At 40.3% G+C, this 109435-nt stretch overlaps 6 protein-coding genes across 15 annotated transcripts; 5 read left to right on the plus strand and 1 right to left on the minus strand.

Moving 5' to 3' along the window:
- The first annotated feature begins 38777 nt into the window (after positions 1 to 38777).
- On the plus strand, positions 38778 to 41976 carry LOC124111890 (scavenger receptor class F member 2-like). 3 transcript variants are annotated; one of them, XM_046471777.2, is made up of 4 exons: positions 38778 to 39230; positions 39603 to 39626; positions 40202 to 41020; positions 41522 to 41976. In XM_046471777.2, coding segments are annotated over exons 1-4 (912 nt in total). In that variant the 5' UTR covers positions 38778 to 39229; the 3' UTR covers positions 41590 to 41976. The 3 variants fall into 3 exon arrangements, with proteins under 3 accessions (XP_046327733.1, XP_046327732.1, XP_046327734.1); XM_046471776.2 differs by having other exon boundaries at positions 38779 to 39221; XM_046471778.2 differs by having other exon boundaries at positions 38781 to 39221; positions 40778 to 41020.
- A 4562-nt stretch (positions 41977 to 46538) lies between these two features.
- LOC124111891 lies at positions 46539 to 57968 on the plus strand. The gene is made up of 5 exons (XM_046471779.2): positions 46539 to 47109; positions 49282 to 49375; positions 52121 to 52280; positions 55695 to 55847; positions 57756 to 57968. Exons 1-5 carry the CDS (start codon positions 46955 to 46957, stop codon positions 57920 to 57922), a joined length of 729 nt encoding a protein of 242 aa, XP_046327735.2. The 5' UTR covers positions 46539 to 46954; the 3' UTR covers positions 57923 to 57968.
- Positions 57969 to 61564: 3596 nt separating this feature from the next.
- Positions 61565 to 67470, plus strand: LOC124111897 (platelet endothelial aggregation receptor 1-like). 4 transcript variants are annotated; one of them, XM_046471790.2, is made up of 6 exons: positions 61565 to 61751; positions 62530 to 62778; positions 63255 to 63324; positions 63611 to 63634; positions 63861 to 64694; positions 66480 to 67470. In XM_046471790.2, the coding sequence occupies exons 2-6, from the start codon at positions 62758 to 62760 to the stop codon at positions 66557 to 66559; spliced, it is 1029 nt and encodes a 342-aa protein (XP_046327746.2). In that variant the 5' UTR covers positions 61565 to 61751; positions 62530 to 62757; the 3' UTR covers positions 66560 to 67470. The 4 variants fall into 4 exon arrangements, with proteins under 4 accessions (XP_046327746.2, XP_046327745.2, XP_046327747.2 ...); XM_046471789.2 differs by having other exon boundaries at positions 62634 to 62778; XM_046471791.2 differs by lacking the exon at positions 61565 to 61751 and adding an exon at positions 61758 to 62182.
- A 3220-nt stretch (positions 67471 to 70690) lies between these two features.
- LOC124111895 (scavenger receptor class F member 1-like) lies at positions 70691 to 81213 on the plus strand. 4 transcript variants are annotated; one of them, XM_046471783.2, is made up of 6 exons: positions 70692 to 70856; positions 70950 to 71084; positions 73574 to 73643; positions 73993 to 74016; positions 76979 to 77995; positions 79566 to 81213. In XM_046471783.2, exons 3-6 carry the CDS (start codon positions 73601 to 73603, stop codon positions 79643 to 79645), a joined length of 1164 nt encoding a protein of 387 aa, XP_046327739.1. In that variant the 5' UTR covers positions 70692 to 70856; positions 70950 to 71084; positions 73574 to 73600; the 3' UTR covers positions 79646 to 81213. The 4 variants fall into 4 exon arrangements, with proteins under 4 accessions (XP_046327738.1, XP_046327739.1, XP_046327741.1 ...); XM_046471782.2 differs by lacking the exon at positions 70950 to 71084 and having other exon boundaries at positions 70691 to 70856; XM_046471785.2 differs by lacking the exon at positions 70950 to 71084 and having other exon boundaries at positions 70692 to 70880.
- Positions 81214 to 95040: 13827 nt separating this feature from the next.
- LOC124111894 (multiple epidermal growth factor-like domains protein 11) lies at positions 95041 to 98930 on the minus strand. Its single transcript, XM_046471781.2, has 5 exons — positions 98793 to 98930; positions 98214 to 98281; positions 96875 to 97675; positions 96409 to 96526; positions 95041 to 95858 (listed from the first exon to the last, which is right to left on the minus strand). The coding sequence occupies exons 2-5, from the start codon at positions 98278 to 98280 to the stop codon at positions 95372 to 95374; spliced, it is 1473 nt and encodes a 490-aa protein (XP_046327737.2). The 5' UTR covers position 98281; positions 98793 to 98930; the 3' UTR covers positions 95041 to 95371.
- Positions 98931 to 104736: 5806 nt separating this feature from the next.
- LOC124111896 (multiple epidermal growth factor-like domains protein 10) lies at positions 104737 to 107836 on the plus strand. Of its 2 annotated transcripts, none has more exons than XM_046471788.2 (5): positions 104737 to 104796; positions 104896 to 104977; positions 105750 to 105786; positions 105889 to 106761; positions 106873 to 107836. In XM_046471788.2, the coding sequence occupies exons 1-5, from the start codon at positions 104771 to 104773 to the stop codon at positions 106944 to 106946; spliced, it is 1092 nt and encodes a 363-aa protein (XP_046327744.2). In that variant the 5' UTR covers positions 104737 to 104770; the 3' UTR covers positions 106947 to 107836. The 2 variants fall into 2 exon arrangements, with proteins under 2 accessions (XP_046327744.2, XP_046327743.2); XM_046471787.2 differs by having other exon boundaries at positions 104739 to 104796; positions 105747 to 105786.
- The last annotated feature ends 1599 nt before the right edge of the window (positions 107837 to 109435 follow it).

Genomic DNA, 109435 nt, shown 5'->3' on the forward strand with positions numbered 1-109435 from the left:
GACCATTCAAATTCGTTGTAAAGGTTTGAATCAGTGTTCGAAAGATCAAGTGCTGAATACGTTCCTGTGGCAGGATGTAAACAAGTGCTGGAATCATCATTAAATATACATAAATTATTGTCAGAAATAAAATCTTCAAAGATTTTCCCCTTATTGTTTGTACTTGCACTTCCCGATAGAGGGTTATGCCCGTTCAAATCGCCCATGATGATGCAGGGCTTAGGGAGTTGATCATATAAGGATTGAAGATCCGATCTCTGAAGCAAAGAGGAAGGAGAAATATACAGAGAACACAGGGTGAATGTAATGTGCAAAGTCAGTCGCACTGCAACAGCCTGAAGATTGGTATGAAGTGAAACAGGGCTGTGGATCACTCCCTGCTTCACCAAAACAGTAGCTTTAGCACCTGGAGGAGAAAATGAATGGTAGGAACTATACCGACGCAAATCAAAGTTGTCAGTCTCTTTGAGATATGTCTCCTGGAGACAGATTGCTGATGGCGTAAAATCTCGGATTACTAAATGTAATTCATTAAAATTGGTCCTGAGACCTCTGTAATTCCACTGAATAAGTGGATTCATGACGTTCAAGTTATAGGTGGATGCACAGGAGATCACCCCCATCTCTCCAAGATTTCAAAGCGATTATAAATCTGTATTGGGTCGCGGTGACCCTTTGGCACACGATCTGAATTTTTTGAGTAATCAATTTTCTTGCTGGCTTTTTCGACAACAGGGGAAGGTGTTGGAGTTGTTGCAGTCGCCATTTATGGTTTTTGACACAGGCGCTGATTGTGAAGCATCATTTGTTTGGAAAGAAGTACTTGACCGTAATACGGAATACTTTTCTCCTGAAATCCAGGTAATATCTGTCTGGCAATGGACAGACGTGACAGATCTAGAAGATGTGCGAGTCACAGCTGCCGAGAATGATACAGCTGTGGTCGCCGAGGCAGATTGTAGAACCAAACGTTTCGCTTCAGGAAAGGTAATGTTTCTCTCATGTTTCAGCTTAACGATCTGAAGCTGAAGTTTGCACTTGGGACATGACTTTGAAGAGGCGACATGATCGCCAGAACAATTTGTATAGTGAGGGCTTTTGGTACATTTGTCATCTGTGTTGTGATCATTTTCTCCACATTTATGGCATAGTTTCCTATTTTTGCATGATTGTGCAACATGCCTAAACTACTGACATTTGTAACAAATAAATGTACATTAAACATAAATATTCAAATGTCTGTGTGAAACTTCCTGGGGAAACACCGCTGTGCTTTAAGATATCATTCCCACAAATGTCCCATATATGGTTGATCATGTTGGTTAGGTAACCAAGTGTGAACTAAAGTTATTACGCAATGTGGCAACAAATCACGCTTGTGTCTGGTTCCACTCCATACATAATGTTGGCGGTTAGTTTGCCTCTCCAATGCCAGTCTTTTTCTGTCTAGGTAACGGGCATCCTTCCACACACCTCTATGCATCAACATTGTCCAAAATCGTCTATAATGCCCCTTCCTTAGAAATGAATTTTGGACATGTACCGGCATTGTGCCATCCTCACACCACATTTGCTTGTTCAGTGGGTTGGTTATGCAAGGTTTACATAAACAATGTGGACACTATTCCTCATCCGCTCTGTGCTGCACAATGAATTCTTGCTCATCATCATGATCATCATCTGGTGTTGTTGATATATCAGTAGCTGATGGTACAGCCACGACACTGGGCACCTCTATGATGTCCCAGTCATGGTGGTGAAACAGATGGTAAATAGTCTCTCTCTGTAAAGGGGTTACCATCAATGTCTGGGACTGGTGTTCCGATGCTTCTCCCGTCGTCAATAGTTGTAGATCTATGAATGCATCTTAAAACAATCCTGCACAGAGTACAACTGACAATAAATTACAATAGACAGGTGCCATAAGGATGGCAATAATTAAAAGTCTGACAATTAGAACAGATTTCCCACATAACGGCTCCAAATATTTCCTCGGTAGTGATAGGTGACAGATTTATAATTCTTCTTCTGCCTGGTTCGAGATCTTGGTGCCCCAGAGTTTCTGGCATGTCATTGTGAGTCCCAGTCAACATTCTCATTCCAATGACACACGGCTAACTGAGAACGCATATTATAAATAGTGTCAGAAAATGATAATCTTTTGTCTTGGAAGACATTCATCACATTATTAAAACTCCCAACATAAAAGGTATTTTTTTGCCAAATTGAAATCATCCGGATATTTGTAGACAACCGAATTTTCAATAACTCTCGTCAATAAATCCACAGCTTTTTCACTGGTCAAGACAATCCGTGATGCTTCATAATTTTGATCCAATTTACATCTTGAAGACGCATCACAATCGGCATAATTGTTCTTGTAATGTTCCACAATATTTGATAGTGAAGACCTCAGTTTGGAACTGTCACCATTACAATTCCGCATTGCAAAATGAAAATGAGTGGTAATTGGTTTAACTTTGTCTGACAGCTGCTCATGCCATGTGCTCCCATGTTTGTAGCGAGGCCCAGTGGATACAGCAGTCAACAATTTGGTAACTGATTTCACACCATGCCATAAGTCATTCTGGTTTGTCGTTGATCCAGTGTCTCGAACAAATTTATTAACTGACAAGTTCTGGTCATGGGTGAGCACATTTATTGGGACATCCGTTTCTTTCAAAAAGTAAATTCTTTCAGTCCCAATGCGTTCATGTCTTTGAGATACTGGATCATACTGGTTGTTTGGTGACATGCTCACACACTAATACTTTGTGACTAGCATCTCCAATAGCAACAACGCTGCTGTCCTTGGCAGTCTTCCGCCAACCATGTTGGGCATCGGACATAATGTTGATACCATCTAAATGTTCACATCCAGCTACTTCTTCCTATAAGGCTGTGTCACAGGAATCTTCAAACAATATTCTTGTAAGAATTAAGTTGATCCTTCCTATATCTTCGTGAGAGACTTCCAATACCAGCAGCTGAACAAAATCTTTTATACTCGACAGGTATGAGACCTGTAAAATGCATGCCCAAGCTTCTCATTAACTAGGAATTTGTTGTTGGGAAGATAAGGTGATGATGCTAAACGGTACTGGTGTGACCTTGAACACCGCACTTTCATCGTTACAGCATGTCCTTTGTAGTTGGTCTGCTTCAGAGACAGTTTACTTGAACATTTCCGCCCATGCTGCTCTGCTACATCTAGGCACATTTTCATGGATGACTCGGATATGATGAAAAACCTGTCATCAGTGTCCCCCAGGGGGGGGAAGTTTCACTCCCAGCTGATGGGAGAATGTAATGTGAAACCATGAATGAGATTCTCCCTTCCATTCAGACAAGTTGCTATGGATACTCACCGCCCTCTGGCTGTCGGACTGACAGGAGGGAAATTCAAATTTAAATCACAAAGTTTATATTTCTTTTCTAAACTTATTTGACTATCTGTACCGTTGGTTTTCACAGTATGTATTCCTATCACCCTTGTGCGTGGTCCTAACAATTATCATCTTGAAATATAAGATAGTATTCAAGATATTTCATAAAATGTATTTGAATGTTGCCCTGCTCTTAGCATTAAGACAGTTGGTGCCATACTGGGAGGACTGACGGTGATAGTTTTTTTCAGCTTTCGGACACAGTAATGTTTCCACTATCCTTGGACATTCATGTCCACAATTTCTTTTGTTAAATTATATTGAGCATGTTGATGGTTTTAATATAATAGTACACAGGAAACTGTCACAACGGGAGAGGACTCTACTCTATTCCACATAGGACTTTGTGTTTGTAAATTACAAAGCATTTGCAAGCTCGTCATAATTTTGCTAAATGCTACTTGGAGAATGAAGAGCATGAAAGAAGCATGACAAAAGGACTACTAACGAGCGCATGCGCCTTGACCTATGATATGACGCATGCGCACGGACAGCGTCTAAAACGCGAGATCGCGAGAAAATGAAATGTGGCGAAATTTGACATGTCGAGATTGTGAGATTGCGAGATTTTGCATTATGTCCAAATATTGCATTCGCGCGTTGTCGACTTTTGACAAAAAGTGCTATGTATAAAAAACCCCACGAGAATGCGAGATCGCGAAAACGCGAGATTTGGCCCAAATCGCGATCTCGCATTCTCGTGTTTTGGGCATATTTAGCTCGTTTCCAAAGGTCGGCATCGCGAGAATGTCCCTTACAGTATTCCATAAAGACCCGTTTTATTATCAAATTACACTATAAGGAAGGACTCTAACATGAAGGTGAGCTCCAACCAGGAAAATATGCGCTTTTGTCTGCCCTCGTTCACTGCAGGTTACAGGCGTATATGCTGCTCTTCGCATACGTTCCGTGCTTTCTCAAGGTAGGTTTTAGCACATCACTGATGAACTGAAAAGTATTTATACATTGTAAATAACCCTTATCGTGCAGTTTATATTTAAGTACATTAACTATAATGTGACATATCCGCGTAATTTCTGTTGAAGAGCACAAGGAACCTTTTTTATTACTCACCGTGAACAGATGACACCATTAGGGACCGACCATTTGCTATTTTGGGGGACCCGGGATTTTATATGGAAACTAGCTTAAATATATTTTACCAAAAAAAGACTTGCAACAATTTACTTTATGTGGCTGACAATCTCCCTTTTTTCAACAGTTAGAAGCATAATTATTTTTTTTCTTCGATAAAATGCTAACCCCCACCCCGCCCACCCCGAATATCAAATGGTTAATCCCTTGAGAACAATATGGGTTTATTTATACAGTGTTAAATAAAACCACATTGGCAAGCTAGTCGAACGGGGGCGATGGTTGCATTGTGCAACAGCATTGTGCAACGTCCCCTCTGCTCCAAAACGGTTTATCTACTCGCAATAGGCACTGCTATTTTTGATATAACACCAGAGATACATAGACACACTACGCATTATCTCAAGCCTATTGTTGACAAATTTTACATGAACGTGTTAAGTGCGTGAGTTATTACGGTTGCTTATTGCAGATCTTGCGAAGAAATAGAAACTGAAATAGATAGAGTTTTACTGTCACTTTGCACTGTAGCAGTGCAAGTATTATTAAGGTTCAGAGCATCATTAATGAGAGCAGCGCCCCTTGTTTATTTGTTTGTTGTTGCACTCAACAATATTCCAGCTATATGACGGCGGTCTGTAAATAATCGAGTCTGGACCAGACAATCAAGTGATTGACATCATGAGCTTTGATCAACGCAATTGGGATACGATGACATGCATCAACCAAATCAGCGAGCCTGACCACCCGATCCCGTTAGTCGGCTCTTACGACAAGCATGGGTTGCTGAATGCCTGTTCTACCCCGGATCTTCACGGGTCGCTCCTTGGACCAAGTGGACTGTCGTTAGGAATGTCGTCCTCATGTCAACCGACTTTTGCGTCGTGAATGGTAAACTTCGTGCTCCGAATTTTAACAATAATTACAACCAATTTAATAACAGAAAAACATCTGCTGCCTCGTATGCTGCGAGTCGATCGACTTGGGGGCTCCCATTGCACTGAACCGAGTTGGTAAATAGATTTTCTGTTGCATGCCAATGTTTCAAAGTAAAATTGTCGCATAATTGGAGTATCAAATTTCACATACATGAATGCTCTATTGAAAAATATCGCAACCCCGACACAAGTGTGCTCAGTTAAACAACGAACTTACGACCGGCAGAAAGAAATCCAGTTGAGTATGCCGATGCTGTATCTCAACCGTGTTGGCCTGTAAACTTATTTGAAGATGTATGTAGACTGTAATCATTAAAAATGTTTATTAAATCCACAATAATATTAATATAATTATTTTAATATAAACCGTATTTTAATTTGTTCTTGCAATGTATCTTATCGTGTATTCCATCTGTATATGTTTTAATGACTACACTTATACCGCATATTCTGCAACAGACTATTCTTAATCACCTTATTGTTGTCTCTCCATTTACCATGACTAGCTGCACTTTTTCCCTTTTAACAGTGGTCACCGATTACAGTAAACGTGTAGGCTTTTTGTTCAAAAAGGAATATGCAGGAAATTATGTGACAATTCACTGTGTACTTCTTACATGTTTGAATGTTATCAGTTCAGCGTTCTGAGACGTAAGTAACTTCTACAATTAACAACATGCACATAATAAAATACCAAAAAAACCTCTCTGCCGGAATGTTTCGTGAAAATCATTCTGTCAAGTAAACATGACTGCGTGACGAGACGAATCAACTATTTATACCCGATAAAAGAAACTGACTTATTTTACCAAAAGTGCTATTACAGGACATTTGAAATTTCTAATTGGCAGATGCATTAGAGAAAGTGAATACATGTACGTAATCCGTATCAATAAGAGCTGTCAAAAAACTGAATATCATAAATATCGGCGACCCACAATATTACCATGTTTTATAAATTACTATATTTATTACAATGCAAATACTTTAGTGATACATTTTTCAAAGGAGGGGTCATACACAAAAGAATTATATTGCTTCCGTGTGTGAATGCACGTGATAATTGGCATCTTAGTTCTCAGCTTCATATCAATATTCCTGCTGAAGTGTTAAAAAATGTAAGTTCAGTTGATTTGTTGTACAGAATTATTAAAAATGCTTTGAAAATGGAACTGTACCAGCTATGTGGAACAACAGTATAATCCTATTCTTAACAGTGGTGTGAAGGATTTTAGAAACCCTTTGGAATATAGAGGTATCACGGTAATATCTATTCCTTGTAAAGTATATGCTGGTGTACTCAATTCAAGACTGACTGAGTGGCTTGAAAAGAACAATGTCCAAGCAGATGAGCAAAATGATTTTAGATAAAAAACAGACACTGTGTCTATTTGGCGGCGCCTTTGATATCGTCTCCAAACATACTTTTATTGAATGACCCATTAAACGATGATACACATACACAATACAAGATTCGTTCATGTTGAATATATCAAGGCACCAATTCATTTTTCATAAACTTTTTTGTGTCTTTGTGCTTAATACATCCACATATTAACGAAAATATGTAATACGTGTATCCACAAATATATATACAGGCTAGGTATTTGCCCACAACAACACCTGCATAACTGGTTATTCACGCGTGGCAGATTGTAATTGAACGAGAGCAGGTATTGTAGACACACCTGTTTATAAGGCCGACACTGTAATTAGATACAACGTACTAATGAGAATATGAGAATCTGTTTTTTCTGAACTGTTCACATTTTTCATACCAAAAGTAGCAATGCATCTAAAAGTTGCTTTCGAGTCACAATACTCACTCAGGTCTTCCTCAATCGCCTTTATACATAATTCCCATTGGTCAGTTCGACACCGCATATAATTAAATAATGATTTCGAGATTTCGTTAGAATATGAGGTATTCAACAAGACGTTATGCAATGAAAGACAAATCATTTTTTTCCATTAGATTTACGCGCACCTGTACCTGTATAATGCACACCTAGTGTCACTTATTTGCCTAGTGTGGTTAATGGAACGTATATGGAACGCAAAATCCACTTATTAGCGTAAGCCGTTAACATTTTACTACAATAAACCAGACCAAAGATGCGGCAGGCCGGGTTCTTCCGCTCTGTGGCCTCGTCTTTGTAAGTCATCATAAACGATGTAACAAAGAGATAATGTAACAACGAGACATAAAATGAGAAATGAGAAAAAAACTAACTAACCTTTAATGTTGTGGATATTAACGCCAATGAATTGGAGTACACTCGCATGAAGCCGTATGATAAACTGTACATATTTTTGAGAGGTGACGCTTGATTCATTAAAGATCGTTACAAAGTATAAAAATGGTGAAACTTGTAAAATTTCTATAAAGGACACACCCAACCAAAGGCCCTTTATAAATAGTAATATAATGATATAATATATAGTATTTTTCACATGATACAATATACCGTTCACACAATTAGTCAATGCTTTAAAGGGACTGACGAAAACATGGGCGAATATATGGAAGTGGGTTGGGAATGTTGGGAAATATTTCAATAACCCCACAAATTAGTTGAATTAAGTTAGAATGAATTAATCATGTGTCATGATGCTTGTGGACAAACCTTTATGTATTTGCAAAACAAACAAACGTGCGTTTTGAGCAAAGGAAAATATTCTCGCCCATGGGCCTGCCAATGGGCCAAGCCTTTCTCGACCATGGGCGAAATATTTCAATAACGCTATAAAATAGTTGAATTAAGATAAAATGAGTTAAATCATGTGACATGAAACTTCTAAGAACACCTTTATGTATTTGCGAAACAAAAACATATGAGTTTTGAGTGAAGGAAAATATTCTCGCTCTAAAATAGTTGAATTAAGTTAAAATGAGTTAAATCTTGTGCCATGATACTTGGAGGAATACATATGTGTATTTGCGAATCAAAAACATGAGTTTTGAGTTAAGGAAAATATAGCATGTTTAATTTTATAAATACCTTTGATCGAGACTGGACAAAGACCAAGGGTTTCTGGAAAAATGGGTTTCCAGAATTAAAATGGGACGTGTTATATATATATAGCGTTTCTGGATATTATAACCCGTGTTCGTTTCTATCTAGCACATGTGACTATTATGTTCATGATGACCATGGTTCTTTAAACATATCCATGGAGTTAGAAAGCTATGAACAATCAATCAATCATCGGCTTCTCCTTTGAACCAAGTATGTTGTTTTTACATTGGCACTTCACGCCATGATATAAGTGTATTCCGTCTGCTTCAGTAAACCTACACATGTAAACACTTACTTTTGACAAATCCACTGTGCAAGATAACAGTGATTCATGAATGAACGAATCACTGATCACTCCTTTTGCTGGGCTGCCACGTGCATATGACATAACATACATTTCACCTCACTTCAAACCTGGATTCAGATGAAATAAATACCCCAGACAGAAGACATGCCAAATGGGAACCTTTGTCAGGTAATCTGAGTGATGCTACCACTAACTGTACCTGTAATAAGTTCATTAACTGAGTTTCAAGTGAATGACAACAAAGACACAGGTGTAGGGTTATACCAGATAACATAAGAGATAGCGATCGTATTATCCGCGCAAACCAAAGTCCGAAAACGCTTTCACTGCTGGGATACTATTTTTTTAATTATTTAACTATAACCTTCAGGGATATTTCCAAATAACGACATCCGATGAGCTTCCATCGTTCTTTTTGTCTGTTTGTTTAGGGTGAAGCAATTAATTAACATGCGCCCTTTGTCTGAGATTCATAGATCACAGGTAACTAATCAGTGTTCTTGAAGACGGTAGCCCAGTCTCTCTACGTCCGTTGCGTCAGCGAACAAACCGACTCACGGCAGATAGTGAGCCCTAGCTGGCAGTGTTAGACAGCCGAGAATAAGATTAGTGACCCTTTAAACCGACAGGTCGGGACATAACTGAAATATAAATACTGTTCAAAGCGGTATTAAGCCAAACTCACTCACTTATTCAGAGCCATGCCGCTCCCTCAGGCTTGATATTGGGGGTACTTTTCCAGTATAAGCATGCCTGTCATTTGGATGTTAAAGCCGCAATAAATTAAAAGTTACAGTTTGATTGATTTTTTTTTAAAACATGGGAGACGGTTTCTATGCATCTGTTTTTGTCTTGGCACAACGCTATAATCATTGAATTTACAAGGATGTTCTTTGCCTAGAGTCGTATGCCCAGAAGGCGGAAGCTCATAGGCCAATCTGATGGAATGATTACTTGTTTAATTTTGCTGCTGGAGTATTTCATCCCAGTATCCTTGGTGCTGCAAGTCGGAGATCCACTTGTTTATAGCACTGTCTATATGACACTCCATGGAGGGTGGGGAGCTGGGATGATGAAACATTATACATACCAACATGGATCTTGAAACCACCTTGAAAAAAACCTCGTCAGCTTGAAAAGGATCCAAGTACCAGTGATAGTCATCGACCTCCAAAACAAGTTGAATACTGGCCAAGGTTTTTAGTCATTGAGTCTCCTGATAGAGAACCAATTAAACTCAACCCGTTTGCTATTTCAAAAGGAGTGTATGGAATAGCAGGTGATGTGAAGAATATCAAACGCATGAGATCTGGCTCACTTCTCATAGAATGTGCTAGAAGACAGCAATCAGCTAACCTGCTATCTACTCATACCTTGGCTGGAATTCCTGTCATATCTGCCCATAGGTCCCTCAAATCCAGTAAAGGGGTTGAAAGAGATCGGGATCATCTTTTAAATGACATGACAGAGCTTGACATACTCTGTGAGATCAAGGTATCACACAGGTGAAACGGTTCTCCAGGCGTAAAAAACAATCAAGTGATTCAAACCAATACATTCCTGTTTTCGGTTGTCTCTCCAACTGCACCAAACTCCATAAAAGCAGGTTATTGCAATCTTCAAGTTGAAATGTATATCCCAAATCCGTTATATATCCAAATATGTTATAAATGTCAAAAATTTGGTCATGGGGTAAATTCATGCACAAATCCTATAACTTGTGCTCATTGCGGAGAACAATCACATGTGATTGAAGATTGCGACAGCAACTTAAAAAAATGTGTCAACTGTCCGGGTCAGCATTTATCTTCATCAAAAGAGTGTCCAGTATGGAAAAGGGAAATGGAAATCAATCAAATCAAATGTACTCAGAACATTAGTTACACTCACGCCAAGAAACTTGTTCCATCCTTTAACCACCATGAGTCACATGCCTCTGTTACCATAAGACCATCTGTGACAACGGCTTCAACTGAATGTCAGACAGACCTTACATGGACAAAATCTACCAACCCTGAACTTGTCCGAAGTGAAGATATTGTACCACATGGAGAGTTTGCTACACAAACAACTGAATTGCTACCAGCTAGTTTAATGCCATCTCAATCTCCCACTACTTCAGAAGGAATCTTCATCTAAAATACAATCTGGTCTCGGGAAACATCAAAATAGAAATGTTTAAATGCAACTGAAAACAGATTTTTTGCCAAGGCAACAGTCACAAAGTGTACGTGAAACTCATGTCAAGCAACCTGTAAAGGTAAACCAAAAGATTAGGGTTCAAAGGATCAAAGTTTGGATCCCTCGAAGATATGGATGTGTCTGAACACATCTATCATCGGACAGGAAGTTTATCGCCTTCAAAGTCAAGGCGTGGTAGATCACCAATAAATGCACCCAAATCATGACTCATTCACAAAACATAATATAGTGGAACTGTAGAGGTTTTAGGGCTAATTTTAATGAACTCGGACTTCTTCAGCAGGACTTCAATCCCGTAGCATTTTGTCTTCAGGAAACATTCCTGAAGGAAACGGATAGAGTAGATTTTCCTAGGTATGATATTCATCAAAATTATTCCCCAAATACAGAGAAAGCGTCGGGTGGTGTGTCCGTGATGGTTCGTCAAAACATACCTCAAAATCCAGTGCCACTCAAAACTGATCTTCAAGCTGTTGCGTTACGAATAACTTCACATGTTGCAATTACACTATGCTCCTTATATGTACCACCTTCATCTTCTCCTCAACTTCTGACATTTCAGAATTTAACTGATCAGCTTCCCAGGCCCTTCTTTATAATGGGCGATTTGAATGGACGAAGTCCTTTGTGGGGTAGCACTACGTTGAACAACAAAGGTAAAATACTAGAACAATTACTTATCGATAATAATCTGTGTATTTTTAATGATGACTCCAATACACACCTGCATCCGGCTACTGGGACATATTCACTCCTCGATCTTACAATTGCAGAACTCACTTTTGAATGATTTTGTATGGACAGTACATGATGACCTTTGTGGGAGTGATCACTTTCCAACGCTCCTTAAAAACATTACACCAAACAAAGAGATTCCAGTTTCTAGATGGAATTTCAATAAAGCTGACTGGACTCTATTCCAGCAGTTATGTACTGACAACCTTTTATCTGCATCGTATCAAAACGTAGATGATCCTATTGATTTCACAGGATCTCACTAATATTGCCACGAACACTATTCCTAAATCCCCCACAGATCCACGTATTAGAAAGCCATGGTTCAATGATGAATGCAGACAAGCTAGAAGACAAAGGAAAACGGCAGAAAAAGGTTTTAATGCTAATCCATCACCAACTCGCCCCGTGAAGATTCCGGGGTAGAATAGGTCTTCAGTAACCCGTGCTTGCCGTAAAAGGCGACTATGCTTGTCGTAAAAGGCGACTAACGGGATCGGGTGGTCAGGCTCGCTGATTTGGTTGATACATGTCATCGATCCCAATTGCGTGGATCGATGTTCATGATATTAATCACTGGATTGTCTGGTCCAGACTCGATTATTTACAGACCGCCTTCATATAGCTGGAATATTGCTGAATGCGGCGTTAAACAACAAACCAACCAACCAACCATCACAAACTCATCTAAACAATCTTAAAATATTACGAGAAAAAGCTCGTCGGACTATGAAAGGAACGCAACGTTCTTCATGGCGAACATTTGTTTCTAAAATAAATACTCGAACGCCTCTTAATAAGGTGTGGAACATGATCCAGAAAATTAAGGGTAAGGGATCTCGACACATTCTGCACCATCTAAGTAAACAGGATATCGCAAACAAATTAGGGGAAACATTAGCAAAAATAGTTCTTCTTCTTCTAACTACACTCCTGAATTTCAAAAATATAAAACTAAGCAGGAGCAGAAGCATATCAATTTTTCCTCCGATAATTCGGAAGATTATAATGAATCATTTTCTCGTGATGAGCTCTCTTCAGCTCTTGATATATCCCATGACACTGCAACTGGTCCTGATGAGATACCAATTGTTGAAACACCTCCCTCATAAACCGTTGTTATTGCTTCTTAGTATATTTAATAACATATGGGAAGAAGGTACATTCCCAGATTCCTGGCACAAAGCAATCATCATTCCTATTCCTAAGCCAGGCAAAGATAATACCAAACCAACAAATTACCGCCCAATTGCCTTGACTAGCTGTGTTTGTAAAACATTGGAAAGAATGATTAACAATGGACTTGTTTGGCATCTTGAATCTAATAACTTAATAACAGATATCCAATATCTTGTTCGACTTGAGTCATTTGTTCGTAATGCCTTCGTAAATAAACAACATGCAGTTTCATATTATTTGATTTAGAGAAGGCCTATTATACCACTTGGAAATATGGTATATTGAATGACCTCTGTAATATGGGATTCCGTGGGCGCATGCCTGCTTTTATTTCTCAATTCCTTGACAATAGACAATTCCAAGGTTCATGTGGGGTCGACTCTGTCAGATATTTTTTATCAAGAAATGGACGTGCCACAGGGGAGTATTCTATCAGTTACCTTGTTTAGCATTAAGATCAACAGTCTCGCCAAAGTGCTAAATGAACACACTGATGGTTCCTTGTTTGTTGACGACTTTAATGTGTCTTGTCGCGGAACTAACATGCATACTATTGAGAGACAGCTGCAAATGTGTCTCAACAAAATTCATATGTGGTCTCAGGAGAATGGTTTTAAGTTTCCACTGAACAAGATTGTCTCCATTTCTGCAATAAGAGGAAAATACATAAGGATCCTGAATTGTTCTTGAATACTACACCGATCAAAGTAGTTAAAGAGACAAAGTATTTAGGTATTACATTTGATAGCAAACTATCGTTTATTCCCCATATTAAAAATCTTAAGACCAAATGTCTAAAGGCACTTGATATTCTTAAAGTTGTGTCAAATGCTCATTGGGGTGGGGATAAAGAAACACTTCTGCGTCTCTACAGGGCGTTAGTTCGATCTAAGCTGGACTATGGATGTTTTATTTATGGTTCAGCCCGTCAATCAGATTTGTTAGCTTTTGCAGTATATAGAGCACTCGCCGAACAGACAATTTATTATTTTTTTGGATAGTTTTTCCTGCTTGCAGGCGATAAATGGTCGGAAATCTAATCATCCTTATTGGGTTGAAATTTTAGAACGAAACCTGAATTTATCAGTGGCCGATACTGATATGGTCCTTTGTTGGCTTCTAAGCCATGTTGGTATGAAAGGTAACAACAAAGCTGATGCAGCAGCAAAAGCTGCTATTAATCAAAGAGTAACACAGACTAAATTCCCTTATACTGATTGTAAACCAGTTATTAGACAATATGTTAATAAATGTATGCAGACAAATTGGGATACTCAAACCACTAACAAGCTGCACAATATTCAACCACTAATATGTCATAACAATATCAGTGTTGGTTGTCGTAGAGATGACGTTGTTTTAAGCCGATGCCTTATAGGACATTCACATTTTACTCCTGCTTTCCTTTTAAAGGGAGAAGATGCTCCCATATGTATTCCTTGTCAATGTCAAGTTACCATGAAACACCTACTTTTAGACTGTGTGGATACTGATTTTATACATGCGCCATATTTTAATGTTTCTACTTTGAAACAACTTTTTACTCAAGTTCATAGCCATACAATTATTGCATTTTTGAAAGAAATCCATCTTTGTGACAAGATATAGGTTTTAACCCAAATAGTCAGTTTTTGTTGTGATGTCATACTTTTATGGTTGTTCTTTATTAGAACATGAAATTTTAACTGGTTCTCGCCGTGAATAGCTGGAAAATTGCTGATGCTGCGTAAAACAATATTCATTCATTCATTCATTCACATACATGAATGCTCTATTCAAACAAAACACTGAACCAATGTCCGTGTTTTATGTCTCTCAGTAGCTAGTGTTTAGATATAAGTACGTTTGGTATTACTAAGTCTCAGTTTTAAACAAAAATAGCTACTTTCTGCCATTGCACTTAGCTTAAAATGTTTCGAAATTATAAGTACTTCCTGTTAAGAATATGCCACCTCCGGTTTCGGTAAAAGCATGCTTACTAGAAAGTCCCGTGGTTTTAACTCAGTTTATAACAACGTTATTTGTGCTTTCGGCTTTCGATGTACCTTCCGGTGTCAGAAAAAAACCACATTTTTCTCCGCATTACACCTTAAATCAAAAAGTCCCATGGTTCTAGCTCGGCTTGTAACAACGCTATTGGTTCTGCCATTTTTTATGAAACTACTTGTGATTCTGGCACACAGATGATGACTATATTACAACTTCAAACGAGAAAGTATTATCGCTGTATTTGTAAGTAAGCTATTCATATTTCCGGTTTGGATAATTATGTCACTTTTGTTTTCGAAAGAAATGGTTTACTGCATAAAAACAATTTTTAAATTGTGAGCCCTATCACTGTAGCTAAATGAATAGGAAAGTTATTAATACTTCCGATTTTTAATAGGACACTTCCATGTTCAATGTCGAAGAACCTGAAAACAAATGTTCCCATGGCTCAAGCACAATCATCAAGTCAGTGGCTCTAGCTGACAAGTTCAAAAGTTATTGGTAATTGCGGTTTATTTATGTGTCACTTCTATCTTAAGGAACCAGAATATAAGGTTTACAAAAATTTAAACTTTCAAAAGAACTACCAAGGTTGTTGCTTGATTTGTACACCGGGTCCTCTGGCGTGACTGGGGATAGTTCACATATTTTATTGACGGTTCTATAAGTAAAACGTTGATATTTACACCACAGTGAACGCTAATCCCAACTCAAGTAAAACGTTGATATTTACATCACAGTAAACGTTTATCACCACTCAGGTAAAACGTTGATATTTACATCACAGTAAACGTTAATCCCCACTCAAGTAACACGTTGATATTTACATCACAGTAAACGTTAATCCCCACTCAAGTAACACGTTGATATTTACATCACAGTAAACGTTAATCCCCACTCAAGTAAAACGTTGATATTTACATCACAGTAAACGTTAATCCCCACTCAAGTAAAACGTTGATATTTACATCTCAGGAAACGTTATTCACCACTAAGGGTAGAACATTAAAATATTCATCACAGTATACGTCAGTGCGTACTCAAGTAAAAAGTAGATATTTACCTCATAGTAAACGTCAATCCCCACTCAATTAAAATGTTGAAATATTCGTCACAGTAAACGCTTATCAAAACGCAAGTAAAAAGTTGATATTTACATCACAGTAAACGTTAATCCCCACTCAAGTAAAACATTTATATTTACATCACAGTAAACGTTAATCCCCACTCAAGTAAAACGTGGATATATTCATCACAGAGAACATTAATCACCACTCAAGTAAAACTTAATATATATCATAGGAAACGTTTATCACCACTCAAATAAAACGTTGATATATACATCACAGGAAACGTTAATCACCTCTGAAGTAAAACGTTGACATCTGACAATAGACGAAGGACAAGGGTCAAAATAATTTAATTGGATTAATCCATAAATGTATATACTACTGAAAGTTTGCAAAGGATTAGTACAGGCAACACGTCAAATTATGTGCATCTGTTGAAGCCTAAAACTGTATTGATATAACAACTTCCAGTCTGTTGCACTTAGCGACGTTTCGGTGTAGATGTTAATCTGCTGCTTATCACAACATATCATGTATATACCTCTCATCACTTGGTTGTAGTCACTCCATCTTGATAACGGTGTAAGGATATACATCGAAATGTACTCAAATGGAATAAGCCAGAACTGGTCTTTTATAAAGTTATATGTTTTCTTATTAACTCACCAACTTCAAGAATGCCAATCAAACAGTTAGGTTCACTGGAGTCATGAAACTAACACACTGCATGATTATTATTGGTGTATTTACAATTCTCCTATTTATTATTTTCTGTAGAAGTAAGAATGAACATATTAATGTGTGTATTTCTATTTTAATTTCCCACCATGTGTCTGATTATGCTTATTCTTTATTAGAGATATTCTTCATTGGAGTAATGTCAAGAGTTACAAACTACTTTCGAACCAGTCGACTAAGGACCGTATTCAGGGAACTACAAATCAGTGATCAGCTGAGCAGAAACATCCAATGCAGATTCACTTTTGTACCTTGTTTGGTGATTTTTCTAGTCTTGCAGGCTTACCAAATATGTTTGGAAATATTCTGATTTGTCAGATCGTCCCTCGGTACAGTTCGTGTGCATATTGGTGACAGGTAAATATGAACGATGAAGATGGTGTACAGATGATCCCCTAGTCCGTACATACGGACTGGAAACTCATGTTCCGAATATTCAGATTAATGCTATCACACATCAATGGCGCATGAATTGTTTACAGTGTTAACACGTGGTTAGCATTTTTACTGCAATGCGTGAATGAGTTTATCTTTGACGTCACATTCGCAATCTTCCAGGAATAGGTGAGGTGAAATGGGGTTTAACGACACGACCAAGATCATTGCACTTATATAGCGACGTGCATGCACACGTGTGTCTGCTTGAACTTGTACGGACTAATGGCGATTTTGTAGTGCTAGCCCACTGAGATACCTTGCCGCAGTTTAACACGAATACCCCACAACATATGTCACTGTTCCGACTTACACATCATCACCCTCTGACGGAATACATATCAATGCGCACATTCCAGGAAACTTGCAATGTTTAGGTAATGTTTGTGAGAGATGGAAAGGCTTGCTAAATGCAATGTTTATTTCCTAATACAGGATACTTACCATCCCCAAACACAAGTAACCTGATACGGATCACATAAGGGTTGTATATCAATACGCATTGACAATCAAGGTTTATGAGTTGGACATACCAAAACACGACATGTGTTCGTTTCCTATCATTGTGTTTGCCAGGTAGTAATTGCTCAATGTATGGGTGATTATATATTATTTTTTCATGTAAAGACAAGATATTTTATGGATGACAAATTATTTATTCTATCATTGTGCGACGTTTCGGTATTGATCCTTATACCGTTGTCAAGCAAGACATATGTACAGTTTGCTTGACAACGGTATACGGATCTATACCGAAACGTCGCATTAATAATAGAACAGAGAAGTTGTCATCAAATAAAATGTCTTTACTGCTACTCACCAACGTATAACACTATCAATCAAACAGTTCATATTTGTTCATGTTGATGGGTAATAGTTTTATTTTGGAAACAACATGATAGCTCAAGATGTATTATGTGATACAGATACAACTCTCTGAAAACCCTGATGGGTATGTTTTTTAAAATAGTATTTGAACGTCGAAAGTGGGTGGTGCAACCACACTGATATTTTATGTGTAAACAGACGTCCGACCTCGTTTCATGCGCAACCGGAATAGATTCAGATGGTTAGGCTCCAACTTGTCTTACTGAAGTGAAACCAGAACGGTTACTTGTTTTTTTAAACAGTGAAGTTAGTAAAAGAAATAATCTCTAAAGATGAAGCAATTGTAAGGCCATCCCGAGCTCCATCCTGCAACAGAAGGTATGGTGTCATTGACTCCCGACTACGTGCCCTCAAGAACGACGTCTTCAACCAGTCACTGGTATCCTGTATTTAGATCACATGGCTGATCTTCTACACTTGATCTATGGTGGTCTTGTTAAGTGCTCGGTGACGCAGTGAACGTTATAGGCAGTTATAGAGTGTCTTATTACTGACTATCGATATGGGGAGATTCCGTGGTATATGAAGCATAACCATTTACGCTTCGGGACCACTTGCGCCAAAAACTTTCTCAGTAGTTTGAGAAAGATTTTCACTGGATCAGTTCTATTTCCACATGGTTATTTCACTGTAAAACATTTTAAGTGGGGGTTTAGCGTAATAGGGTTTGGATATCTTTATTTCAGACAGAGAACATGAGTCCTACTCTTGTCCTCATCATTTGCTCCTGTGTTGTCCATGCTGCACATGCTGCAGACATATGTAGTGATGGCAAGTATGGACCATCATGTTTATCCAATTGTGGACAAAACTGCAACGAGTCGAGATGTTTGTCGGAACCCGCATGTGGAACATTCAGGTGTAGTGCAGGATGTATCGATGGCTGGACGGGGCAAATGTGTCACCGGAAGTGTCGTAAAGGATGTATGTCATGTGATCAGGTGACTGGAGAATGTCGGGAAGACTGTCGAAAATTGGTGTGGTGCAAACTGTGACTCCATTTGTCGACCTGAAGACATTGAAGGTAAGATGTGTTGTGTTAAACGCCGGTTTGAACGCTATTTCAGTTTTATCAAGCGTTATGCAGGAGGAAGCCTCAAGCGATGCAGGTCATGGACGTTTACCACATTGGATGAAGCCCTTCAGTTGGTAGAATGGTAAGCTGAAGTAAGTCGTAAATATAATCCATCTGTTATCGCAAATGTAGAGTAGAAAAACAAAAGAAAAAACAAATTTGGCTTGATTCGAATGAAAATACTTTATACATAAGGGAATTATAACATAGGCATTTTCACATTTTAAATCAGTGACGAGGATTTCCTGTTTAAGAGATTATTACAGGTATAGCTTTAGTCTAATAGTTGATACACGGTTGAGCTTGTAAATTGGTCTTTGGCATGTTTTGTCTGATGTTTCCAGGGCAGCTTTAGACAGAACGGTTCAGACATTTTACATTTTTACAACCTAGCTGTGTAGACCTCGGTTATCGGTGTCTCAATAGTAATTATAAAACTTTCAAACCGAGGGATAATAACTAGTCAGCAGATTCTAATATACATGTCTCCTACTCATGAACCACATGGCTTCAGTTGGTAAACTCTGTAAGATGTTCAACACTGCAAGTAACCTAAAACAACATGCCTTTGTGGTGATCTATCAGTGGTTCTGTCTGGCAGCACAATCTACACTGGCTATACAGTCCCGGAACGATGCAGTTCTTCCGTTAGTCGACCAGTCAGAACTCATTCACACTACTTCAGATACCAAGAATGTGAATAATCCATTCTCGATGTTGGCAACGTAAGTTTTTCTTGGTCCTCGGTTGTTTCAGTGGCTTAAGACTTTACAATTCGTTGTATAGAGTTGCGTCCGTCAATCGAATCCTAAATGGCTTGTCAGCACCATACCCAAGGTCTCGGGTTTTGCCAAGTCGGAGACGGTTTCCACATGCGGTGTCACGCTGCGTTTTGCTCCCCAATGAGCAGACATTATATATCTAAAATGTCAAACAGAATTAAACCCTTGTCACCTGCACACTATTCTAACATATCTTCCTAAGGGAGTGCAAAACCAGGCTGCCTGGCTGTCCTTTGCCAGCATTGTGTGGAGGGCTTGTACGGTGATGACTGCAGTCAAGCATGCCCCGCTAACTGTGACTCCGGGTGTAGCAAGACGTCTGGAGAGTGTGACCATCAGTGCATCCGTGGCTACCATGGACCTTCCTGCAGCGCCCCCTGCACGACCACCTGCAAGGAAGGCTGCAATCAGACAGACGCCTCCTGTCTTGGCTGCCAGTGTTGCTGGCACGGGCGATCAGGAAACAGGAGAATGTAAAGTAAATAGTACAATTTTCATTTACGGAACTCAGAGGTGCAACCGCCCATGGAATTATAGTGACGGTTGTGAATCTGGATGGAGAGGCGCGAGGTGTGACCAGAAATGCCCATCAGAATGCTACTCCTGTAGCCAGTTCCCAAACGCCGAGCTGTGCACCTTCACCATAGATGTCACGAAAACTCGCACGCATGGATGTAGGTCATTAAAACTTGAATACAACTGATGCTTCTTCCATTTGTTTCTTTGTTATAAAGTGTATCTAATTCCATATATAGCAGTGTGACGTTGCCACTGCTCAATACATGGCACAGTAATATTCACAAGTCGACTATGGCAAGTGACTTTATTTCCGGCCAACTAAAACATTCATTAACAATTGCCCTGGCTCCAGTAGACATTTCGATAGCTCGTTTACATCCGATGATACATGCATTACGTGATTAGTTAAAGACGTTAAAGCAAGATCCAAGCATATTTCTTCCATCTGTCATCGATTTCAGACGCACCTGAAACATCGGATACATTTAAGATTCGCGTTGTCGACGCCTTTCTTCTTGTAATTCCGCCGGTCCTCTTTGTCATGGTTGTGCAGGGTATACATGTATGCTTACAGTAAGTACTGCATCAGACTGCTGTACACAACTGTTAGTTTGTGTTGGTTAATATAGGTAGATAATTATTCAATGAACACATTTTCCAAATGAAATGTAAATGGTATACAATATTTACATCTACTAAATATAATGTTCACATTTAAGTGGGGGCTTCATCTCCACTAATAACGAAATTTTATGCCATGAACAGCTAGAGCCTCTGTTATAAATAATAAATATTTTTTATTTTGTTTCAGTTATTTGAAATGCAGGATCAGATTTTGCAAAAGAAAACAATATGAAGTGTGTACAGAAGAAATTCGACCAAATTCACAACTTTCACAGCCATGATATACATCGAATTACACCTTTGTCCATTAGTTACACTCTAGAATGCTCATTTGTTGTCTCATTTACAGGTGTAACTGAATCCAGATTATTATTTAGAATTTAGTGATACCTCATGTGGACTATGAAACATCAACACAATGATTTAACTGAAACCCGGCCTATCGTGTCAGGAACCGACCATTGTCTGGGAAGGGGGTAAGTGTTTCTGTAACTAAACAGTGTGCAGTTAAGCTCAATGGTTTTATCACTGAATCTTTTAATGTTACCTTGGGCGTTAAACAAGGGTGCAAGTTATCGCCAACGTTATTTTCCATTTATATTAATGATTTGGTGTTAGAAATTAATAAGTTAAACTGTGACATACCTAATGAAAGTTCTGTGTTATTAGTTTTGTTGTATGCTGATGATATAGCCTTGTTAGCCGAAGACAAAGACTCGTTACAGAAAATGTTAAATGTTTTAATTATATGGTGTCAAAAATGGCGTTTGGATATTAATTCAGACAAAACCAAAATCATGCATTTCAGAAACAAATCTGTGGCTAGATCTGAGCGAGTATTTGTATGCGGCAAATCTATTATTGATTATGAAAGCTCTTACAAATATCTTGGTTTAACTTTTAATGAGCATTTAGATATGCACAAAACAGTCCAGGTGTTGTGTAAATCGGCTAGCAGAGCTCTTCCTGCGTTGTATTCAAAGTTTAAACACGCGGGTGGCATGCCCTACGAAGTATTTAACAAGCTTTATAAAGCTCTTGTAGAACCTGTGCTATTTTATGGTGCTGGCATTTGGGGTTTGAATAAGTATAAGGAAGTAGAAATAATTCAAAATAAGGCTTGTCGTTTGTTTCTAGGCGTAAGAAGAAATGCCCCAGTTACTGCTATTAGGGGGGACATGGGCTCGTGTTCTGTGAAAGTGTCACAGCACGTTGAATGCTTTAGATTATATTTTAGAATTCAGAATATGCAGGCCCATCATCTTCCTCTTATCATTCATAATTGGTCCAAAATCCGATCACAATCCTGGGATAAAAAAATCGTAAATATTTTAGCTCACTATAATTTGTCATATTTACCTTATTGTGGATACAGCATTAAACAGTGTGTTGACCGTGTTAAGTGTATCTTAACTGCTGAAGATTGTGATATGTGGTATACTGCGCTTTGGAATGACAAGAATAATCCAAATGGCAATAAATTACGCACATACAGAATGTACAAATCATTACTTATTGCTGAGCCTTATTTATGTCATGTACGTTTTAGAGATCATTTTTAGCATCGTTTGGATGTGGTATTTTACCTTGACGTGGTCGGCCGTTACGCCAAGCCACCTACCCCACTGTTGGATAGGACTTGTAAATATTGTCACGCCAATCCTATTAATGATCATCTAAATTATGTTGAAGATGAATGTCACTTTTTAATAGAATGTCCATTTTATGATGATTAAAGATACAACTTAGCTAAAGAAGCAATTACAGTAGATAATGCATTTCATTATATGAGTAGTTTAGAAAAGTTTATTTTTATTATGAACGAATAATCGCTTCAATGTATTTTAGCCAAATCAATTTACAACATGGTTAAAAGAAGGCAATTTCATTTTTAAGCCAAGTATGTATGTATGACTTGTATGACTGTTATGTATGTATGTATGTGTGTGTGTGTGTGCGTGCGTGCGTGCGTGCGTGCGTGCGTATTAGCATTCAGGGTGAGTAATTGTACACTCGGGGAGCGGGGGCGGCGCGGTCTAGGGGGAGCGCACATTTTAACTTAGGACTTTCGAAGTCAGTTGCCATGTATTCTGGCATACTGGTGCGCTCCTCATTGAAGCCGCCCACGGTCGTGCTCCGCGCCTGCATCACGAGGTACGTATTTATGTATATGTATCTATGGATGTATGTATATGTGCGGTGTATGTTTAGTATGAGTACGCGCCTCCATGTGGCTGAAAAGTAGCTTCACGAAGGTATGTGTCCGTGTGCTACATTATTTATTCTGTTTCAACTGAATAGTTTATGATTGATACGTTTTATAGTGTCTCGTAGGCCATATTTGGCCGGATGTTATATTTTACTGTTTTGTATATATCCTATCACGAAGTGTATATAACAAGTGACACTTTAATAAACAATATTCAATATTCTCTCTCTCTCTCTCTCTCTCTCTCTCTCTCTCTCTCTCTCTCTCTCTCTCTCTCTCTCTCTCTCTCACTAAACACACAATACTCTTGAGGAGACACACACACTTACTTTAATTAGAACATTCCGCGGTCACGGCTGGTGAACAAACTGTCAACGCGTATGTTGACGGGGAAATTAGCTCAGATTGAAAACGAATAATACGTTGAGTCCTAACTTCTTTAGTCGGCAATAAAACAAAATACAATTACTAATAGAAATATGTCGAGCGCAGATTCCAACTCAACAAGTACAAGTGAAGTCCAGCAAGCAGGCGTATCCTACTCGCGGCTGTACAAACAGGTGCTGTCGGTATACCAAACTTACTAACAGTAACTTCTTCTTCTTCACTTTATTCTCTAGAGAACCACGCATGGTGGTATTAGAGTACATTTTACATGTCAATCATTATATACAAGCAGTCAAAATGGCGGCGGAATAAAACAATATATTGTAAACAGTGGTAGATATAATAAGCATGTCTATTATCTAAGTTTTGATATTACAGAGAAGATAACATTTATAAACTTTGCTAGGTTTCTTAAAACAGTGAAATCTGATGATGTAAACAACCGTCTATAAGATGCCATATTTGAAAATTTGGTTAGTTTTGTTGAAATAAATCTTTTTCTATTTTCATCAAAAGCAGGACAACGAAATATATAATGAAACTCGTCTGCAATTGTCGGAGAGTCACACAATTTACAAGTTCTAAATTCCCTTGGAGTATTATACCAACGCCCTGTCTCAATAGGTAAACAATGATTGGATGTTCTAAATTTTAATATTGGGTAGTAAATATATTTGGGCAATAAGATAAAGGAATCAAGTGATGGTAGGGTCTTAATGTGTTTATAATATTGTCCCTTGGGACTTACTTCTATTGCATTCCTCCACACTTGGTAAAAGTGATCTTTTAGTGTAGTTTCTACTTTATTAAGCAGCCATGTTCTGTTAAAATTACCTGGGAACATATAAACATTACTTAGCCCACATGAGTTAAGGGTATTTTCAACAAACTTAAGCCAAGAATAAGAATGATTATTTAACACACTATCTAAAGACATGAAGTTGTACAGTACCGAGGATAACTTGAAGTGAGACAGGGGCGTGTTGAGTTTATACCAATAACTAATAATTCTCTTAGAAACATGGATGCTGATAGGAAATCTTCCAAATTCACCATATAAGAAATAATTCGGTGTGGACATTCTGAGACCAGAGGCTCATTTTAAAAACTTGGTATGTATATTTTCAAGTATATCTATTTTAACATGTCCCCAAAATTCAGAGCCATATAACATAATGGGTAAAATCATTAAATCGAATGCTTTAAATACGCAGTCAAGTGGTAAATCATTGTTTCTTGCCATTTTCAGTAACAAAAACATACATTTCTTAGCTTGTGTGGCTAGAACACTTACACCAAATGTCAATTTTCTATTTTTGTGAAAGTTAAAACCTAGATATTTATAATTATCAACTATTTCAATTTCTTCTTTGCCAAAGTAAAATGATAGCTTGTTTACTCTACACTTACCACTTCCAAAAATAACAATTTTAGTTTTATCACTATTTACAGTTAGTTTCCATTTCTGACAATATACATGAAAATAATCCAGGGACCTCTGCAGCGCTGACGCTGAAGTAGCAAATAGCACTATATCGTCTGCATATAACAGAACTAGTAGTTGTAGACAAACTAAATTCAAATCATGTTTGCTGGATATATCAACACCATTACAATCAAATGTTTTTAGCCAGGATTCTAAATCATTTATAAAGATAGAAAACAATAACGGAGAAAGGTTTTCTCCCTGTCGGACCCCCGAAAAAAAAATGTAAACATATATATACACTATTGGACAACAATAGACAGACAAAGAGACAATGGCGTTGCCCTGGACATGGGGCTTATGGGTGTGATTACAGACACGGCCCCGGGGAAAATGGATTAAGGCTATAAATGTCATAATGTGAAATGATGTGTTAAGACAATGGTACAACTGACGGCTGTTACGCATGGATTACATCATGTTAAATAGTCCAGATTTCCTAAACGATATGTTCTCAACACTGTACAAAAGGGTTGTTGTTCAGAAGCTACAATTCTTTAACATTGCGTTGTCCAGAGTGTTGTTAAGTCACTCTGTGACAAAACGAAAATATTGTTTCTCAAGTTCACGAGTAATTACTTATATTAATGACTGTTTCAAAATAATGGTTACAAAAAGAAGTGATCAAATAATCATCAATAGATATATACTTAATGTCATAGCAACCTGTTGTATATATTGCACTGTTTGGGATCAAAGAAATCATTTCTTGGAAATCAACATGGCATCTCACATTGTCATGGTGACAGGTTGTAGAAATAGTAACGAAACATGCTGAACTGATATAATTATTTCTCAACAAACTTTAATAAATAAGAGGAATGTGGTTACTTTGAAAAAACCCAGTGATATTACAAAGTGCATGACCCCAAAGGACAGTCAACATGAGCGACTGCTTGGTTTCTGACACAGTAGTTAGAGTATGCTTAATTTACTGTATGTGTTCTCAAATAGATTTCATTATGTCTGATAAGCTGCTGTTACCATGTGCAATGTACCAGTAAGTGAAAATCAAAATCAAATAATGTTTAGGTATCGAACGTATACCGTGCTGTGCCATTTTGGAAGGCACAATGATGCAAATACATTTGTATGGTTCTGAAACATGGGGTGCTAAGTATAACGTTGTAATTGAAAAAGTTGACACTTCATATTTTAAATGTTTTCTTGCTGTTGGTAAGTTTGCCTCAAACACGGCAAGCCTTGATGAAACAGGCTGTAGTAATATTTTTTGTAGCCAGCCAATTAAGGGTAATTAATATTGGTCTAAGTTACTTAGAATGATGCCTGATAGATACACATATCAGTGTTACAAAATGTTAAAGGTAGTTGATGATAATGGTAAAAACAATTGGGTTTCAGGTGTGAGAAATCTATTATTTGTTTGTGGCATGGATTTGTGTATGGATTTCCCAAGATGTGGGAGAAGTAGAGGATGAATGCCATGTCTTACTTATATGTGAAACGTATTCCCATTTGAGGTATAAATTTCTCCCCATGTTGCAAGGCCTTTTTAAAGACCGCCAGTTAATGATAAATCTGCTAAATCCTGATATGATCCACGCTGTTCCTGTATTGATTGACTGAAATTAAGGGTTTATCTTCCACTTCAGTTCGTAGAGGGAGTAGGTGGGTTTTAGTAAATATGAATAATGGTTAATAAAGATAAAACACCACAACCAAAAACTGTAACTTTAGGGGGTAAAAAGTATTGATATATTATCTATAAATAGTAAATATAAAAATTAATAGAAATAATTATAGATGCTTGATAGGGTATGGATACTATAGAGTGGGAAATAACTTCGTAGCGTTGATTACTACACTAGGATGGAAGTATGGAGTAAATAAATAATACCTGTATTATGTTAAAATGAGGCCATTAAATATGGCTAAAACTTACCTGAGGTAGTAATTATTTATAGTAATAGGTTTGTAAAGCGGTTTCGTGGTGGCGGGGTAAGGCGGTTGTTGATGGCAGTGGACGAGTGTGGCTGGGTATGTGACCTTGACATTTAGAGCTGGCTGGATAACTGGTGTTCTCGTTAGTGTTATGGATACAAGACAGTTGTTGCGCGGACGTCGTAGGAGACAGTCCGCGCTAGAGATTTCGATCCACGAGTCAGTTATATATTGCGGGGAAAAGTGAGGAAATCTTGGCTTGGATACTCGCCCTGCGAACACGTCCACCCAAGCTCTCAAAACTACCAATCGACTATGAGAGATCTCTCTAGGTCACTACCGAGGGAGCTTGTCTCCATCCTGGAGCCCTTGCTGGCTTACCGGGTTGGGGACTACTCCCTCAGGACTTCCTACAAGTCCAAAACCTCCACCATCTCCATCATCTTTGACTTAGGTCAAAAGAAGAGGCCTCTGGTCAAAGCCCCGGCCAAGACCAAGCCCAAGGAGAAACCCGCCCCGGCCCCTGCTCCTGCTGCACCATGCCCGGTGAAGAGGAAAAGGCCGCCCAAGGTAAAGAAGACCCCTCCAGTCTCCAACATGGAGATCGAGGAAAGTCTTCCTACCACCCCTCCACCCCCAACAGCAGCACTGAAACTCGCTCCCCTCGAATCCAGGGGGGAGGAGCCCTTCCGCTCGCCCGAGGGGACAGGACACGGGAGGAAGAAGAGAAAAAGAGGAGAAGCATATTCTCCCCGGACGCTTCACCCATCCCAGCTGCTCCTACCACCCAGTCCATAGAGTGTCAGACCGCCAACCCTCCAGGCCCTACACTCAATGACAGCCACACCCAGACCGCCACACCACCAGCTCCCCCTCTCCGCGACAGCCACACCCAGACCAACCCGGTCAAGGTGCCAAAGGAGAAGCCAGAGGACGCGCGGATCGTACTTACCCGGGAAGCGGCTAAAATCATGGACGCACACAAGCACCTGCCTCCACCCTCCTCCGGGAAACCAAGCAACAGGATACACCCTAGCAGCCGCCCCCAACCAGCCATGGTTATGGTCCAATCCCTGTAGGGCCAACGCTTCGAGCATGAGATGCACAGTTTCCAGGACCTCAAGGACTTCCTGGAAAACAGCGATGGTGGATTCAACAACAACTTTGTCAAGGCCTTGGCGGCCCGACTAGTTGACGGTCTCTTCCCAGGCCTCAGCCGAGAAGAGTACAACATCGCCTCCACGCTCCTCTCCGGCCAGCTGAAGTAATCTCCTCTGGTCGCCACACACGCTCGCCCGCCGACGCCGTGCCTTCCCACGCTTGACCCCCTCCCCCCCAACCCACGCCCAAACTTTTCCATATTATTGAGTACTTTTTTACCACCCACACCCCCCCCCCCCCCCCCCAGCCAAACCCCCTCCCCCCGCAGCTTTATTAGATTAGAACTGTAAAAGTTACATTTTTGGGGGTCGCACTTCTTTATCTTATTCATTACGCTTTTTTTCTCCCAATAGTATAAAGTGCTTCCCCGTGTGCGAAATACGCTATTAGTCGGAAAGCGCACGTTAAATCTCCTAGTGACTGACTGACTGAGGAAATATTGCTCGGCTTGGACACTTGCCCCGTGCAAACGCGTCCTTCCTTGCTCGCAACCCAAGCTATCACCATGAGAGATATCGCTCTGTCTCTACCGAGGAAGTTAGTTGCCATCCTGGAGCCCTTGCTGGCTTTCAGGGTCGGGGACTACTCCCTCCGGACTTCGTACAAGTCCAACTCCTCCACCCTCTCCATCTCCTTTGACCTAGGTCAAAGGAAAAGGCCTCTGGTCAAAGCTCCGGCCAAGACAAAGCCAAAGGAGAAGAAGACCCCGGCCCCTACCCCTGCTGCACCACGCCCGGTACAGAAGGCCAGGCCGCCAAAAGTGAAGAAGGCTCCACCAGTCGCCCCCATGGAGATCCAGGAGAGCCTTCCCATCACCCCTCCACCCCCGACAGCTGCACTGGAACTCGCTCCCCTCGAACCAGATGGGAGGAGCCCTTTCGCACGCCGGAAGGGACTGGCCACGGGGGGAAGAGGAAGAGAAGTATCTTCTCCCCCGACTCCCCACCCCTTCCATCACCACCTAGCAAGACCACGGAAACCCAGACCGCCACACCACCAGGCCCGTCCCTCAACTCCAGCCAAGCCCAGACTGACCCAGTCCCGGATCAAGAGGTTGAGGTAGACGACCGTGTCCACCTTGCAGAACAGGCAGATCTCATACTGGAGCAGCACAAGGTCCACCCTAACCCCTGCCACCAGCATGGATATACCCCAGCAACCGCCCACGCCCACCCTTGGTGCTGGTGCAGTACTGGGGTGAAGAGCGATTCGAACACGAGATTCACAGCTTTCAGGATCTCTCGGACTTCCTGGTCGACTGTGAGCTCCCAGTCAGCCCGCTCTTCATTACTAACGCCGCCGCCCGCCTCACCACCGCACTGTTCCGAGCTCTTCCTCCAGGAGAGCTCGACCTAGCCAGGAGGCTCCTGGCTGGGCAGAAACAGTAACTTCCTCGCCACTCCAGCTCGCCAGCCGACGCCGTGCCTTCCCACGCTTGACCCATCCCCCACCCCCCAAGCCCAACTTTACCACCTTATTATTACTTTTTTACAACCCTCACCCCCACCCAACCACCCCACCCCCCTAGTTTAATTTGTTAGGTTTACTTCATTTACATTTTTTGGGGTCGCACTTCTTATTTATTCATTACGCTTTTTTTCCTATCTTAGTATAAGTGCTTCCCCGTGTGCGAGATACGCTATAGTGTAATTTATTATATGCGGAAAGCGCACGTAAAATCTCCCAAAATCCAATCCAATCCAATCCGAGGAAATATTGTGCTGACAGTGAGGAGGGACAGAGGGATAAAGTTGAGAGTGAAAGGTTTTGTATAGTGGACAGTGGTTAAAAACATGGTCCAGATCTTCGGGATGTGGCAGTTGCTGCAGTTTCCATTTGGATGTCTATTTTGTTTATGTAATGTGAAATTTAAGTTTGTATTACCACTGATAAACCGGGATATTATTTTATCATAAAAGGTTGAAATGTTAAAGTTGTTGCAGTTATATATGGGATTAGTTAAACGGTTTTGATCCAAATAGAATGAGAATTTTGAATAAGTGATTGGAAATTTTGAATTTTGATGCATTTTAGAATTTTGGATTTAGTCTCGGCCTTAGAAGTACTAAAATTAATGGTATGTTATGGTTTGTGTGGTTGTAGTTGGACGGGGAGGGCAGATTTACATTGGGTCTGGGCCTGTGTGTTTACTGGGGAAAGTTTTTGGTATAGGGGGTAAGGGGGCTTTGAGAGACTTTGTGTGTTTTGTTTGTGGGGGTGGGGGTGGTGGAGGACGTATGTCAGCTGAAATTACTGTGTGTATCTGCAGATGAGTATGTTTGGAGTCTATGCCTTGTTTTGTGTGATTATCTTTGAGGTGGTGGTGTGTGTGTGTTTGTGTGTGTGTTTGTGTGTGTGGGTGGGTTGGGGGTGGGGGAGGGGGGGGGGGCGGGGTGGGGGGCGAGTTTATTGATGTATCAAGTGACTGGTCATTTAGTGGGATGAAATCTTCGTCTTCGTCTGATTTAATGTTATGTAGTGGGGTTACTGCTGGTTTTGGTGTGTGTGTTTTTGTTGTTGTTGTTAAGTTCATGTATTTTTAAAGCATGTCTTTATATTGAGATATGTGTAACTTGATTTAAAAATCGAATCATGTACATCACGTGACAAATGTTAATATGCAATCTGCATTGTACTATGGACCTTATTGCCTAAATTACAGAATGAACTGACTGTCTGTATACAGTACTATGCCCAGTAATGGATTATCGGCAACTAAGGTTATATAACAACGACAAAGAAAACAACAAGAAGCCATTGACATCAGAAGACACCGGCCAACCATGAACAGTGACCAGAGAACCTATCTGCCCAGTGCTTGGGACTTTTTGCTTTGATTACTGCCTGTGCTAATTCTCCTTCTGGCCTCCCGTTTGCCCATTGCCCGCTGTCCATTGCCTATTACCAATCAGTGATGAATGTAAGTCCTGCTTCCAGTCCATTGCTATCACCTATCGGCGTTAATTAACTGTCAAGTGTTGGCTTCCATTTGTCCATTGCTAATCACCTAACAGCGCCAATTAACTGTTGGCTTTCATTGTTAAGTTTCCACCTTTGTTATCTTATTACGTTTGTTGTTCTTACAGGTACATATATATGTTCCCTGCTTCATAGCATTTATTCACCTGATGAAATTACTGATTATATCGTCTGGGTGGAAAATATGTGTCGAGCTTTAGGAGAGGAATAGCTAACCCATAATTCCGATTTAGGATCAGCCTATTCCTATGTTACTCATAGTATTAAATTGCAAACCAACTTTTAAAAACTGTTTATAGATCACCTTAACAAGCAGTATCTAAGCGATCCTATAATCATATCGAAGTCACATATCTTCAAGACCAATAACAATGCACTCCGCTCGTCACATAGCCATAACCTTAGATCAAAAACAACTTGAGATAATACCTTGTTGTACCGCGACTCCATTGCTGCCAGGAATATAATGCTGGAAGCGGAATGAGCCGAGGCACCTGGATGCTAATCAACATGGAACAAAATGTGATTTCTGTTTTACTTTCAGGACGTACAATGTAATGTTGTCTTGAATTTTCACGAAGCGTACTTTTGCAGTTGTTCCATGACCGTGTTTACAGCTGGGGCTTCTCTATATAATTCTTTGTCCCTACCTTTTTTCACAATGACAATACATGAATTAGAATAAAAACGTGAAAGACATTTGTGTTATTTTATACTTGTAACATATTCAATGCAGTCTTTCATTTATTTCACGCCACGGCAGCCGAAAGTCACGAGCTCGGTTTCATTTCTGACAAGCCGAGAAATATATAATCAGGGAGGTTCGGGGATTCGTACACAATGATCAAAGGTTTCTGACACACCTAATGGACATCAGAGTTTGGTTGAGATCACAAGTAGTCATCTGGTAACAGGACCTCTTATAATGTGTAGTCTAAGACTTGCAGCATCCTGGTATGTAATGTTGGCAGTAGTCACTGCTAGAAATTGGTTTGATCTTAAGGACGCCATTTCCTACGGGTATACGTTTTTATAACTTTATTTTTTACACAGACGCCCTAAAACAGATGTAAAGAGAGTAACTAATAGCTTCAGGATAAACATATACACATACTGGTATATAAATAAATATAACAAATTTATATCACATACCATTTCAATTACAAAAGAAGTAATTCTAATTAAAAATACATTAACGCTTAAAAATGGTACTATTAGAAGTAAACTATAAACAATCACAATTCTTACAACTTGAAATGACAACAACCTATATACTTGGTAAATCATAACTGCCACATCAGCATGCAATTATCTGTTTTATAATCGACTGTCATGCGACCTGGCTTACTCTGAACCGTGTAACATCCAGCGTTGCACAATGTAGTATACGGAATGCCGAGTGAATCAGAATGAAATAATGGGTTTCTTAATGGATATGATGAATGTGTGTTTAGTATTAGACACATAGCATGTCTCCTCAATGTAGTTCATTCATTGGCTCGGAATACCAATCCTGACATCCGTGGTTTGTAACACGATGCCTCACAACCAGCCAGGTCACACATTGTAACACGATGCCTTACAACCAACCAGGTCACCCATTGTAACACGATACCTTACAACCACCCAGGTCACCCATTGTAACACGATGCCTTACAACCAGCCAGGTCACACATCGTAACACGATGCCTTACAACCAGCCAGGTCACCCATTGTAACACGATGCCTTACAACCAGCCAGGTCACCCATTGTAACACGATGCCTGACAACCAGCCAGGTCACACATCGTAACACGAAGTCTTACAACCAGCCAAGTCAATCATTGTAACGCGATGCCTTACAACCAGCCAAGTCAATCATTGTAACACGAAGCATTACAATCAGCCAAGTCACCCATTGTAACACGATGCCTTACAACCAGCCAAGTCACCCATTGTAACACGAAGCCTTACAACAAGCCAAGTCAATCATTGTAACACGAAGCATTACAATCAGCCAAGTCACCCATTGTAACACGATGCCTTACAACCAGCCAAGTCACCCATTGTAACACGATGCCTTACAACCAGCCAGGTCAATCATTGTAACACGAAGTCTTACAACAAGTCAGGTCACACATTGTAACCACAATGCCTTACAACCAGACAGGTCACACATTGTAACCACGATGCCTTACAACCAGACAGGTCACACATTGTAACCACGATGGCTTACAACCAACCACGTCATTCATTGTAAAAAGAAGCCTTACAACCAGCCAGGTCACACATTGTAACAACGAAGCCTTACAGCCAGCCAGGTCACACATTGTAACCACGATGCCTTACAACCAGCCAGGTCAATCATTGTAACACGAAGCATTACAACCAGCCAAGTCACCCATTGTAACACGAAGTCTTACAACCAGCCAGGTCACACATTGTAACACGAAGCATTACAATCAGCCAAGTCACCCATTGTAACACGAAGTCTTACAACCAGCCAAGTCACACATTGTAACCAAGATGCCTTACAACCAGCCAAGTCACACATTGTAACCACGATGCCTTACAACCAGCCAAGTCACCCATTGTAACACGATGCCTTACAACCAGCCAAGTCACACATTGTATCACGATGCCTTACAACCAGCCATGTCACCCATTGTAACACGAAGCCTTACAACCAGCCAAGTCACACATTGTAACACGATGCCTTACAACCAACCAGGTCACCCATTGTAACACGATACCTTACAACCACCCAGGTCACCCATTGTAACACGATGCCTTACAACCAGCCAGGTCACACATCGTAACACGATGCCTTACAACCAGCCAGGTCACCCATTGTAACACGATGCCTGACAACCAGCCAGGTCACACATCGTAACACGAAGTCTTACAACCAGCCAAGTCAATCATTGTAACGCGATGCCTTACAACCAGCCAAGTCAATCATTGTAACACGAAGCATTACAATCAGCCAAGTCACCCATTGTAACACGATGCCTTACAACCAGCCAAGTCACCCATTGTAACACGAAGCCTTACAACAAGCCAAGTCAATCATTGTAACACGAAGCATTACAATCAGCCAAGTCACCCATTGTAACACGATGCCTTACAACCAGCCAAGTCACCCATTGTAACACGATGCCTTACAACCAGCCAGGTCAATCATTGTAACACGAAGTCTTACAACAAGTCAGGTCACACATTGTAACCACAAAGCCTTACAACCAGCCAGGTCACACATTGTAACCACGATGCCTTACAACCAGACAGGTCACACATTGTAACCACGATGGCTTACAACCAACCACGTCATTCATTGTAAAAAGAAGCCTTACAACCAGCCAGGTCACACATTGTAACAACGAAGCCTTACAGCCAGCCAGGTCACACATTGTAACCACGATGCCTTACAACCAGCCAGGTCAATCATTGTAACACGAAGCATTACAACCAGCCAAGTCACCTATTGTAACACGAAGTCTTACAACCAGCCAGGTCACACATTGTAACACGAAGCATTACAATCAGCCAAGTCACCCATTGTAACACGAAGTCTTACAACCAGCCAAGTCACACATTGTAACCAAGATGCCTTACAACCAGCCAAGTCACACATTGTAACCACGATGCCTTACAACCAGCCAAGTCACCCATTGTAACACGATGCCTTACAACCAGCCAAGTCACACATTGTATCACGATGCCTTACAACCAGCCATGTCACCCATTGTAACACGAAGCCTTACAACCAGCCAAGTCACACATTGTAACACGATGCCTTACAACCAGCCAGGTCACACATTGTAACCACGATGCCTTGCAACCAGCCAGGTCACATCACTGACGCCATCAAAGTAGTAAACTTATATATCGTAGGTTACAAATATAATTGATATGGGATATATTTACACCTCTTAAGAAGATTTTAAGGTTATGTGCCGAAAAAGCTAAATTCTAAAATGTAAAATTGAGTTAAGCTTTCGCGGCCACAGTTCAAGTTCAGTGATTAAACGAGCGACGCTTCCCCGGTACTCAGAGTTAACTGATGATCAACGGAATTCGCAGTGGCTAATTATATATTGACTTCATACCCGTAAAAACAATAAATAACAATTATTTGGTCTATGATAGCATAACAATGCTTGGACTGTTGGTTACATTTCGTCAACTTATTGCCGTAGGACGCCATTTTCAAACACGATTTACAAGTTAAAATCTATATATGTAAAAGGGCAGCAACGTGGTCGGTGAATTGGATTTCTGTGAAGTTGGCACTGACCCGTTCGACCTTCAAGGATTCGGGTCGTCCTTGCTGACACAAGTACCTTAGAGACAGTAGATCAGAGGCTTGAAGTTGTTCATTCTGTCATGACTGTAGCAGTGTAGTTGCGTCGCATACTCGTCTCTTCCATGGGCAGGGGATGTCAGGTCGCTATCGATTCCAACGGTAGAACGCTGGTTCTGTATTTCTTCTCGCCCCGACTTCTGCATCCAGAGAGCATGTGATGCCCGCCTCCCACTGTCTCGATGAGTATTTCTCGTAGGTTTGTTTACAGACAGAACTAGATTAACAATCAACTGTGTTGTTGTTTCAGTAAAATGGAAAGGTTCTTTGCATTAAATATTAAGTATTAACATTTTAATAGTTGTGAGTAAGAGGCCTAATCACAAACTCATTGTCGCAGATGAACACGATGTGTGAATATATTTCCTGTCAGTTAAACTATAGTTTTCTTGTTATTTCTATTTCCAAGTTTATCGGCGTATTTATGATCAGTTGCGTTGATTAAGCGTTTTCATTTCATGCCAAAAGTTATTTGACGCTTTGCGGGCACTAGTAAAATTTGAAATGTTGCCTTCCCAGGCCGATACCTATGTTTGACGAAGCATCAATTCAGACATGAAAGTGGCAATGTTACACGTAGTTATGGATTGCTGTGCCCATAACTTTTGATGCCCAGATGGTTTTACCATTATCACAGTCTCACATTCATACATTTCTTTACCAAACGCTATCCTGTCAAATTGTTTAATTTACATTAGTACTTCACACGTTCACATGCAAATATGTACATAGGATATCTTCAGCATTTTACTCTGATGTCATCGGTATGATGCATTGTATATATGCATTTTCTGCGAGTATAAATGTATGTTTTATATGTACTCTTAAAAAAAGAAACGCAAAGCCAGATTTGTGCGAGGTAGGAAAATACATTTATACGAGGAACCGTACAAGGTATTGAGCCAAAATGTTGTGGAGAGAACACTTGGTGATTGTAGTCATCTCAGTTATCGGTACATAGGAAAAGTTCAAGGTGAAGGTCAGCTACAATCAATAACGCGTATGTCCCCCGTTGGAATCGATAGCGACCTGACATCCCCTGCCCATGGAAGAGACGAGCATGCGACGCAAAAGCCAACTGCTGCAACGTCTGGGGTTGTGTTTGACATCGGCGTAGCCGTCTATCCAATTCATCCCACAGGTGCTCTATCTGGTTCAAATCCGGGCATCTGGAGGGCCAGGGGAGAACATCAACGTTATTGTTATTTAGAAAGGCTCTTTTGATCCGTGCCATATGCGGTCGAGCGTTGTCCTGCTGGAATACACCGTTGCCGTTGGCTGCAATTGGGAGGAGGGGTGGTAGGAGAATTTCGTTGATGTATCGTTGAGCCGGATGATTGCCCTGGATATGGACCAAACCTGTCCTGCCATGATGAGAGATATCAGCCCCCACCATAACGCTGCCGCCGCCAAACCTGTCCACTTTCTGTACACAGTTTCCGGCGTAACGTTCTCCCCGACGTCTGTAGACCCGTGCTCTTCCATTCCCTCGACGAAGGAGAAATCTTGATTCGTCGCTGAACCAGACATCTCTCAATCGCAGTTGAGGCCATACCCTGTGTTGACGACACCAATGCAGTCGTTGTTGACGATGTTGTCGACTCAATATGACGCGTCGAACAGGACGTCTTGCTCGTAGGCCTGCTCCTCTTCAACGGTTTCGTACGGCCTGGTCGGAGATTCTGCGCAGTTCGGGTATTTGGGATGCGGTTGAGGTGGCTGTGGACGTCCTTTCACGTAGGTGGCGCAGTCGGATGTCGCCCAAGCGGGTTTGGTTACTCTTGGTCGTCCCGACCTTGGCCAATCACGTGTTGACCCATGCTGTTGAAACCGATCCCATAGCCTTGTGATTGTGCTGAGCGCTACATTGAAAACCTTGGCTACAGCTGATCGGGATTCCCCTGCCTGCAAACGGCCTATGACGTTGTTTCTTTGCACTTCTGTTAATCTTGGCATGTTGTTGAACTGTCACTGTTCGATTGACGCAGATGCCAGGCAATACAAAACCCTGCCACTAATACCGTCCATAGTGCTGCTGCACGTGCACATTTTGATCCGGGAAATTTGTCACTGACACTATAACACATTCACTTTGCACCTCTTGGTCCGCTAATTTTTCTTTTATGGCCAAACATATCCGTATTGCGTTTCTTTTTGTATATATTTTGTGTATACATTTCCTCTCAGCCTCCATTCCCCCAGTTTTTGCATGAATTATTCCTGTTGATGTTTGTTATATAACAGAATGAAATATCAATAGCATGCGGCCAAAATATGAAAACATATAGACATATCAACAATGCATATAATGCAGAATCGCCTGTCTAATATTTATCACGGGGCGGTCGGGTAGCCTAGTGGTTAAAGCGTTCGTTCCTCACGCCGAAGACCCGGGTACAATGTGTGAAGCCCATTTCAGGTGTCTTTTGCCGTGATATTGCTGGACTATTGCTTAAAACGGCGTAAAACCATACTCACTCACTCCCTTAATATTTATCAATGGCTATATTTGTGTGACTTTGATCGCCGTTGTACCCAGCAAAGCTGTATATATAACGACTTGCACCAGGCCTAAGTCAGTACAGGCAGATATATTCACCGTAACTGATTAGTAAGGCGTGCCACAGTAACGTGTCAACATGACCCGGTATGTTTTATACCACATCACAAATGTCTGACCTTCTTTCAACCTGCTTTTGATGTGACGTTCCCCGAGAATCGTACGACACGGGGTTTTACCAGGGTGTCTATATAGACTTTGTATAGTCTTCCAGGTTTACCAAGAGCTACACTTACACACAGAATAACGACCAGTCACTAGAGAAAAGGGGCCATTTAGATACAAAATAATGGGTGCAGTGTTCGAGGCCTTCAATATCTCTCTCAAAAACAATAGGTGCATATGCATTTGATTTTCCGTTGCAGAACACTATCTGTATACATAAAATGACAAATATATGACGAAAACAAGATATTTATATACATATTATGTATTTCTTAAACATAGTTTTTTACAGCCGAAATCTTTCGTACAAATGTTTGGTATTCATATTCGGAAATAAACGATTAACATAATTTTTTTTATTTTAGCTGAGTAAAACAAAATAGATAACACACTTTGTTGCACTGATACAAAGAAGATGACTTGTGTCAAAGGGAGCCGTGGTGCAATAGGTCGTGATCACGCGATGCACTGTTGGGCCACTCGTTGCCCGTGACAACACATATCTCATGTGACTTAAAAGAAACAACTATTACAATCTTGAACGAAGGCCCAACAAGGCCTCGTCCGTCATCAGTTCACTGTCTTAATTGATCATGGGTCTGCTGTTTTGATATCAAGATATTGGGTATGCGGGTTGGAGTGGGAGTGGGGGATACACAATCAACCTGTTGAAATATCATACCTATATTGGGAGCAATGGAATGTGTGACGTAAGGCATGATATATCCGTTATAGAACACACCCATATAGCATTGTATAATGTACACGGACGTTATCTAGCCTTGACGTGTTACCTATGTCAAATGGTGTGTGTTCTGTGGCTATAGTACATCGGGATATCAGAGACTCTCGCTGATATTGATTCATAGATTCATGGCAATGTGTGTATCACAGAAGACTTTATCGGCATCCTCGTGGAGGATTCAGTGATTATGTGACGAACTTGAATCTACGTGACAAATAATGGCGAAGGCGATTAAAGCTGCATGTGAGTAAAGTAAGCAGGTCGATTTAAGATATATTAATTACAGGAATATATTTTTATTTTCTTGATTGTTGTTGTTGTTGGTGTTGTTGTAAGGAAAACACATGTACTTGTTTTTTTTATGAAATAATAATACAACCTATCTGGCATCAGACATGACTATTACAGTGGCATGCCATGTACCACTAGTACTTACCCGGGTAGGAAGGCACCGGTCATACTTGAATGATTCTCCGCTCCCTGGGGAGAATACACGTACATTACTCGGAATACATTGATTTATATTGGTATCTGAATGGGTCACATCAGGTTATATATAGAGTTATGTGCATATCGCCTTGTATTTATTAGTTATATATACCGTGAATATCTCTATATTTTCAGTGATCCTCCTTGGTCTATTTTGTGGTACGTATTGAAACTTTATTTTACTGAGTGTTTTAAACTTATTGATATGTGACATGATATCGTGTAAAGATGTAAAGATTATCTTAGTATACTCAAAAACAAAAGTAAGTGTGATCATATGATTTTATTGACAACTGAAAAAATGATAAAGTGTTGGATCTATAATGTTTGCTGCTATGTCGGATTTATAGTGTTTGCTATGTAAGATCTATAAACCGCTAAACCTTCAGACTGAGTACACCATACCACCATTGAAGACAGCAGCAACGTGATGACCTGCTTTCATAGGGATTGGAGTAACAGGGTAACACCTGACATTTCCTTCCCCTTTGGGAGGACTGTACAGATCCAGTAGTGTACGGACACAGCCAGTTATTTCGACATTACTTTGCATAAAGATTACAAAAAGTGCAAGAAATAATTTGAATTTTTTAATTTATCTAATCTCACTTTGAGCCTTCGGGGTCCATTTCTGAAAAAAATGGACAATGGAACATTTGCCTTTGGTTACATGAAAGCTAAGATCTATCAATACTAAACACAGTACAGTTACATATCCTGTTTTATCTCTGTAGTGGATTCAGTACACTCGCAAATATGTGGTGACAACTGCCTCGGCTGCCATCACGGTGGGTGTACTGAGTGTATCTACGGGTGGTACGGCACTGACTGTACAGAGGAGTGTCAAGGATGCTGGTACGACAAATGTGAACAGGAAGATGGAAGATGTGTACAGTGCCCACCTGGATATCACTCAAATGATTGTGATGTACGATGTTCACTAAACTGTCATGCTAGTTACGATGGGAACAGGTACTGTGACCGTGACACAGGGAGGTGCCTAGAGGGGTGTGTCCTTGGGCGGTGGGGACATCAGTGTGACAAAGTCTGCGCTAGAAACTGTGGGCAGTCCTCGTGTCACCAGGATGTAGGAACATGTCTTCTTGGTTGCATCGATGGATGGTTCGGCCAGTTGTGTGATACTCCATGTCCAGAAAACTGTTTGGAGAATAGGTGCAACCAATTACGTGGATATTGTGGCCACTGCAACCCTGCGTTTAGTGGGAGAACGTGTAACATTCCGTGTACAAACTGCATTGACAATGTATGTACATACAATGAATTTCTATCATCTGTTAACTGTACCAAAGGATGCATCAAAGGATGGAGAAACGAGGACTGCCTGACGCGATGCAGCAACACATGTGCAGACGAGAGATGCAACAAGGATGGCAGCTGCAAGACATGTAGGAATGGTTACAGTGGTGCCAAGTGTACTGAGAGATGCGAAGATGAATGTTTACTATGTGAACAGAAATCCGGATTATGCACAAAATGGAGGGAGACAATAGACATTGATGAAACCAACGATGGACAAAATAGCATATCACAAGGTATTATCATATCGTCATACATTAGGCAGAATTTGACTTTCGAAAGTGAATGTTTTTTGTGATTGAAAATAGATGTGTCTTCACTGTGAAACAGTTTTGGCAGTATTGTTGACATCTGTCTATTTCATCTGTTCTGTATTAAGGGTCGATGCCAGGGTCTGACTCAATAATGTGTTTATAACTTATATCATAGAAATATCCCGAATTGACTCTGATCAAGTGACAATGTAGAATGTTTAACATGCACATTATCACAGCTTTCTTACCATATTACTCAGCGATTTGATTCCGAAACAATTTATTACACATAGAAAATGTTCCTTACAGTGGTAGTAGTATGAAAATCTTCGGACCTAATTTCTTCAAACTATAGTTTGGAGGATATATTTACAAGCGAAATATCCCGGTGAAATTACAACTGTGTCTAAAACTTGATTTTTTAGGGAAAGCGTAGTTTCCTTCTGTCCGACACTACTAAACATTATATCTTCATCATTGCAGGTTGTGTGACGAGATCCCAAAGTCTCTGGGCGTTGCTGTTGGTGACTATATGCTGCGTGTTCCATTAGCATACGTGTTAACATGGGAGAAACGGTGAAAGATGATGAAATGGTGCTCTGAATACTTCAACTATTTAGTCGCCCTTCTCTTACTACACGACCATAGCGGGTTCATGGGTGGTTGAGAACAATACGTATATGATGCCATCCAGTGCCCTTTGCGTCAAAGATGAATAAGATCAGTTCTAAACAATAGACTGACTTCGGTGAATTTTCTCTGTAGGCTTGACAAACGTTTCTCTCCATATTTCTGTTTACTCCTTTATGCGGACGACATCGAACTACTACTACTAGGACGAGGACCTACAGTTTATGCTGGCCAAGGGAATGAAATTCATTTTAGTGAGAAGAAATGGCAAGTGATACATTAAAAACACCCAGTGTAGTTTTATCAGACTGCGTTTTTTTCTTGTGGTTGATGTCTGTCTAAACACCGTCAAGCAATATACTTATCTTTGCCTAGTCCTAACTGAGCACCTTGACTACAGCCTAATGGCTAAACAAATGGCAGCTTCGGCAGGACTGGCGTTGGTAATGGTGTTTGATCAACATGTAAATATCTTGCCAATTTTGCTTTTGCAACATTTACCAAATTATACAACTATAATCTACATTCTGTTGAACAGAGGACCGTTTATGGCACCCTCGCAGTCTGTATTCTGTGTCTGAGTAGGGTATTCATGCTGAACTGCGACAGTTGGCTAAAACTACCAAGTCGGCATTAGTCCGGACTAGTACAAGCAGCCGAACACACACAATTTAAGCATACAGTCTATTAAATCGTTTATTACACAATACACAATCTTGTAATTTGTTTTTATAATGTTGAATAAAGCTAGCTTGGCTTTTTTACACATTGGTCAGATTAAGTACAGATAGTACACAGCCGATCTACGAATCAAATCCGGTCTGCAGCCAAAAATTCCCCCTTCTCATTATTGCTGAAGTTCAAGTCTCTTATAAACATGTATTAAACATGTATTAAATTAATTTGGACTAAGGCCTGTAAAACTCTATGTGAGCAAGCAAGCAAAGCACTTTGGTCAGTTAAATCGTTAATAAGACGTTATGACATTTCGGTTACGGAAGCATTCTTTATATTTGATAAAAAAATTGTCCCGATATTAATGTATGGTGCTGAGATTTGGGGATACCAAAAATGGAATACGATTGAAATTGTTCACCGCAAATTTTGTAAATTTTTACTTCACACGGGCTACAGGACTGCAAATGCAGTAGCCTATGGTGAATGTGGTAGGTATCCACTCCATACTATTTATTATGTAAAATGCATTAAATATTGGTTTAAGATTTTGCAAATGAGTCCTAACAGATACCCATACCAGTGTTATAAAATGTTATTATCCATTGCTGATAGAAAACGTCCTAACTGGGCATCGCATATCAGACTTCTGCTAAGTCATTTTGGTTTTGGGGATGTATGGGCTGCACAAGGCGTTGGCAATGCAGAATTATTTGTACATATGTTCAGCGAAAGAGTTAAAGATTGTTCTTTTCAAGATTGGCATGCATCTCTAGGCAGCAAGACCCTCTCATTCTATAAACTGCATAAATCTAATATCGTTTGTGAAAAATATTTATCAAATATTAAGCATTGTGAATATAGAAGGCTAATAACCAAATTTAGATGTGGACAGAATACTCTTGGTATTCAACTTATACGTAGGGGTGTTGCTAATATTGAGGAGGATGCCGTCTTATGTAAGCACTGTCATGTAATTGAGGATGAACTTCATGTTATATACAACTGTCCTCTTTATGCAAGTCGGCGGGAAATGTATATCCCAAAGACAGTTAATCACAACTATTTTTGTTTAGAAAGACTCTGTCAAATATCCAACAACGATGCAATGATAAATTTTGCAAAATTTCTAATGTACGTGTTCTCAACACACACACACACACACACACACACACACACACACACACACACAAAAGTATCAATTAGGTAACTCTTAGATAAATAAAATGTAAATGTATTTTGTACAATGGGTCAAATGGCCTTATACAAATAAATCTGTCTGTCTGTCTGTCTGTCTGTATTATGACTTTATGTACAAACACACTTAACGTTCCGTGTAATATTGAACATGCATATGAAGTATCGAGTGCGGTAGAGTATACCAAGACCGCATTCCACTAAGATGAAGAAATATTTCGTCAAACTTCCTTGTTATATTATCAAAGATCTGAGTAAGTTTGGATTTCAAGCTGTTATTAATGATATTTCAGTCTACGTTGTATCGTTTGTTTGTTGGTTGTTTAACGCCGCACTCAGTAATATTCCAGCTATGTGACGGCGGTATGTAAATAATCGAGTCTGGACTAGACAATCCAGTGAATGACATTATGAGCATCGATCCACGCAATTGGGATACGAAGACATGCATCAACCAAGTCAGCGAGCCTGACCACGTTAGTCGCCTCTTACGACAAGCAAAGTCGCCTTTTACGGCAAGCATGGGTTGCTGAAGACCTATTCTACCCCGGATTTTCACTGGTCGTCTATGTTGTAACTGAGTGCCCTGAGTGAAACCCAATACAGCTCATAATTTAGTGTACATAAAAAACTCAGCCTCCATTTGGCAGAGACAATGCAGTCGTTGTTGACGATGTTGTCGACTCAATATGACGCGTCGAACAGGACGTCTTGCTCGTTGACCTGCTGCGCTTAAACGGTTTCGCACGGTCTGGTCGGAGATTCTGCGCAGTCCGGGTATTTGGGATGCGGTTGAGGTGGCTGTAGTCGTCCTTTCACGTAGGTGCCACCAGGTGGCGCAGTCGGATGTAGTGATCTTGCGCGGGGGTGGTTACTCTTGGTCGTCCCGACCTTGGCCGATCACATGTTGACCCATGCTGTTGAAACCGATCCCATAGCCTTGTGATTTTGCTGGGCGCTACATTGAAAACCCTGGCTACAGCTGATCGGGATTCCCCGGCCTATGACGTTGTTTCTTTGCACTACTGTTTATCTTGGCATGTTGTTGAACTGTCACTGTTCGATTGACGCAGATGCCAGGCATTCAAAAACACTGCACTTTAATACCGTTCATAGTCCTGCTGCACGTGCAGCTCCATGGCCCTTTTGTTTATGCACTGGGTGCGTCTTTTGCGAATCGTTGGTGTTTCCCGACTAATGGTTTGCATGTCCTTGTTGTGATCATTATGATCCGGGAAATTTGTCACTGACACTATAACACATTAAACCTCTTCATTTTGCACCTCTTGGTCCGCTAATTTTGCTTTTATGGCCAAAAATATCCGTTTTGCGTTTCTTTTTTTGAAGAGTATATTATGATGTCATCTACATATATTAATATGTTACACCAATACATTTCTTTAAGTGCCTGAAATGGTTTGCTGAAATGCCATAGGAGCATTTTGGAGGCCTTAAGTGAGGCGATTCGTTCAAAACCATCGTCGGATGTATTAACTGATGGCGGGCTTGCGTGTGGTACCTGGATGGAGTGGTATTTGCCAAAAGACACTAGCCCAATCAAGAACATTAAAAATGTTGACATAGCTGTCGCCTATATATGGCATCAACAACATCTTCAAAACGTGGTGGAGGGGGAAATATAGGCTTAGTAACTGCATTGAGGCGTCTTTAATCTACGGCAAAGTGGTAAGAGCTATCCCGTTGTTTAACCATGACAGTGGGAGAGTGCAATTCAGAAGAACTGGCCTGAATGATATTGGCTTCAAACACTCTTGCACCTGTCTGGAACATTCTTTCCTAATGTGTGCGTTTTGCTTATAAAAGGGAGTCTAATGGGTCTGGGGTCACCCGTTTCTATTTGATGATGTAGGTGAGTATGTCTTAATTCTGACCAATCTGAGGCAAAAAACAATGTCATTAAAATCAGATCTTAGTTCTCGCTACCGCTAAACAAAGATCTGAGGACATCTCATTAGGGGTCACTTCAGAACGACCTTTCATCCGACCAATCAGAGCGTCGCTTACCAGATCATGAAAGTGACAGTCGGAATGTAATTTCTAATCATCACATTGAAAACTTTAACACGGGGTATTCCGAACGACAGTTATGTGCTTAACGACTGAATCCATACAATCCGGACCATCTGTTAGCCATTCCAGAATGTTCTTTTGTTCAGGTTTCGATTTTTTTATCGAGAATTTATCGAAATATGTTTCGAAGCGTAGTCGCCAATTTGAAATTAGTGCCGTAAAGCACAAGAAAGCTGCCTCCCGATTGGCTAATGTTAGCCATTTCATTGGTCGGTCAAAGTCCGCGCAAGGTCGGTCTGACGTGACCCGTAATGGGATGTCCTCAGATCTTTGTTTAGCGGTAGCGAGAACTCAGATCTGATTTCAGGTGTTTTGTTTTAATGAAAACAACTTCAAAGGGTTTCTTTAAAACTTTTTGCAAAATCCCTAATGGTTTCAATATGTTTCCAAAGTGCACAGAAATCCTATCTCCTTTTTCTGTTTATTGTATGCAGCAAACATTCGGCGTATTCCCATATAATCATAAGCCACCTCCAGGAAGGACACTTAATCCCTAGCGCTATCTATAAATGTCAGTTAACGATTCCTTACGTCGCCCGATCTAATGTATGATCTTTTATTATATTATCTTTTATCAAATGCTATATTAAACTGCTTTTTTCATTGCTCTGTTTTAAGATTAACTCCATACGTGCAGTTTTTTATGTTTTAGTGAACAGTGAGAAAATTCTGACATTCTTTCCATAGGTTGAATTTGAAATGTGCCATAAACAAATCTCAGCCAACAAAAATGAATAAAAAAACCATGAGTCCCCACTGAATTTCAAATGGCCCGCCCCTAATACGTACGGGTGCAGGCTAAAACGGCACCTCAGCAAAACGTCACCGATTTCTCTGGCGAAAACGGCACCGCATTTGGCGAAAATGACTACTATGTGTCGGGCGAAAACGGCACCTCTATTTTTAATAATGATAAGAACGATTTTTGTAGTAATATATATTGTTTATTTACATGACATTTGATGATATACATACAAGCATATATTTCCGACTACATTTTTTGCAGAACCTCCCCAATTGCACACTACTACGAATTCACGATTTATTCAAGTTATTGTGTTAACGGAAATGTATTTTACAATAATAATAAATTTCTACAAATCCCGATAATATACTGTATATAATTTCATTGACTCATAGCAAGTCCAACAAGATCATGGCCGTTTTGAACGATGTTCTATTGACCGATTCGACAACGTGCTGTTGTGACCTGTTACCGAGGGAAGCACTAGATCTATTTGGCGCTCTATTTTGATGTTTCAAAACGAAAACAAAATGACACAACCTGTCAACCGAGAGATGCCTGCACAGTGACTACGATATATGTTGTTATATTTACAGAAGATGGACACGTTCGTTTCCAAACCCAATGCCGATCACTGGCAGAAAGTTTTATCCAATTATGGCGAGGTTTTCGCAGCCAAAACTGGCCGAATGAAGAAGGAGAAGGGCACAGAGTTGCAGGATCTAGATGAATGGTAGGTACAGATGAGGACACGCTAAGGATGACATGCAACAGCAGTAGCAGTCTAATTGTCTAACTGTTGGTTAATATCATCTTACCACTCTCTAACGTGGGAGGTAGTTTTAATTGATAATGTAAACATTGTTTGAAAACTTTCACAATGTTAAAACATCAGTTATCCTCCGTAAAAACATGCTACCAGTATTTGGTCATATTGCTGTTAACAGGGATATAAGGACATATACCAAGGCAGTGACAAAACATTTCCTTATCATTTTAAGTCATACAGACAAGGACAAAATTGGTAATATTCAAAGTCCAAATGGCAAGGTGTCAATAGTTGACAATAATTACATATTTTTACATATTTTATGGTTTGTTACATAATTTGACAAAATGTCAACAAGACCTTTTTTGTAAGGGAAATATTGTTTGTTTTGTTGTTTAACGCTGCACTCAGCAATATTCCAGCTCTATGTAACAAAGCTATTTTGCGTAACACATCAAACTAGCAAACCAATGACCAAGACCAGACTGACTTATGCATTTCTTTCCTGTTTTGTTTCAAGGCCATGTTTTTTTTGTACAGATACAAGATATTCAATAATAGGATAATAGAACTATAGTTGTCAAAGTGGAATGGTTTTCACACATCATTGTCTGTGTCAATAGTTCTACATATGGGTGACTGTACTGTTGTTTGATTGACAGATCCTATACAGAAATGAAGAAAATAATTACAATGTTTATTTTGGATCAAATCATTGTTAACAAAAGTAAAATTTTAAAATTTTTCCAAATGTATTTCCATATTCCATATTTTTACATCAATAGTTAAGTTTTGTATCTTTTGGAGCGTCGGTAAATGACCCTTTGGAATACTGTTGAACGACATATTGGTGGTGTGATAGACCATGGGAAACACAACTTGAATACCCTAAATTACCTCCCTTTGTGAATTGAAGTCAGATTCTCATTTTTCAAATTCTGACAAAAGTAGATCTTGATATGTATGTAATACACCTTTATAAACATGTTCTAAATGCAAACATATTTTTGTCTGTTTATTATTCATGAAATAAATTGGATATTTAATAAAATGAACAAAGTTGACAAATAAAATGTTTCTGTGGAAATGCGGATGTAGTGTAGGTGTTTTCCCCTGTAACTTTTGTCTTGAGTTTTAACATGAATAAAAACAAATAAGCAGTTTTATCAGATTTGAACATGTATCTTGAGTGCAGAAGGCATCACTATTGTTGTTTAGAATAATGTCCCTTACTTTTGTCCTTGACCTCGTACTCAATGTGACCCTGCACACAACAGCGTGGCCTTGTGAGGACCATTGTCACTGAAAATGGTGAGGTATTTTAGCTCACATTATTTTAATTGTAACTTTTAAAGTGTGGTACCAGTACACTTCATTGGGCATCATATTTCTTGCGTTTGAAAGACGTTACACATGGCACATGTACATATCCAGGGATGTATCTATACCTGCTCAGAGGCAGATATTCGTCCCCAAGTCTTTAGCAAATGTCAGTAAATGCTCCTAAATTGGAATTACAGATTTCCCAATTCATGTTAATGTAGATATAAACTTTTGTGATGGCTCAGTCAGTTATTTCACTGATCCCAGGATCAGTAAACACCAGGAACCTTCAATGTTCAGTTGTACTTTATTGCTGTGAATGCAAGTTCACAATACAATGTTAAAATGCCTCTGAAATTAACACAATAAGGACTACCAAACAAATCCAGTTTTGAACAAAATAACAATATTTTCTATGTGTCTATGGCACTTGCTTTGGTAGGGCAGATAAATCTCTGATATGTTAGGAAGAATGTATCACTGACAGGAATCTGTGAAATAATTGTCATCTGAAATCATGACATGAAAACTTAAAAAAGATATAATAAATGTGACGGGCATGCAAGCATTGATAAAGATGTCATAAATTTTGGCTAGCCTGCATTACCGTGTACAGTTTTTCAGAGGGATGACAAGTCTTTTTTGTGAAGCCCCTCCATGTGGTATTTTTAGTAGTCATGGTAATAAGGTCAACTGATGAGAACCTGGAGGCTACAGGGTGTGACATGGCTGATTGTGGGTCATAGTGGCCTGGGAATGTTGAACATTTCTCATTGCACCAGTATATCTGATAGGATGTTTGTCTATTTCCAGGTACCAAACTGTCCTCCCCACTTCTATAGATGACAGAGATGGAAAACATGTCACACATGATGAACTGGTGAAGCTCATGAAGTGGAAGTTGTTGGTGAGACCAGGGGTGGTATTCATATTCAGCTTGTCTGTTACCATCAGGGTTTCCCCTTGTCTATTTGAAGTGCATGGAAATAACATTTTGCTTTGCTTCGAGGTCAAAAATATATTTGTAGTGACTTAGCCTCAAATATAAGTAAAAAAAGAGAAAAAATTGTGACTGAACTTTGTGTGAATGACGTGTAGATCTAACTAAGTTACTTCTAAGATGATGTCGTTGCATTGAACATGATATTGAAAGAATTAAAACCTGGTAATTTTCATATATATTTTTTATTTGTTGAACGTTGGGATTGACAAAAATTAGTGGGGACTGGTACTTGTTAGAGTTGCCAGTCCATCAGGACCGGCAGTTTCAGCAGCCAGCGGGAACACTGCAAACTTTGTTGTCACGTTTCATCCCTGGACCCTGTCTGGGATACCACCCCGACTTTGGCTCCGGACCCATCCCATCCTCAGTTCCATCACTGTTTGTCTCAACCAGGCTCGGGTATTTTCATTCTTGACAGATCATGGACTTGTTCTTACTGTAAATGCCCTGTTCCCACCTAAATGGGGCTTATGCTGTACCTCCTGTCATCCCGGTGACTAAAGTGGGAGTCTACCAGGATGCCTGTCATCAGTCAAGTCTATTGGATGGAATACATTACATCTCACTTGAAATTCCAAAAGATTCGGCATTAGGTTGCTCACTCAATCTCATTAAAATCTGATCTTTGTTCTCGCTACTGCTGAACAAAAATCTGAGGTGATCCCATTACAGGTCACATTAGAATGACCCTTCGGGAACTTTGACTGACCAATGAAAATACTAACAGGAAGTTGATGTTTACCTATCAGAAAGCAGCTTTCTCAGGCTATATGGTGATAGTTTCAAACTGGCAACTTCATTTTCAGACTTTTTTCTAAATTCAAAATATTAAAACTGAACACAAAAGAATTGTGGAATGTCTGATAGATGGCCAAGAATGTATGGCTGTACTTCCCATGGGCTAGGCAAAGTCTCTTCTATACAAATGGACAAAGAAAAAAAATCATTGTACCAAATTCTTCACAAGAAATATAAAATGAAAGTAATTATTAAGTCTTACAGTACAGTATACTGCACCATTTCTTTACTTAACAGGACCTTATTATTTCCTGCTGAGACCCTTGAAATTAGTAATTTGTTATCCAGCATAACCTCCCTGTGTGACAAGGTCTGCAACCTTATACAGTCCCACAATCTGTTTGCTGACATTAGCCTCTGCTTAACAACAGTCCCAGTATCAATTGACGAACAGTTCCCCCCCTGGCCTGGGCAGACATGGTTAGATGTGGACGGCTATCCTAAACTCAGTCAGCTATATGTACCAATGACTTAAGAGGGGCAAAAGCAACCAAGTCAAATTCAGAACTTTTGGTTGCACTGATTGGTCCAGTCCTTGATTTGGGCCAATGTTGTGTGATCTGGTTTGAAGACCTCTTTTGTCTTCAATCTGACCTCTGCAGCCCAGATCTCTGGGATTCATGCTCTGGACTATTTGATCTTAACTCTGACTGATGGTCGGTCATCAGTACCCTTGTCAACGATGGGAGAAATAATACACCAAAACTCTGAAACATCTCAATATATGGCCTTCGATATGATACACGATACATACAGACCTGTATCACTACATATATGAGAGGATTTTCTTATTAAGATTGGGTGTCTGTCATGTAAGTGACTTTAATTTTTTAAAATTAATAAAACTGTTGGTGCATGGCCTTTCTATTGGTATTCTGATCTATTGAGGTACATATTGTATTGTGACCAGAGTATTGAGCTATGTATCATATTGTGTACTTCCGTGTCATTGCAACCCTATTGTCAACACTTCTGTACTTTATTGCAGAGATGTTACCAATCTCATTCAAATCAGACCTTAGTTCTCGCTACCGCTAAACAAAAATCTGAAGACATCCCATTAGGGCTCACGTGTTACTATCTGTCAGCAGTTCTCTGGGGATTTGATAATTATCGACTTTGATATCGATTTTCATCTGACCTAGTGACTAGTGTCATACAAGATGTGCCCTGTTTTTGTTCTACATCCTTTACATTATACTAGAACTGTTCACAATGGGACATTTGATGCATCGTTTAACCTCACAAGGAATCCAGTGGTTTCCTTGCTATTATAGTTTATACAGAAATCCTACCCAATCACACACTTGTATGATCTGTGGAAATATGTCGGCCTCCGTCACTGTTACACACCCCTTCTGTGGACAAGTGAGTGAGTGAGTGTGGTTTTACACTGCTTTTGGCCACCTTCCAGTAATATGACAGTGGGGGACACCAGATGTGGGCTTCACACATACCCATGTGGAGTTTTTGGTGTGACGAGCGAACGCTTCTACCACAAGGCTACCCAATTGATTATGTTACTGGTTACCTATATTTGAACCTCTATTCACCTAATCCTGAGAAATGTTGTCTTAAGTGGTCAAGGTCACTGCCAATTTCACAGCAAGGTCATTAACATATTCATAGAAATGAATTGCCATCTGTATAGCGGTATGTTATCATGTGGGGTGCTTGGAGGATACAGCAGTGAAGGGGCTGCTCCTGTCTGCAACAAGCATTTACTGTAAGCAGAAGAAACTTAGTACTAAAGCAGGACATAGAAAAGGTTTAGGTTTGAGTGTTTACAATGGTTTAGGTCATTAGATTTTCAGTGATCCATTCACAATTAACTATGGGTCTCTGTTTCAGAGGGGTAAGTTCCGACCTCGTCTGCAGCAGCTTGTGACCTCCAATGCACCGGATGATGTGATAAGCACCAGTAAGAAGGCATTCAAAGCGTTGCCCGATGTGTCGAGTGCTATCAAGACTCTGTCACTTCTGAAGGGTGTGGGCCCAGCTACAGCTTCAGGTGAGTACATCCGCCTCAAGCTGCATCAGCTGGAGTCTTGGCAAGTCTAGGATCCATTCATGGACTTAATCACCAGGTGTTGTCTCCAGCTCATCCCCGTGTCTCTGCTCTAAGTTTGTATAAGGCTTATGACAAGAGAAATGGTCAATATCAGTGTAGTAGCGTTACATTGGTTGGTTCACAGTGACATATGTCACATTTAACTTGACCAACTGGCAAGGTGTCATATGTTTTTTTGAGGGAGCATACTAGAGGTGTAATGATACAGGAGGGTCGCGATACGATACGTATCACGATACAGGGGTCGCGATACGATACATATCACGATACAGTGTTTACTGGTACAATCTAAGCCAAGTTGATGTCTTTCTGCTATCTTAAAGATATGACAAGTACAGTTGAAGAAGATATAAGGTGTTTATTTACTGTTATAGCAAATTGTCAGCAATACAGTATGTTTTACTGAAACAACAAACTGGCTTTGAAATTGTTAAACGTATTTCATGTTTAAAAGTACCGTATTTTCTTGAGTATAGTGCGCACCCATGTATAATGCGCACCCCCTCTAGCGAGTTTAATATTTTGGGAAAAAAAGAAATTTGAATATTATGCGCAGAAAAAAATTACACCGTACCCCTTCAGCGAAGTCCGGCATACGAACGGGTGATGAGAAACTTCGTCAGTACAAATTCGAAATTTGAGATAAAAAATCACCAGACATGTTGATTTACCGTTTAAATTGTATTTATTGTTCTGCTAGGCATTGTTTTATATCCAGGGATTAAGATTACCTTGTGTATTTTCTCGTAAACTAAGCCGGACACAGCAATCAGCTGTACACACGTTTTCTTGGAATCTACCGGTGATTCGGTCAAGACACACCCAATGATATAACTTTACAGGATTTTAATGCAAGGATCGGCAAAAGTTGTATCTGAAACTATTTTTTTATCAGGAATAATATATTCCAATATCTTGTTAATTTAGATGCAGCTTGTACTAAACATATTTAAAATAATAATAACCCTAAGCGAAGCAGCTGATCGCTATTGCCGGGTATTATTTTTTACATGGAACCAGTCTGACCAGTCACCGTCAAGGCTCCCGTGCACATGATCGCGAGAATTACATGTTGACATAGAATCGTCCAACAAAAACAAATATGACTTTTAACGAATCAAAGTATGGCATTTATGATATATGTATCCATTCTCTGTCAACTAGAGCTCGTTTCAAGGCGTCAATAGCGGTAATCTGACCGTGGTTGCTGTTAATAACGGTGAGTTGTGCGATCTTCCGATCGCTTCACACACGATTTCGCCAAAATTAATTAAAACAATATTAAAAGGAATTTTGAATAAAATTAATGAAATAAGTTACAAAAATAAGTCCAGATATACAAAGAACACTTTTTATAGCCAGACAGTGTAATTACATGAATAATTTGCGAACTTCAGTATTGATTTGTTGACATTGTATTTCCGGTGTTGCGTGCACGGTAATGTCTTTCCATGGGGGAAAAACATCAAAACTCATTAAGTAAAACTGTGTTATGAAAATATCGTATGTATCGCGATACATGCTTTCAAAATCGATGCATCGTATCGTGGGCTGTGCATCGGTATACAATACTGTACGTTGTATCGTTACACCACTAGAGCTACATTTGATTTCTATGGTAGGGTCGAATTTTTAAAGAATAGTTTGTTAGATATATACTCAAAATAAAGAAAATAGCCAAATGTAAAAAGAATGTGTGTAAATAGTGATGGTGCTCAGTAAATAAATAGTTTGTTAGATATAGCTAGGGGAAAATAGATGGTTCTCAAATAGATTTCCCATGTCCCCCATACAAATCAAATTGATGCTCTGTATCATAAATTCACCATGATGTATGTGAGTGACAAGCTGGTCCTATTAAACTTGTCTTACAATGATAAACAAAGTGAATGCAAGATGAAGGAAGTGGCATGTTGCCCATTGTCTGTCTGTTTGTAGACATCTCCTCTGAAACGGCAAGGCCTGTTAGAACTGAAACTTTGACCAATACAAGCTATGGCTCTAAAACATTCTCACAGAATCAGGGACTTATCTGGACCTGCTCAAAGGCCGATATTTATCCCCAAGTCTGCAGCAAGTGTCAGTGAAACATTCCCATATCGGAATTAAAAATTTCCAAACTCATGTAAATATAGTTTTAACCAATGTTATGGCTTGGTAGAGGCATCTTGTATCACTGACAACAGGGCCAATAAACTAGAAGAGGTTTTGATGCCAAGTTTCACCTTATCACACTGAGTGCAATGCTAAAATATGTCCACATTTAGGGAAATAAAACATTTTAAAAAGATCACAATTTTTAACAAAACTAATGTTTTTCCCCAAGTTGCCTGCCATGGGTACTTAGTTAAAAATCCTAGATAAATCCTGGAGAATTCTGATCCCATTTTGAAGATGACCAAGTTGGAAATGTAATTTTGACCCATTCCTGTGAAACCTGCATGTATGATCATGTATTTTCAGTATGTAATGTGTGCAGTGTATTGTGATTTCTGTCATCTTCATCAAAACCTCACCCATTAACGTTTGTGTACTGCTGAGGGTGGGAATAGTGCAGTATTGTGTGTTATTATGTAGAAATTATGTAGGTTAATCAACATGCTGTAAAGATTTATGTTTAGTGGATTAAATATGATGTTTTTATATTTTTGTCTATGACACTTCTATGTTAACACTTTTAATGTGGAAAAAGTACAAGAAAAATTGGTTCATTTCCGTGTGAACTTGCCCTTTAACCATAGTTTGTCATAATCATATATACAGCATATATACAACAAATGGCTGGGACTAAAAAATAAGTTTGTTATATCGATAAGTTCATTATAAGAGTTTTCATTATAAAAGTTGTTTTACTGTATGTGATATTCCAGAAAAGTTCTGTTGTCTTGTGGTTCTCATTATTGTGGGTAGGTGTAAGGTCATTTTGTATGTGACCCTGGTACAAGATTTCTGATCACATTTTTCAGAAAACTTCATGTGACCTACACAGCCTTGTGGCTCTCATTATTGTTGGTAGGTGTGAGGTCATTTTGTTTGTTTGTTGTTGTTTAATGCCACAATCAGCAATATACTAGCTCAATGACAGTGGTCTGTAATAACAGAGACTGGAACAGACAATCCCGTGATTGACATCAAGAGCATCAATACATGTAATTGGGATATGACGACGTACATCAACCAAGTCAGTGAGCCTGACCACCATCCTGTTAGTCGCCTCTTACGACAAGCATAGTCGCCTTTTGCGGCAAGTATGGGTTACTGGAAACCTATCTTCACGGGTCAGGTCATGTTGCACTTGGCCCTGGTCAAGTAGACATTTTCGAAATATTTTAGCCCTCCATGTTTCCATTTCAGCCATACTGGCTGCAGGGAGCCCAGAGTACAGCCCCTTCATGGCTGATGAAAGTATGCTGGCCCTGCAGACTGCACCTCTGACCTACACACACAATGCCTACCTCGACTTCCTGCAGGAAGTACAGGCCATCTGCAAACAGCTGAAGCGTCAAGGTATTCTTGTCTGGCCCCTATGGGGGTTACAGGGTGGACCCTGTGTTGATTGTTTGTTGTTGTTTAACACCGCACTGGACCAGACAATACAGTGATTGACATCATGATCATCGATCTACACAATCATGACAATACGACATGCAGCAACCAAGTCAGCAAGCCTGACCACCTGATCCTGTTTGTCGCTCCTTACGACAAGCATGGTTTGGTTAAGATCAATTCTCAAAACCTGGATATTCGCAGGTTAGCACCTCATTTGATAGTTGACTAAATAATGGTTGGTGGTCACGTGTCAATATATGCTGAACTGTCTGAGATAGGTATTTCCAGTAGCGTGCATTCTATTGTGCTGGGTGCACTTTTTAACTATTGTGCCAGCAGAGGAATATAGGGAAATCCCTTACTATGTTAACAATTTGCATAAAAGACTTGGATAATATTATACTTTTTATGATATTGTGACAGAATGGATAATCAATGATAATAATTTGTGTATCTTAGTGAGCTGGTTTCAGAAGAAACCAATAAAAACATATCAGATATATGTGTTTTTAAAGCTTCCCTTAAGGTCCAACATGCAGCAAGATGCCATTGATCATACAGAGTTCATGATGTGGCAAAATGATCTTACAGTACACCGATGTCATTATTTTAAAAATGGGCAGCGCTACTAGCATTTTCTTTTGCATAAACAATATGCAGCCTGTCACATATTAGACCAAAGTTCACTGTGTGATGTGTAAAGGCCTTTGTGAGCACAAAATGAGACCAGCAGGCATCCTTATGGTTTATTGTTCCGGGATGAATATTTTCATGGATGTTTCGGGATGCATCTGTGTTAATTAACTCGCTTCAACCTCTCAAATATGAAAACATTGAGAAATTTTGGTTTCCAATTGAAAGTATTTACTGAAAGTTCAAATTATCTCATGTCATGACATGTTGTTGGTCGTCTGTCATAAACCTTTACATTTCCTCTATCTTCTCTAAAACCACAAGACCTGTGATGCTGATGGAAACTTTGCATGAATGATCCCAGCAATGAACCGGAATGCCATTTTGAAAGTGGTCATATGTAACAAATGTTATATTTGGGATAGAACTTTCTTCGTAAAATACAGATTCTAGTACTTTGTAGGGTTGAGTTGGAAGCCACGGTGCCTGAGTGGGTTTTTGATTGCCGACTTTGTGTGCTGGTGATTTGGTTCCTCACTCTGTCAGTGTGGGTTCGAATCACGCACGGGACTCAACTCCAAAAAGTACTAGAATCTGTACTTTACTTAGTAAGTGTTTTCCCAAATATAACATTTGTTAGATCCTAGCATTGTTGTTCTGAAACAAAGCTCACAGATCCCTGACCCATTTCATAAATATTAAGCATGACTGAGAGTGCGGGTTAGAATCCTGGATGGGACTCAATCCCTAAAAGCACTAGAATTTGTACTTTACCAAGGAAGTGTTATCCCCAGCAAAACATCTGTTACATATTGGTCATGTTTTGCAACAACTTGCTAGCCACAGCTGTCCAGGGCAATTTTGTCATTGATTTGAAATGTTCACCAATCAATCAGGAATACCTTCTTTTTTTTTAACATTGGCAAAAGGGGTGAATTTAGCAACATGTATTGTTATTTATCACATAAATGAGTGGGTTTCTCGGTTGGATAAAGCCAAAGGATAAAAAAAATATTGTGTTGAATATATAGTTTGATTTTTGAAATTGGTCTCAGGCAGTGTGTCATTTTTTATCGTCACAGAATAATGACCAATTATCAGCATGGACACCTTCATGAACAAAAGCTGTATAAACTTCCAAGATAACTGTCTTGATATTCCTCCAAGTATATTGGGGAGGAAAAAGTACTGGTGAGGAGGTTTAGCATCTGTATTTGTTTTGTCTTGCTGCAGATAAAGGGTTTCACTGGACCCCAAAGAAAGTGGAGTTGGCCCTGTGGACCTACCATGTTGGGAAAGGGCTGACACCTGATACAATAGAAAAAAGTTTCACGTCCAAAACACTGAAGAGAGTGAACGATAATAATGAAGAACACCTACCTAAGAAGAAAACAAAATGATTTTTGTGATGAATGACAGAAGCCTGAATAAATTGAGATTACATTACAGATTCTTCAGTCTTTGTTTACCTAATTACAGGTGTACGCACAGAGCTCTAGTACTGGTTTGTCTGGTCAAGATTATATTATTTACAGGCAGCATTGAGCCGTTTATTCCTAACTTCTATGGTAAAGAATAAACTAAATGAAAACATTCAGTTTATTATCCCTTGCCACAAAGTGATATGCATCTTCAAAAGTCCTGTTTCCACCTTGCCAAACTGGACTGGAATTTCCAGGCTCGATTGTAGCACCAACAGTGGCTATTACGAGTTATGTCCCTTCCATGTCCTTCCTATTAACCAATCAGATTCCATTTGCTTAAAACAAAATGGCGGTGCCCAGTCAAGACAATCTGATTGATTATCAAGATCTGTATTGTAATTAAACGGGTTCAACCCCCCGTAGTGCATCAAATGACGAGAGCACCTTGACAAAAGACATGAAAATATTTGCGACCCCCAGTAGAAGGTACACATGCTTTGTAAACCCTGCACTCGACCGAAATCAGCATGTTGTTAACAAACCGGATTTCTAGTTTGATACGTGATTTTGATTGGACTATGCATAGACTCAACGGAATTCCAGGCTATTTCGGCAAGGGTGGAAACTAGACTTTTAGTCTGTTAACTCCCTTCCCTCGGGAAGATGAGTGAAAGGGGTATAGAAGAATGAGTGCTGTCCGTCTGTCAAGTTTCATTTCGGGAGCAGAACTAAAAAAACATCCGAGATATCTTAACCAAATTTGGCACCTAGATAGGTGTAGTGTTGAACTGGTGCCTTTTAATAGTTTGGGATTTTTGTAAAAAATCATTTGTCGAGTTTCCATGGCAACGACTGTGACTTTGACGATTGAAAATGGTGGTAGTGCTCGTTTCGGACACCATATCTTGAAAACCGTACATTTCTTCACCAAACTTGGCACATAGATAGGTCCAGTGGTAAGCTTGTGCCTTTTTGATAGTTTTGGAATTTTGAAAAAATATTTTTCCATAGCAACGACTTATACTGCGAATGGTGGTAGCGCTCGTTCCCATGAGCAAATCTTGGAAACCGTGAAATATTTCTTTCTTGCCTTGCACACAACCAGACATGCGGGGGATGTGAGTATTTCCTGCTTGTTTAGTTTAATGCATATTTCACATGCCCTATAAAAGGTCTAGGACGGGGTACTCGGGTCGGGTGGGTACTGAGTAGGACCCGGGTACCCACAGAACTACCCGGACCCGTGGTTTTTCAATTGATATATTGTTTAATGACAAAAGTTATCTAAAACTCTGTGGTTACACTACAAGTCACTAATGTTCCCATTTCTTTCTGACTATGCACCCATTCCTTCTGACTTTTATGTTTGAATAAAGATAAAACTTCATGCAGTAAACTTCAGTGTTTGTATGACCAGATCGTTGTATACGTGTATCTTAATACATTTTGCAAGGGCAGACTTTTCTAAATCGGACGTCATGAGACCTACAGCGGGTACCCGGGTAGGGTCGGATAATAGGGGGTGGGTACCCGTGTATTAGATTTGGACTCCAGGCCTACCCTTTAATGTATATATTGATTGAGGCGAACAATGTGGTGGGGAACCCAAAAAATTTTAGTTTTCAGACCAAACAGCATGTCCAGTAGCTCACAAAGGCTGTATTAGATCATGTTGTAGCATGTTGTCCATCGTCATTAACGTTTTTTCATTTTATTTACTTCGTCCGAAATGGTTTGATGGATTCGGCTGAAATTTTGAGTGGATGTTTGTTACAATAGCAGATAAAAGTTAGTTCAAGGGATCTCAATTTGAATTTTACTGGGTTGCCATCTTTTATTTTAATAAATGAAATAATAAAAATCTTCTCAAAAGACTTAAGGGCCAGAGACTTGAAACTTGGCGGATGAGATGGTCACCTTTTGTAGTACAAAGTTTGTTCAAGGCAACTTGATCTAATGTCAAATATTGATGCGAGCGGCCATAATGGAAAATAAACAACTTCTCTCAAAAGCAACTAGACCAATGAAGCTGAGACTTCACATGCTTGTTCCGATGACACGATCACCTAAATTTGTCCAATATTGTTTAAATAGGAACGTCGATATTCCCACAATGGCTACCATTTTGAAAAAGATATGTCTTTTATTCATCCATTTTTGTTCAAAATGTAAAACGATGTTGAATATGTGTAGTTGTCATTGGGGCTCATCACACGTGTTAAACTTTGATCTAGATTCGACCTATACTAAACCTACACTGTGAGCCGGGCATTCTCCATAGCCTTCATTTACCCTGCGGTTTTTGAGGGGCAAATGTGATATCTCAAACTGGCCGATCAGAGAGATGAGCACTGGGCTTTCAATGACATCTAGTTCAACTGCCACATAAGCAGAGAATAGCACTCAATATCATAGCATAGTATTCTGCTACACGCGACATTTGTCATCAAAGAATAACACAAATACAATATGCTTAAATGATTTTCAATTTAATTATCATATTTAGAATGAAACTGTAATACTTTTTTGTAACTTAAGTGACAACAGATTGTCAGGTGAATCGTAATGTCTAGGTTACATTTCTTAAATATACTCCAAAACACAAGTGCTATGTATATATTTATATATTCAATGCCATTCACCACACCATGCCACGCATGAAGATCCGGGTTAGAATAGAATTAGGTCTTGGGCAACCCATGCTTGTCGCCAGAGGGCGACTAACGGGATCGGGTGGTCAAGCTCGCTGACTTGGTTGATGTATGTCATCGATCTCAATTGCGTGGATCTATGCTCATGATGTCAATAATTGGATTGTCTAGTCCAGACTCGATTATTTACAGACCGCCGTCATATAGGTAGATATTGCTGATTGTGGCATTAAACAACAAACAAACGAAACATAAATGTCAAGCACTGGATTGCCTGGTTCAGATTTGATTATTTACAGACCGCTGTCATATAGCTGAAATATTGCTGAGTGTGGCGTTAAACAACAAACGAACAAATGGGTCGTCGATGCGATGTAAGTGGAAAATATTGCCGACCGTCACAGAACACTCTCACACCATTACGCGTCAATACAGCCATTCTTCATATCGAGACATGTTTGCTAAATATATGTGTGGCAATCGGTACCCCAAACGGGACATACATATAAAATAAAACTAAATTGTTTACAATCCTATCATTACAACGCCTATGCAACACCAACGAAAAGCTGCGAAAACAGCTTTAACGCTTATGTTACGCACGAGGAACGAGAATGAGATATATATTTGGGCAAGTGATCGGCGAAAACACTGACTTGACTCCCCCTTAAATTGGACACTCCACTAGAGATCACCACGTAGTTTTAACTACTAGTCTGTCAGAATGTGTGTTCCTGGGTGTCAACCGAAGCGGTAAATGTCGACATTCTGCGGCGCTTGGGTGTTGCCCCCACATTAAGCCGTGATATGCCATGCTGTGGAAAGCAGTGTTAAACCGGGCTCATTTATTAAGCCGTGCACACCTCGTCCCATACATGCCACATAAATGTAGACCAGGTCCTTCAGAGTTTGTTTGTAGTTGCATGTCACAGAGGGTACGTTGCTATAAATACATCCATGTCACACGTAGGTTTTTGCGCGCTGAAATATCAGCGAGGTGCGGGTTACTAGTGTACAACGGCAATGGTATGGCGTGACTCACTCACTGTAAGATATCAGCCGATTTGCTGGTTTGGTATCTGGTGACTACTGGGACTATACAGAAAACGAACGACATTGTTGTGTTTACAGAAGCGATACGACTGAAATAGTCAGTAAGTGTGCGTGTAAGGTCTTACGTCATTATCAACAATATTACTACGGGGCAACCAGTAATATGTTGCACTATTAATGCTTGAAACACTTTTCGTATGTGACCATAACCAATAATTAGTTTTCGGATAACTTGACCTATCATTTCTCTTGAACTCTTTATCCTTTGTAGGAAACTAATGGCACGTGTGCTGCTGGTAAAGCCGGACATGCGTACCCTTAACACCTGGTGTCATGACTGGTTTTCATTGATCCATTCATAACATTGTCACCGCTATTTTGCCTTTTGCGCCCAATACAATCTGTTTCAGTACATAACCGAGATTAGTTATTCTCTGACATTTTATATTACACCCATGTCTGTAAATCACAAGTTCGCCGAAGCCGAAGAGATTGTACATGTCGTAGTCACATGGTGTAAGCAACTTCAGATGTAAGTACAAATATAGAGCCATTTAACGTCATTTTGTTATGTCCTATTTGTATACAACTATTCAAACTATAAAAAGGGAAACAAAAATGTTTTGTTTGTGAGTCGTTTTCTTAATGTTAATTTGCAACTTTAAAACGACAAGTTATAACATGTAAAGTGATCTATGTATGTGTCACATTCACTGTAATCATGTTTATTTATAAGTTTGACAACCAACTGGCCGCACAGCTAGAAACTTCTAGATAATAGAATACTGCACTCGGATTACAGCGGTGGGCTGATAACAGTAGGGCAGACAAAGACGAAAACATATTCTCTTAATATATATTACGCTCTACTGCTTACAGTTATGGTGGAGAATGTAGCGACAGGATCATCTAGGTTTGACGGTGACGACTCGCCTGAAAGAGCGGTCTTATTCATTCATTTCTTTCCTCGATTCTGGGAAAAGAGAGTTTCACTGGATCAGCTGTGAAGATAGAAGGCGGCTATGTGTAAGGGAGAGGGAAGACTGAGATCATGACTGTCGATACACGCCGGGAAGACAGAGTTAATGGCTGTTCACCTAAGGCTTGATGAATATATTTTCTACGCAGGTAAATTAATAATTCTGATGATCATATGTTTGTCAGGTCCTAGGTTATATATGTTAATGAGATCGGTTTGGGCGGGTTCCCGACTCGGCTCTCTATCTGGTTAAAGTGGCTGGAAGGCCAAAGTGTCGAAGGCCAAATATGGTTACCAAATTGATAATGCCAAAGAGCAAGATACTCATAAACTATGGATCATTATCGGGGAGAATATTGGAGTCGAACCCACGACCAGTGAACAATGGCAGCTAAGGGACCCCACTCCGTACTTTCGGCCAGCGTACCACACGTGTGTCCTTGCTATACATGCGGCCAGTTGAAACATTACACCTATTTACACTAGTTGTCTTCTGAAAATATGTATTTTATTTTTTAACATAAATAGATGAAACATATGATATTATACCTTTCTGAGAATTGAAGTTCACCTAACGGGAACAGAGAACATATTATTGATATTATTATATGCATTTCGATTTCAGGTCTTCCACAGTACCTCGACAGTTGACATAATGGTGAAGACCACCTCTGTGATGCCCGCGGTGATTGCCTGTAAGTAACACTGTTTTTGAATTGACGAAAGTGCACTTATTAAAGCGCATCCTTAAATGTTTTTTTCCTCTGCGTAACACTGTAACGTATCATTTAGACTACATGTAGGTGTTTAACTGTTTGAAGGTGTTCTGTACAATTTAAACAATCGTCGTGTACTATTCCTATGAATGAGTTGTGACTTCTGTTTCCCATTGTATATAATTCAGCAACTGAAGTGGTACAATATGTATTTTGTGATAGAACGCTTTGTAACGAAAGGTACATGTTTTACTTACATTTTCAGGCATTCTCCTTGGTATCTGTTGTGGTAAGAACTTTATCTTCTAATGTCCGAATAAAAATTATAATGTCGATGTTTTCCCAAATTAAATGTTCATGTTAAAGGTCAGTGTTAAGATTCACACTCGATACCCTACATAGGTACAATATTTGAAGCCCATTTCAGGTGTACACCGACGTTATATGGCTGGAATATTGCTGACTAGTGTTGTACAACTCACTCACTCACTGTTTCTATTATGTTTTGTTTGTAGTGAGGTCAGCATATGGACAATGTGGAGACCACTGCCTCGACTGTAAGCATGGTACCTGCAGCGAGTGTATATATGGATGGTACGGTACTGATTGCACGAAATCTTGTCAAGGGTGCTGGTACGATAGATGTGAAAGAGACACAGGGAGATGTGTACAGTGTTCGCCTGGATACTACTCTAATGCATGTAATAAAGGATGTCCACTTGACTGTCGTGAAAGCTATGATGGGGACAGGTACTGTGACCGTGACACAGGGGGGTGCCTAGAGGGGTGTGTCCCTAGGCGGTGGGGACATCAGTGTGAGAGAGTCTGCAGCAGCACCTGTGAGGAGTCCGTATGTGACCAGGATGAAGGAACATGTCTTCTTGGTTGCACCGATGGATGGTTCGGCCAGTTGTGTGATACACCATGTCCAGAAAACTGTCTTGGAAACAGGTGTAACCTATTTCAAGGATATTGTGGTCGCTGCAAGCCAGGGTTTATTGGGAGAAAGTGTGATATACAGTGTAGGAATTGTGCAGACAATACTTGCACCTACAACGAACTGCTCTCATCTGTTAGTTGTACCAGAGGATGCGTGAAGGGATGGACGGACGAGGACTGTCAGTCCCCTTGCAGCAACAGATGTCTTGACGAGGACTGCAACATCAATGGCACATGCAAGAGATGTCCAGATGGATATTATGGTGACATTTGTACTGTGGCATGTGAACAATCTTGCCTAAAATGTGAGCAGATATCCGGAGTATGTACTCTCAAGCAAAGTCGAGAAATTCGTCCAAAGGAGGACTCATATGACTTGCCCACCACGCCCATAGTACTGCTGTCACATGGTGGGTCGTCCCGATTTATTTTACACGATAAGTTCACACGATATAAGGCTTTCCATTGGACGAGAGGTCGGTCACATGACCGCGATATTGATGTTCATAAGTGTATGAACGACACAATTTGACGTTTTCACGAGACCGTGTTCTTGAAATCCCCCGGGAATTCCCTAGCACGAATAGATACAGAAGGGTTGTTTCTCACCATTTGAACTATGCGTTTTAGCATATATTGGGATAAGTCAGAGAGATTGATTGCATGTCCGTTCAAGTATATCCTCGCTACAACCCAAAAACGAACAAAACGAAGAAAAGCATATTCAAACTACCGTAGTATCGACTCGATCCGTGTGTAGACTACAGCAATATATGACTGTACCGTTGTATCTATTATCACATCCCTACAATCGCCTTTCAGTGATCGGCCAATTTATCAGTGATAACTAAGACTTGTAATAGCCACAGGTTCATTAAAAACTTCGGAAATCTCTCCCGTAACGTTTATCGTGTCGGCCATTTTGACGTCATGGGCTTGATGTAAATGTATTACGACGCGCTGTCATTGTGACTGACTGACTTACTTAGGTAGCTCTAAACAGACTGTTCCCAACTTATGATGATATTATTTGAGTAAATTGGTTTACAGAAACTATAAAAGTTGTTTCTGTTGAGCATGTTGAGCATACATAAGCTCATGTCACCTCTCGTATTGAGAACTATTCTATTCCGCGAGACAGCTGGGAGTTGTATGGCTGGCAGTGTAAACATGAAGTCACACGTACCAATTATGATTGTGTTTCAATAAAATTAGATAAAGGTCTACGTCCTTTGAGGTACAAATAGTGATATAAACAAGCTCCGACGTTCATACAGTTAGGCCCTCACTCTATCAAGGTTCATACTCCAATGAACTCACACAAAGTGAAGGTCAGTTCTTAAATACATGAATGTCTACTTCAATTAAATGAGGTCATAAAATCTCATCAAACCACACTATAAAGATGTCTAACATCGATAATTAACACACGAAATGCCAAAGGACCAGGTGCTAGTGTAGATTTAAGCAAGGGCAAACAGTAGTGTACAGGTGTTTCCCTGATACAGTCAAGAAAAGAGGAAAGTAAATAATCCACAGTAGCTTGGTGTGATACTAACACTATCGATACCAGTCACACATTTGCTATTTTGAGAACTGGATGTCCAATACTATAAAAATGTCATGTTGTCCATCCATATGGATGTGGGGATATCAGGATGGAACAGGTCCCCAGTTTTCTACGCTTTATGATGTGACTAAAATGGATTGGTTGGTCGGGCTTGGTTGATGGTAACGACGTTCGTGGGACTTTGCTCATGATATCCACCATTGGTTTGTCTGGTGTCCGTGATATATCTAGAATGTTGCTGACTGCGGCGTCAAACAACGTTCACTCGCTCTCTTCTGACATGGCAATATGACAGCGGAGCCAACACACCGATGGGCCATTTCTTTTCTGGCACAATAAGCAAACAGCGCACTAAAGTTTTTACATTATCTATCGAAACCTGATCTTAATACATGTGTTTGTATATGCGGATTAAACATGAGAATGTCATTAGAATTTCAATTTACTACATATCTTGCATTGAACGGTTCCTACGACATGTATAATGGAATCATCACCTGTTGTTGAATAACTGGTATCAATGTAGAGAAAATCCTATCCTAAAGCAATGATCAGTTGATTGTTGTTACTTCTGTAATTCAAAATGTCATTTGTGTACATTGTATGTATTGTTTGTATTTGACAGGTTCCCGGATCACCTGTCCACGGATCTGGATGTGCATGTTAGCAACGATATGCTACGGACTCAGTTACGGATGGGGTTGAAATGAACTACTTCTAAACAGGATTCCGTTAAATGTTGTTGGATCGTGTTTATGGAATTTGGAAGTTTAAATTTCAATGATTGTTATTTGGGGATTTCCCAATAAAAAATAAAAATAAAAGATATATCATATCATATCATATCATATCATATTTTGACAGACAGAATTTTATTCAGTAAAGAAGGCCACATGACCCATAGTTACAATATATTTTGGATACGCTCTATTAGCTAATAAACCTCAATATAAATATAGAAACAGATAGCATACTGACAGTGATGGGATTATATAAAGTGTTATATAAATCTGACAAACTAAGATTTTCCAGACGCTTCAGTTAGTTGTTTTCTTTTCTTAGTACAGTGAACCCTGAAACATTTCAAATAGTGATAACTGTAAAAATACTAGACATCCCCTCTGATACTGAAAATGGTATATAGAAATCTAGAGAAATAATATAAAATCTCACTTTGATCTGATGTACACAACATATTTATAGTAACAAATGATTTATTCTTTTTTCTCAACTCCTCTAGAAAAACCTTTCGGCTATCTTCATACCTAGGACATTGAAATATAATATGATTTTCATTCTCAAGAACATTACAAAAAACCCAAATTGCTTCTTTATCCTCTTTAACACATTTACCTTTTCTAACATTCTGGATTCCAAATGAATTAAAACCACTTCTGAATTTTAACAACGCTCTTCTAAATTTAGTTACATTTATACAAACCACATATTTTTCACATTCTAACAAAGATTTAAATGAGGAACAAAAAACAAGAACTTTCTTTTGTTCCACATCTGAATGCCAATCCTGTGTTGCACAATCCAACACTCTTTGCTTAAATATGTTTAGAAATAACTGTTCATCTCCCACTTCATGCGATACCCATACTACTCCAAAACCATAAAAACATAATAAATTTCTAACATGAGTGGCTCAATTAGGTTGTTTCCTATCACAACAACTTCTTAGCATTTGATAACACTGATATGGGTACCTACTTCTGGACATGGCGATAAGCCGTAACCAATATTTTATACATTTGACATAATATACAACTTTAAGTGGACGTCTGCCACATTCTCCATAGGCTACTGCATTTGGTAACTTATAAGAAATATTCAAAATGAATTTACAAAACTTTCTATGAACAATTTCTATACTCTCCCTCTCCATAAAACCCCATATTGCACTACCATATGTAAGAATTAGCATAATTTTCTTGTCAAAAATTTGAAATGAATTTTCCACTGGAATATCAAATTTCCTTATCAAAGACCTTACTGGGATTAATGCTTTACTAGCTTGCTCTGATAATACTTTACATGCTTTAGTCCAAACAAGCTTTGGTGTTACCATCAACCCCAAATATTTATAAAAACTTACAGTTTCCATTTTAACACCATTATATGTCCAATTCTCATATCTAGAAAGTTTACCTCCATTCTTAAAAACTATTATTTTTGACTTATCCATATTTAACTCCATTCCCCACTTAAAACAATAAACAGCAAGCTGATCTTATCGCTTTTGCAATCTAAGAGGGGTGTCTGCTACAAGAATGAGATCATCAGCAAAAAGGAGAGCAAGAATATTATACATTTCTTCGGATATAAATATACCATCATCAAAAGACTTGCTAATATAATCAACAAGCTCTTTAATGAATATGGAGAACAGCAGGGGACCTAATGTACATCCCTGGCGAACACCAACAGTACAAGAAAAATATTCTGATAATTTTCTACCACCATTAACTACAACAGCAGATTTCACATTATCATACATACTCTTGATAACATTATAAAATTGTCCATGTATACCATTTTGTAACAATAAAAATAATAACTTATCATGACTAACTCTATCAAAGGCTTTCTGAAAATCTATGAATGCGCAATAAAATTTTCCCTTTTTGCGCGTTATGAATTTCTGAGTCATAGACTGTAAAATAAAAATGCGGTCCCGGGTTACTCTCCACATCACCCGCCGTTGCCAACTTGTTTACAAACACTGTCCTGCCCCAGAAATAGATCAAAGGCGGGTCGCTCGTGCTGCACGTGCACAGCTGCATATGGATACAGTTCATGATTGCAAAGTTATCGGTAGAGGGCAGCCACACTACACTTTCATAGACCAGATAAAGTTTTGCTGTGTAACCATGGGCCATGGTCGTCATTACTGATGATAGATAACACACTGTCGTAAGCACAAACATCATACAGTAGGCACGATAGGCAAAGTTCATACCTGGCGTCCATTTTGTCTTGTCCGTAAAGGCTTCGACTTTGCCGATCTGTCCCGAACCACTAGGCATGTGGAAACAGCCTATCTTAACCCTCCAGGTCATCAAACACCCCCCCATAGTTATTGTGCACCTTTATTTTGCGCAGTAAAATACTTTTGTGCCCGAGGGAGGGGAGCTGGAGAGATTTTTGCCGGAGCTCTCTGCAAGCACGTCTGCCAATACTCGCGCATTGGAGTTGTGATTCTTCATAAGCCGCCGTTATAAAATTCGTGTTTTGTTACTCTATGTACATGCAACAGCCCATCTATCACTTCTATATTCCATAACTCAAAAAGTGTAAAGGCTGGTCGTGGTTAAAGCGTTGAAATTCGCTCGTCACGACTAAGGTCTGGGTTCGATTCACCACATCTGTACAAGCCGATTTCTGGTGTCCACCGCCTTGATTTTGTTGGAATAGTGCTAAAAGGGGTGTAAAACCACACTTTCACCCATTTTCTCTTCCACAAATGATGGGTAACTTGAACAGAACAGAAAACGTGAATAATACAATTCATGTTTTGGTTTTCGAATCTAAACTCGTTGAGTAAAAAAATAATGACGAGTAGCAGCTATATCTTCCCCCCTATTTCCAGAAACGATAATACTCTGTGACTCTATATAAAAGATACATACTGTCTTCAGCAACTGAAGTGGTAAAATATGTATTTTGTGATAGAACGCTTTGTAACGAAAGGTACATGTTTTACTTATATTTTCAGGCATTCTCCTTGGTATCTGTTGTGGTATCTGTCTGTTCAGTTTGTCTGACGATTGTACATGCTATAGTTCATGTACGTTTTCTAATAAATGTCCACACATCAAGCAGTTGCTAACCTCACTGATTGTGATTCATTATCCATATGAGAAGCCGTCACTGGGATGGATAATGGTCGTCCATATTCGCCAATCTACCGAAAAAGACAAGGATGTATTTCCAAATGCATAGAGGACCCAACCAAACATCCATTTGTCACATGAGTTGTCATCAGACGGTGTTGTGTACTGTTGTTTAACGTCACAGTCAGCTATACTCGTGCTGGATGGCATTCAGTGTGGCGTCAACTGTCTGGAATCATCATATACTATTTCCATTATTTTGAAATACTAGTATACTTTCACGGAGAATGTTACCCGAGTGTCTTCCGAGATCATAGAAGTCAAGACGAGTTGGATCGTTCCAAGTGTTACTTGTCTGGCCGGACAAGAGTCGATTAATTACAGACTGCCGTGAAAAAGCGGGAATATTGCTGACTGTGTCGTAAAACACCATTCACTCACTCCATCAAAATGACCGTGTTTACTAACGTCCACGTCTCGTGGCCATTTTGATTATATTATTACAGCTGTTGTGTTTGTGAAATATGTTCATTTCCGAGACGAGATGTTAGTCTACCCTTCCTATTGAACATCAACTTTATGTTCCTAGTACAAAGGTCATCACTTATGATTTCACTCCTGACATACGAGAATGTAAAATTGATGTATTTGGTGATGAAGTAGTTTATTTATCGGAAAATATATAATCCACATCTCACTCGAAGGACATGGAGTGTAAGGATGGCTAAACTTGTTCCTTCATCCGAAGGCGGTAACACTTCATGCCGGAAGTACATTCAGTCAGTCTCAATTACACCATGGTTTTCAGAGTAAGATCATGAAGTTCACTAAGAATATACTTGTACATAATAAATGGCACACTTGTCTTGTCACATGTTTAGTTCATTTCGTTTGTCAGCACCAAACGCGTGCACGTTTATTCACCACACGGCTAGACTGCACAGCGGTGTACGCGATTTGGGCTTTCGTCACACTCTATAAATAACCATGCACGTAATGTTGGTATCTAGCATACGCTATGATAGGACATGCACCTGGGTCACACTTGGGTCACACACGGGCAGAATGGTAAATTCAGCGAGAAAATTAATCGAATGTTTCAAATGTCGCTGAACGCAATATCATGCACGCAGGCCTCACATGGCAGGCAAGTATCGGGCAAGGTACGTCGTCAAATTACATACTAGGTAATTCACTGATAAGCTCGAGAATGTAACTGCGTCAGTATGTTGACCCACATTGAATTGCTGTCTTAGATCTCCTTGCCTGCGTTCTCGATGCTTTCGTTAGAAAGAGGGACCCGAGAATGAACGCCGGCATAAAGGCAGAATAGAGTTACATACGTCTTTGGCAGATGGCACCCCACGTAGACTCAACGTGTATATCAACAGGTAAATCCATAATAATGATGATCACATGAAGATTTGTCGGAGATTATGTCATGTTTTGAAGTCAAAGGCGTCGCCTAACATCTCCTGCATTGACAATTTGTATTTACGTGAACTGGGTCGATGTTTCTGCTGGTGGACTGAAGTCCGCATACGCATATGTATATGTGCTGAGTCAACTACAAAAGAAATGTTTGGGCCGATACATTAATACTGCCCTACCTCCACTGTGCTGCGAAACAAACATGTTTCTCAAACGTTTTTCTTTACTCACAAGCAGTAGAATCTCTGCACTTATACACAACAAGCGTAATTCTAATTTTATGTATCGTTGTAATTAGTTTAAAAAAATCAGTAAATGCCTTGTCGGTTCATTTGATTTTCTGGTTCATCAATCACTGGATGGTCTGGTTGTTGTACAGGCCGCCGTCCATGACAGGAGTACAACTGTGCGGCGTCAGGCAACAAACAAAATAGTCATACATGCATCCTTTTTATGTAAATTGTGTGAAATGGAGGCTGAAATGGTAGGGTAGGACATGCATTCTTTTTTGCGAACACCTGGTGTCATCACTGATTTTCAGGGGTCCATTCATATAGTTTTCACAGCTAGTTTTCCCATTACGCCAAATAAAATCTTGCTTCGGCAGATTATGTAGACTTACTTACTTACTTACTTACTTACTTACTTTGGAGATTTAACGCTTTCCGACTGATGCGTATTTCGCACACGGGCCCGGCCAGGCCATTTAATGTGTTTCCGAAAGGGGCGAAAGTGGTGTGTGCAACCCAAGAGGGGGCTTTATAATTAGGGGTTGCTTATATAGAATTTGGGAATTTTGAGATTTGGAATAGATGCCGATGGGGTTGGGGAGGAGAACTAAGGGAGCTGGGTATGGTGGATGTTTGTTTGTTTATGTGATTTTGATTTGGTAGATTATTTTGTTTTTAGATGCGTTTTATTAGTTCCGGGTTATTCTCTTGCATTGACAGTTTATATATAGTAGACAGCAGATACCGCCGTGCATGCGTGAACCAGCTTCCCTTGGTACAAGGACGCGCAGCGGTAGAGTTATGCCAACGGCACTCAAAACACTGCCTGGGATCCCGTGGGATCTATGGTTGGGAAAATGCCGGACACAGGCCACTGAAATGAATCCTAAAAGTTTAGTAATATTCCACAGGTTAGTAACGTGCACATTGTCAACAACAGCCGTCAATCTGCCGATTGTACTCCAATGTTCAGCGTACCTAGTGCAGTGTAACTCGATGATGCCCAACTTCCAAGATCCACGCGCCTTTTCATGGCGTTACCTAAATCCCGTACTTCATAACATCATGTCACATCAACTTTAATTTCCATCAGTAATATCAGTAGTGGTCGAGAGAAGATCTCGAAGTAACTGCGACAATGGTTAAATTCGATTCGATTCGAAGGGCAAGGTCACGGAATGACAAGGTGTGAGTCAGTGAGTGAGTAAGTATGGTTTTACGCCGCTTTTAGCAATATTCCAGCAATATCACGTCGGGGGACACCAGAAATGGGCTTCACACACTGTACATGCATGTCGGGAATCGAACCCGGGTTTTCGGCGTGACGAGCGAACGCTTTAACCACTAGGCTTCCCCGACCGCCCCTACAAGGTGTGAAGATGACTAAAAAATACAACTGATATCTTACACGAGTGGAATATTTATGCCGGATATACTTTTTAATAGTGATTATCAGTGAGAAACATGGTACTCAATAGAACGTTTTTCTTTCCTTGTCAAATAACATATTTATCTCATGTTATGATGTATGCTGTTAGGATATTTCTAAGTGTATACTTGCTTCATAATGCTTCATTTATATCAAAAATAAATAAATCCTTCACGGATTGCTGTGTTTCGTACTAAAAATGTGTTTGTATTTCGTGCCTCTGTGCCTCACATTAGATAATAAAACAGAATATTGCCGACATTTGGTAAAGTTGTGAGAGCCACTGGCTGATAACTTCCTTGCATCTGCTGAACGTCACTGTGATTTTTGTAAAAACAAAATATTCAGGGTCATAGTTTTAATGAAAAGAAACCATCTGGTTGTGCAGATGTACCTGAAACAATAGCTAGTCTCCATTCAAAGTCCCAGGCAGCCCCGCTCCACCTCCCCAGAATATAAAATGGTCGGTCCTTTACGGGCTATGGGTCAGAATCAAGGAGAATTGTGGATTAGAACCTTCAACCAGCGCATCCTGGCAGCTAAGGGGCGTAACTCTGTGCATGACTTTTCGGCTCCTTGGTTCAGTACCACGCGTATCCGCTTGATGTATTTGTAACCAGTTTAGCAATATGTAAATACTTACCTGATCAAATGATTGTTTCTTGATGAGCATGAAAGTGTTAAGAAAACTAACATGCCTCTCTGCCAAAATAGACTTTCTTGTCGGGAATAGATGACATTATACAAATATCATTATATATACATTCCACATATTGATTTTCAATTTCAGCTCACTCATAATACCGTGAAAATCCTCATGATGTGGAAGACCGTATCACTGGTGGCAATGTTTATTGCTTGTAAGTTAAAACCCTTTTAGAAAATACTGAAGTGTGTTTCTTTCAAGCGGAGTTCTTATTATTCTCATATAACACGTTGATTTCGCTCTCAACCGTTGTAACATATATATGAAGGTGTTCTGTACATTAGACTACACTGCGTACACTTTTCTTATACTTTTAACTTCCGTTAGGGAACAGGTAAATGTTGGACAGAAAACGGAATTCCTAAGGTTGTCAACGTCCTATTAAGTTGATTACGTCGGAAAGAACACTAGCAGGCGTCTTTACCTCCCCAAACAGACAACAACAAAAATAAAATGATATGTAAATTGTCATGGACGTTTTATTTCTTTCATTATCCTTTCAGTGATGGTCCTTGTTGTCCTTTACGGTAAGAACATTTCACTATTCATCTTGGTTACCTTGTTGTCCTTTACGGTAAGAACTTTTCACTATTCATCTTATATATACAGGCTAGGTATTTGCCCATAGCAACACCTGCACAACTGTTTATTCACACGTGGTGTGACAGATTGTAATTGAACGAGAGCAAGTATTCACTCACCTGTAAATTAGGCCGACTCTCTAATTAGATACTTTCTCTTGGGCGAGTGACATTGTGTATTTAAGAGTAAACTGACCTAATTATAAGAATAGTCTAGAAGAGATTTCACTGAAGGTATTAGTCAGTACAGAGAGACAGTTACAATGAATTGCGATCTTTACTAACATCATGTACGTGCATTCGTGAACAAGTAAAAAAACGTTAACAAAATGTATATATTATATAACTATATACAATACCTGCTCTTAAGGATCTCACTCAATGAACATGTTTGTGTATGTTCTAATATACGGTTTAGACATTATACAACGTATTTGTGAAAATATGGGAATTATCATAAAAAGGGTGTGGTTTTTTTCTGAACTGTTCCCAATTTCAAATCAAAAGTTGCAATGCATTTAAAAGTTGCATTCTTGTCCCAATATTCACTCCGTTTTTCATCAATCAGCGGAATATCATATCACCAATGTTCCGATAAGGGAGGTGATGATAAATGGATCACAAAACAAGTTCAATGGCTTATCTCAACTCGGAATATAAGTGGGGGGGATTGCGAAAGTTTAGATTTTTCACTTGAGTGTAATACCTACATGTATATCTTGTATACACAATACGTAAATACCAAACGCCAGAACAATCAAACCTTGCTATTTGTTTATCATAAACTAACAATATTTACACACACACACACACACACACACACACACACACACACACACACACACACATTTAATTTTAATCCCTATACAGTTATTTTCGCTTGAGGGTTGTACACATTATACATGTACATTGTGTTGCCACACTGCCACATGTGCCACGCTGAACTGATCATTCTAAACACAATATGGATACACACCGCGTTATTAAGTAGTCCAGCAATATATCGACAGGAAACGTATACATGTAGATGCACCAGATTACAGGTTCACATTGTACTCATAGGGGACATCAAACCGAAATTTAGCGTGACAAAGTAATGCTTCGACTACCACCCCACACATTCACGAAAGCATTAATTGAATGCGCTGTTTAATATCAAGAGAAAAACACAAAGCTTATTTATCTGACCCATGTATACACTTTGATAGGCAATATGTGAAATATGTCATGTGATATGAGCGACTGAGTATGATAACCTGACCCTGGTATCATACCGCACAGGACACAATATGGAAGATGTATTTGCATACATGATACAGGTAGCTAAGTCATCAGTTATTACAAATATTGTTTGTTGGCACACGTGACCAACCATACAGTGAAAAGGGTATGTCGAGGTGTAGGAAACTACTTGGGTTCACTGACGACAATTGATGTACAAAACACACTAATTACACATTACACATTAAAACTAATACAAGATAACTAGCTGTCTTACTGGCCGTCTGGTGGTAATACCCTGTACAGTACGTGTGGAAGTGTTTGAATGCACAAGTTCTACTGTTATATCACAATGACACTTATCATATGTTACACACAGACAGATCCAAATGTTATAGTTGGTTTTAATTTAAATAACATGGGAATTGAAGTATATGTGTCTAATGCAAATGCGTACAAAATAATCAGTTTTGTAGGAGTATGCACTTCATATTGTTATCAGGGGCGGTCGGGTAGCCTGGTGGTTAAAGCGTTCTCTCGTCACGCTGAAAACACTGGTTCGATTCCCGACATGGGTACAATGTGTGAAGCCCTTTTCTGGTGTCCCCCGCCGTGATACTGCTGGAAAATTGCTAAAAGCGGCGTAAAATCAAACTCACTCACTCATATTGTTATCAACAATAACTGTGTGGCCACACTAATCAGGATGTCCCTCCATACATGTACATGGTCTGTGTTTTTACCCAAGTACAAGTACATGTACATACATCACCTGTGCTATAACCAAAGTGGTATTTATCAAACCACTGCATAAGTATATACTAGTACATTAATGCATGTAGATATGTACAAGGCAAGAGACACGATGCAAGTTGATCATACATCAAATATTCATGTCAATAAGAATATTTAGTGACAGCGTTATTGTAGCAGGAATAGTTTTACATGTATTTATCGAATGTACCTGCAGTCCATTCACAGTGTAGCATCATAGTATACTCTGTGCATGTATGGAGACGATTGCCATGGCCCGCCACGAAGTTGCAGCGAAATAGTCCCATAAAACTCCTAATTAGTGCAATAAAGCAATAAAATATTTTTCGTAGAAATCCGCGGTTTATTCGCAATTTTTTTGCAAATTATTTGAAAAATTATTTGCAACCTATCCGCGGACTATCCCGCGGATTATTCGCAGTTTTAGTGCAGAACTAGACAACAGACTTTTGCGTTGTTGTGTACATACATGGTATTGCTTTCAAAATAACTACTGACGAGACAGCCGATCACGCTCGAGGGAATACGCATTTATCGTCTCCCTCATAAGACGGAAATACAGTTCAATGCGCCTTTAAACCTTACTCACTTGCTAACGATATACTGAATGTGATGACAATGCAGGGGAATGTGTTCATTAATGTTTCATGAAGTGAAATTCTTTGCTTCAATCAGGAAAGGTGAAACAGCATTAATGGTTTCATATTTATAGTTTCAAATCCAGCTGCAAATTGCTTAAAACGCTCCTTAGTTGTGCTTTAAATCCAACTCGCTCACTCAATACTGAAAATTGAACAAGTGAAATAGGGCATATGAAATCACAACGTACCGGGAAATGTCTAGCCGTAATGTGTTTCTTTAACGTAATTCTGTCTCTTACAATAATCCACTGTTAATTCTGTTTCATTTGTAGTGAAGTCAACTATCAAATGTGGAGACAACTGTCTTCGAAGCAATTTTGGTACCTGCATCGAATGTGTAGTTGGATGGTACGGTGCTGAGTGCACGAAGAAGTGTCAAGGGTGTAAAGATATATGTGAAAAACACACAGGGAGATGTAAACAGTGTCAGCCTGGATATTTCTCAGATGAATGTAATAGACCATGTGCACTGAACTGTCGTGTAAGTTTTGACGTGGACAGGCACTGTGACCGTGACACGGGGAGGTGCCTAGACGGGTGTGTCCCTGGTAGGTGGGGACATCAGTGTGAGAGACTCTGCACCAGCACCTGTGGGCAATCTCTGTGTGAGCAAGATAGAGGAACATGTCTTTTTGGTTGCACAGACGGATGGTATGGGCGATTATGTGATGAACCATGTCCTCACAACTGTGGTGTCAGTTATGTTGGCAATAGGTCTTGTAACCAGGACACAGGGAAGTGCCTTGAGGGGTGTGTCCCTGGGCGATGGGGACGTCAGTGTGAGAGACTCTGCAGCAGCACCTGTGAGCAGTCCGCATGTGACCAGGATGAAGGAACATGTCATCATGGTTGCACCGATGGATGGTTCGGCCTGTCGTGTGATACACCATGTCCAGAAAACTGTCTGGTGAATAGATGCAATATTGTTCAAGGATATTGTGGTCACTGCAAGCCAGGGTTCATTGGGAGAAAGTGTGACATACAGTGTAGGAATTGTGCAGACAATACTTGCACCTACAACGAACTGCTCTCATCTGTTAGTTGTACCAAAGGGTGCGTGAAGGGATGGACGGACGAGGACTGTCAGTCCCCTTGCAGCAACAGATGTCTTGACGAGGACTGCAACATCAATGGCACATGCAAGAGATGTCCAGATGGATATTATGGTGACATGTGTTCTGTGTCATGTGCACCAACATGCTTAAGGTGCATGCAGATATCCGGAATATGCACTCAAAAGGAGAACTCAAATAACTCGCCCTCCACGTCCATGCTCGTGCTGTCATATGGTGAGTCATCCCGAAATACATGAGTGGTTTCCACTTCAATTAATTGAGGTAATAACATCTAATCAGAATGTCTCAGGAACAGGTATGTAGGTATGAGCAAGGGCAAACAAACACATGTAAACAGCAGTAGTAAAACGGAAAGAAAACCAACCAGAGTAGCTTGATGTCTTGTTTTATTACTTGCCCGTGAATAGATCACCCGTTTAATAAACATACAGCTGTATTACACATTGTGTAATACCAAAACGGGTGCTTATGTACTCTCGGAACACGTTTCTAGAACAAATATTGAAAGCTCTCAACATCCCTTGGCTTATTCAACGACATTGCGTGTTGAGATGATAGATCACTGAGAGGAGCTTATGCACACTCGATGACCCCAGCAACCTTGTTGCTAGGTTGACGTCACATGGCATTGTTTCGCCGTAGGATCTTGCAACAAAATTCCACATATTACGTCATCGGGTATTGTGACGTAATTGTAAACTTTGAGGTGCAAGGCCCCGTTCCACAACGCGATCGTAAGGTAGCGCAACGACAGTCGTTGGTCTAAGTTAAAGTATATGAGTTGCGATAACCTTAACGCTACGATCCTTTTGTGGAACGGACGCCTGAATTCTAAAGGTGGACCGTTGGATGGTATTAAATTCATACGTTTCAACTTTTGACGTATTTGAAGTATTACTGTGTTAAACTCAGTTGGATTATGCCGTGGATCGTGTAGGTGTCAGTCTATTCACACTCAACAGTATAATTCTAAAAACGTTATAAATGGCCAGTAATAAATAAAATACTAAACTCGCTCCCGTGTAATACCAATTTTATGAAACTCGTGAATAGTTGTGGTATCTGACGAGCTGTATGTCTCTACCAATATCATTCACAAATTTTCTACTTTGAAAACTAGATGTACAATGTAATCATGTTGTCTATCAATGTGATATTTATCACTGTGGCCAGGAGGGGATATCAGGATGGAACTTTTCCCCAGTAGCATATGCCTTTATGATCTGACTAAAATGGATTGGTTGGTCAGGCTCGTTGACTTGGTTGATTGTAACGGCGTGGAACATTGCCATTATATCAACTCGTGTGTTGGCTGGTCCAGACTCTTGTATTAACAGGGTTTGATTCCGTGATGTATCTGGAATCTGTCGGCGGGCTTAAACAACATTCAGTCGCTCTCTTCTGACATTGAAATATGGCAGCGGCGCAACAAACTGATCGGCACTTTCTTTACTAGCACAACAAGCAAAAAGCACATTCAAGTTTTTTACATTGTCTGTCGAAATATGATCTATATAAATGTGTTTGTATATACGAATTAAACATTAGAATGTATAGTCATTTGTCAGGATAATAAATGGCCTTTCAATTTACCACATATGTTGCATTGAATGGTTCCTAAGAAATGTTTTACTGGAATGCTCATCTGTACCTGAATTATGATATCTAACTGATATCAACGGAGAGAAAACCCTAAACTAAAGCAATGATCAGTTGATTGTTGTTACTTCTGTAATTCAAAATGTCATTTGTATTCATTGTATGTATTGTTTGTATTTGACAGGTTCCCTGGCCATCTGTCCTCGGATCTGGATGTGCATGTTAGCAACGATATGCTACGGACTCAGTTACGGATGGGGTTGACATGAACTTCTAAACAGGATTCCGATAAATGTTGTTGGATCGTGTTTATGGAATTTGGAAGTTTGAATTTCAATAATTGTTATTATGGGATTTCACACACTAAAAAGGTTATGCTGTAGACATTGGAGTTGTGATTCTTCATGAGCCGCCGTTATTGAATTGGTGTTTTGTTACTTATATAGTCTATGTATACTTTTTCACTCCATAACTAAAACAGACCCGTGAAGATCCGGGGTAGAATAGGTCTTCAGCAACCCATGCGTGCCCTAAAAGGCGTCTATGCTTATCGTAAGGGGCAACTAACGGGATCGGGTGGTCAGACTCGCTGACTTGGTTGTTGCATGTCATCAATCCCAATCGCGTGGATCGATGCTCATGATATCAATCACTGGATTGTCTTAAACAACAAACCAACCAACCAACAATTGTAACTAAAACAATGTAAAGGTTTAAACTTTTGCTACTCGTTTAGCCTAGTGGTTAAAGCACTAAACTTCGCTCGTCAAGCCAAAGGCCAGGGATTGATTCCTAGACTTGTACGATGTACGAAGCCCATGTTTTGGTGTCCACCGCTGTGATATTGCTTGAATATTGCCAAAAGTATCATCTCCTTTTTCACAAATGATGGACACTTCATGCCGGAAGTACATTCAGTCTGTCTCAATTACACCATGGTATTCAGAGTAAGATGATGAAGATGACTAAGAATATACTAGTACATAATAATAAATGACACACTTGTCTTGTCACATGTTAAGTTCATTTCGTTTGTCAGCCCCAAACCCGTGCATGTCCAGTATAAGCAATGCAAGCATTCAAAGAATCGAAATACATGTCTGGGTTGTGTATGACTATTTTACTGGAACAATTCGGGGCCTATTCATCATCTAATAATCTTGGAGCTATCTTCTCGAAGACATTGACATGGCCGAATCATATACCAAATGTTTCATTCCAAGCCAATGAAGTAATTTATGATATTAAGTCACTGTATGTTCTAAAACCTATCCCATTAGATATGTTTTTTTAATCTTGGATGCACAAGTCAGCTCAATTGTCCATGTTCCTGCCTGTAAACGCTTGTTACAAGCGAAGGATGCCACTTCAAATCATGTTGCAAGAGGAGAATGCGGCCCATGTCCTCTTTATGTTTATACATACAAACGTGTTTTAAAGAATTGCTGTAGTATCTTACGAATGCCTGAAAGTAGATAAATGTTATAACATCATGATGTTTCAAGCAGCAGAAAATGGGAAAATATATTGAGCGTAATCTCAGAATTCGTATTTCGTGTGCAGGCAATACTGGAGCAAGACTGGTATGATGCGCTCCTTCGGGGCACCAAAACCAATAGTTATACCCTTTATAAACTATCCTTCTGCTCGGAATTGTACCTCAAAATTACAACTGTTTCCAAATCTAGAGTTGCCCTGGCTGACAATGTAAATTGAATTAACATAGTATGTATCATCCTCTCCAATATGATATGTCTTCAACACATATGTGTAATGGGCCGATGGCCTCCTCACTTTCCTTGAATAAACAACTATATTAATAAGCAACAACACAGTCTGAGACATGTCAATTTTTTATATTTTATGTTATTATGTATGTTAAGTATACATGTGAATGAGATGAGGCTACGCTTTGAACAGCATTCCAGTCATATCGACTAAGGTTTGTTAAAAGTGGCGGTTGATCCCAAAGTGTTGGAACTGGGCGGAAGAGGTAAGTAGCAACCAGAAGTGGGATACGACAAGAACTCAGATAAACACATGTACAGTGACTATAATTGGAACTATATGTGGAGCTGTGTATGTTATCGACCATCACCTGCACTTCTTGTGTTTTTTTATTTTAACTCCGTTTTTACCAAGTGCCCAAATGGCAGTGATACTGATTCGATGTCTGCTATCGTAGATAAATATAGCAGCATATGAAAAGTGGTAAGACGGAACTAAAACAGAATACAATTTCTTCTTTTTTATTCAGATTGCTACTTAACAACACGTAATATGATTTTAATATGTAGAAAGGCTATAACATTACCAACATAAGACAAATAACATATATTTATAAGAAAATTACTAATAGGGCATTGAACTTGTTATTCCATGCTCTGTCATCATTAACATGATTTGGTAGACAAAGACACAGTAAGAGTTATCCTCCCTTCACATTGTTCAAAGTGGTTGTCTGATCCTTGCAGTTGAAGGCCAAGTGGCTGGAGTTTCTAAGATATGATATTTCTTTATAAAGATGAGACTGTCAAGGTAAGTCATTTACCCCTTTACTTTTTACTTTACTTTTTCTGTGATTTCTGTCCAAGCAATCGATCCATGATGATCAATTATAGCAACTGTGAAGGGGCGGAGACAAACTATGTAGTTTCACATACAAAGCTTATTATCAAAGTACATATTTGCAAAAACTTTCAGGATTCCATTCCTTCTTCAAAGCATCACATTTATGTCACCTGTGGTCGACGGATATGAGTGGTAATACAGTGAATATTATCATTCTTATCCCATGGCATGTAGACTCTGCTCACAAGTTTGGAATGTAATTTGCTGTCATCAACCAACAGAAAATGCAAAGATCCCATTAATTGTATATTTCAAAGGCGTGCGTAGGACGTGAGTAATATAGTAAAAAATCTCTTAAAATTAGAAATATTGACACATTGCATTCAGATACTGCTCTCTTGTTTGAAATGTTATTTACAATTATCAACAAAACTGAAATCGTAAGATTCCATTAATTGTAGATTTTAAAGGGATTATAGTGTTTCTGGTAAAGGTGATTTGATATACCTGCAGACTTTAGAGCACATCCTACATCTGCAGAGTACAAGAGGACGCACGCTATACATCCTACACATGCACACTACAGATGGTGCACTCTGTAATCCTACACATGTACACTACAAAGGGTGCACTCTGTACATCCTACACATGTAGACTACAGAGGGTGCACTCAATACATCCTACACATGCACACTACAGAGGGTGCACTATATACATCCTACACATGCACACTACAGAGGGTGCACTCAATACATCCTACACATGCACACTACAGAGGGTGCACTATATACATCCTACACATGCACACTACAGAGGGCACACTCTATACATCCTACACATGCACACTACACAGGGCACACTCTATACATCCTACACATGCACACTACAGAGGGCACACTCTATACATCCTACACATGCACACTACAGAGGGCACACTCTATACATCCTACACATGCACACTACACAGGGCACACTCTATACATCCCACTCATGCACGCTACAGAGGGCACACTCTATACATCCTACACATGCACACTACAGAGGGTGCACTATATACATCCTACACATGCACACTACAGAGGGTGCACTATATACATCCTACACATGCACGCTACAGAGGGTGCACTCAATACATCCTACACATGCACACTACAGAGGGCACACTCAATACATCCTACACATGCACACTACAGAGGGCACACTCTATACATCCTACACATGCACACTACAGAGGGTGCACTATATACATCCTACACATGTAGACTACAGAGGGCACACTCAATACATCCTACACATGTACACTACAAAGGGTGCACTCTGTACATCCTACACATGTAGACTACAGAGGGTGCACTCAATACATCCTACACATGCACACTACAGAGGGTGCACTCTATACATCCTACACATGCACACTACAGAGGGCACACTCTATACATCCTACACATGCACACTACAGAGGGCACACTCTATACATCCTACACATGCACACTACAGAGGGCACACTCTATACATCCTACACATGCACACTACAGAGGGCACACTCTATACATCCTACACATGCACACTACAGAGGGTGCACTCTATACATCCTACACATGCACACTACAGAGGGCACACTCTATACATCCTACACATGCACACTACAGAGGGCACACTCTATACATCCTACACATGCACACTACAGAGGGCACACTCTATACATCCTACACATGCACACTACAGAGGGCACACTCTATACATCCTACACATGCACACTACAGAGGGCACACTCTATACATCCTACACATGCACACTACAGAGGGTGCACTCTATACATCCTACACATGCACACTACAGAGGGCACACTCTATACATCCTACACATGCACACTACAGAGGACACACTCTATACATCCTACACATGCACACTACAGAGGGCACACTCTATACATCCTACACATGCACACTACAGAGGGCACACTCTATACATCCTACACATGCACACTACAGAGGGCACACTCTATACATCCTACACATGCACACTACAGAGGGCACACTCTATACATCCTACACATGCACACTACAGAGGGTGCACTCTATACATCCTACACATGCACACTACAGAGGGCACACTCTATACATCCTACACATGCACACTACAGAGGGCACACTCTATACATCCTACACATGCACACTACAGAGGGCACACTCTATACATCCTACACATGCACACTACAGAGGGCACACTCTATACATCCTACACATGCACACTACAGAGGGCACACTCTATACATCCTACACATGCACACTACAGAGGGTGCACTCTATACATCCTACACATGCACACTACAGAGGGCACACTCTATACATCCTACACATGCACACTACAGAGGACACACTCTATACATCCTACACATGCACACTACAGAGGGCACACTCTATACATCCTACACATGCACACTACAGAGGGCACACTCTATACATCCTACACATGCACACTACAGTGGGCACACTCTATACATCCTACACATGCACACTACACAGGGCACACTCTATACATCCCACACATGCACACTACAGAGGGCACACTCTATACATCCTACACATGCACAATACAGAGGGCACACTCTATACATCCTACACATGCACACTACAGTGGGCACGCTCTATACATCCTACACATGCACACTACAGAGGGCACACTCTATACATCCTACACATGCACACTACAGAGGGCACACTCTATACATCCTACACATGCACACTACAGAGGGCACACTCTATACATCCTACACATGCACACTACAGAGGGCACACTCTATACATCCTACACATGCACACTACACAGGGCACACTCTATACATCCTACACATGCACACTACAGAGGGCACACTCTATACATCCTACACATGCACACTACAGAGGGCACACTCTATACATCCTACACATGCACACTACACAGGGCACACTCTATACATCCCACTCATGCACGCTACAGAGGGCACACTCTATACATCCTACACATGCACACTACAGAGGGCACACTCTATACATCCCACACATGCACCCTACAGAGGGCACACTCTATACATCCTACACATGCACACTAAAGAGGGTACACTCTATACATCCTACACATGCACACTACAGAGGGCACACTTTATACATCCTACACATGCACACTACACAGGGCACACTCTATACATCCCACTCATGCACACTACAGAGGGCACGCTCTATACATCCTACACATGCACACTACAGAGGGCACACTCTATACATCCTACACATGCACACTACAGAGGGCACGCTCTATACATCCCACTCATGCACGCTACAGAGGGCACACTCTATACATCCTACACATGCACACTACAGAGGGCACACTCTATACATCCCACACATGCACCCTACAGAGGGCACACTCTATACATCCTACACATGCACACTAAAGAGGGCACACTCTATACATCCTACACATGCACACTACAGAGGGCACACTTTATACATCCTACACATGCACACTACACAGGGCACACTCTATACATCCCACTCATGCACACTACAGAGGGCACACTCTATACATCCTACACATGCACACTACAGAGGGCACACTCTATACATCCTACACATGCACACTACAGAGGGCACACTCTATACATCCTACACATGCACACTACAGAGGGCACACTCTATACATCCTACACATGCACACTACAGAGGGCACACTCTATACATCCTACACATGCACACTACAGAGGGCACACTCTATACATCCTACACATGCACACTACAGAGGGCACACTCTATACATCCTACACATGCACACTACAGAGGGCACACTCTGAACATCCTACACATGTAGACTACAGAGGACACACTCTATACATCCCACACTCTGTACATCCTACACATGCACACTACAGAGGGCACACTCTATACATCCTACACATGCACACTACAGAGGGCACGCTCTATACATCCTACACATGCACACTACAGAGGGCACACTCTATACATCCTACACATGCACACTACAGAGGGCACACTCTATACATCCTACACATGCACACTACACAGGGCACACTCTATACATCCCACACATGCACACTACAGAGGGCACACTCTATACATCCTACACATGCACACTACAGAGGGCACACTCTATACATCCTACACATGCACACTACAGCGGGTGCACTCTATACATCCTACACATGCACACTACAGAGGGCACACTCTATACATCCTACACATGCACACTACAGAGGGTGCACTCTATACATCCTACACATGCACACTACAGAGGGCACACTCTATACATCCTACACATGCACACTACAGAGGGCACACTCTATACATCCTACACATGCACACTACAGAGGGCACACTCTATACATCCTACACATGCACACTACACAGGGCACACTCTATACATCCTACACATGCACACTACAGAGGGCACACTCTATACATCCTACACATGCACACTACAGAGGGTGCACTCTATACATCCTACACATGCACACTACAGAGGGCACACTCTATACATCCTACACATGCACACTACAGAGGGTGCACTCTATACATCCTACACATGCACACTACAGAGGGCACACTCTATACATCCTACACATGCACACTACAGAGGGTGCACTCTATACATCCTACACATGCACACTACACAGGGTGAACTCTATACATCCCACACATGTAGACTACAGAGGGCACACTCTGTACATCCCACACATGTAGACTATAGAGGGCACACTCTGAAGATCCTACACATGTAGACTATAGAGGGCACACTCTGAACATCCTACACATGTAGACTACAGAGGACACACTCTATACATCCTACACATGCACACTACAGAGGGCACACTCTGTACATCCTACACATGCACACTACAGAGGGCACACTCTATACATCCCACACTCTGTACATCCTACACATGCACACTACACAGGGCACACTCTGTACATCCTACACATGCACACTACACAGGGCACACTCTGTACATCCTACACATGCACACTACACAGGGTGCACTCTATACATCCTACACATGCACACTACAGAGGGCACACTCTATACATCCTACACATGCACACTACACAGGGCACACTCTATACATCCTACACATGCACACTACAGAGGGCACACTCTATACATCCTACACATGCACACTACAGAGGGCACACTCTATACATCCTACACATGCACACTACAGAGGGCACACTCTATACATCCTACACATGCACACTACAGAGGGCACACTCTATACATCCTACACATGCGCACTACAGAGGGCACACTCTATACATCCTACACATGCACACTACAGAGGGCACACTCTATACATCCTACACATGCACACTACAGAGGGCACACTCTATACATCCTACACATGCACACTACAGAGGGCACACTCTATACATCCTACACATGCACACTACAGAGGGCACACTCTATACATCCTACACATGCACACTACACAGGGCACACTCTATACATCCTACACATGCACACTACAGAGGGCACACTCTATACATCCTACACATGCACACTACAGAGGGCACACTCTATACATCCCACACTCTATACATCCTACACATGCACACTACAGAGTGCACACTCTATACATCCTACACATGCACACTACAGAGGGCACACGCTATACATCCTACACATGCACACTACAGAGGGCACACTCTATACATCCTACACATGCACACTACAGAGGGTGCACTCTATACATCCTACACATGCACACTACAGAGGGCACACTCTATACATCCCACACTCTATACATCCTACACATGCACACTACAGAGTGCACACTCTATACATCCTACACATGCACACTACAGAGGGCACACGCTATACATCCTACACATGCACACTACAGAGGGCACACTCTATACATCCTACACATGCACACTACAGAGGGTGCACTCTATACATCCTACACATGCACACTACAGAGGGCACACTCTATACATCCTACACATGCACACTACACAGGGCACACTCTATACATCCTACACATGCACACTACAGAGGGCACACTCTATACATCCTACACATGCACACTACAGAGGGTGCACTATATACATCCTACACATGCACACTACAGAGGGTGCACTCTATACATCCTACACATGCACACTACAGAGGGTGCACTATATACATCCTACACATGCACACTACAGAGGGTGCACTATATACATCCTACACATGCACACTACAGAGGGTGCACTCTATACATCCTACACATGCACACTACAGAGGGCACACTCTATACATCCTACACATGCACACTACAGAGGGCACACTCTATACATCCTACACATGCACACTACAGAGGGTGCACTCTATACATCCTACACATGCACACTACAGAGGGTGAACTCTATACATCCCACACATGTAGACTACAGAGGGCACACTCTATACATCCGACACATGTAGACTATAGAGGGCACACTCTGAACATCCTACACATGTAGACTACAGAGGGCACACTCTATACATCCTACACATGTAGACTACAGAGGGCACACTCTATACATCCTACACATGTAGACTACAGAGGGCACACTCTATACATCCCACACTCTGTACATCCGACACATGTAGACTACAGAGGGCACACTCTATACATCCTACACATGTAGACTACAGAGGGCACACTCTATACATCCTACACATGTAGACTACAGAGGGCACACTCTATACATCCTACACATGCACACTACAGAGGGCACACTCTATACATCCTACACATGCACTCTACACAGGGCACACTCTGTACATCCTACACATGCACTCTACACAGGGCACACTCTGTACATCCTACTCATGCACACCACAGAGGGCACACTCTATACATCATACACATGCACACTACAGAGGACACACTCTGTACATCCTACTCATGCACACCACAGAGGGCACACTCTATACATCCTACACATGCACACTACAGAGGGCACACTTCTTACTGTATCATGTTTCACAAACCCATTATATTGGGAGTATTGTCTGTGATGAGAGATTAAAGGTTAACTCGCAAAAAGAGTGTTTTTGAGCCAAAGAAGGGAAGTATAGCTGAACACATCACGTCACCATATGTCTCAAATATTATTAATGAGAATGTGTAATGTGTGTTGCTTGTTGTTTGCGGTTTAAATCCGTGGTCAGCAATATTCCTATGAGATCTTAGCAACCGTTAAACCAAACTTATTTACTCATGGATCAAAACCCGCTTTCAACACACCGCTATCACATACAAAATTGCGGAGAAGCCATACGACGTAAGAGATTAGGTTGCGTTAGAGAGGTGTAGCATAGAGAGTTACTAAGAATAGATCCACATGTACCCTACATTGTGTTGTTGATAACCTGATAGGTTAGGGTTACGCATGTTGTTCAGCTATCAGCTTGTTCGCTGGTTCAGGAGTTCTCGATTATATGTGTACGTGTACGCGCGGGAGTGTTTTGACAACAGTGTCTTGAAAAAAATACCAATACGCGTGTAGTGCATGTGCTTTGCTATAACTATTAATAAAACGCATTTCAGCATTAATTAAGTACATTCACTTGTTTGCAAGTGAGTGGGTTACTGAGAAGGTTAATTAATCACGTAGTCAGCAATTCTCCAGCTATAACATGGCAGCCTATCCGATCCGTCGGGTAAGGATAAGACATATTCAGCAAACTAAATACTAAGCAAATCCGTGAAGACCCGAGGTAGAATAGATCTTCAGCTACCCATGCTTGCCGTAAAAGGCGACTATGCTTGTCGTAAGAGGCGACTAACGGGATCGGGTGGTAATTCTTCCTGACTTGGATGATCCATGTCATCGTATCCCAATTGCGTGGATCGATGCTCATGATATCAATCACTGGTTTGCCTGGTCTAGACTGGTTTATTTACAGACCGCCGTCCTTCAGCTGGAATATTGCTGAGTGATGCATTAAACAAGAAACACACAAACATTAACATGTTTAAGCACCACGTCTAATAGCAAAAGTGCAAAAGTGATGCCACCATAAAAAGGTTTCCTACAATGAAATACATCAGGATCTTAGTTCACATAGGGAAATAACCTTAGGGTCTGCAGAGTACAGAAGTCATGACATATATGACGTCATTGCCAGAGATTACCCCGGCTCAATCATCCACCGCTTCCATCCGGCGTAAAAGTCATACTTTCTATGAATGAATCCATGTAAATCAGTGATGAGCCAGGTGTTCGCTTCCATCCGGCGTACAAGTCATATTTTCTATGAATGAATCGATGTAAATCAGTGATGAGCCAGGTGTTCGCTTCCATCCGGCGTAAAATTCATACTTTCTATGAATGAATCCATGTAAATCAGTGATGAGCCAGGTGTTCGCGAAAACTTTAAACGTGACCTGCTCCTACCGGTAGATTGTATGTCGTTACAGCCACTTTTGAGCTGTGGATCCTATCACTGTAACTGTATGCGAGTCTTTCTTTCTTTTTTAGTGTAATCGTGAATATTTAAAGTTATACATTAAGATGCACTATGTATCTTTGCATACTATTGAAAGATTACGAGATAAAAACGACAGATGACAAACTACCCGAGTTCAAATGTTCCGCTTTATGTTGAAGCGTCTGACTGTACAATAACTTATTTAAACATATGAATCCAACATTTAGGCGAATACACATTGTTGAGCCGATGAGGAAAGGGAGATAACTGACATGACTACTGAAACATATCCTGATGCCTGTAAAGTATTATCTGCACATATTAATAATATGTGGATGTGTGTGGTTAAGAGTAGATTGTTACTTTGTAAGATATTTCTCGAGTTTGAACCTTCATGGAGTGAGGGCCAAACGTGTGAACGTAGGGGGTAATTATGAAGATGTGTCCAATAGGTGCTGAATTAATTTTCTTAAGGTTCTAACACCGTTATCAAGCAAGTGATAGACCTGACTTGTTTGATAACGGTGTTAGAACCTACACCGAAACGTCGCTCTTAATTGTAATAAAGAAGTTGTTCATCTATAAATTCTTTTCCTTACTTAGTACTCCAACTTCTAAATGTCTATCAAAGAAGTTACATAAATCTTAATTAGTTCGAATTCGAAGTAATCTCAGAATGAGCTTCGCTGTAAGTCGCAGTCTGGTCATTCAAAGTTTGCTAACTTAGAATTTTGTAATGTACAGATTTCTGAGACGTTTTGTTTCGGTTACCTTAATGTAGTAATACATTTCACCTTGCTGAATTAATTATGTGGCTATTAAAGCCCATGAAACACAATGTAAGTGTTTCCATTTCTTTATTATAAGCTTTATTTTCTCATGAGGTATCCGACTGGGATAAGACCGGGACTAATCCATTTTACCATTTCTTCTAGGGAATCCACAGGGGTTTCCTCGAGAATGTGAAAGTGTCCGTCTAGGTTTCTTACAGTCTCGGTAACATCATACATATGATATAATTTACCCTGGATTTCATGCCTTTACATATACGCGTGTCATTTGTATATGTGAGGTCTAGTAATCACGTCATTTGTTTTGTTTTGTTTTCAAATTATCCTTCCTGTTTTCATTTTAAAAGTTGATCCAATTGTATTACACGAGTCCACGTCGAGACTTATACGGGGAATGTCAATTTCCTTTCACTACAGTCTGCTACACGCATTCGAACGCGCACTCACACACACCACATGAACGCACTCACACACACCACATGAACGCACTCACACACACCACATGAACGCACTCACACACACCACATGGACGCACTCACACACACCACATGAACGCACTCACACACACCACATGGACGCACTCACACACACCACATGAACGCACTCACACACATCACATGGACGCACTCACACACCACATGAACGCACTCACACATACCACATGGACGCACTCACACACACCACATGGACGCACTCACACACACCACATGAACGCACTCGCCAACTACACCCACTGTGCCTCCCCGGGTACCTTTGTAAAGGAGGTAAGCGCGTCAATAGTTTCCTGATTTTTTAATGGTGATCTGTTCTCCTCAAACAACCCCCTCGCGTCCATGCATTGTGAAAGTCGGGTACCTTTGTAAGGGGGGTAACTCCTCCGACTCTATTACATGTGCCTTGTCCCAGTTTATAACTACATTGTTCCATAATCACAACAGGGGACTCGGGCTGCAAATAAGGCGCCGCAATTAGCTTTGCAGATTTGTGTCCCTTCGGCACGCCAAGAACCTATGATTTTGGGTTCGAATCCCGATTCTCCGATTATGTTTCTAAGTTTGTCAGCACCATACACCTGCTTGTGGGTTTCACCAAAGTGGTAAACGTCTGAGACCTGCATCACTTTGGACTGTCCTAAGGCATCACGTTGACATGCCCTGATATGACTTGAATACTGTTCACTCACTCACTATAACCACACCAACTGCAGTTACGACCACTGTCAGTAATACTCCTTGGCTGCACCTCCTACCCTTCTTACCGACGCTGTTCATGCTATTATGTTATATTAATCACGCGATAGGCATGTAACGAGGATTACAATTTATATTTACCAGTGATTGTCACCCCAAGAATACTTTTGTCTGACCCGACCCCACACAGCTCCTCACAAGATGTACTGTAATTTTCGATTAAAAGATGATCCATGTAATGATAAATGAGTACACAACAGATGATAATTTGGATACCTTAAAATCACATCGCTGAAGGATGCTGCCCCAGTACATCATGCCTGCGTAAGAGTCAGCTAAAACGGGTATTGGATGGTCAGGCTCTTTGACGTGTCTGATTGTGTCACTGCATCCCGACGACATGGGACGTGGTCTATCAATCACTGGTTTGGCTGACATTATCATATTGCAGGGACAATGCCGAATTCTGCGTTATATATAACATGTTTGTTTGTATGTTGTTTAACGCCGCACTCAGCAGTACTCCTGCCATATGGCGGCGGTCTGTAAATAATTAAGTATGGACCAGATAATCCAGTGAGCATCGACCCACGCTATTGGGATACGACGATATGCATCAAACCAGGTCAGCGAGTCTAACCACTCAATCCCGTTAGTCGCCTCTTATGACAAGCAGCTGAAGACCAATTCTAACCCGGATCTTCACAGGTCGCGTTATCAAAATACCCAATACGGTGACAATTCCTGAGACGGAATAGTTGCAAAAACTGTAAACAGTAGAGAAAAATTTCATTTGCGAAAGTACATACAGTTGCAGGGGTAATCTTAATTTATACCATCAAGACTTATTTATGATGTGGATGTGGATGTAAAGCAACCCTATGCTTCTAACCAAATTATGGATTGAGTAGAAATGATTTTAATGATACACGGAATTCAAAATCAAAGAAAATTAAGTTTTAAATGAAAACAAACCATAAAAAGGTATTATTGCCGATAAAGTGTGAATTTAAGTCAGTGAGTGAGTATGGTTTTATGCCGCTTTTAGAAATATCCCAGCAACATCACGGCGGTGTGTTAATTTAAGAAACCACTAGGAAGCGACCTTGGTCTGTTTATAATACAGAGATGTCGCACGTACATCGTCAATCGTGTGCAGACGAGTATCGAGTTATGTCACATGCTTTATATGACATCAATACCAACAGATGCATCTCGGGTGAACACCTCACGGCAGGATGCCCTTCCTTTGCTTCTCACCACGCAAATGTATCACTCGTCGAATACGACAAAACCATCATAGTAGTATGTATTTATGTAACGTAAAGTTACATACGGATGCCCAAGAGGGAGCCAATAATTTCCTTTTAATACTGCTACACGCATTCGAACGCGCACTCACACACACCGCATGAACGCACTCACCAACTACACCCACTCCAATTAATGACAAAACCACACTTTCTTGATATTCTATTTAGAGATCTCACACAGGTTGACAGGTTAAAACTGGCATCATGATAACATGTTGTAGTCGTTGCAACCAATATAACTTCTGTTGATACTATTATACAACTGATATGTCATCTGTTATCCATGTCAACATTCATGGTGATACTAGGTGCGTATCTGTGTAATGGCTTGCCCATTGGCGAAGATTTCCAACACGTGTGTGATGTATGACCAAGTAAAATGTGATGAAATAGTTAATTAGTATCCTCTCTGTATGAAAAACATTCTCATTGAGGCTAATATTCTTTTACACACATGTATAATTACTCATATTGTCCACGACCAGGGGTATAACTGACCCTATCATTTATTGCTTTTCGGGTGACAGTTCGGGAAAATACAGACGGAATGTGTATTTCAACATTTTCTTATAAAAGGACAAAATATATTGCCTGTTGACCGGTCAAAGATCACATGACCATGCATGTATCAGGCTGGGGGACTTTGTACCGGTACAGACTTACGTTCTCCTCGCCACGGCATATTCCGGAATGAAGTGCCTCACAGTGGTAACGATCACTCTGGTGCAAAGTCTCTCACATATAAAATAGTTCCAGTTAACAAATGTGAAGTATCACGTATGTCATCATGGTGAGTGTGTCTACCCAAATTCTCACTTTTGTGTGACAATAATTCATAATTATGCAAATTACTATAATTTAGTTATCGTCACTTATTACGTATCTATGAATATCGCCGCAAAGCGATAGATATCAGGTTTGTACCAGAACACAGAGCTGCACATCAACACGTGTGTACTGTCTACAGGTACGAGTGGTCACTGCGGACACGGTTTAGTACAGTACCCCAGCACTGTATTACGTGTCGTAGGAGTCGGGTGAAACTGGATCGGGTGATCAGGCTCGGTGACTGGGCAGCCTGGTTCCCTGGCTTTACTGCGCTGGCAAACTCAGTGTGGCGCCAGCGCAGCAAACCCATGGAACCAGGCTGGGTGACTGGGTTGATTGCGAGTCATCGTACTTCTATGGAGTGGAAGCTGCTCATTATAATAATCACTGGATCGTCTGACCCAGGCTCGTTTGTTTACAGGCAGTCGCAATGTTGCTGAATGCCGGGTACAAAAAACAACAAGACAAACGTTTTGGAATAATAACTGAAGTTATAATCACATACTGTTCGATACGTCGGACTTTAGAAACGTGGGTCAGAACAAGTATATATTGGATGAAGATGTGACTTGTTCAGGGAGTATGTTTTCATGGACCGAATTCTTATTGGGATAACGATAATTTGAGTCACAACTTATTTCACAAGTAAAACACTCTTTTTACGAGATATCACTTTAATTCGCTACTAACACAGATGAAGCAATGTTATGCAGCAGGAAACAGACATGCAATTCACAAAAGTGTGACACATACGGTCGTCGGCTACAGTTTTCAGATCTTAGAGTTTCATATCGATATGAAACCTTTGACGCTCCTCAGGTTTCAGGTGAAACTACATGAGGGTAGTTACGTTTTAATATCTTCCTTGACAGGAGACAGATAATTTCTCGAGGGCCTGAACATACCACCTGGGTACGTGATAGTCGAGTTATCGTGAAGTCCTCCATCAAGGTCTGTCGATGTAACTCGCTCAATACGCATGGCGTAATTGTCTCCAGCAGTGTGTTCTGTCTGCATCAACCACGCCATCTGTACATGAGACATCCAACTCCCCACTTCTCGATCAGGAAACACTGGGCATTCATTTCCAAACTCATTGAGCCTAAATGATTCCTGCTTGTTTTTATCTTCACTCGTATTGGACATATCTACTTGTAAATCAACATTTCGTTCCGCATTATCCGAAGCGGTCAATCTCGTCGGCCTGCTACAGCTATCCGCGTGTCCAACATCTAACTCGTCATACAGGTCATCATGCGGGATGGGTATGGGCGGTAGAGGCATTCTTTGCTGGAGTCCACCCCTTGGTTGGTTACAACAAATGCGACGATATCTGTAAGAAACGGATACTTATATATTCTCTTTAATTTACATTTTGTTTCTTTGTTTGTTGTTTAATGCCGCACCCAGCAATATTCCAGCTATATGACGGCGGTCTGTAAATAATTGCGTCTGGACCAAACAATCCAGTGATTTACAACATGCGCATCTTGGGATATGATGACATGCATCACCAAAGTCAGAAAACCTGACCACCCGATCCCGTTAGTCGCCTCTTACCAGAAGCCTCAACGCCTCCTACTGCAAACATGAGTTGCTGGAGACCAATTCTAACCCGGATCTTTACAGTAAAACACGGAGACGATGAACCCACAAGGACTGTTGGAATAGGTTCGTTATATCCGCAGTTCGTTACTGGCTAAATCGTGTTTCTTAGTTTTGATCTGTACCGCCTTAACTGCATCAGTGCAATGAAAAAACAGCCGTACAGCCAGATGGAAAGTACACACATACTGTGTTAGTGGTACATAAAGTGGGCGCGCACTTGTCAAATGATTCTATTTTCAATGTTGCAGTTTATAGATTCATAACACATGACATACCTAACGGCCAGGAAACACGCCACTGAACATAGAAGAACGCCCGCACATCCCCCGATAATGTATATCCAGTTGTTGTTATCATGGGACATTCCGATTGTGGCGTTGATAGCTGTAGGAACTGGAAGTAAAATGTGGCAACATTTAACCTAACTTACATGATACTGTTGGTTTTACGTTATGTGAATAAAACCGTCCTGAGGCGACTTCGTGGATGGGATGGTCAGAGCCGGTGACCTTGTTGATAGCATGTCGATGTGCCCCAAACGGCGTTATTTGTTGATCGTACTATCAATCACTGGATTGTCGTTTATTTACAGGCTGTTGTCATATAGATGCTGAAGCTTTAATCAGCACACGCACACGCATACGCACACCCACCCGCGCACATACAGAACATCCACACAATTAAAGGGCCACCATTAAACGTAGTAAGAATATGGGCACCTCAAAATATATGTCTATTTACCTTCGGGTTCATAGCAAACACCGTCGAATCTGGAACAGTATCCGCTGATACAGTGATCATTACATCTGTTCTTGCATCCCTTGCCGAAGAAGCCCATCTTGCAACCTTCTAAGCATTCTCCGGACGTATTGTCGCAACTGTCGGACAGACATGAGTCACACGGCAATATGCAGTCGGGCCCATAGTATCCCCTTCTACACCCTTGTAAACACATACCCGTGCCCTGCTCACATTTACCCTGGTCACACTGCTCATTGCAGCGGTATTCACACCTCGGCCCAAAGTACTCATCTCTGCATCCCGCCACACATTGTGCAGATACTTGATGACATATCTCATCAGCACAGTTAGTATTACATCTCCACTGGCAGAGAGGCCCAAACGTACCTCGCCTGCATCCATCACACTCTTGTGTTTTATCATCGCATATTCTACATCTGTCGCCACATCTGTTTTTACAGTTTCCGTTAACATGACAACCAAGTTTGTGACACTTTGAAGAGCAGGATTGTTCACAATGTGGGCCGTATCTATATTCTTCACATGATGTACACTCCGATCCATTGTCCTTCGCGCAGGTCTTGCATGAACTAAAACACCCCAGCTTGCAAACCGAGCCCCATTGACCATCTATGCAGTCGCCAATGCAGGACTTTCCAGATGAATCACATTTCCCGTCCTTGCATCCAGAGCTGCAGTTGTTTGTACAGTGCGGTCCAAAGAAGCCGTCCTGGCAACCATTTAAACACCCAAGGTCCCCGCACGCATCGTCTTTGCAGTGACTTCCGTCCACACAGTCGTCTGAAACGGATCACAAGTTGTATCGCATGAAGCTACCAGTAAACAAGTGCTTTGAAGTTGAGAATGTAACTTTTACTGATAGTTTGAGGCAGTTATACTTTTTGCTTGCGTTTAAATGGCTTGGAATTACATAGAAATGTTACAACTATAATATATGATATATAAGAATCCCTGCATACATTTAAAATGATTATATATTTTATCCAAAGTAATTTGTTAACTTTTCATTTTCGCCCTGGTAATTATAAGGGTGAGTGAGATGGATTTAACGCCGTATTCCAGTTATATCACGGCGTGTCAGCTTAATGTGGGAGGAAAGCCCGAAGTGCTGCAGGTCTCAGACGTTTACCACTTCGGTCAAACCACACACACACACACACACACACACACACACACACACACACACACACACACACACACACACACACACACACACACTGTTAAACTGTTACTTGATATAATTTATGTTCAGTAACGGTGCGTATTTTACAGTGTTTCATGTGTATCATGATGATACTTCATTTAATGAGTAACTTACTGTTTACAGCAATCGAGGACACATCAATCATGACGGCAACAATGAAAATTGTTGCCGGGAGTATCATCCTGAAAATGATATTTCTTTTCTGTAGCATTTTCAATATGTGATAGATGTATTCTTTACACAAAACCTCGTCTCTATACTTCTATCGTGTTTCAAGTAGTGTGCGACACATCGCATTTGAAAGTTAACCCGAAACACATGACACAGTTGTTTTATGCGAATTATTGTTTATGTCAATCCTTCACCTACCATATGTAATGCTTAACCATGTTCATTGTTCAGACTTAAAACCGTATAAAGATCTATACCGACACGTCGCTACTACAGTATAATAAAAGAAGTTGTTGTTGTGTCTACTTTGTGTCTACTTTGTCACATCACACAATATTTGGATGCCAGAAAATTGACAGAAATTGTTGTTATGTACATGGGCAAGACCAGTCTGGGAATCAACTTAATATTGCACTAAAATGATAAATTAGTAAAGAGTCAATGAAATCACCTTCAACAGACTGCATATCCTTGCCTATATATTATTTTATATTTCTTTAAGTTATTAGTAACAACACTTACCTGTAGAGTAAAATGTTGCATGTGGATAGTTTCGAATAGTCATGGACACTGCATTTCTATAAATTGCGTTTTGCAGGAGGCGGAAATTGAAACTCATTTCAAAACCCGAATGGAGTACGTAGTGCAGGAAGCACATATCCTGAAAGGCGGACTCTGATTTGAGGAAATTGTTTGAGTCTTGGTGTATGAATCAATTCGCAAAGGCATACTGCGATCAATATCTCGTTTATCATCATTGTTATGACTATTGACTTATATAAACATAAACATGTTTGTGTTCTTAGTGCAAGCTGTTGTTAAATGTATATATTATTTCTATCTCCAGTAGAAGGGTACATTTCCAGTAAATAGGTAGATTTTCATTTTTGACCCAATAAATGGTTCGAAGTTAGACTTTCAGGATATGTTTGATGACAACACACTTGGCATATTAATCGGATTCTGATTATTAATAGTTGTATACACAGGCAGTGTAATTAGACAACCCTTCTGTTTAGTTGCATCAAATGTGTTGTGGTACATAAATTTGCTATTGATGTAACCATGATATACCCGAATTGAAACACTTTCACAAGTTTCAGTATGAGGTCGATGAATTAGTGCATTGTAATTTATCTTAGCGCTTACAATGTTCGGAATCCGTTTTAAATATTTGTTTTGTTATGTCAGTTAAATTATAATACTCGACATTTATCATTTATGATCAGTTTCAATAAAAAAATTATTAATAACCTTATTCTCTGTTTCCTTTATTGTGTGTCATGTTGATTAAGACGGGTGCATTACTTTATCCCTAACCAGCAAATAGAGATATAGGACATGTCAAAGGAAATATTTATGAAAAATAACATCCAATAGAGAGATAAAACTGAAATAAAAAGACAGCGTTCGCGCACGTGTCCTGCCCTGATGTAATTTATTTTAAAGCTTTAATTTGAATTGAATTCCTGTATCTGCCCATTATCATTTCCACATTTTGCAATATGAAATTTATCATACAGACCTGTCTCGAAGTTTACACGAAACTCCAACTTATCACATTATTTATTCTATGTTTTTGTAAGGGTGACGAGTTGTTGATATTATTGTATAAGCGAAGGCAAAATCGCAATGACCGCACTGAACATTTAAGGGCTGACAGATGTTTGTTATCATTCTGTGAGTCATCCAAAGATATATAATAAGCCTGATACTGTTCATTGTTTTAAGAAAAAATGGAACCTTTTTGTTGTCATGGTAGCAGACTTAAAGGACATCCATCACTTTGAAAGAAGAATAGGCTGTGGATATTGCTATTAAGTTCCATAAAGCAATGTGGGGTAGTCCAAATAACTGAAGAAACAGCTCCTCCAAATATATCTAATAATGTTGTGGTTTTACTTCAAATTGTAGTGAAATATTGGGATATTATACAGAACGTATGGTTAAAAGAGACGCGTATCCCAAAGTGAAAAACAATCTACAATAATCGTTCTTGTACATGTATATATTTATCTATATGACACTTGTCTGAACACCACTTCTATTTTGCTAAGTATGTTTATTTAACTAGTCTGTACAATGTATGATGTAATTTTTATAGGGGAGTGATATTCATAAAGGGGAAACCTTGTTTATAAATCCTCATCCACTATGCATATGACTGTTGAAATATACTAAACCGCAAAAGAAACGTCACCATGGATAACTATACGAGAAACCGTATTTGTCCAAACACTGTAAACATACTTTGAGACATATTAAAAAGATGAAACTTGGCAATACTGATCATCACAGTGTCAAATGTTCTTAAAGTGAAACACACAGTAGTCTCTTGGAAAATGGCATCACAAGTCAGTATCTCGTGTGTCCGACATGTGCATTGATGACTGCCGTGCTACGTCGATACATGGGATGGATGAGGCGGTTGATGAAGGCCATAGGTACTTGAGCCCACACTCTAAGGAACGCCTGACGCAGTTCAGTTGCAGTTGTCGGCCTTGGTCGAACCTCATTCAGCTGTCTTTGAATCTCGTCCCACATGTGCTCAATGGGATTTAAATCGGGACTGAGGGCAGGCCACTGCATGGTTCTGATGCCGTTCTGCTGGAGGAAGTCTCTTGTTGCTCTCGCAGTGTGGGCACGGGCGTTATCATGCTGAAACTCGTGGGTGCGGCGACGTGCCAAATGAGGTATTGCGTGTGGTCTCAAGACTTGATCAATGTACCGAGCTGCTGTGACACCATTGCCTCTCCCTGGACTGATGTTCTGGAAGACCACAGGGCCGACCCTCTGTGCAAGACCAATTCCACCCCACACCATGATGCTCGGACCACCCTACGAGTCTCTCCCAACAACACAAGCATCCGAATAACGTTCCCCACGGCGTCGCCAGACTCTCTCTCTCTCTCTCTCTCTCTCTCTGCCATCTGCTGTTGAGATACAGTAACGGCTCTCGTCTGAGAAGAGGACTCTTTTCCACTGCTGGTGCTGTGTTGCCCACTGAAGACGGTCCCGGCGATGACGTGGTGTCAGAATGGGTCCTCGGTGTGGCCTCGGTGTGGAGGTGTCTGCTCGTCAATCGTCGACGCACGGTGTCCGCACTTATGTGTCGCTGGTGTGCTCCCATGGTCTGTCGAGCAGTTTCCGCAGAAGTAACAAAGCGATCTTGAAGATGCTGTCGCACAATCTGACGATCCTGACGTCGGATGGTGACTTTTGGTCTTCCAGTACGTGGTCGGTCATCTGTAGTGTTGGTGGTCTGGTACCGTTGCTGGAGCCTGTATATAGTCCTTACGTAAACTTGAAATGCAATGGCTACTTGCCGGGCGGTTTGTCCAGCTTGCAATCGTCCAAGGGCTTAGTGTCGGTGATTTCTTGTCAATCTTGGCATGTGGTAGCAATTCAATAACGAATGAATGTTATCCGATCTGGGTGATTTTATAGGGTAAGAAATGGGGGAACGCATGTGCATTTCAGTTTGCACGTGCATCGGGTTACCATGGCTGTTGCCGTGATGCCTTTGGGCGATCGGTTTTATTGTCATCTGCTTTTTATCATCAAATTTCATTTTTCCGGACAAGATAATGTTAAATTTTAGAAACTATATATATATATAATTTTATATAGAAAGTATATATACTGTTTAACTTAATATATATATTTCTAAATACAAATACATTCCCTCTACAACATTCTACTCTGTAATAAAAAACAATAAAAATTGGAATTTAAATCTCTGAAAGGGGGAATTGTGTGAGTTGGGTGGTGGTGGGTGGTTTTTGTGGGTGGAGGTGGAAATCAAGTCTCACAATGGTTTCTATAATTGTAATGATAATGTGCCGTGAACGTTGGCACATATTGTGGCCAGCGACAATATATGCCCAGCGACGATAAATGTCGTAACAGGCGGGCCCAGATCATCGACGGAATGTACGGCTAGTCACGGCACCCGCTACGGCCGCTGCCTCCTCAACGTCTTTCAGTGTATGTGCAAGTGACAAAGCGAGTCTCCAAACCCGGAACATATGGACCACTCGGTCCCGGTGTGCGTTCTGTCACGTGATTGCCATTAATTGTATCTTTTCGACTTAAATTCCCCCATTAACATAAACCATTGCTGGTTTCGTTTAAACTTCACCCCTGCGGGGTTTTCTTCAAAAATCACCCTGAGCTACCATCCGACATATTCCCGAGGCGAGAGTTAACAGACTATAAAAGTCCAGTTTCCACGCAAGGGTGGAAACTGGACTTTTATAGTCTGTTAACTCTCTTGCCTTTGCAGATTCGACAAGTTCATTTTCACAGGAAAATGTAAACCTACATAGTGAACCAAAGTGTGAACCTACATACGTCCGTGTTTCAAACATAGGGAGAAGTAAACGTTGTACATCTGAAGACAATATCCACTGTAGCTCCTGTGCCAGTCTCGCTCTTACTTTTAATTGTTATGTTAAATTTCTAATCGACACATTTCAAATGTCAACCAATCGTCTACATATATAGTAATCAGGCTTTAATTTCAGTCAAATGTACCGCTGTGAAACACTCTGTGGCACGATGACTCTAGTACTTGTTTCATACGAGAACAAAATGTCTAAGATTGTATAGCAATAGGAAACTCTTTGATGATAAAGGGTCGTATTTCATTGTCTATCGATTAGAATGTATATCACTGTTATAATCATTAGGTCAACATCATTCACATGTAGGGGGCGTCCCGTATGGATGCAAGACAAGTCGGGCTTTCCTCTCACATTAAGCTGACATGACACGATGTATATGAAACTCATTTAAAATCGGTATGTACGAAAAACTCACTCACACATCTTACATGGGTACGGGTTGACATTAAACGTAACATAATGACCAAAGAGAATATATCGCCTGCAGGCAGCAGGACATATTTCTCTTATCCAGACTTATTGTTTGCATTGTACAAGTCACTGAAACTGTAAACACCCCTTTTATGACCCCTTATAAAGAGGTCGCCTCATCGCGGCGATTACATATTGGCTTTTCTAATTCGTTTTTGTTCTGTCTTTGTTGCATTGTTATAGATCGTTAATACAGAAGCAACAGAGAGCACGCATCCTTCGGCTGTATATACAAGAAATGGTTCTTGTTAAGAGTATCTTTTTTGTGTCATGTATAGATTTTTAATACTAATAATAAAAAACTATGACTAATATATAACCAACCAACACAACAACACACGACCTATTACACAACCAGAAAATATTTTATATAATCAGTCAACAATAGAATGCTTACAATTAATTATCAATTATTGGATTTATTATTTGTTTACAATCAGTTATAGACGTTCATATAAGAGCATCAGCTGAACATGATATAGAATTGTTACACAAGATATTACATTAGTCACGATACATATCCAAGGTACACAACGTAACACAGCAGTTTACAAGTGATTGAAGGTAGTATACCCGACACACTGTAACCAATACATTACCTGAGTGGGAATTGACAGAAGATATATACTAGCTCAGCCACAATACATATTCCAGAAGGTAAACAGTGTCATAATTGACACAATCTATTCACCGCAGTATTACAATGGGAATATCTAAGATATACACACAAGTATGACATTTTCAATTACCAAATAAACTTGCAGGTGGTAACATATTTGTCAAATTTTGTCCATTTTCCCATATTAATAATTCACCAAAACGAAGCATTTCAGTGTTGATTGAACATTATCAGAAACCAAACGTGACCAACTTGCCTACAGCATGTGAGTAGGTGAGTGTGTGTGCCTGTTTAATCACAACGTACCAGCCTGACATTCTGTCACTTTGTAGAGTTAAGATATAAATATACTCTTCTCAGTGCACACAGTTCTTAGCCTATGCATAAATTATGTGGTTGGTTTTGCACAATTGGTATTCACATAGCGGCATCAAACTAAATGTCACAATCTATCTACAGTAACACTTCTATTTATCAGTCACTTTTACTCCCTAATTTTACCATCGCGATATTGATGCAATGTAAAATTTTAGCTCACTTATAATTACTCTCTTCTTATTCATTGCAGTTTATATGTTTCGCCCTCCAAAGGCAAAAAACTGTCATGCTACTCGATAGAACATTCAAGCCGACATGAATAAGGGGATGTTGTTTATAGCAACAGTCCGCTTGTAATGGCGACCTGTAAATTAATCTGGCAGAAAATAGATCAAGGCAGGTAACAAGTCAAGGCCACCCGATCATAGCAATCGCTTCATTTGGTCTTTACAATATTTGCATATACGATTTCGTAAAGGTGTTACAGCTCCAGTAAATCTACCAACCTCTACTTCTAATGCCCAATTTAAAATTCCACATATACAAAGAGCAATGGTATCCTAATAATATAAGCATTGCTGCATGTCAACACTGCATACCTAGTAACTGATTGTGTTTTGAATACAGTGATTAGAGAAGTCGTCCACACACGACGTCGTGTAAACAAAGTAGATCGGGTTGTCCAAATGAACAATGCCACCAGCAAAACAAGGTTAGGGCCTCACGTACATGTGCTCAGCAAGAGGCAATACAACCGCTCGATCGAGACATGTTGATATATATATGTGTGTGTTTTTGTTTGTTGAATTAGGTCCGGTATTGCCGATACCTCCAGGCGACAGAGGACCACATCAACTGTTAATGTGAGAGACTTACCTTGCAACATGCAAACAGTAAGTATCTAGATTTTTAATCCATGCATAAAATACACCGAGCAGCGTTTATAGAGATTATGGTCTTGTTTAACTAAATAAGTTAAAATAATTATCCAGTATGACATAACCAGCAGTCAATTATGATTGATTAGACAATAATTTAGCAGTGCATTGTCCGATCATGATAACAATGTTTTGAATCCTTGAGTTTTGCGTAATACAATAGGCTATACTCCACGGAGATGGAGATTTCACATTTTCATTTTCTTTGCAATTTGTTTTATGAAACGCTAAGGTAGCTAATGGAGCGAAGATGGGCCCAGTTTGACGAAAATCCGATATCACTTTGTTATTACTTATGTTGGGTTGTTTTGATGGTATTAATAAAAAAACAAAGGCTGCGATCATGCATTCTTTAACCCATTTGCAAATACGTCACATCCTCATCAATGCCATGTCCCTCATTAATAGAAACTGTTGCATCCAAGGTTACACGTATGACATCTCACAGTTGCGGATACTGATTCTTCAACCTTTAAACTATAACTCCTTTCTGCATAACGTTCACCTGCATATCTTTGCAACTGCTAGGTCGCGATCGTGAAACAGGAAAGCAACAACAACCACTGTCAATTGAAGAAAATACATGTAGTGGAGCAATGCAAACCTAATAATAAGTGATAATGTGTCTGATTTGTGAAATTTGTTTTTTTCGTTTGCGTAAGCCTTTTTGACTTCTCATGAAAACTTGAGATCATGACTAATCTATCCTAATGTTTATTTTCAGCAGGGCTTCTTTGTGTCTGCGGTCATAACTATCCTAACAGGTAAACCTCATTTATCTCATTTCGATACAAAATCTTGACAGCGCCTTTTTATTTACTTTATGATAATGTGACATTGGGCTAATTGTAATCACTATTTTGCAGGTGGAACATTGGCCCAGAATGGGTGCAACATTAAATGTGCAGACTGCATCAGAAGTCGTTGTAGAGAGTGCTACTATGGGTTCTGGGGCTCCGACTGTACACACAACTGTGTGAACTGCTGGCTTGGAGGGTGCAACAAACACACGGGCAAATGTGTCCAGTGTAGCCCTGGGCGGTATTCTACTGACTGCAGTAAGCTGTGTCCCAACAACTGTAGATATTCAAGCCACGACAAGGTCACACACTGTGGGCGTTCTGAAGGCAGGTGTTTGGAGGGGTGTAAAGAAGGTTGGTGGGGGACGACATGCGGAATGCCGTGCAGTACAGGGTGTAAGTCTGCTTGTTATCAGGCAGACGGGGACTGTATTTCGGATTGTAGACCCGGCTGGTATAGTATGCGGTGTGACACACAGTGTTCTATGGGCTGCTTGTCAGGCACATGTGACTGGTTAACTGGCGTCTGTGTTGGCGATTGTAAGAACGGTTATGATGGACCAAACTGTGAGGACATATGCAGCAAAAACTGTCAATCTACATGTCAATATGACGAAACATCTGACGGACTGTACTGCTCTGCTGGCTGTCGTGATGGGTGGACATCACTCTACTGTAATGAAACATGTGGGAGTAGATGTCACGTGTGTCCTCAACACAGTGGAAGCTGCACAACATGTAAGACTGGATATTATGGCAGATTTTGTCAGCTGACATGCCCTGAGAAATGCAAAGCCTGTGATCAGATATCCGGCCTGTGTACAGAATGCATTGAAGGAAAAGTATGTGACAAAGATGCCAGGTCTTACGAAGAAGCGGGGTACGATGGAAACAGTCCAGAAGAAAACGATATAGAGGAATCCTACAATTCTGCAGAGGGTAAGTTTCTGAGACAAAAATGTATCTAATTCATAGTAACATAGGATATTTACTATTTCAAGAACATATATAATTCATGCTTGTATACCAACTGTTTTTGTATACTTTCAGGGCACCAAGACGATTCACGAAGATTGTTTACTGGATTGATTCTGCTCTTTACATTTTGGACAAAATATCGTTAAGCCCATCAGTGATTTATGTTTTTGTGTGAGAAGTACGAATCAACCAATTCAGAAGGACGAATATCAACGTCGTGCATATCTTGAAATATTAATACCCTTACAGGCTTAATATTAAGATAACTGGAATGTGTTGAGTATTTGTAAGTGGTAATTGTGCCTTTCACGTAACATTGATGTTGGAGGAAAGCCCGAAGATGTGCATGTCTTACAAATTCACCACTTTGGTAAAACCAGTGATCACGGGCAGGTACAGACCAACCGAAAACTAAAATCATGGCAATTGTGGGATTTGAACTTCTGTCTTCCCCAAGGGACGTAACTCTGCACAACGAATTCCGAACCGCCTTCGCGGATTGTAACAGGAAGTGACGTATAGCTGGAGGCTTGCGATATCCTTCTATAACAGCTTCATGAAAATTTGGGGATGGACCCTTTAGAAAAGATGTAGGCATCTCTACGGGCACCAACTGCTCTCCCCTCTTTGCTGATCTGTTTCTTCATCAGTATGAATAGGAATTTCTGCTCGGATTGGCAAAAATAAAAACAAGGCAATTTGGCCAAGAACTTAACGTAAGCTTTATATCTATGAGCTGATATCGTTCAATGGTAACCAAGTGTCTCCCAAGCAGGTATTGAAACCAGATCATATTTATATTTGCTTGTGTTTTTAAGCACTGTATTTATTATTTATTACAATTCCTGATTTGAAATAAATATTTGCCTAACTGTACAGGTATGTTCTAACAAGCTTGTGTGCTCAAATGTTATAAGAAGATGTTTACTGCTTTTGATTGGCGCTAGTGGCAAAGGGCTGTATGTAGTTGTATTTGTCAACAACGAGGCCTCTTTATATGTGTGGAAATATTACAAATATACTAGTATTGTATGCATTCCTGTTGAATTTCATTATTTGGAGATGTATTTGAAAAAAACACCACATATTGATCTGTATTTGTTATAATCATCAGAGTATCCTTTCATTGCCTATTGCTTGATGTTTCACGCTATACCTTGATGCGATGACTTGCTTTGTACAGTACGGTTCCTTAACTCACACCAACCATTAGCTCAAAATTGGAAACTTATTCCCAGATATAACATTACTTGAATAATTAACTTACATATCATAACAGATTATGTGCCTGTCGTAAAAGGCGACCAACGGGATCGGGCGGTCAGGCTCGCTGACTTGGTGGATGCATGTCATCGATCCCAATTGCGTGGATCGATGCTCATGACATTAATCACTGGATTGTCTGGTCCATACTCGGTTATTTACAGACCGCCGTCATATTGCTAAGTGCGGCGTTAAAAAACCAACCAACCAACCAACCATTACAGATTAGGGTTGGATCAATGCACGTGAGTTCCATGCAAATTGAAATGCACGTGCGCTCCCCCATTTCTTGCCCTATAAAAATCCACAAAGAGCGGATAACATTCATTCGTTATTGAATTGCTACCACATGCCAAGATTGACAAGAAACCAGCGACACCAAGCCCTTGGATGATTGCAAGCTGGACAAATTTTCCGGCAAGTAGCCAATGCATGTCAAGTCCACGTAAGGACCATATACAGGCTCCAGCAACGGTACCAGACCACCAACACTACAGATGACCGACCACGTAGTGGAAGAACAAGGGTCACCACCTTGACAGAAGGACTGTGTGCAGAAACGCAACGGTAAAACGAACATGAAATGGACATGAAAATGTTGTGTTTCACGTGCAAGATGAACTTTAGATGTCACGTCACTGTGGTTTTCAGTTATAGTTGTGCTAAAGTTGTCAGGTGGAAACATGTGCTTAAAGCTTCGTCCCAATACTTGAATTTAGAATAGAAACGTTGTTACAAAACAACATAGTAACTGAGTTCACATATAAAAGTGAACTTATCCACAATTAGTGGAGAAACTGTGTTCATTATAGAAAATAGTGTAATTGATTAGATACATTAAAAGTATGAATAGTTTCAATAGTTTATTGTTTTGAATTTAGGGGTTCTTCACTCCACCACCCGACGTCAGAATCGTCAGCATCTTCAAGATCGCTTTGTTACTTCTGCGGAAACTGCTCGACAGACCATGGGGACCCAACACCGACACATTAGTGCGGACACCGTGCGTCGACGATTGACGAGCAGACACCTCCACTGTCACAGGCCACACCGAGGACCCATTCTGACACCACGTCATCGCCGGGACCGTCTTCAGTGGGCAACCAGAACATCGGTCCAGGGAATGGCAATGGTGTCACAGCAACTCGGTACATTGATCATGTCTTGAGACCACACGCCATACCTCATTTGGCAAGTCGCCGCAACCAAGAATTTCAGCATGATAATGCCCGTGCCCGCACTGCGAGAGCAACAGGAGACATCCTCCAGGAGAATGGCATCAGAACCATGCAATGGCCTGCCCTCAATCCCGATTTAAATCCCATTGAGCACATGTGGGACGAGATTCAAAGACGACTGAATGACGTCCGAT

Source organism: Haliotis rufescens, unplaced genomic scaffold (genome assembly GCF_023055435.1).
Source record: "Haliotis rufescens isolate VD_foot unplaced genomic scaffold, xgHalRufe1.0.p SCAF_2, whole genome shotgun sequence".
NCBI lineage: Eukaryota > Metazoa > Mollusca > Gastropoda > Lepetellida > Haliotidae > Haliotis > Haliotis rufescens.

Bases quoted from the DNA above. Each gene is read 5' to 3' on its own strand.
- LOC124111890 (XM_046471776.2), top strand. From the start codon at position 39,197: ATGGCGAAGGCGATTAAAGCTGCAT. The intron at 39,627-40,201 runs GTACGTATTGAA...TTATCTCTGTAG, and splicing joins CCTCCTTGGTCTATTTTGTG to TGGATTCAGTACACTCGCAA. The intron at 41,021-41,521 runs GTATTATCATAT...TCATCATTGCAG, and splicing joins ACAAAATAGCATATCACAAG to GTTGTGTGACGAGATCCCAA.
- LOC124111891 (XM_046471779.2), top strand. From the start codon at position 46,955: ATGTTGTTATATTTACAGAAGATGGACACGTTCGTTTCCAAACCCAAT. The intron at 49,376-52,120 runs GTGAGACCAGGG...TCTCTGTTTCAG, and splicing joins TCATGAAGTGGAAGTTGTTG to AGGGGTAAGTTCCGACCTCG. The intron at 52,281-55,694 runs GTGAGTACATCC...TTTCCATTTCAG, and splicing joins GGGCCCAGCTACAGCTTCAG to CCATACTGGCTGCAGGGAGC.
- LOC124111897 (XM_046471790.2), top strand. From the start codon at position 62,758: ATGAATATATTTTCTACGCAG. The intron at 63,635-63,860 runs GTAAGAACTTTA...TTTTGTTTGTAG, and splicing joins TCTCCTTGGTATCTGTTGTG to TGAGGTCAGCATATGGACAA. The intron at 64,695-66,479 runs GTGGGTCGTCCC...TGTATTTGACAG, and splicing joins CATAGTACTGCTGTCACATG to GTTCCCGGATCACCTGTCCA.
- LOC124111895 (XM_046471782.2), top strand. From the start codon at position 70,722: ATGCACCTGGGTCACACTTGGGTCACACACGGGCAGAATGGTAAATTC. The intron at 70,857-73,573 runs GTACGTCGTCAA...TTTCAATTTCAG, and splicing joins GCAGGCAAGTATCGGGCAAG to CTCACTCATAATACCGTGAA. The intron at 73,644-73,992 runs GTAAGTTAAAAC...TTATCCTTTCAG, and splicing joins GGTGGCAATGTTTATTGCTT to TGATGGTCCTTGTTGTCCTT.
- LOC124111894 (XM_046471781.2), bottom strand. From the start codon at position 98,280: ATGATACTCCCGGCAACAATTTTCATTGTTGCCGTCATGATTGATGTG. The intron at 97,676-98,213 runs GTAAGTTACTCA...GATCCGTTTCAG, and splicing joins GTCCTCGATTGCTGTAAACA to ACGACTGTGTGGACGGAAGT. The intron at 96,527-96,874 runs GTAAATAGACAT...TTTTACTTCCAG, and splicing joins TGTTTGCTATGAACCCGAAG to TTCCTACAGCTATCAACGCC.
- LOC124111896 (XM_046471787.2), top strand. From the start codon at position 104,771: ATGAACAATGCCACCAGCAAAACAAG. The intron at 104,797-104,895 runs GTTAGGGCCTCA...TTGTTGAATTAG, and splicing joins AATGCCACCAGCAAAACAAG to GTCCGGTATTGCCGATACCT. The intron at 106,762-106,872 runs GTAAGTTTCTGA...GTATACTTTCAG, and splicing joins ATCCTACAATTCTGCAGAGG to GGCACCAAGACGATTCACGA.